Source organism: Pongo pygmaeus, chromosome 3, assembly GCF_028885625.2.
Source record: "Pongo pygmaeus isolate AG05252 chromosome 3, NHGRI_mPonPyg2-v2.0_pri, whole genome shotgun sequence".
Lineage (NCBI taxonomy): Eukaryota > Metazoa > Chordata > Mammalia > Primates > Hominidae > Pongo > Pongo pygmaeus.
In genome coordinates, this window is record NC_072376.2 from 4,437,427 (window position 1) to 4,568,227 (window position 130,801).

The 130,801-nt window shown below is 50.6% G+C and overlaps 1 protein-coding gene and 1 pseudogene across 4 annotated transcripts; one reads left to right on the forward strand and one right to left on the reverse strand.

The window, feature by feature from the left end:
* Positions 1 to 8,749: 8,749 nt before the first annotated feature.
* ACOX3 (acyl-CoA oxidase 3, pristanoyl) lies at positions 8,750 to 71,482 on the forward strand. 4 transcript variants are annotated; one of them, XM_054485289.2, is made up of 18 exons: positions 8,750 to 10,355; positions 21,629 to 21,786; positions 22,166 to 22,399; positions 23,233 to 23,307; positions 23,779 to 23,868; positions 26,939 to 27,082; positions 31,006 to 31,094; positions 37,660 to 37,756; positions 40,192 to 40,374; positions 42,667 to 42,789; positions 44,922 to 45,042; positions 47,673 to 47,795; positions 48,121 to 48,234; positions 55,680 to 55,795; positions 62,681 to 62,855; positions 64,214 to 64,281; positions 66,887 to 66,973; positions 70,687 to 71,482. In XM_054485289.2, exons 2-18 carry the CDS (start codon positions 21,643 to 21,645, stop codon positions 70,804 to 70,806), a joined length of 2,103 nt encoding a protein of 700 aa, XP_054341264.1. In that variant the 5' UTR covers positions 8,750 to 10,355; positions 21,629 to 21,642; the 3' UTR covers positions 70,807 to 71,482. The 4 variants fall into 4 exon arrangements, with proteins under 4 accessions (XP_054341264.1, XP_054341267.1, XP_063519547.1 ...); XM_054485292.2 differs by lacking the exon at positions 64,214 to 64,281 and having other exon boundaries at positions 70,687 to 70,745; XM_063663477.1 differs by lacking the exon at positions 48,121 to 48,234 and having other exon boundaries at positions 10,192 to 10,355.
* Positions 44,252 to 44,360, reverse strand: LOC129035864 (5S ribosomal RNA; annotated as a pseudogene).
* Positions 71,483 to 130,801: the final 59,319 nt, after the last annotated feature.

The following is a 130,801-nucleotide window of genomic DNA, read 5'->3' on the forward strand; positions in this document are numbered from 1 at the left end:
ATATATAGAATATATATATGGACTATATATAGAATATATATGGACTATATATAGAATATATATACGGAATATATATAGAATATATATACGGAATATATATAGAATATATATACGGAATATATATACAATATATATGGAATATATATACAATATATATATGGAATATATATAGAATATACATATCGAATATATAGAGAATATACATATCGAATATATAGAGAATATACATATAGAATATATAGAGAATATATATCTACAATATATAGAGAATATATATCTACAATATATATAGAGAATATATATATAGAATATATATAGAGAATATATATATAGAATATATATAGAGAATATATATATAGAATATATATAGAGAATATATATAGAATATATAGAGAGAATGTATATAGAATATATATATAGAATGTATATAGAATATATATAGAGAGTATATATATATAATATATAGAGAGAGTATATATATAGAATATATAGAGAGAATATATATAGAATATATATAGTGTATATATATAGAATGTATATATATAGAATGTATATATATAGAATGTATATATATAGAATGTATATATATACAATGTATATATATACAATGTATATATATAGAATGTATATATAGAGAATGTATATATATGCTGATTTTTTTTTTTTTTTTTTTTTTTGAGACGGAGTCTTGCTCTGTTGCCAAGGCTGGAGTGCAGTGGTGTGATCTCGGCTCACTGCAAACTCCGCCTCCCAGGTTCACGCCATTCTCCTGCCTCAGCCTCCTGAGTAGCTGGGACTACAGCCACCCGCCACCATGCCCAGCTAATTTTTTTGTGGTTTCTTTTTTTTTAGGAGAGATGGGGTTTCACCATGTTAACCAGGATGGTCTCGATCTCCTGACCTCTTGATCTGCCCGCCTCGGCCTCCCAAAGTGCTGGGATTACAGGCGTGAGCCACCAGCCTCAGGGTTAAATGGGGTGTAAAGCCAGAATGCTTTACAGAGTCTCTTACAAAACTGATTTAGGCTCTTGTCAGCTCCTTGAAGCACTTCTGAAATCTTGTTTATATTAATTGCTTTTTTTCTACTAACTCTTAGCCCCTGCAGAAGTACCTCTCGGTACTGCTGCAAATGCTGAAGCTCATTCTCTGGGTCTTTTTTCCCCTTTTTCCTAGATCTTAACAGGCCCTTTTTTAAATATAATTCTCCATGCACTTGGAGGGTTAAACAGGCATACCGAGAGTCAGTGTAAATGTTTAGTCTTACCTTCACTGAGTTCTAAGGCCCGAATTAAAGCAGTGAGCTCAGCTTAACGACAGTGTCCAAGGTTATCACTGCTTATCCTGCACATCTCTCTCCTTGTGGGTTGATGAGGCTGCTCCCGTCCACGTATAGCTCCCAGTCTACTGATGCCCAAGGCTGGTCCCAGAGGTCAGGTCTGCTAGAGTAAACTTGAGTCCAACACCTCTACACAGTTATGCTCGACAGGCCTCTAGCTGCTGGGAACAAGGTGGCGGGTTCAGGGTGTTTCCAGTTTAGTGGATCAATGGTTAAAAAGGGCTGATAGATGAAAGTCTGTTGCCCCACCCCCTGGATGTGGGCTCAGTTATTATAATAGACAGGTCCTTGCATCTCCCTGAGAGGCATTTGCATAGCTCGAGCAAGACCAGATCTGAGAGGGCCCACTTGACTATCTTGACTTCCTTCCTTGGCCTCTTGAGGCTCCGATCCTCCCCTTCAAGGTGAGACCTGGGGCATGTTAGCTCCTGAATCTTGTTTCTCGGGGGGCTGTTGGCCTCGGTAAAGGAGGGTAGGCTAGGACATATGGAGAAAGAATTTCTGTTATCTCTGGCGGCTCCTGCAAAACTGGCTTCTCTTGTTGTTTCTGGGACTCCCTTTTCAACTCTGTGTCTGCTGGTGCAGCTGCTCTTACTTTCACTTTTGGCTTTTTTGCAATAAGCTGTTAAACAGGGCTAAATTTATGCCGGTTTTTGTCTATATTATATTTAACCATGAATCAGTATAAAGTAATTGATCTAGATCCACTGGCAGTCCTCCGACCCCTGTCACCACCTTAAATTCATGGCCAATTGCTCCCTGCATATGGTTCCTTCGGTGGGCCATCCAACACCAAAAGAGGGCAATTCTTTTTTTTTTTTCCTCTCTTTTTTTTGAGATGGAGTCTCACTCTGTCGCCCAGGCTGGAGTGCAGTGGCACAATCTCAGCTCACTGCAAGCTCTGCCTCGTGGGTTCACGCCATTCTCCTGCCTTAGCCTCCCGAGTAGCTGGGACTACAGGCGCCCGCCACCACGCTCGGCTACTTTTTTGTTTTTGTATTTTTAGTAGAGACGGGGTTTCACCATGTTAGCCAGGATGGTCTCGATCTCCTGACCTTGTGATCCACCCGCCTTGGCCTCCCAAAGTGCTGGGATTACAGGCGTGAGCCACTGCACCTGGCAAAAGAGGGCAATTCTTGTAGGGACCAGCCCCACAGGGCCGGTGGGTCTCTCCCTGTGTGCGGCGACGAGAGAGTGTAGAAATAAAGACATAAGACAAAGAGATAAAAGACAGCTGGTCCCGGGGGACCACTACCACCAATGCACGGAGACGGGTAGTGGCCCCGAATGTCTGGCTGCGCTGTTATTTATTGGATACAAAGCAAAAGAGGCAGGGTAAAGAGTATGAGTCATCTCCAATGATAGGTAAGGTCACGTGGGTCACGTGTCCACTGGACAGGGGGCCCTTCCCTGCCTGGCAACCGAGGCAGAGAGGGAGAGGAGACAGAGAGAAATACAGCTTATGCCATTATTTCTGCATATCAGGGACTATTAGTACTTTCACTAATTTACTACTGCTATCTAGAAGACAGAGCCAGGCGTACAGGATGGAACATGAAGGTGGACTAGGAGTGTGACCACTGAAGCACAGCATCACAGGGAGACGGTTAGGCTTCCGGATAACTGCGGGCGAGCCTGACTGATGTCAGGCCCTCTACAAGAGGTGGAAGAGCAGAGTCTTCTCTAAGCTCCCCCAGGGAAAGAGAGACCCCCCCCCCTTCCCGGTCTGCTAAGTAGCGGGTGTTTTCCCTTGACACTTATGCTACCGCTAGACCACGGTCCGCCTGGCAACGGGCGTCTTCCCAGATGCTGGCGTCACCGCTAGACCAAGGAGCCCTCTGGAGGCCCTGTCCGGGCATAACAGAAGGCTCGCACTCTTGTCTTCTGGTCACACCTCACTCTGTCCCCTCAGCTCCTATCTCTGTATGGCCTGGTTTTTCCTAGGCTATGATTATAAAGTGAGGATTATTATAATATTGGAATAAAAAGTAATTGCTACAAACTAATGATTAATGATATTCATATATAATCATATCTAAGATCTATATCTGGTATAACTATCTTGTTTTATATTTTATTATACTGGAACAGCTCGTGTCCTCTGTCTCTTGCCTCGGCGCCTGGGTGGCTTGCCGCCCACAAATTCTAATTCACATAGAGTTCTTAACCTCTAGGGGCTTAACTCTGTAATCCCCTGCAAAACCTTTCTTAAGGTTCTGTAACATGCATTTTAATAGAGTAAGTTTTGATGGTTTGATGACTTTCCTTTTATTTTTCTTCTTGAAAAAAATTTTTTAACACAGTTTCTAGCGGAGTGGGCTTACTTTGTGTTTGACCTATTTTTCTGTTGAGACAAAACAACATTCACACTACAAGGAGGAAAGGGTAAAAGGTTACTCACTCGTCTAATTCACACTAAATGAAAATCAAAACTAAAACCAAAGTGTCGTTAAAGGCACACCTGTTCGTCAAGGAATTTAAGCCAAGTCAAAATCAGAACCAAAGCCAAAGTGCCAATAAAGGCATGCCTGTTTATCAAGCAATTCAAGTCAAGTCAAAAACAAAAACCAAAGTGCCGATGCAGGCACGCCGTGGGTGATCAGGCCACGCTTCCACTCAAATGGAGTGCGCAAGTTCCAAAGAGCAGTCTTACCAAGTTTCAGATGTCCAGACTTAAAGTGCCAGTTCCTTCCCAGTGTTCAGCCACTGCGTTGATCCTCCACAGAGGCCTGCCATGCACCGCTCTGATGAGGCGTTCCACCGGGGCAAATGCCTACCCGGGAGCACTATCAGGATCCACATCACGCAAGTTGGCTGGAGTCCCCCGCAGGGATGCTCTACAGGGCAGGCATAAGCTGCCTAAGGGGCTGCCTTGAACGTCCCTTAATCACCTCACTTCCTGGTCAGGGAACCAAGGTAGCCGGACGAGCTACGGACAAAACTCCTCAGACACCAGATTAAAGAAGGAAGAGGTTTATTCGGCCGGAAGCACTGGCAGACTTGTGGCTTAAGAGCCCAGCTCCCCAAAAAAAGAAATTCTTGGCCTGTTTAAAGGCTTACAACTTTAAGGGGTCCATGTGAAAGGGTCGTGATAAATCGAGCAAGCGTGGGAAACATGACTGGGGGCTACATGCATCAGTTAACAGAACAGAAAGTTTTGCAATGCTTTTTCATACAATGTCTGGAATTTACAGAGAGCACAAGTAGTTTAGGTCAGGGGTTGATGTTATTATTATTATTATTATTATTATTATAACTCCTAGGGCCAGGTGGTGGTGCCAAGGTTGTCTGGCTATTTATCTTACTTTTGTTTCTTTCTAACTTTTTGCTTTCTCTCTTTCCTCCTGTCTTATGAACTAGGCAAGGTGGCGGGGGAAGAGGGCAGCGGGAGTAGCGGTGGTCTCCTTCCTTATCACATGTCCCCAGGAGGAACAGAGAAGGTTGGATACTGCCAATTTAGTCCAACATCATCAGCAGCTGGTCTGCAGAATCTCTAGTAAAATCCAAAAACCTCCAGTATTCTTAATTATTTTTGTACATTAATCCCTCCATTGGGATTTTGCCATTCCCTAAAGGATCTCTGTCGGAGTAAGAGAAGTGAAAACTAATTCAAATCATGTGATTTATTAGAGAGAAAAGCACAGACCAAATGTTGGTAGAATTAGTACAAGGCAAATGAGACATATCCTCCCAGACACACTGGCTCACCCTAGCCCATTCAGTGTTTGATCACATACAGTAATTGATTTTTATGCTATCTTAGTTTTCCAGGGCTTCCATAACAAATTACCGTAAGTTTGGTGGCTTAAAATAACACACATTTATTCTCTTATGGTTCTAAAGGCTCTGAGAATCCATTCATCTCTCCTAGTTTGTGGTGGTTGCCAGCAATCATTGGCATTCCTTGACCTGTGCCTCCAGCACTTCAATCTCTGCCTCCATGGTTACATGGTGTTCTTGTTTCTCCGAATCTCTTTTCTTCTTCTAATGAGGGCAACATTCATATTGGATTAGGGCCAACCCTAATCCAGTATGACCTCATAGTGAATAACTGCTGAATGAAACAGTCACTGAGATTAGGGAGCGTGTCAGGAGAATGATGCAGCTGGCAGAACTATCTCAGACTGTTTCCCTGTGGGGAAGCAGGCCCCAACCAGAGACTGCTGGGTACACGGAGCAGGGAGAAAGCTGGAGATATCCAGGCTTAGGTCAAGGATCTGACCCACTGCCTGGGTCTGGAAATAGTGTCTACATAGCACTGTCCTATAGGACTTTCTGTGATAATGGCAATGTTCTATGTCTGCACTGTCCAATACAGTAGTTACTTTTGGCTACCGACCCGCACTTGAGTGCAGCGAGTGCAACTAGGGAACTGATTTAAATTAGATTTATGGGAAATTGAATTCATTTAACTACTACACATTTAAGTAGCCACATGAGGCTAGGGGCACTATTGAACAATGCAGCACTAGAGACACTCACCTGGGACCCTTAAAGCCCCTCCATTCTGAGTCGTCAGCATCACATCAGCTAGAGGCTGGGTGGAACTCAAGAAGCAGCAGTGGAGGCTCCAGCCGGAAGGCCCTGGCTGCTCTGAGTGCCCTGAGTGTGCAGCCCTGTTGTGCTGATCAGAATGATGGCTCCAGTCACTTCACAGCAGCCCCCATTACCTTCCAGGGCCTCAGCCAGAAACTCATCTGATGTCAAGACCTTAACAGCATAGAAACCCATTAAATTCAATATGTTGGGTTTGTAATTAAAAAAAAAAAAAATTCAGGCTGGGCGCGGTGGCTCACGCCTGTAATCCCAGCACTTTGGGAGGCCGAGGTGGGTGGATCATGAGGTCAGGAGATCGAGACTATCCTGGCTAACACGGTGAAAACCTGTCTCTACTAAAAATACAAAAAATTAGCCAGGCGTGGTGGTGGGCACCTGTAGTCCCAGCTACTCGGGAGGCTGAGGCAGGAGAATGGTGTGAACCCAGGAGGTGGAGCTTGCAGTGAGCCCAGATGGCATCACTGCACTCCAGTCTGGGCAACAGAGCAAGACTCCATCTCAAAAAACAAAAAAAAAAATTCATTGGCTCATGCCGGTAACATTTGCCATAGGGACAGCCATTTGTATGTGCATCTTATACAAAACTGCATTTATGTTCCACAACTCTTTCCCAACACCATTGTCAGCTGCCTACCACTTAATGTGATGTGACTAGGGGAAGTGAGGTGGCTGCTGGATGGTGGTGACGACTGTGGCGGAGCTGTGATGGATCATTCTTGGTGCCGAATCATCAGAACCCATTCCCTTCCCAAGGACCTGGTGACTTCTTCCAGCTACTCTTCTGGGAATGCGGAACCAGCCAGGGAGGTGGTGGTGGGAAAGACAGAAGGGATACATGGAGACAAATGACTGGAGGGTAGGAGGCAACTTTAGCTTTAACAATGTGTGCAAATAACCGCAATGGCCAATGACAGTCAGTAGCACCAAGGTCTAAAACTGAGCAGGGAATGGGTGTGCCAAAGGGAGCAGAAGCGGGACAGAAGTCAAGATAAACAAGAGAGGGGGTGGGTGACGCCCTATGGCAGTGCTCCTGTGGGTCATTGTCCACTGAGTTACCGATGACATTCATCCCACCCCTACTGTTCACACTAGGGGTCCACGCGCAGCTCCTGGTGGTTTCACCCAGAAATAGCTAACAAACATGTATAAAGCCAAATTCCCTTATTTTTTTCCCCAAAGTTGCTCCCTTGGTGCCAGTCCCACTGGCATCTCCATCCACCCAGGTCCCAACAATACAACAGAGCATAGCATGACCTCTTCCTCTCTTCCTACCTCCCCACCACCCTGACTCCCAGAGAGGCCCATGTTCCCTGTCAGATGCAGGTCAGCAGTGTCCTCAGGCCCAGGAGGGGAGCACGGTGGATGGAGAGTGCTACAGGGTGAGCAGGCAAACACCAGAAGGTGGTCCCGAGGTGAAGTCGCGGTCAAAGATGAGAACCACAGTCTCACCTGCAGATGCCAATCCAGGAAACTAAATGGACAGAGTGAAGTCAGGGGGCCAAAACTTGCTACAGGCCAGCCCTGACAAGCCAGAGGGTAGAGGCAGACAAGTGTGAAAACAGGAGGGCGAAAAGAGACAGGCAGAGAAGGGAGGGGAGCCTGAGGACCTGGCCAAGGCTGGAAACCTGTGCTTTGTTTTCTCCATGTCATTTTGTGATGATGTCCTAATTTAAAAAGAACCAACAATAAAAAGCCACTCAGCTCCCTCTCCACCCTCCAGCTCCACCAAGATGGCCTTATCTCAGGCCCTTGTCTCTTATCTGTACTGGCCACCAGATGCCCTGAGCTCTTCCCCTTTAGCCTGCCTTCCAGTGTCTACCTAGAAATGGCTTCCCTCTCCCTCTGACTCCTGCAAAGGACCCAAATCATTTCCCAGTGGGAAGATATTTTCATTTTTATTTTTTGAGATGGAGTTTCACTCTTGTCACCCAGGCTGGGTGCAATGGCGCTATCTTGGCTCACTACAACCTTCACCTCCTGGGTTCAAGAGATTCTCTTGCCTCAGCCTCCCAAGTAGCTGGGATTACAGGCACCCGCCACCATGCCCAGCTAATTTTTGTATTTTTAGTAGAGATGGGGTTTCACCATGTTGGCCAGGCTGGTCTCAAACTCCTGACCTCAAGTGATCTGTCCACCTCGGCCTCCCAAAGTGCTAGGATTATAGGTGTGAGCCACCACACGCAGCCGAAAGACGTTTTTCTAATGTCAGTAGCACATGTGAACCCAATTTATTAGTAGTTGTAATTTTGGCAGAAATTGTGACCTAAAGGAGGTGTGAGTTCTGCAATAAATGGTTATTTTATTACTGTCAACAGTATCTCCAAACATTTGAAAAACAGTGGCGTGTATTTTTTATTAGACCATGATTGCTTTGTCTTCAGGCAATCCTGGTTGCTCCTGGGGATTCAGGGACCTTTGCGACAACACAATAGACCCCTGGCTAGGAAGGCTGGTCTAGACTAAGGATCACTTCCGACTGCTTTGCAGGGTACCTGCCAGGCCCGAAATGATCGTTCAGTCCCTTCCTTCTGCTTTTGTAATCGGATGCTCCCACTGATACCCATAATTATATGTCTGTTTTAAATAAGAGTAATAACTTTGAAGAAAAATGTTGCCACGGAATCAAGAAGGTATTTCAGAGTAGAACAGAAGTAGACAGAATTTCCAAACATGACCTGAGTATCCCCACCCAGATGTCCTACCAACATCTTAAACTTGACACACTTTTAAAATTGTACTTATCTTTCTCCTCCCCATAACTGAGCTGCGCTGCCCATCTTTTAGTCCCTTATAAATGCAAACCTTTGGATTTATTTTTCCTTGTGCTTTCTTCACTTTTTTTTTTTTCTTAAACACAGAGTCTCACTATGTTGCCCAGGCTAGACTCAAACTCCTGGGCTCAAGTGATTCTCCCGCCTCAGCCTCAGGAGTAGTTGGGACTGCAGATGAGAGAACCATGGTGCACAACGCCTGGCTCTTCCTTGTTCTTTACATGGCGAATTGCTAAGTCTAGTTGATTCTGTTGTAATGCCCAACCTTGCTTTTACTAACCCTGGTTTTTAGACTCTCCCTTTTCCTTTCATCACCTAGCCTTGTTTCCACCTGAATTGACTCTCATTTAGCTAAAAGAGCCAGACAGACTCCATCTTGGCTCTTTCACTGGCAGCCCCTTCCTCAAGGACTTAACTTGTGCAAGCTGACTCCTAGCACGTCCAAGAATGCAATTAACTGATAAGATACTGTGGTGAGCAATATCCGTAATTCCCAGGAATTCGTCTGATTGATGACGCCCAAAGCCCCGCGTCTATCACCTTGTAATAGTCTTAAAGCCCCTGCACCTGGAAGGAACTGTTTACTTTCCTGTAACCATTTATCCTTTTAACTTTTTTGCCTACTTTATTTCTGTAAAATTATTTTAAGTAGACTCTCCTCCCCTTTCTAAACCAAAATATAAAAGAAAATCTAGCCCTTTCTTCAGGGCCGAGAGAACTTTAAGTGTTAGCCGTCTCTTGGCCGCCAGCTAAATAAACGGACTCTTATTTCGTCTCAAAGTGTGGTGTTTTTTCTAACTCGCTCAAGTACAACACTCTCTCTGTAAATTTCATAAGAGATGTGTGCGTCTTAGTTTGAATCTCCCCAAACAGACCTTGAGACGAGGATTTGGGTGCAGGTAATTGAATATGGAGCTGATCTTGGAGTGCATGAGTGAGGAAGTGGAAAGTGTGAGACAAAGAAAAACAAGTAAAGGGTGGGTGATTGAGCTGGTTGCTGCTCTGGTCAATGAGGGCCCACGTCCACTAGGGGCTCTCTGAGAAACTCTGCAGAACCACGGTTCTCAAACTTCAGCAAGCTCTTGGGCATGCCGGGTCTTGCTATGTTGCCCAGGCTGGTCTCAAACTCCTGGCCTCAAGCGAGCCTCTTGCCTCGGCCTCCGAAAGCGCTGGGATTACAGGCATGAGCCACCACGTAGAGCCTGTTGATTAATTTGAAAATGCCCTGCCCCAGACTGGGGGTCCTGATCCAGTAGCCTTGGAGTGGGCCCCAGAAAGGGCCGCGGTGTGAACTGCATCTCAGAACTATGGCGCTCCGAGAGGGCAGCGACTCGCCAGAGTCGGTCAGCCAGGCCTCGCCTAAAGGCAGAGAAGCCAAGAGTGCCCAGGAGCGCCTGGCGAAGCTTCCTGGCTCCCAGCCCTGCCCGGGTGGCAGCGGCGTCCGCGTTTCCCGGGCGACGAGGGTGGCGCGGCTCGATGACGTCAGGGAGCCCGCGGCTCCGGCCCCGCCCATGGGACGGACGGAGGCCGAGAGGCGTTGCGGGAGAGCAGTGGGGCCAGGCCGGAGACAGCTGCGCTGTGTGGGCAGCTAGTCCTAGTCCTCCGAGTGGGTCGCGGGCCGACAGGCATTCCCTGAGCGCCTGCTACGTGAGTTGGACAGTGCAGAGCAGCGGGGACCAGCGAGCCCGAAGGTGAAGGCTGCCTTAGCCCCAGGGGCGCCGACGCGGCGGGGCGGGAGCGGGGACACCGCACGTGCCAGGCCCGGGGGTGTGAGGGCTGTGCGGATTCGCGGGCGGGCGGGGCCAGGGTTAACCAGAGCAGGGGCCGGGAGGGCCGGTGGCCCACGTGCTGGTCCTTCGGAGGACTTTGCACATTGAACTGGGCAGCTGTTCACAAAAGGGAAGTGGTCCACATGGCAGAAAAGACTGGAGGCGGCTGTTGCCAGAATAGTGATCTTGAAGCCCCATTTCCATGCCAGAAACTGTTCCAAGCGTGTCATGTGAATGACAGCAGCCTAGACGGTAGACCCTGGGCACTAGGCAGGCGTCACCGTATTTGGATGACAGTAGACCCTGGGCACTAGGCAGGCGTCACTGTATTTGGATGACAGTAGCCCCAGACAGCAGACCCTGGGCACTAGGCAGGCATCACCATATTTGGAATGCAGCAGCCTAGACAGTAGACCCTGGGCACTAGCCAGGTGTCACCGTATTTGGAATGCAGCAGCCCAGACAGTAGACCTTGTCTAGACACTGGGCACTAGCAAGGCATTGTCACTGGCTGGTCTTTGCTCCCAGAGCTCCCAGGGTAGTGGCGGGCCGCTCCCAAGATGGCAGCAAGCCTCTTGCTCTCTGACCTAGGGTTCTTGGCCTCATGGATTCCAAGGAATGGAACCTTGGGCCATGCGGTTAGTGTTATAGCTCTATTAGAAGCTGTGGGTCACGGAAGAGAACTGTGGAACCCAGCGACTAGTGTTCACCTCGATTAGGATGAACCCGGGTACTTAGCTGCGCAGGAGCAATGGCGAGCCTCTAGCCCGGGAGCGGCAACGGGTGCCTCGCTGGATCAGAAGCGCAGCGGACACCCTGCTGGATCTGGAGGGGTGGAAGTCAGTCAGCGACAGCAGCGATCAGCAGTGGTGGACGGCAAGCGAAAGCTCAGCTCAAGCCAGAACAAACGTGGACCAGAAGAGTGTGCAGTTACAAGATTTAATAGAGTGACAACAGAGTTCCCATACAATGGGAGGGGACCCAAAGAGGGTTGCCCGATTCGGCTTGAATGCCTGGGTTTATATCCTGATCATTGTCCCTCCCCGTGTGCTCTCAGGCGACAGATGATCTGATTATTTCTTTACCACCTGTTTTTAGCCTCATTGGTATTTTAGGGAGCTCTCTTTACTACCTGATTGGTCTGGGGTGAGCTGAGTTACAAGCCCCATGTTTAAAGGTGGGTATGGTCACCTTCCCCAGCTAGGCTTAGGAATTCTTAGTCAGCCTAGGAAATCCAGCTAGTCCTGTCTCTTAGTCCCCTCTCTCAACAGGAAAACCCAAGTGCTATTGGGGAGTTAGAGTTGACCGCTCTAACTGCTTCCTGCTGAATTGGGGCGTAGTAGGGGTCGTGCAGTTGAGATTTCCTCGGGAGCGGTGCCTTCGATGTCATCAACATCGGAACATGGGCTAGCAGGCCAGTCCAGGGGTCCACGGTAGATCTTAGTCATGGACTGCATCTGGGGCTCCATTTGAAGAACATTTGTAGTTTTACAGCTTTGATTCTGGAAGAGACAAACTTAACAAGGAGGTTAAAGATACAGGGATTGAAATGTATGGCCCGAAGTGCAGGGGCGTATGAGTGTGGACGGTGAAAGTGGGGTTTCCTTTAGAAAAACTCCTGTACAATGGGGCATCAGTATTTCCGGGAAGCCCCATTCTCCATAGAAGCTCTTGGTAAGGGGAGCTACTGGTAGTATAGCGGCATGGAGAGGGTGCAGTGATAGTGAAAGGGGAGTAAGACAACAGTAAAGAGAAAAATATGATGGGGGGGGCCATGGAGATCTACAATTCCAGTTACTTTCCTCATGGTTGTTGCTTGAAGAGCAGGTGCAGATCCTCTAGAGGTTCACAGGAATAGCTAGCGTTGTCTCCTGGATTTTTGGGTTCCTTTGGCAGTATCCAGGGTTTGAAGACTCCACTCCAGACACTTTAACTGCAGTCAGGGTAGATAAAATGACTGGGTAGGGTCCTTCCCAGGATGTGTCTAGGGGTGGGGACTTAGAGGGAAGGGACTTGACTAATACCATGTTACCAGGGTGGAATTCCTTTCCCTCCTCTCGGGTACAGGTTCCCTGTAATGTTTTAAGAACTTGTTGATATTTGGCTAAGGAGGTGATGTCTGCAACTAAGTTGGCCGTCTCTCGGTCAAGCACAAGGTCATTGGTTAGGAAGGGCTGTCCATACAGCATTTCATATGGGCTAAGTCCTGCTTTTTGGGGGGAGTTTCGGATTCTTAATAAGGCTATAGGCAACAGAGCAGGCCATGCGAGGTGGGTTTCCTGGGTTAGCTTTTTCAGATGTTGTTTGAGTGTTTCGTTCATTTTCTCGACCTTCCCTGAGGATTGTGGCCTCCAGGCACAGTGTAAGTGATATTGTATGCCTAACGTCTGCGATACTCCCTGGGTTACTGCAGCCTTGAAAGTGGGGCCATTGTCACTCTGTAAGTCTCGGGGAAGTCCGAATCTGGGAATTATTTCATGAATTAGTGCCTTTATTACCTCTTCGGCCTTTTCTGTCCTACAAGGAAAGACCTCCTCCCAACCAGTGAAAATATCTATCCAGACTAGTAGATACTGAAATCCCTGAGATTTGGGCATGTGGGTAAAATCTAGTTGCCAGTCTTCTCCTGGGTAATGGCCTGTTCTTTGTTCTCCTGAAGGAGCTTGGTGATAAGGCAGGGGATTATTTCTTTGCCACACTTCATAGGCCCTGACTATCTGCTTGATAGTTTTGAAAAGGCCTGGTCCAGTTAATAATGATTTGGCCATCTGATAGGTGCTATCAATGCCTAAGTGAAAGGTCTGATGAAGGGTTTTAAGTAATTTCAATTGATTAGCTGCAGGCAAAAGTATTTTTCCTTCTGCGGTGGCTAGCCATCCTGAGGGGAGGAAACTATGTCCTCGTGAGGTTCCCCATTCTATTTCTTCTGAGTACTGGGGCTTGGTTTCCTAGAGGGGATTACCCCATACTAGGGGTCCTTCTATAAGCATTTCTAATGGAGGGTCCCACCTTGCGGCTCTTTTGGCTTCAGTGTCTGCTTCGCGGTTCCCTTCTATTTCCCTTTCCTTTCCTTTCTGATGACCCTGGCAGTGTAAGACTGCCACCTCTTTAGGTTTCTGAACTGCCAATAATAATCTCCTAATGGCTTCCTGATGTTTGATAGGTGTTCCCTCCAAAGTTAGGAATTCCCTTTCTCTCCATATTGCTGTATGGGCATGGAGGACTAGGTAAGCATTCTTAGAGTCTGTATATATATTTACCCTTTTTCCTTCTCCTAATTCTAGTGCCCGAGTGAGGGCTATTAGTTCTTCCAGCTGAGCGCTAGTTCCTGGAGTGAAGTATTCCATTATCACTGACCACTGCATACCCCACTTTTCGAAGTCCTTTTTCTACAAAGGAACTTCCGTCAGTATACAAGTTGAGGTCGGGATCAGTCAAGGGAACCTCTAGAAGGTCCCCGCGAGCGGCGTAGGTTTGAGCAATCACCTGTTGACAGTTATGTTTTATCTTTTCTTCATTGTCTGGAAAAAATGTGGCTGGGTTAAGAGTTGCACGAGTGCGCAGTTGCAGCACTGGCCCTTCAAGTAATAGAGCCTGATATTTAAGCAAACGGTTGTCTGACAGCCGTAAGTCTCCTTTAGCAGTGAGTATGCCGTCCACATCATGAGACGTCCAAACAGTAAGATCTCTTCCCTGTATCATTTTAACTGCTTCAGGCACTAAGACTGCTACTGCTGCCATTACCCATAAACAATGAGGCCAACCCTTTGCCACTACATCAGTTTCCTTACTCAGGTATGCCACAGGTTGCAACCTGGTCCCTCAGACCTGTGTGAGTGCTCCTAGAGCTATTCCTGTTTTTTCTGTGACATATAAAGAAAAGTCTTGCCCCTTTGGCAAGCTTAACACTGGGGCTTGGGCTAGGGCCTTCTTTAGGGCCTGGAAGGCCACTTCTTCTCCAGGTGTCCATTCTACTAAATGGATATTGGCTTTCTGAGTTTCCTTAATTAGTGTGTATAATGGCCTGGCTATTTCACTGTATCTGGGAATCCGTATTCGGCAGAAGCCTGTTATGCCAAGGAACCCTCTTAATTGCTTCAGGGTTTTGGGATAAGGATAAGCCAGTATAGGCTGGATGCGTTCCTCACTGAGGACCCTGGTGCCTTTGGATAATTTTAGCCCTAAGTATTTAACTTGCTGTAAGCAGAGCTGAGCCTTTGGTCTTTGTAGCCACAGGTGGCTTTGAGCCTTTGTAGCCACAGGTGGCGATGAAGTGTAAGAGGGCTTTGGTGGCTTGATGGCACAAGGTTTCTGAATGGGCAGCTAAAAGTAAATCATCCGCATACCGAAGGACAAGCATGCCCAAGTATGAGAACTGGCTCAAGTCTTGGGCTCCATGCCTGGCTAAATAGATGGGGGCTGTCCATGAACCCTTGGGGTAAAACAGTCCAGGTGTGTTGAGACATTAGATTCAAAGGATCTTCAAAGGCAAGCAAGAATTGAGATTCAGGATGTACAGGGATGCAGTAAAAGGCATCCTTAAGGTCCAGGACTGTAAACCACTCTGCTTCCTCTGGTATTTGGGAAAGCAGAGTATAAGGGTTAGGTATAGCTGGGTATAGAGGGACAACGGCCTCATTGATAATCCTGAGATCTTGCACCAACCTCCACTGTCCGTTGAGTTTCTGTACTCCTAAAATTGGAGTATTGTAGGGGCTATTGCTTGGGCACCCTCAGTCCTGCTGCTGGATCATCTGGTTAGTGGCTTCTGACTGAAAGGACCTTCATCCCCTGGGACAGTGGGCCTTCCAGTGATTGCCCTGACATAAGGGGCATGGACGAGGAGGTGGCTTATTTCTATTCAGACAATCTGTTTTAAAGTGTCCTTGTAGACCTTTAGGCCTGAATAGGAAGTGAGTCTGAATAGGAAGCAAGCCCTATTAGGCATTCGATTTGCCCAGCCTTTCCCTTTTCCAGAGCCTCCAAAGTAAGATGCTCTCCTCCCCCAATTTCTACCCAGCTTACCTCCCCCGCTGCAATACAATCTCCAAGTCTTGGCTCCTTGGCCAGGGCCTTAGAACTGATGACCCAGTACTTTAACAACTGGAGCTATGCCTACGACAACATAATAGATCAGGATGAAAGCGGATTGAGTAAATTAAAGGGAGGCGCATATTCCTATAGTGGCAAATGGGGGCAAGAAGCAAATGTCTGCTTGCCTGAGGGCCCGTTTGTGCTATTCGCCTGCTCCTCCTGGTCTCTATTGTAAAAAAAAACCGACGTTGCCAAGTTCAATAGGGTTTCTAAGTTTTGCTCTGGGCCTAAGGTGGACTTTTGAAGTTGTTTTCCTAATGTCTGCGTTACACTGTTTAACTGACAACAAAGTGGTATTGGAGTGTTATAGGGTCACAGAGAAGACCTTCAATTATCAATTATAGGTTTTAAATTTACCCTGGCTTTTAAAGGAATAGAGTACACTGTTTTTTTCTTAACTACTTATATATCTCTCTCTTTCTTTCTCTCTTTGACTTTCTGTCTCTTTCTCTTTGACTTTCTGCCTTTCTCTCTTCCCCCCTCTCTCTTTCTCTCTCTCTCCTCTCTCTTTCCTTTCTCTCTCTGTTTCTCTTTCCTTCTCTTTCTCTCTCGGTAGATGGATTTTGGGAACACAGCAGAAGAATGTTCGCTCGTTGCCCGCATTTGCCTCTATAGGAATAGGCGCCCCCCTTTAATTTACTCAATTCGCTTTCATCCTGATCTATTGTGTTGTCGTAGACATAGTTCCAGTTGTTAAAGTACTGGGTCATCAGTTCTAAGGCCCTGGCCAAGGAGCCAAGGCTTAGAGATTGTATTGCAGTGGGGGAGGTAAGCTGGGTAGAAATTGGGGGAGGAGAGCATCTTACACAACGGGAGAGCAATCCTCCTAGCCATTTACAAACTTGGGGCCCTGGCAAGGGTGGTAGGTCCCACATAACTACCCATGTCGAGAGCTGTATACCTAAATTGGGAGGGATACCAGGGACAAGACTCCCTGGGTTCATACCCTAGGTGCTTAAGGACACAGCGTAGAGCTTCCTTAGATCCCTTTGGAGATACAACTTGCTCTAATACTTGGGAGAGGAAGTGAGTCTGAAGCATTAGTACCTAGGAGGCAGGGAAGTAGATTCAGAGGTAAGGAGAATTTTGGGGCTACACTTTCAAGAAAGTCGTGGTTAGGACCCAGGAGGTATGGGCCAGAAGGAGAAATAGGGGTGCACTCATGGGCAGCTGTTGAGTACAGACTTCTGGCTGCGCCATGATCTCAACCAGCCAATGCTGGGAATTTGGGATGACAGCTTTCTGCCTCTAGTTGGTCCTCAGCTTCCCCAAGAAAATTGTGAAATGGAAGCTGGTTCCAGGCAGACCAATGCTCCCAACCCAAAAGGGTTGGGGTTGTTAGCCTTTTCCCAGGAAGCCTCACACCTGAGTCTTAAGTCCAGTGGCCACGCTAATCATTTTTAACCGGCCGACAGATGCCCAGTATTTTCCTCCAATTCTAAGGAAGGATAGGACAGAATAGCAAGCGAAAGTGGTTCAATATTACTCACCGCTTTGGAGAATCCCCATACGAGCCCAGCAAATGTTACTGGTGAGTCTTTGCTCCCAGAGCTCCCAAGATGGTGGTGGGCCGCTTCCAAAATGGTAGCAAGCCTCTTGCTCTCTGACCTGGGGTTCTTGGCCTCACGGATTCCAAGGAATGGAACCTTGGGCCATGCGGTGAGTGTTATAGCTCTATTAGAAGCCGTGGGTCACGGAAGAGAACTGTGGAACCCAGGGACTAGTGTTCAGCTCAATTAGGACGAACCCAGGCACTTAGCTGCACAGGAACAATGGTGAACCTCTAGCCCGATTGGGAGCAGCAATGGGTGCCTCGCTGGATCAGAAGCTCAGTGGACACCCTGCTGTATCCGGAGGGGTGGAAGTCAGTGGCAGGTCTGCGATGGTGATGATCAGCAGTGATGGACAGCAAGTGATAGCTCAGCTCAAGCTGGAACAAACATGGACCAGAAGAGTGTGCAGTTGCAAGATTTAATAGAGTGAAAACAGAGCTCCCATACAACAGGGGGGGGACCCAAAGGGGGTTGCCCGATCTGGCTCTAATGCCTGGGTTTATATCCTGATCATTGTCCCTCCCCCTGTGCTCTCAGGCGATACGTGATTTGATTATTTCTTTACCTCCTGTTTTTAGCCTTATTGGTATTTTAGTGAGCTCTCTTTACTACCTGATTGGTCTGGTGTGAGCTGAGTTACAAGCCCCGTGTTTAAAGGTGGGTGTGGTCACCTTCTCCAGCTAGGCTTAGCAATTCTTAGTTGGCCTTGGAAATCCAGCTAGTCCTGTCTCTCAGCATCACTGTGTTGTCACCCCCAAGGTGCACAGACCTTAGGAAGGTTGCCCAGCTAGGAAGCTGTAACGTTGAGATTTGAACCCAGACAGTCTGGCTTCACAATCCTTATCTCTAACAGTTGTACCATAATGCGGTAAGGTTGGTGACTTTGAGTGGCATGGGCCCATAGGTACTTGTTAGGATCTGGGGATTTGGATCCAGCTGTGCTTGATAATAGTTGTAAGACCATGGTCAGTGTCTCTAAGAAGCTCGAGTTTCCTCACCTGGGAAAGGAGACTACTGATAGTACTTGGGCTTGGTGGGCACAGTTGAGGTCTGTGTAGCTGCTTAACACAGTCACCTGCACACAACACCAGCTCAGTAATTGGAGGTTGTTATGAGGGTTTTATCAGGCTGGAGAGAAATGAGAAGATTCCGTAAGGTGTTAGAGATGCACTGCGGACTTGGTAATGTACTGAGGTTATGGCGCATGGAGAGGGGAATTCCAACATGTTACTGGGGTTTGTAATTCCAGTAATCCTTGGGTGACTGGCAGTGTGGAACAGGGGTGCAGGAGGCGAGGCTGGGTCAGGGCTGAGAGGCTGAATTCAGTGTGAACACTCAGTATGGGGATCTCCAGAACATGAGAGGTGGCGAATTGCCATTGACTGCCAAATGAGCTCATGAGTCTGGAGGTGTGAATTGGGGAGCCTTGCACACATTGAGGACGTGATGTTTTCAGTTGTCTTGCGTACATACCTGAGTGGAATTCCTGAGTCATGGTCACTCCATGTTTGATCACTTGTGGAACTGCCACACTGTTCTCCAGAATGGCTGGGTCACTTTACATTTTCACTGGAAAGGCGTGAGAGTCTGATTTCTCCACATCCTCTCAATACTTGTGATTATTTATCTGTTTCTTTTTTCTTTTTTTTTTTTTTTTTTTGAGACAGAGTTTCACTCTGTCACCCAGGCTGGAGTGCAGTGGCACAATCTAGGCTACTGCAATCTCCGCCTCCCGGGTTTAAGTAATTCTCTCCCTAAGCCTCCCAAGTAGCTGGGACTATAGGCGCCTGCCACCATGCCTGGGTAATTTTTTTGTATTTTTAGTAAAGATGGGGTTTCACCATGTTGGCCAGGCTGGTCTTGAATTCCTGACCTCATGATCCACCCATCTCGGCCTCCCAAAGTGCTGGGATTACAGGCATGAGCCACTGCGCCTGGCCTATTTATCTGTTTCTTTAAGAGATAAGGTCTTGCTGTATGACCCAGGCTGGTCTCAAACTCCTGGGCTCAAGCTGTCCTCCTGCCTTAGCCTCCCCAGAGTAGCTGGGACCACAGGCATGTGCCACTATAGCCAGCATTTAGTATCTTTTTGCTCATTGCCATCCTAGTGGATGTGAAGTGGTCTCTCACTGGGTTTTTGGTTTGCATTTTCCTGATGGCTAATGATGTTGACCATACTTTTCTGTGTTTTTGTTTTTGTTGTTGTTGTTTGTTTTGTTTTCTTTGAGATGGAGTTTCACTCTTGTTGCCCAGGCTAGAGTGCAATGGCACAATCTCAGCTCACTGCAGCCTCTGCCTCCCGGTTCAAGCGATTCTCCTGCCTCAGCCTCCTGAGCATCTGGGATTACAAGCATGCGCCACCATGCCCAGCTAATTTTTGTATTTTCAGTAGAGATGGGGTTTCACCGTGTTGGCCAGGCTGGTCTCAAACTCCTGACCTCAGGTGATCCGCCCGTCTTGGCCTCCCAAAGTGTTGGGATTACAGGTGTGAGTGTGCCTGGCCTTTTGTGTATTTTTTGGCCATTTGTCTGTCTTTGGAGAAATGTCTATTTGAACCCTTTGCCCATTTTTTAATTGGTTATTTGTCTTTTTATTATTGAGTCTTAAGATTCTTTTTTTTTTTTGAGATGGAGTCTCGCTCTGTCACCCAGGCTGGAATGCAGTGGTGCAATCTTGGTTCACTGCAACATCTGTCTCCCAGGTTCAAGCGATTCTCCTGCCTCAGCCTCCCGAGTAGCTGGGATTACAGCCATGTGCCACCATGCCTGGCACATATAATCTTTTTTATATGTTGCTGGATTCAGTTTACAAAATTTCATTCAGGATTTTTGCATCTGTATCACAAGAGTTGTTTATCTCTAGTTTTCTTGTGATGTCTTTGTCTGGTTTTGGTGTCAAAGTAATACTAGCCTCATAGAATGAGTTAGGAAGTATTCTCTTCTCTTCTGTTTTTGGGAAGAGCTTGAATAATTGATCTTCTTCTTTAAATGTTTGGCAGAATTCACAATGGAAACCCTGGTTTTTCTTCGTGGACAGTTTATTGATCGCTAATTCAATCTCTTCAGTCATTGTAGATCTGTTCAGATTTTCAGTTTTTCATAAGGCAGTTTTGTTAGCTGTGTCTTCCTAGGAATATGACCACTTCATGTCATTTGTTGGCATACTGTGGTTCACAATATTCCCTTACATTCCTTTTCATTTCTTTAGGGTCAGTGGTGATGTCCTGTCTTTGATTCCTGATGACGAATTTGTGTTTTCTCCTTTTTATTTGGCCAGTCTAGCTGAAAGTTTGCCAATTGTGTCAGTCTTTGCAACGAACCAACTTGATCGTTTATTGATTTTTCTCTATTTTTCTGTTCTCTATTCCATTCACAGTTGGTGTATCTTTTATTATTTTCTTCCTTCTGTTTTAAGAAGGAAGGAAATAATTTAAGTTTACTTTGTGTTTCTTTTCCAGTGTCTTAAGGTGGTACTTGAAAGGCATGACTCTGAGGTTAGACATTGCTGGGCTTGGAGCCCTTCTCCCCACTTCTCAGCGGAGGGGGTTTGGGAAACACAGCCTCTCTGAGCTTCCGTTTCTCCGTCTTTCGGGGGAGCAGTAGTACTTGGCTCACAGCTGTTGGGAGGGCGAAATAAGATAAGACTATAGAAGGCAAGATTCCTGCCGCCGCCCACCAGCAGGTGCTCAGATCTGCGGCTCCCACTTCCCTGTACAGAGGGGAGTCAGCATCCTGAGCGGCCAGACTCAGGCTCCAGCACCGCAGGCTGTTTCAGCTCAAAGGACTCAAAAGTTCCTGTTTCCTCTAGGCCTTAAAGAGTGAAGGTGGGGGGCCCACGCCCAGGACTGAGACAGACTTGGGTTAACCAGCCATTCCCTTCAATGCCTTCATCAGCCAAGCCACTTGGAAAAGGACCCAGTCTATCCAGAAAATTCCAGAATGGTTATTTGGTCAAGAGAGCTGAGTTTTGGGAGGCCTGCTGTGTTAGCGGGAAGCCAGGTGTCTATATGTCAAGAAGCCGGTGCAGAAGCCTGTGATCAGAGGTTCTGTGCTGGAGGCCCTGTGTCCAGGTGGACCGGCGGTGGGTGGGGACGTGAGGTACCATTGTGTGTGGCCAGAGTGGACCGGCTGGCACTGGCTGGATTCCAGAGGGAATGCTTCCTGACCCTGGGTTTAGTGAGCCTTGGGGATGGGTCTGGATGTCCGGGGTGCTCCCAAGAGGGCAGGGTGCTCTCAGGCAAGGCTGTGCGACAGAAAACAAGATCTCCAACGAACCCTCTGCACTGTGTGCCTGGTGACCCCCAGGCTGTGCCTGGCTGTCTTCTGTGTCCTTGGCATCTGTGTTCAGGAGTGGACGAGGGAATTCTTCTCGCCTTTTCTTTTGGGAAAATGATGCTAGCCATTCACAGAGTGATTCTCTTTTGCCATCCTTTTGGACTTCGAGTTTGCTTTTCTCTGATTTGTAAGGTGTTGCGGGCTCTCCTGTTGGTGGGAGTGGTTTGAACCCATAGATGGGAGAGCATGGATTCAGGTTGCATGTTTTGTGCAGGCTCTCATCACGCGATGGCATCCACTGTGGAAGGAGGCGACACAGCTCTGCTCCCAGAATTCCCCAGGGGGCCCCTCGACGCCTACCGAGCAAGAGCGTCCTTCAGCTGGAAGGAGCTGGCGCTGTTCACGGAAGGGGAGGACATGCTCCGCTTTAAGGTGAGGTGTGCGGTTGCGCGCAGCTTGTCTTTTTTTCCCAGTGGGATCTTGGTTCATTAGCAGAATGGGATTTCTGGCTCTTACAGCTCCTCCTCTGCTGGGCGAGGCTCATCCCAGGCAGCACGGCCTCTCTCCTCTCTGCACCTCAGGAGAGGCCTCAGCGAATTGATGAGGAGTCTGGAAATGAACACGGATTGTTGATGTTTCTTAAGCCTCCAGTCCTCTAGTCCGTTGGGAATGATAGTCGTATCTCTGTCTGGGTGTCTCTGGGTCAGACTGTGTCCCATGAAGCCTATGGCCTGGAGGTAAACTATATAAGGGCACATGGAGAGTCCATCTTTTACTCCAAATAAGCCTTCCCCATCTCCTGTGTTTCCAGAAAACCATCTTCTCAGCTCTCGAAAACGACCCTCTTTTCGCCCGTTCCCCTGGAGCTGATCTGTCCTTGGAGAAGTATCGCGAGCTGAACTTCCTTCGATGCAGGCGGATCTTCGAGTATGACTTCCTCAGTGTCGAAGACATGTTCAAGAGCCCTCTGAAGGTCCTCACCTTGATTCAGTGCCTGGGGATGTATGACTGTTCTCTGGCTGCCAAGTACCTCATCCATAGCTTGGTGAGCATGCGGCCTAGGGGAGAGGGAAACGGCTTTCATGCTGCGCTGAGCCTTGAGGGATGCCTGTCCCAGGGCCAACCAGGAGGCAGAGAAACTCCAGTTTTTCCAGCTATATTTGCAAATTTTAAAAATTATCTTTTTTAATGTTTAAAAAAAATTTCAGTCCCCCTTTTCATTCTTTTATTTTCAAGCCCATCCACCATCATGTATTTGCAAATTTACACACATAAGCCCTTGAATAAAATACAATGTGGTGAAGCTTCAAGTCCCATCAGAAGAGGAGCTGTTGGGACTTTTTTTTTTTTTTTTTTTTTTACCTCATACAAAAAAAGAGACAAATGATTAAAAAAAAAAAAAAGTAGGCCAAAGGGAGAAACCTGTGTTTTTCCTTCCTTTGTAACATACCAGCAGAGCTGAGCTTGGGCAAAATGGCTTTGCCCTTAGCCTTGCCTGCATTGTTTGATGGGCTGGTGGACTCTGCTGTCCGTATAGCTCTCCCTGCTGTCCTCAGACCCCCAGGACTCCTTGCAAGCATCTTAAGTCCCAGGTGATTTCTGTGTGCCTTATACAAGCTGCTAGGCACAGAGATGTAGGTCTTACCACTCACATGAACTCAGGGACCCGGGGCAGCTGTGTGTCGGGAGACCCTGGCCTGGGGCATCCGGGCTGCTGGCTAACCTCTCAGCGCTTGTTCTCCACCTCGGGGAAAGTGCGGTGTGGCGGGGAACCAGTGTGGGCGTGGTGTTAAGAGTGCCATTGTCTGTTGTGATGTTCTGGAAGAGCAGTACTCTTCTTACCTGCCCCCTGTTGACAGGACAATGTTATACTTTCAGGTTTTTGGATCAGCAATTTACAGTTCTGGTTCTGAAAGACATCTCACATATATTCAAAAGATCTTCAGGATGGAGGTAAGTTCTGGTTCATGGTGAATTGTGAGCCTGGTTCTCTTGCTTGATCTCTGTAGAGATTTGTGAAAAGAGAAGATTGTAGAAGGGGGTGCCCAGGGGGCTTATGCTCTTCTTGTTTCCTAGTGTTCTCAGGCTTCTCACCAAATAGCTAGCACTGTTCTTTAGCAAACACAGGCACATTGACTTCCTAGCACCAGGTGAATTGTCGCCGAGGCCTTCCACTGTCTTTTCCTGACGAGCAGTTCCTGCCACCTGGCTGACTTGGAGCAGCTGCGGTCAGCTTGGTTTAGGCTGCTGTGGTTGCCAGCTGAGGGTGGCAGTGTGACTCAGTCAAGTCACTAGTTGGGTGGGTGGAAATTTGGGGCTTTGATATGTGGTTTCATCTTCAAAGGAAAGATGCAGCGAGGTCCTTCTGGGAATGTGCACAAAGAACTTTTCTTGCTTTCCATCATTTTGTGCTTTGACGTTTAGATTTTTGGATGTTTTGCTCTGACCGAGTTAAGTCATGGCAGTAATACCAAGGCCATTCGCACGACTGCCCACTACGATCCTGCCACTGAGGTAGGTGTTACCTTCCCCCGGGTCCCTGGGTTTGGAGCATATGGGACGTCATGAGTGCAAATGCCGTCGCCAAGAATAAGGAAAAACATTAAAGCAAGAGGCCTGTCCACATACACATGTGTAGAAATACCCACTGAGATTCATCACACTGAAAAGTGGGGCTCAGGAGATCAGGCGTTGGAGGACAAAGCCTGTGCCCACCATGAACTTTATGGGGAATTGATCGTGGTTTGGATTTGTGTGTAATTTCAGTGCAGTGAAGAAGCCCTTACTCTGTAAAATTTATTGCCTTGTTTACCTGGCCGCCTAGTTGTAGTGGATTCATAAACCGTTCACATGGCCCATGGTTTCTACGGTGGACCCCGTGGAGACAACATGCTCCCTGCCCTCTGCCCTTTGTGGCTGTCCCTCTGCGAAGAGCCTGCCTTGTCCATTTCTGCCACCGCAGTCTGACTCCTTGGGTCCTTGCCATCCTCTTGACCTCTCTGGTACCTGCATTGTGGCCGCTGCCTGGGAGCTTCCGGTGTGGTGCAGTGAGACGGGCCACAGATGGATGCCCTGGGGCTGTCAGTGCTGTGGAGGGGCTCGGGGGTGGAGGGAGATGGGCCACAGATGGATGCCCTAGGGCTGTCAGTGCTGTGGAGGGGCGCGGGGGTGGAGGGAGATGGATGCCCTAGGGCTGTCAGTGCTGTGGAGGGGCGCGGGGGCAGGGAGGGAGGATGGGGAGGGCCCCACCTGACCCGCTCTGTTCCCTGGCCCTGCCTCCCTGCCGCCACGTGACTCTCCTTGGCCTCCGCTTGTCCCTGAGGCCTAGGTCTCCCTGCCAGTCTTTCCTCACCCTCCTTCCACCCTCCCCCGTTGGCAGTGGTCAGGGAGGACTGTTGTGTGGCAGGAAGTGAAGCTCTGCACCTGCGGATGTGCTCAACGGTCATCCATCCATCATTCTTTCATCCATCCATTCATTCTTCCATCTATCCATTCATTCTTCCATCCATCCATGCATTCTCTCATCCATCTGTTCATTCTTTCATCCATCCATTCTTCCATCCATCCATTCATTCTTTCATCCATCCATTCATTCCACATCCTGGGCTGTGTGGACTGTGCCTGGGGTACTGCATGGAAGAGCCCAGGAATGAACTCAAGTGGACCTGCAGCCTAGCAGGGATAAGAGGTGGTCCTCGCACAGGGTGCCCCCGCTGTGGGGCCTTGGGAGTGGGGCTAGGAGAAAGTAGGGCATGAGGCTCTTTTGGGAATTTTCTTTTAAGCCATAAGATATCTTTATCTGAACCCAGGTCTTTCTGGCCCCGTGGCTGCTTCTCCTCCTGCTGTCCTCTTTGCCTGTGGCCTGCAGTGCCAGGAGGTGGGGCCCTTTCTGACAGGCAGATGCACGACAGCACCCAGGTAGCGTTGGGGTGGGGCATCAGAGGACCACTTCCCATTTCCACCTCCTTCTTTTTGGCGTTTGATCCCTAAGCGGAGGTCAGAGTGTGGCATCAGATCCGTAGAGTTGGGGTGCCCGGGATCCAGGCTGGGCTGCTGGCCGAGCGTTTATTTGGACAGCAGGCATTGCTGGGTACCTGTTGTGTGTGAGGCACAGCTTTCCAAGACTGGGCTGGAAGCGGCGAGCACAGCAGACAGGTCTCTGCTGTCCTGAAGTTGCGGGCTGGGGGTAGACACAGACACCAACAGAGATAAGTGAGGTGTGCTGGGCGCCATGGAGGCCCTCCAGAGAGCAAAGCTGGTATGCCGGGGCGCAGGGAGGCAGGCAGACAGTCGAGACAGTGGGAAAGATCTGTGTGGAGCAGTGCAGGCCCCAAGGAGCCGGCTTGGGCTGGTGTTGCAGTGCACACCTGCACTGTGGAAAATGAGTGACAGGTGGAAGTAGCAGAACTGCCGCGTGCTGAAGAATGAATGGGGAGGGCCTGGCTGAGACTGGGAGCCCTCCTTACCCTGGCAGGTGAAGAGCTGGTGGTCCCCTGAGAGAAGAGAACAGAAGGCGTGGCTGGCAGCCACCCCACCTCCTACTTCTCCTCAGTGAAACTTCAGGATCTATAGGATGATTGTTCACTACTCTCAGTTTACAAAATCCCACTGGCTAGACAGGAGGAAGCCCTCCCCCGCATGTTATTTTGTAGCTTCCCACCCTGCAGGGGCTGGAACCAGAACCAAAACTTACCCCCGACACCCCCTAGCAGTGACTGGCAAGCTCCGCGTGGAGGATCAGTGTCTCCCGAGGTGGCCCAGGGCAGCTCTGTGGGCCACCTGCGGGCTATCTGCCTGAAGGCGCTCATCTTTGTCCCCTTGCGGATCCCAGCAACGTTATGCAGCACTGCTAGTCCGCATCCTCCCTCCCAGCCTTACTCACAGGGCTCCCAGCAGACGCCCCTGGGGCAGGCCCAGCCGCAGCAGCCCAGCTCCTGCCTGTTCCCACATGCTCTTCGCTCCTGACCCGTGCAGCACCCTCAATGTTCCTGGGGGATCTGTCCACACCCCTTCTAGCCAAACACCGAACGCTGTGATGCCACAGCCCATCTGCTAGTTCACGCATGCGTTCCTTCCTTCCTTCTGATGTTCTGAGCGGCTGCCTTGTGCTCGGGGCATTTGGGATATAACTGTCAGTCATGGAGCTGTGGATGGGAGGGACAGCAAGAGGGCAGCAGTGTGTTGTGAATTAGAGGTCCTAAAGGACTCAGTGGACTGCAGGGCATTCCCACAGCCCTGCCCACAGTGCACAGACAGCTTCGCCCACAGTGTATCCACAGTGTTTCCACCTAAGGGGCGTGGTCAGAGACTGAAGACTATATGATAATGAAAACTCCCTGGAAGCGTTTGCCCGCCTGCGGAGTATTTTGCATCTGAAGGTTCTTTAAGTCATAAGGCCCAGGAATAGCCTCTGTTTAAAAAATAGGCCTGCCTGTGCCATACAAGAACTAAAATGTGCGATTAGTTTCGACTGTTGCCTCAGAGATTTTGAACATAGAAAATGGAATCTATCTAAAAGGAAAACACCAATTCTGCATGTACTTCAGTTGCTAATTATAACTAACCTAAATTTTCCCTTGTGCAGGAATTCATCATACATTCCCCTGATTTCGAAGCTGCCAAGTTTTGGGTTGGCAACATGGGCAAGACAGCCACTCACGCGGTGGTGTTTGCTAAGCTGTATGTGCCGGGGGACCAGTGCCATGGGCTGCATCCCTTTATCGTGCAGGTAGGACACTGGGGTGGCCCTCTGTGGGGGCAGTGTTTACCCCCAGGAAGCACTGGTAATGTCTGGAGTCATTTTTGTCATAACCAGTGGGGGGATGCTTCTGGCATCTGGTGAGTGGACCAGGGACACTGCCCAGCACCCCAGTGCATCCCATAGCCTCGCCCACAGTGCAGACAGCCCTGCCCACAGTGCACAGACGGCCCCACCCACAGTGCATTCCACAGCCCTGCCCACAATGCAGATAGCCCCGCCCACAATGCATCCCACACCCCTGCCCACAGTGCAGAGACCGCTCCGCCCACAGTGTATCCTACAGCCCCACCAGCAGTGCACAGACAGCTCTGCCCACAATGCACAGACAGCCCCACCCACAGTACAGATAGCCCTGCCCACAGTGCACAGACAGGCCCGCCCAAAGTGTATCCCACAGCCCTGCCCACAGTGTATCCGACAGGCCCACCCGCAGTGCACAGACAGCTCCACCCACAGTGCAGACAGTCCTGCCCACAGTGCAGACAGCCCCGCCTATGGTATATCCCACAGCCCCTCCCAGGGTGCATAGGCAGCCCCACCCACAGTGTGTCCCGCAGCCCCTCCCACGGTGCAGACGGCCCTGCCCGCAGTGCACAGACAGCCCCACCCTTGCCTTAGAAAGAACCATCCAGCCCAATGTCCCCCAGTGACACAGCTGAGAGGGCCTGGCCAAGGCTCCTGGCCATAGGAGCTGCAGGCCTCTGAGACCATCTAGTTGATTTGATGCACCAAGTTTTTCAATTTCGATGAAGTCCAGTTTTATGTTTTTTTCTTTTGTTGCTCATGTCCTTATTTTTCAGTTGACCTGACGTTTGAGCTATTGCAGACCAGAGAGATTTTTTCCATTGTAAGGATACAGGACAAAACCAAAGTGTTTTTCCTACCGTCATGCAGCCAACACTACGCTTCTGACATTAGATGTGTGTGGGTTTCTCCCCACCAGCGCGCAACTCTGCAGCAGAGAGCAGCTGGGCGTCCCCTACTTTAACTCCATACTGATGCTGTTCACCTGGAGTGAGCCTCAGACCTCCACAGTGAGGGCTTAGTCCCACAAGAAGCTCCCCAACCCTTTGGATGCCGATGGCAAGTCCAGGTTATGGCCTGTGCCTCTGACCAATCCCCGAATTCCACCGTGGTCTTCGTCCTGAAGCTGTTTAGGGGTCTGCAGCCGTCTCATGAGCACGCAAAACACTCTCACCACTGCGGAGTCAAGGGCTTTAGGAGTCGCGTGCTGGGAAGCAGGGACAAGGCCAAACATGTATTTATCACAGCATCATACTTACCTGAGGCCAGTGTACCTTGTTTCTGTGATTATAGATTTCTACCTGGAGTGGACTTCTTGCGGGAGTTGCCTGGACTAGAATTCAGCAGCTTTCGGCGTGTCTGATTTTGGGGACATAGAGCCGCAGTGTTTTAGACTTGTTTATGTTGTGCTAAAAACACTCCGCAGGATTGTGTCGCTCCTCTCGCCACTGCACCAAGTGCTCAGGGTACCTGAGTCCACCTCCCAGAGCCACGGCCTCCTGCCTGATAAGGAGGGATGGAAACAGTGGTCTTGGGGTTATTTGGACAGGATTGTGATCTGTGCCCCAGACCTGAGCTGGTGGGCGGAGGGGCGGGCATCTTTTGCAGGTTTCTTTCTTTTTTCTTTTCTTTTTTTTTTTGTGTGTGAGACAGTGTCTGAATCTTTACTGGGCCTTGCTGAAAGATTTTAGAAAAGGAGAGGATGTTTACATTTGGCTTTTAGCCCTTTTTGAGTGTTTCTTTATTTTAAAGTTCAGTGAAGTTAGATGGTGAATTCACAGACAGAAACAGAAGCTAGCTAGCAGGTCATGCACATAGCTAAATTCCCCGTAGCACCACCTCCACGTTTCTCTAAAGCAGCTTTTCCACTTTGGCACTGCTGACAGTTTGGGCTGGGTAGTGCTCACTGGAGCGCCCTGTACGCCCAGGGCAGGGCGGAGCACTTCTGGCTTCTGGCCGTTCTGTGCCATAGCTTCCTGCAGTGAAGACAACCAGAATCTCTCCAGACACCACCCGTGTCCCCTGGCGGGGAAGGGGAAGGTGGCGCGTCCCATGGTTGGGAATCCCTGCTGTAACAGTGCCCAAGGATGAAGCTCCACGTCCTTCCCTCGAGTTCCCACAGTGCGCAGCCATCAGCTGACTGGACCTGTATCTTGGGGAGTGGTGATTAACCAGAATATTCATAGCTGTTTCTCCCACTGCACCTATTTGCACAGCCATTTTGTCACTTTACTAAAATCTAGCAGGAAGTCCTGTGTCTAAAACGTGAATATGAAATTCCCGACGTCCTCCTGGCAGCACTGGCCCCCGTGTTAGTCTCTCCTGACTGCCACAGCAAAGCACCACAAAGCAGGGCGCTCGAAACAGCGTAATGTACTCTCCCAGCTCTGGAGGCCAGGGTCTGAAATCGGGGAATCTTTAGGGCGGCATTCCCTCTAAAGGCTCCAGGGTAGGATCCTTCCTATCTCTTCCAGCTCCTGGTGGCCCCAGGCCTGTGGCCCCATGTGGGCGGCAAGCCACCCAGGTGCTGAGGCAAGAGACCGAGGACACGAGCTGTTCCAGTATAATAAAACATAAAATAAGAATAGTTATACCAGATGTAGGTCTTACATATGATTATATATGAATATCATTAATCATTAGTTTGTAGCAATTACTCTTTATTCCAATATTATAATAATCCTCGCTCTGTAATCATAACCTAGGAAAAGCCAGGCCATACAGAGATAGGAGCTGAGGGGACACAGTGAGGAGTGACCAGAAGACAAGAGTGCGAGCCTTCTGTTATGCCCAGACAGGGCCACCAGAGGGCTCCTTGGTCTAGCGGTGACACCAGCGTCTGGGAAGACGCCTGTTGCCAAGCGGACCCTGGTCTAGTGGTAGCGTAAGTGTCAAGGAAAAACACCCGCTACTTAGCAGACCGGGGAAAGGGAGTCTCCCTTTCCCCGGGGGAGTTTAGAGAAGACTCTACTCCTCCACCTCTTGTAGAGGGCCTGACATCAGTCAGGCTCGCCCGCAGTTATCCGGAAGCCTAACCGTCTCCCTGTGATGCTGTGCTTCAGTGGTCACACTCCTAGTCCGCCTTCATGTTCCATCCTGTACGCCTGGCTCTGCCTTCTAGATAGCAGTAGTCAATTAGTGAAAGTACTGAAAGTCTCTAATAAGCAGAAATAATGGCATAAGCTGTCTTTCTCTCTGTCTCCTCTTTCTCTCTGCCTCGGCTGCCAGGCAGGGAAGGGCCCCCTGTCCAGTGGACACGTGACCCACGTGACCTTACCTATCATTGGAAATGGTTCACACTCCTTATCCTGCGTCTTTGTCTTGTATCCAATAAGTATCAGTGCAGCCTGGCATTCAGGGCCACTACTGGTCTCCGCATCTTGGTCATAGTGGTCCCCCAGGCCCAGCCGTCTTTTCTTTTATCTCTTTGTCTTGTGTCTTTATTTCTACGCTCTCTTGTCTCCACACACGGGGAGAAACCCACCGATCCTGTGGGGCTGGTCCCTACAGCCCAGCGCTGTACTCTGTGCCTCCGTCTCCACGTGGCCCCCTCTTTCCCACACCCACTCCTCTTCTGACTCTCATAGGACACTTGCCGTGGGATTTAGGGCCCACCTGGGTGATTTGGGATGACCTCATCTTGATGCTCTTAAATTCATTATATCTGCAGGACCCTATTTCCAAATAAGCTCCCATTCCCAGGACCTGAGGTTAGGACTTGGATGTATCATTTCTGGAGGATGGTTTAACTCACAGCCGCCCAGTGTTGAGCCCATGGCCCACCCTGTGGGTTTCTGAACACATCTGTTTTGATTTTTGTGTGATTGTAACAGTTGCTGTTTGCTGCTTTCTGTGGCTTTGTATAGATCCGGGACCCGAAGACCCTTCTTCCCATGCCCGGAGTGATGGTCGGCGACATAGGGAAAAAACTCGGGCAGAACGGTCTGGATAATGGGTGAGTGATGGAGGCTGCTGAACCGTGAGCTTCCTGCCAAGGCCCAGGCTGCATTGTCGCTCATGTCTGAGATCTCACTGGCCCCATGGATGCCCTGCCCTGCCCTCTTAGACTCAAATGCGGTGGGGACCTATGCCTAGCCCCTGTGCGTGCACTGGCCACGTCTTGCTTGAACTCCACTTTGGGAGGCCAACTTGATCAGAGACCTCAGCAAACCAGCTTCACCTTGGCAGGTGGCTCCCCACTCTGAGATCAGACCCACGTCTCTGTGTACAGCTGGTGGGGCCCCTGCCTGGGGGGCTGCCTCCTCTGTGTGAGGTCCTCCTCAGCATCCTGAGCCTCCTCCAGCTTGGCCTCTGCTGTTCTCCATGTGATCTCGAGATCGCATCCATGCTGATCTCGAGGGACCCATATCTGCAGTTTCTGCCTCCGGAGTGGGCTTGCTCCTTTCCGTGTAATCTCAGTGTCACAGCACTTAGAAAGAGAATTCCGCTGGTTTATTTGTTTAATCAGCCCACAGATACCTATTTAGCAGCACAGATGTGACACCGGGTTGGTGTGGCCAAGGCCTGGCTGAAGGGTTGGATGGGGCGTGCAGAGGGGAGGGGCCTAGAAAGACTCATGAATGCTTGATGGCCACATGGAGGCCTGGGTGGCCGGGGAGAAGTGGCTAGTGATTTTGGAATGTGCAGTGTTTCAGGTGGAGGGAGCAGTGGGAAGTGTCAGGCCCAGGCCTGTGCTGGGATGCAGGTGGGGTAGGGAGGCCAGGCCACAAGCGCCTTGAGGGTCTTTGAGGGATTGGATTTTGGAGCTCCAGGTCGTTAGCAGCATGACCTTTGGAATGAGACAGGTGTGCAGCCAGCCCTTTGTGTCACCTTGACCAGCTTTCTTGGTGTTTCCTTATCCGTAAAGTAGGTGACAAGGGAGGTCCCTGTGCCAGGGCCCTGCCAGGCCCTGCCTGAGCAGGCCAGGCTTGAACTTCCTGGCCACTGGCCTAGTTGGTGCCTCCCTCACTGCGAATGCTGGACTCCACACAGCTGTCTCCCCGAGAGCCTGACCCAGCAGGGTGTAGACCCCTCTGTGCCCACGAGATGATTTATAACTTGGGGGTAGTGGGACAAGATACAACCATGCCTGAACCTGATGGCCAGAAAGATGTCTCAGGAGTGTTTCTAGATATGCGTGTTTCATATAGTGTTTCATAGCGAGGCTGGTGGAGAGGAGAGGAGGCTGCCTTGCAGAAGTTGGAAATAACTAGTTATCAGGACCAGGTTGTCTCCAGAGGGAGAAGATGGGCCAGTGGGCGTCTGAGCACCCAGCGATGGAGAAACCTCCTTCTGCCTATCTCTTCTGAGAAGTCAGGGTGACGGGCAGGGAGTGTCTTAAATCTCTGCTTGGCCCTTTAAAACAGGCAGGGCCCCAGACTGTACTAAAGAGGAAAATCTTGGTTGATTTTTATACAGTGTCAACTTGAGAAGAAAGTAAAAGGACATTGTTAAAAAGCAAATTCTTGTGATTTCAGGCAAAAAAAAAAAAAAAAAGCAAAACAAGATACATATGCACAGCCCTCCTAACTCCTCCTGTCCTGCAGAGTTCTGGGTTCTCACTGGCTTATAATAAAATAATACAAGGAACCTGCTAGTTAATGTTGGAGTTGGCAGGAAGGAGAGCGCCACCCCGACCTGCGGCTGTCAGTTCTCTTGAGTGACTACTTTTACAGGGTGCCTGGGAGGCGCTTGGCATGGACGGTGCCCGTGTGGCGGGTATGGAGGGTCGCTGTTCAGGCCCTTTGCCCTCAGGGCAGCGGGAAGCCCCCAGCCATCTGGAGGACGTAATGTGGCTTGGTCTGTTTGAGAAGGATGGCTCTGGCCTCAGGGTGAGAAGCTCTGAAGCACCGTGCAGGAAATGGGGTGTGGGAGGCACTGTGTTGTTCTGGAGAATCTGCATCCTTTCTTTAGACCCGGCTGATCCCGTTTAGGGCTCTGCAGCCACAGGCACTGTTACCCCATCTACTGAAGTGTCCTATGCGTGCACGTTAGGCCCGACAGGCATCTCCGCCTGGGCGTATGGTGGTGGTGAATTGTCACATCCAGTGGGTGGCCTCGGGTGTGAGCAAGGCTCTTCTTCACCACTCATTCGGTTTCATGAATGAGAGGCTTTGACATTATTTTGGGACATTGCAGAGACACCCTGCACTTGGTTCCCCCCTAATAAACGTATTTCTAGAGATTGAATCCACACCTCTTACTGGGATAATATTCAAAGGAGCATTAGATGAAACCATTAATGATTAATACGTCACACTGATATGGCAAAGCCTCTTGTAAGACTCAGAAATACGGTCTCCTATGAGACTGCCACGGACACAATGACGACAGCCCTTTGACGCTGCTTCAGAGCTGCTCCACCAAGCCAGGTCCCCGTGCCCCCAGAGCCTTTCCACCGTGTCTCTCTGCAGGGTGACAGGGATGCAGTGGGATTCGTCCATCTTTGATCCCTGAGCTTCTGAAGGCCTAGGTTGGGCTGGGATGGGAGCCAGCAGGGGTGATGCAGGCGGCCTGCTCTCCACCCCTTTCCAGAAATGCACCTTTCCCCGTCCAGGGCTGGCGGGTCTGGGCAGCGCGCCCAGCAGGGGGCGCAGTGATACCGGTGTTCACTCTGGGTTTCCCGACTGGTTTCTGCCTGGATGTCTGTTCCAAGATCAGCGTTATAATTTAGTGATTTTTGTTACCAATGTTGAAATCATTTATCTTGAAAAAAGTGGTTACAATTTGTAGGTTAGATTTTGTCACTTTACAAGAACTCCTGAGTATGTGGGATGACTGCCTACAAATCCAAGGTAAACGTAAATTGTGTGGATTAATTTTAGCCAAATAGCTCTAAAAGCAAAATCATAAAGATCTTTTCAAGTGATAGTTTCAGCCAGACTCTTAAGGTGGGCTGCACCTTAAGGGTCTTTCTCCGTGCGTTTGCCCTGAGCTGAGGCGGTGGCTGGGAGGATGCCTGCCGAACTCAGCGGCCTGCTCTGGCAGGCTTGGCTGGGCTGGGCTTGAGGGGGCCCTTCCAGGCCCCAAGGGAGGAAGGAAGCTGCTGTGATAAGAAGCAGGATGCCCAGGGCGCGGGGTGTGTGCTGAGGTCTGGGCACTCCTGGGATTGGAGTGAGGGTTTCTGTGCCACACTCAGGCCTCCCGTGCCACATGCATGTCCAGTGACACACACACACACACCTGTGACACACGCACATGTCACCCGCTGGAGACACTGGATCTGGCTTGCATTTGAGTTGGCCATATCTGACCGCCACTGGAATAGATTTTGTGGAACAGAAGGGATCCCATGAGAATTTGTGGAAGTTTGCTTTCCTTTGAAACTTACGGGAATGTTTTTGCAAGTATAAATATATTCTGTGTGGTGAGAATGGGCGAAGAATTTCCACTCCCTAAAAAGGGCGCTGACTGTGACCGGATCATACTGGAAAAGGCATTCCTTGGCTTTCAAGTAACAGGCTGGAGCACACTGGGGCCGTTGGCACCGAGGCAAGGTTTTTCTCACAAGGTGGGGTGTTCTGAGTGTGCGGCTGTGGCATGGGGGAAGCTGCCACCAAACTGGGCAGCTGGGCCTAGGGCTTTGGAGGAGCTGGCCCCCCTGCTGCCCTTCACTTCCTGCAGGTGGGCAGGGGCCTGGCAAAGCAGCCTAGAGCTCTTCCCTCACCAGTTCACCGAAGTTTCCCTAAGGAGCTCCAGCCCCGTCCCCACCCGGCCCCAGGGCCTCGCCCCTCCTGAGAGTGTGGAAACTGTCACTGTGTCTTTCTCTCAGGCTGTCCCGGGAGTCAGGATCATGGCCTGGCCCTTGTGCCTCAGAGGATGTCATCTGACCCCACCTGACTTGTTCATACCATGCCACTTACGTGCCTGTCCCTTAAGTCTGGCAGGCCCCATACATGGTGGCCCCCTCATGGACGGGGGTGAGCCCCGGGAGACTGCTGAGAGGCAGCTAGCTCACCCAGGAACCAGGAACGGTGATGATCGAGGGATCCACCCTGGGGTCCACCTCATACCCTTCCCAGGGCGGGGCATAGAATTCCCAGGTGGGCCGAGGGCTGCCTGGTGTCAACAGTGACTGCATGGAGGGCGCGATGCCAGGAGAGAACCTGGCGGACGGGGCACCACAGGCAGGCGGGACCTCCTCATGGCAAGGCGGCGATGCTGTTAGAGGGGCGGATGGGGCACCACAGGCAGGTGGGACCACCTCATGGCAAGGCGGCGATGCCGTTAGAGGGGCGGATGGGGCACCACAGGCAGGTGGGACCACCTCATGGCAAGGCGGCGATGCCGTTAGAGGGGCGGATGGGGCACCACAGGCAGGTGGGACCACCTCATGGCAAGGCGGCGATGCTGTTAGAGGGGCGGACGGGGCACCACAGGCAGGCGGGACCTCCTCATGGCAAGGCGGCGATGCCGTTAGAGGGGCAGACGGGGCACCACAGGCAGGCGGGACCTCCTCATGGCAAGGCGGCGATGCCGTTAGAGGGGCGGATGGAGGTCAGCTTGGGGGGATCCTCCACATTGGCCTCCGCCATTCCGAAGGCCTTTGGGAAAGGGCCCTGCTCGCACAGGGAGGACAGGCTGAAGGGGCAGAGTTAGGAAAGAGCCAACACGGTTGCTGCAGGAAATCAGCCCAGGAGAGCTGAGTAGGGATGGAGGTGCTGGGTCCTAGGCGGGGTTGGAGGCGAGAAAGCGAATCGGGCCAGCACAGCAGAGCTGGCAGCCCAGGACTGGGTGACGATGGGGATGTGGGGGCATCCAGAGCAGGACTCAAGGAAGAGCCCATGCAGGAAACGGGTGCCTCCGGTTCCCTTCCAGCATGTGAGATTGTTCTTTATAGATGATGTTTTCTGTGGTTTAGTAAAAGACTATTCTGGTAGGCAGGGGTCCCCAACCCCGTGGTACTAGTCTGTGGCCTGTTAGGAACTAGGCCACCCAGCAGGAGGTGAGCATCGGGTGAGGCAGCAAAGCTTCCTCTGTGTTTATAGCCACTCCCCATTGCTCACATGAGTGCCTGAGCTCCGCCTCCTGTCAGATCGGTGGTGGCATTAGATTCTTATAGGAGCGTGAATCCTACTGTGAAATGCGCATGTGAGGGATCTAGGGTGAGTGCTCCTTATGAGAATCTAATGCCTGATGATCTGTCACTGTCTCCCATCACCCCCAGATGGGACCATCTAGTTGCAGGAAAACAAGCTCAGGCTGCCACTGATTCTGCATTATGGCGAATTGTATAATTATTTCATTATGTGTTACCATGTAATAATAATAGAAATAAAGTACACAATAAATATAATGTGCTTGAATCATCCCGAAACCACTCCCACCTCCCCCTCATTTGTGGAAAAATTGTCTTCCATAAAACCGGTCCCTGGTGCCAAAAAGGTTGGGGACTGCTGCCCTAAGGCATTGCAAGTGAGCTCAGGAATCAAACAAGTTGCTATAGGAACTATTGATATTTTGAAGTTTGTTTTGGGGGGTTTTTGCACAGTTTATGTAATATTCTTAACCTAGCATAGCCTTATTCCCTAGACTGTTGTGAAATAGGTTTTCCTGACCAGACAACCATAACAGGTATCTTTGGTTATTAATACATCATGATCCATACAATGTGTGTGTAATCCTATGCTCAGCTGTTCAAAAGAAGTGAATTTGCTTGCCAAGGGAGCACCGATGCCATCACACCAGTTATTTTGTTTGACTTAAGAGTTTTAAACCTCAGTTTGCCGATATTATCACATTGTAGGTTCTGGTTTGAGATTGAAATATGAGAATCAGAGATTCCAATCTTTGGAAACACAGTTCCCGTCTTTTCTGTTGAATATCTGGAGTTCTGTACTTGGAGTACAACTTACCATATACACAATGCTTTTTATTATTATTATTATTATTATTATTATTATTATTGAGATGGAGTCTTGCTCTGTCACCAAGGCTGGAGTGCAGTGGTGTGATCTTGGCTCACTGCAACCTCTGCCGCCTGGGTTCAAACAATTCTCCTGTCTTAGCCTCCTGAGTAGCTGGGACTATAGGCACATGCCACCACTCCCAGCTAATTTTTTTTTTGCATTTTTAGTAGAGACGGGGTTTCACCATATTGGTCAGGCTGGTTTCGAACTCCTGACCTGAGGTGATCCACCCACCTCAGCCTCCCAAAGTGCTAGGATTACAGGCATAAGCCGCCACACCCGGCCTATTTTTTAACCTACATTTTTTTTTTTTTTTTTTTTTTTTTTAGAAACAGGGTCTCACTGTGTTGCCCAGGCTGGTCTCGAACTCCTGGGCTCAAGCAGTCCTCCTGCCTCGGTCTTCCAAAGAGTTGGGATTCTGGGCGTGAGCCACTGTTCCTGACTAGACTACTTTTTTGAATAGAAAGTTGGTTGAATGTTCCTGTCTACTTTCCCTCTGCCGTTTTCTTTGTCTTCGGGGATTACATCACCTTTTAGGCTGCCCTTGGAGGAGAAGAGAAAAGCCTCAGGGCAGGACCCCCGTTTAACAGAAGCCCTGCTGCTTCCCCACAGTTTCGCCATGTTCCACAAGGTCAGAGTTCCTCGCCAGAGCCTTCTGAACCGGATGGGAGACGTCACCCCCGAGGGCACCTACGTCAGCTCCTTTAAGGTACAGGCATGCGGGGCCGTTTGTGTGCCGTGCTTCCCAGGTGCCTTCCTCTGCAGGGCCTGGCTCCGTGCTCCTCCCTGCACCTGGAAAGGAGACCCCTCCACGTGGGCCAGGCGTCGCTGGGGCATACTTCTCCTGGCTCGGGTTCTGGTGCTCCTGCTAGAAGGGGACTCTTGGGGGCAGCCACAGCACCAGGTGCTGGTGTCCAGGGGGTGAGTCCGGTCTGACAATGCCCACTCCCCATCGGGGGCTGCGGTTAGAGGACTGCCTGCTGCCAGTGATGCTTCCCTGAGGATTCGAAGGAGACGGGTCTCCTGGCGAACTGTCCACAAAGGGGGATGACAAACAGAGTTCCCTGGTGTCCAGAACTCACGCCTGGCTTAAGTTCATGGAGAGCAGAAGAGAGACCATGGTCTCAGGGAGCGATGGCCGAGCGATGGCCCAGGTCGTAGCTGATGGCCCTCAGGAATCATGAGCTCACAGCAGGTGGGCCACCCCGAGCACGCACCCTTGGAATAACAGTCCCCGGCAGCATACAGCATCTGACATGCAGGAAGCATGGATGGAAAAGGAGCGTGATGGGGATGCCTGGAGACGTACAGGGTGTGCAGAGTGAGAACAGCAACACGAGACCAGGAGCCGCTCACAAATGGAGATGTTAATCCAACATCAATTAAAAATAAAGTGATTGGAAGAACAAGCACAGCAGATGAGATAGTTATTATCTCAGGAGGATCAATTAGGGATTGGAAGCTTGTCCTCCAGAAGGCAGAAGGAGAGGATTAAAGAAAATGAAGTCTGGGTGCAGTGGCTCACGCCCGTAACCCTAGCACTGTGGGAGGCCAAGGTGGGCAGATCGCTTGAGCCTGGGAGTTCCAGACCAGCCTGGGCAATATGGCAAAACCCCGTCTCTACTAAAAATGCAAAAATTAGCCGGGCTTGGTAGCGCATACCTGTAGTCCGCTACTTGAGAGGCTGAGGTAGGAGGATCGCTAGAGCCCAGGAGGTCAGGCTGCAGTGAGCTATGATTGCACCACTGCACTCCAGCTTGGGCAACAGAGCGAGACCCTGTCTCAAAAAAGAAAGAGAGAAATAAAGGAGAGAAATGTCTCTAAATGAGAGGGGAAGAAGGCTTTTGGTTGAAGGGACTCTTGGAGGACCAAAGAGGAAAAGTAAGGAAGCACCTATGCACATACCCAGGCACACGGTAGAGAAATTGAGGAATTTCTAAGAGAAAATTCTAGAATCTTCCAGATCTGACTCCAGTGGAATAAAAAACACTTGAACTTCAGATTTCTCAAACGTGACAGTGAATGCATGAAGACAGTGGAATCATATTTTATACCCTTAAAGGAAAATCACTTCAAATATATATTTATATATATTTTTTGAGATGGAGTGTTGCTCTGTCACCCAGGCTGCAGTGCAGCAGCATGATCTCAGCTCACTGCAACCTCTCTGCCTCCCGGGTTCAAGTGATTCTCCTGCATCAGCCTCCTGAGTAGCTGGGACTACAGGCACCCGCCACCACACCTGGCTAATTTGCGTATTTTTAGTAGAGACGAGGTTTCACCATGTTGGCCAGGCTGGTCTTGAACTCCTGACCTCAGGTGATCTGCCCACCTCAGCCTCCCAAAGTGTTGGGATTACAGGCGTGAGCCACCGCGCCCGGTTTAAATATGTTTTTAAACACAACGAGACTGTGATTCCTATGTGAGAGTGTGACTAATACGCTCAAGACACACAATTACCATGCTGCCTTGGAAGAAGGACCTAGATGGTCAGAGGAGCGGGCCCGATAGGGGCAGCAAGGGGCAGGGCAGGAAGGACGGTCAGATCATGTGGCAAGGGCTGTAGATTAGATGTGCCCACAGCAGCCTGGACAGGCCTTAGCAACAGCCTCTGCTGATGCCGGTGATGCGTGCGAGGAGATAGTGGACGGAAGATTCCAGCTAGACGCACGTAAAGGAACTGCCTGTTCACAGGCACACAAGGAACAAGAGGTGTCCGTGAAACCCCCTGGAATGGCTGCCTGTAATGGACTCCACCCCTGCCCTCTGGCAGTACAGGCCACATCTGATTCTTGCCAAGGTTAAAGGTGGGCCTTGGAATCTCCAGGCAGACAGTTTGCAAGTCCCCAAAGCAGGAGCATCCTTACCCAGCACTGTCATACCATTCCCTCTGCTAGGACTGTACCTTCTCCAGGCAGCTGGTGTCCCCTCCCCGGCACCCCCATTCCATCCACGGTTCATCAGTGACACCTGTACCCGCCTGCCTCACCGTCCTGTGTCTTGGGCGCCCTGGGGATGGGGCCTGGGCAGGTGGGCACAGGTCTACATTGGATGAACAAACGAGGGCACCTTCGCCTCTGGGCCGCTCTGCCCAAGGTGGCCGCGCAGCCGGGCTTGCGCTCATCATCTGCATCCCTCCTGCAGGACGTCAGGCAGCACTTTGGAGCGACCCTGGGGAGCCTGTCCTGGAGCCGGGTCTCCATCGTGAGCCTGGCCATCCTTAACCTAAAGCTGGCCGTGGCCATCGCTCTTCGCTTCTCAGCCACTCGGCGTCAGTTTGGACCCACAGAGGAGGAGGAAATACCAGTGCTTGAGTATCCAATGCAGGTACAGGGTTTTCAAGCATCCTTTCACTGTCTCTCTATTTTATATGCAAATTGACTTCTTTTACATAGTTGCCGTTTGGTTACTGGGAGTTGATCAAAACTCTTAAGGCAATCAACAGGATGATTAGTTATCGGGAGTGCGGCATCTCAGGCCGCAAGGCTTCCAGCAAATGGTTTTTAATTTAAAAAGAGTAGATACGAAGTAGCCAAAAAAGGAAGATGGAAAGAAGCAAGTCTTTTTTTTTTTTTTTTTTTTTCCAGACGGAGCCTTGCTCTGTCACCAAGGCTGGAGTGCAGTGGGCGTGATCTTGGCTCACTGCAACCTCCGCCTCCCAGGTTCAAGTGATTCTCATGTCTCAGCCTCCCGAGTAGCTGGGATTATGGGCATGCACCACCATGCCCGGCTAATTTTTGTATTGTTAGTAGAGACAGGGTTCTGCCGTGTTGGCCAGGCCGGTCTCGAACTCCTGACCTCCAGTGATCCACCTGCCTCAGCCTCCCATATTGCTGGGATTATGGACGTGAGTCACTGCGCCCGGCCAGAAAGAAGCAAGTATGGGGCGGCTCTGGGAGGTGGGTGTGTGCATGGCCACACGTTCAGGTGAGGCCGCCACAGCTTGGCAGGCAGTGGCTTTGCATGCCCTGTGCACGCTCTTTGACACTTTCATCCCATCCCTAAGAAATGATTCCTGGCAGGTGATCTGGAAGAAGCAGCAGCTGAGTGTGCAGCCCTCTTCACTGTGATGGCATTTAGAATAGTGGCGTGGGCACAGAGCGTGGGCCCTACACGTCCTCAGAGATGGGGCAGCTGTTGACATGCACAGATGCAGCCCAGGCAGCAGTGTGGAAAAGCACGGACGTTGTTACATGGAAGGGGGATGAATTGTCACAGCGAATGTGCCCTGTACTCTGGGTTTGGTCTTCACAGCTAAGAGGGCTGGGATTACTCCCATTTTACAGGTGAAGGAACTGAGGATCAAGTAGGAAATCCAGTTAAAGTGCACAGGCTAACTCAGGCCCGGGTCCCAGGCCAAGCTATGCATGAACAAAGGTAGATTTGGGTGAAACTTCCAGGAAATTGTAACAGAATTGCAGTTGTTTCTTTCCACATCCTTTGACCAGGGCTATGAGCCTGTTTAATAAGTGTTCCCATTCATGCCTGTGTGGCACCCATCCCCTCCCATGTGTGGTCACAGCACTCTGGGTGCCAAGGGCAGGCTCGGCAGTCAAGAGAGTGCACTGGGGCCACCATGCTTGGCCTTCCACCAAGGTCCACCCCAGCTGGCTGTGTGCCCCCAGGCAAGGTCTTTAGCCTTTCTGTGCTCTCGTTTTATCATTTGTAAATTAGAACTGATGATAAAACTTCTTCCTAGGATCAGTGTGAGGATTAACAAAGTTAGGGCACGGAGGCAGCTGGCGCCATGTCTGCTCAGCACTCTTGACACGTTAGACCATGGCGGTGATGGTGGTTTCCCCAGGATCCTCTCAGGCTTGTCCTGCCATGTACCCAGCCACCCACCCACCCATCCATGCATCCACCTACCTGTCCACGCATCCACCCACCCATCCAAGCATCCACCCACCCGTCCATGCATCCACCCACCCGTCCACGCATCCACCCACCCGTCCATGCATCCACCCACCCGTCCACGCATCCACCCACCCATCCATCTACCCATCTATGGATTCATCCATCCACCCACCCACACATCCGCCTACCCACCACCCACCATCCACGCATCCATCCGTGCATCCATCCTCCCACCCACCCACCCACCCATCCAACAATAGGTGGACCCTATCCTGTTTCAGACAAAGTGAAAAAGACATGCACTCAGCCTTTCGAGGGGCTGCCAGCTCTGTGTGGGCCTCAGCTTTCCCATCTGTCCCAGGGTGACGGCCTCATCCTCACGGGCTCATGAGGCACATGCTATCAACCAGTCAGTCCGTGTGCCGGGGAGTTGGCCCCTAGCAGTGCTGCCTTCTTAGTTCACAGATAGACTGGCACTTTGTTCTGTAGTGACTTTGATGGGACAGCTGTGAATAGCGGCCGTTTAGGGAATTGCGTTTGAGGTTGTCTGTCAAGGGCCATGGGTGAAAGCCGAACTGGCTGAGTTGAGAGTGTGTCAGAGTGAAGGCTTTCTGATGTGCCGGGAAGACACGTGGAGACCTTCAGCGCCAGTGGGTGCATGGCCCTGATGGCCTCTCCCTGTACTGGCTTTCATGGTCCCTGGGATGGGCTGCCCTTCATGGGTACCGTGATGTGTTCACGCAGGTGTCTTGTCTGTTCTAGCAATGGCGCTTGCTTCCATATCTGGCAGCTATCTACGCCTTAGACCACTTCTCCAAGTCGCTCTTCCTGGACCTGATGGAGCTCCAGCAAGGACTTGCATCAGGAGACCGCAGCACCAGACAGGTGAGGTGGTGTCTGCTTCCTCAGCAGCATTGTTTAAATCTCACACGGTTGGAGCAGCACAGATTCAGCCTTCATTTCAAAGCAAAATCAGTCCTTTGATTTGCGAGGACAGAGCATTCCTCCAGTTGTTCCCACCCACTCGGAGCTTTTGGCCTCTGCTGCGATTGAACGGGCTGGGCATGCATCCACACTCCTGCCTCTCAAGGATGTGCTGACACGACTCCTGGTTCCAGTCTGTGAGTTCAGCTGTTGGTCTCCTTTTGAGAACATGACGGTTTTGCAAAATCCACATTACCCGCTCCTCAGTGGATTTCATGGTTCTGAGCCTTTTGTAAACAGCTGCACAAAGGTCTGAATCCCACTGACTAGATTTGAGTTGACAGTCAAAGGATTTGTGCCAGAAACGAGCGTGCAAATCCCGAGATCAGCCTTGGCATAAAGAGACATCGGGAGCAGATTTCTTTGTAGATGGTTATGAACTGATTTTCCGTTGTCCCTCCTGCTGCCTCCTGAGCAAGAGTGAAATGTGAATCAAAAGAAATAACCGTGTTTGAAAGCAGAGGAGAAACGCCACAGATTGCGGTTACGTACAACATCAGAAAAAGCCTGTATCTAATTAGCATATCTTGAAATATTATCAGTGTCCGCATTCACGGCAGATGATGGCGAAGGGATGACCTGCAGGATTGATGGCAGAGCAAACCCCAGGCCTGGAGGCCTGAGGAGGGAGCGCTTCTGACCACTGAAGGGGTTAAGCCTGTGTTTTCCCAGGAGTGTGAGTCAGTGGAGCTTTTGCCAGCTGACAGTGGCATTGTTCTCCTGTGAATAATGTTGTAAAGGGTGACCGGGCTCATTCTTTCTGAAACTCAGTGGTTTAACCTAGGCAGAGGAGGGCCTCAACTCAGCCCCTTGTGTGAAGTTGAAAACACTCATAAAATGGGTCATTGGACTCAGCGTGCATGTGTGTGTGTGTATGTGTGTGTCTTCCTCTTAATTGTTTTTCCTTTTTAATGTCTTTATTTCTTTTTTAAAAGTAAAAATTCTTCTTTTACCCTGAATCAGTCTTTTAAGTTTTTGTTTGTTTGTTTGTTTGTTTGTTTTTGAGACAGAGTCTCACTCTGTTGCCCAGGCTGGAGTGCAGTGGTGCGATCTTGGCTCACTGCAATTTCCGCCTCCTGGGTTCAAGCAATTCTCTTGCCTCAGCCTCCCAGAGTAGCTGGGACTACAGGTGCCCGCCACCACACCTGGCTAATTTTTTGTATTTTTCAGTAGAGAAAGGGTGTCACCATGTTGCCCAGGCTGTTCTCAGACTCCTGAGCTCAAGTGATCTGCCCGCCTCGGCCTCTCAAAGTGCTGGAATTACAGGTGTGAGCCACTGTGCCTGGCCCAGCCTCTTAAGTTTTCATCATTAGATATCAAGCAGAAGTAAAGGAGTCTTTTTTTTTCCCCCCCCTTAAAAAAAAGCCTGCAGCACCTGATATTCCCAGGCGGTCTCCCATCCAAGTACTAACCAGGCCCGACCCTGCTTAGCTTCCGAGATCAGGCTCATTCAGGGTAGTGTGGCCATGGACAGCAAAGGAGTCTCAATAAAACATGTTAGGCCTGAGAGAGGCACGGTGAGCCCCCACACAGAGCAGACTGTCAGTTACCGAGGCGCTTGCAGCCTTCTGGGAACGGACTGGTCCCGGCCCTTCCCTGTCCTGGGAGTGAGCACTGTCTGCGGTGCTGGGTCTGGTTCTCTGGCCTTTCTTCATGGTTTCGCTGCAAACAATTGCAACCTTCCATGGCGTGTCATTCACTTTGACATTTGTGAATTTTATATAAAGTGGGACATGACACACATTCTTCTGCAGTTTGCTTCTGGGACCCGTGTTAGGGCCCTGAGAGCTATTTGCTGTGTAGAGCTGTGTTTTCATTGTTGTGAAATGGTATGAGCGGACCACAGTGTACCCATACTTGGATAAAGACTCTTTTTTATTTCTAATTACAATTAGGTTTCCTCTTCTGTCATTTTCGGGATGTCTTGTATTAGACTAGAGGTGATACGGTGGTTTGATGTTATTGCTGACTTCTGACTTTTTGGTGTCAAAAGTCTCTTTTCACCTGTTCTTGTTGGATTCCCTCACCCAAAGGCAGAGCTTGGACGTGAGATCCACGCCCTGGCATCGGCCAGCAAGCCCCTGGCCTCGTGGACCACCCAGCAAGGAATTCAGGAATGCCGGGAGGCGTGTGGAGGACACGGCTATCTGGCCAGTAGGTTTTGGAGAAGTGCATGGTGGTTTCCTGTCCTTCGCCCTGCTGTTTGACTCTAGACCAGGGGTCGGCAGACTGTGGCCTGAGGACCAAATCCAGCCTGCCACCTGTTTTTTTAAATAAAGTTTTATTGGAACACAGCCAGCCACCCCCGTTCATTTGCACATTTCCTGCAGCTGTTTTCACACTGCAAGGGCAGAGTTGAGTAATCGCAGCTGTGACAGAGACCATGTGGCTTGCAGAGCTGAAAATATTTACTCTCTGGTCCATTGCAGAACAAGTTTGCCAACCCCTGCCCTAGATAGATCCCACTGCTTTCAGATGCCTGATGCTTCTTGGCCAAAATATACGCAGAGAGCAGCTAATCTGCTCATTTGAATTTTAACTATTTGGTTAACAGGTTGGTAGTAAACTAGCACCATGTTTTGTTTGGATAGAAAATTCTTACACTTAGATAAAGAGGTAGTTATATCGGCATTGACGATGACTGAGGTAGCTGTTATGTGGTTAAGAGCGGAGGCCACCAGCTTGCCTGGGATTGAGTCCTGGCTCCATCTAACAGCCTGGTAACTGTGGGCAGGTTGCTTAACCTCACTGTGCTCAGTTTTCTTATTTTTAAAGTGGGGGTGATAATAGTGTACCCACAACATAGGTTCTTGCCAGAATTAAGTGAATTAACACGTATGAAGTGTAAGCATGGTATCTGGCATGTAGTGCGTGCCCACTGCCTTATTTGCTAATGCTGTTATTATTAGAATTATCATCGGCATTATTTACAGCTTACCTGCAAAACTTCCCGTGTGCTAATCTTAAATAATTAACTGGCAAAAACTGGTTGCTCAGAGAAGGCCATGTACACACTCAAAACAGCCACAGCATCAGCAAAACTCTCTTGCCCTCCAGGAGCACTTGGCCCTTGCCAAGTTTGTGAGAGTTTTCGCGATGCTCTATCTAGAACTACACACACACTTGCAGCGATCATCTGCCGACCACTGCAGTTCTAACTCGCACCTGTTCCAGCATGGGCTGAGCAACGTGGCCCCTCACTCCCACCACACTCTGTCTTTGTCATTTACTGACCTGTGGGTAGCCATGGCTGTACACAAGTTATGCATTTGCATGCTTTGTCGTCTGTGCAATGCCCTTAGTAGTTTTTATTTGTCTTTGTAACTTATCGGGATTCTATAAATAGTTGAATAAGGAAATTGAATCTTGCAGTACTGCAGACAACAAAGACGACGGAATCAAGATTAATCATATACATATACATATGCATATGCATATACATATGCATATACATATGCATATGCATATACATATGCATATACATATGCATATGCATATACATATACATATGCATATACATATACATATGCTGGGATTGAGACCAATACGACCGAGGCTCCATCTAGGTTTAGAAAATCAATTGCAAATGTTTCTGCTGAGGCCTCTCCCAGCTCTTGTTCAGTGACCAACCTGTTACGTGGCAGGAAGCTCGTGGCATGATTTGACAGCAAGTCAGGAGAAAATGATCAGGTGTTCTAGGTGATCACAAGGCTAATCACAAGCCTGTTGGCAGTATGGCTGCAATTGGACTCCTTTCATGCTCTCAGGATCCATCAGTCACAGTATGTGAGTGTGAGAAGTCAGCTCCACTCCCTTCCTGCTGGGCCCATCCCGGCCTCACATTCAGAGAACACTTGCCATCAGAGTAGGCAAGTGCGTGAGGGTCTGGAAAGCAAGCCTTACAACACATGTAAAGGCATCCAGCTAGCTGATAGGAAAGAAAAAAAGTTATCTTGAAATTTCCTGTGTTAAAAGAAGAGTTCATTCAGTTACCAACAGAAGAAGGGCAGCCCTGGGGGCATCAGCTCGCTGAGATGGCTCCCTCCTATCAGCAACCCCATGCCAGGGGAGGCTCTGCAGGGCTTGCTGACAGCAGTGAGGAGGAGCTGGAGCTGGGATATGAAGCACAGGTGGCAGTTCTTTGTGTCTGGTCAAGCTGAGTTCAGGGCTTTTTTTTTTTTTGGACAGTCTTGCCCTGTCCCCGAGGCTGGAGTACAGTGGCATGACCATGGCTTACTTCAGCCTCAAATGCCTGGGCTCTTAAGCAATCCTCCCACCTCAGCCTCCTGGGTAGCTGGGACTAAAGGTGTGTGCCACCATGCCCAGCTAATTTTTGTTTTCATTTTTTATAGAGATAGGGTCTCACTATGTTGCCCAGGCTGGTCTCAAACCATGGCTTTTGTTGTTGTTGTTGTTGAAACAGGGTCTTGCTCTGTCACCCAGGCTGGAGTGCAGTTGCACAATCTCGGCTCACTGCAACCTCTGCCTCCCAGGCTCAAGCGATTCTCCTGCCTCAGCCTCCCGAGTAGCTGAGATTACAGGCACATACCACCACACCTGGCTATTTTTGTATTTTTAGTAGAGGTGGGTTTCACCATGTTGGCCAGGCTGGTCTTGAACACCTGGCTTCAAGTGATCCACCCGCCTCGGCCCCCCAAAGTGCTGCCATTACAGATGTGAGCCACCGCGCCCAGCCTCTTAGTGCTTTTTAAATTCTCACATAGTGACAGGCTGCTTCTCAAATATGCGTCTTAAATGATGGTACTATTGTGGCTTTGTTGCAGTGAACCGGTTGGGTGTCCTTAGAGATGACAACGATCCCAACTGCACATACGAAGGTGACAACAACATCCTACTGCAGCAGACAAGCAATTATTTGCTGGGCCTCCTGGCACACCAGGTCCAGGGTGAGGCTCTGCTGCACACTGGTGGGGGTCCTGGAACCCAACCGGGGCGGGGGTGGGTTCTCCTGGCCTCACTGATTCAGCAGTTCTGTGAATGCATCCTAGGTTTGCAGAAGGAAAGAAATGTTATTAGATAGTGCCGACCAACTCCCCAAGGCATGGGCAAAGGCTGGTGGGGGGAGGGTCCTTGAGACCCAGACCCTGGCCCATGGGTCTGGGGCCGTTGGGTCCTCTGGACACTCTCCGTGCTTTGGGGTGTCCCCAGCTTGGGGTTCCCAATGGCTCGGGTTCCTGTCTTCCACCAAAGTCACTGGAATGTGTGTCCTAGATGGAGCTTGCTTCCGCAGTCCACTGAAGTCAGTGGACTTTCTGGATGCCTATCCCGGCATCCTTGACCAGAAGTTTGAAGTCTCCAGTGTTGCCGACTGCTTGGACTCTGCAGGTAAACACACAGGTGGAGGGCTCCCCTGGCCGCCTGATTTCCCATCATTCCCACCAGGAAACGCACTGTGCCTCGGTGAGGGGGCCCTTGGCAGTTCCAGCCGTGGCAGCAGTGATGGTGGGAGGCCCCGCATGCAACTTGTCCTGGGCTGGCTCATGGACTATTTCTTTGTGCCTGACGCCAAGTTAGGTGCTGACTCCACAGATGGATTGAAGGATGCCCACTTGCCACCCTATACCTTGCCTCCCATAGGATAAAGGGCATGAGAGGCCACCTGGCCTGGTCTCTGTCCACTAAGCAGCCTCTGCCCCCTGCCCTGCTGCCTGGGCTGCTGCTGTCCCTGGGCCCTCCCAGCCACCTCACCTGTCAGTCTTCCCCACTCCCAGCCCCTCCCGGCTCCCCAAACAGCAGATGCCCTTTCCCGCCCTGGCGCACCTCGCGCATCTCCTTCCTTCGGCCCCTGTGGTGCAGGCTCATCTTCTGTGGGTGCGGTGGTCGGGATGGGGCCTCCTCCCAGGGCCCCGTACAGAGCTGGCCACTGACAGCCTCCTGCAGGTGTGTCGTGGGAGCTGTTGCAGGCTCCGCCTCACCCATGTGGGGTCTATGGCTCAGAGAGGTGGGAGCGAGAGCTGGGAATGAGGCGCCTGGCCGTGCTGGCAGCATCGAAAGCAAAGCAGCTTCCCTGTAGACTGCACTGGATCCTGACGGGGGATCCCTCTTCGGAGAGCAGCTGCTCTCGCGTTCCTGGGTTAATTCTGCACGTGCTCGTTATGTGCTCACTCTGCAGTTCTGGGGCTGGCGGCCAGCATGATGGAGACCCCATGCCTGCCCTCATGGGACTTTACAGTCTAGACCAGCAGACACAAAAACATCCCAAGGCCTCAGTCTTAGGGCAGCAGGAATTCTGCAAAGCAGTGATCCTGGCTGGTGAGGTGGAGCATGACTGGTGACCACCTTGCAGGGGCCTTGGCCTTTGAATTGAGGTCAGTGAAAGGCGGGGGCAGCTGTGGGGACCCCCGATGGACGGGTGTGTCAGGAGGAGGAGGCAGCAGGGCCCAGCCTGTGCCGAGCTCATCCCTATGTGAGCGTGCATCTCGTTCCCCTGCTGTGAGTGACAGGAGGTGAGCGCAAGAGGCCCAGTGGAACGGGGTGTGCTGTTTGTTTTGATGATTCATATTTTTAAAAATGTTCCTCATGGGAAAAGGCCACTCTGGCTGCTCTGTGGAAATGGAGGTGAGAGGCGGCTGGGACAGGTGAGAGGGGCTGCCCTGCGCCCCAAAACAGAAGCACCCGGCCGAGCTCTGCGTGTCCTACAGGGCACTCCTAAAGGCTCCCTCGGCTCTGGCTGCCCAGGCGCAGGGAAGGGCAGAGCGAGGATTCAAACCCAAGCCTGTGGGACCGCAAAGCTCGGGATCTCTCGTTACTGCTCCTGGATGCTTCTTGCCCAGTGGTCTGGGTGAGATTTGACAGAGCAGGGTTGGAGCTGCCCCCACCTCCGTGCCACCCGTGTCCCTGTCAAATGCCTTCCTCCCACCACAACCCCCGTCTGTCAAGCCACGTATCACAGAGAACAGCTCAAAGCCGCAGCGACGCCTCCATCTTGCCATCGCCTCACTCAGCAATATTTAGTGAACGTCTTCACTTTGCCACCAAAGCACCTATTTGTGCAGAAGAGAAGGGCCGAGAGGGGTCCCGATGCCCTGTCCCGGCAGGCCAGGTGGAAACTGACCGCTCCCGTGACACCCGAGACATGAAAGAGTAGCCCACCCTCCTGAGCTAGAGAGACATCAGTTCCCGCCAGGCTGCCGGGGGTTGATCCCGGTCCCTCCTGCCGGCCGTGGAACCTACAGCAAGTCCCTCAGCCTTCCTGCCTCGGTTTCCTCATCTGCAGCGCGGGGACGGTGATGGTACCCCCTTCATAAGGTGTTTGTACCGTGGACTGAGTTCATGCACGTAAAGCACTTAGTGCAGCACTTGGCGCCAAATCAGAGCTCAGCTCAGCAGCCACAGTTTGGACAGGAACCGCCCTCAAGGTGCCGCACACTCAACTGGGCGGATAGAGCAGCGATTTGGAGATGGAGGACGCTCTTGGCTTTGCATTCAGGAGACCAGAACGTGAGGGTCCCCGGGGGTTCTGGGAGGCCCCTGGATCCTCGGGAGGAGGGAGCACTGGCCTCCCTCATGCAGGGTCAGGCGCACATGGAGGACGCGTTCCGGCCATCAGGACCGACGCCGTGGATGTGATAGCAGCCCCCGAGCGTGTGTCCTTGTCCGTCTCCAGCCCTGCAGGCTACTTCCTTGTTCACACGGCAAAGAACAGGACAACAGCCGTGGCCGAAGCCAGTGTGGAGCCTGGACCGGTCCAGCTTCCCGGCGCCTTCCCCTGCCCGCACCATCAGCATCGTCATCAGGAAGCACCTGCATCACTGCTTGCTTTCTCGTGGTCACTGCGCTGGGTTACAGCTTCTGACGGTAACTAACCGTGCAGATCTCAGCCTGCCTTTTTGGGTGCCAGTAGGAAACGGGGACACGTTTGATGACCTATTTCTGATGTTTGCAAGTCACTTTCTTTTTTTTTTTTTTTTTTTGAGACGGAGTCTCGCTCTGTTGCCCAGGCTGGAGTGCAGCGGCGTGATCTCGGCTCGCTGCAAGCAAGCTCCACCTCCCAGGTTCACGCCATTCTCCTGCCTCAGCCTCCCGAGTAGCTGGGACTACAGGCGCCCGCCACCACACCCGGCTAATTTTTTGTATTTTTAGTAGAGACAGGGTTTCACCGTGTTAGGCAGGATGGCCTCGATATCCTGACCTCGTGATCCGCCCACCTTGGCCTCCCGAAGTGCTGGGATCACAGGCATGAGCCACCACGCCCGGCCGCAAGTCACTTTCCAAGCTTCCCAAATGTTGCCACAGAAAGAACTAGAAAATGACCTAATCATTGTAGTAACTTCGACCCAACCAAAACCTTTTTCCTAAAACCATCACTCCTTATATTAATAAAATCAAAACATAAATGGGACAGCCAGCTTCTCCATGTGCCCATCACGCTCTGCTCTTCTCTCCCCTTCCCTTGAGACTGAAAGCAAAAGCAATTTTACAGTCTCTCCATCATCGGGAGAGACACCAAAGTCACCTGCTTTTCTGCAGCTGCTCTAATGTTTATAAGATGCAACAAAGTGAAAACATTTTCCAGAGTAACAAAGGCAAATGGCTTTCACTTGTTCAAAGTGGTATGGGAGAGAGACCGCCGTTATCCCTCACGCCGCAGGGAAGCTTGTGGGTTCTGCCAGCCCCATCGTTTCAAGGGCATTTGGTCACAGATCCCAGGTCTCAGGGCTGACTGCAACCTGCGTCATGTGGATCTTTGGTAAAAGATGTTTAAGTGATGTGGGGCCCTCAGGCTCTGCAGAATTGGAGAGACACAGGCCTCTTCGGGGTTGCGCTCGCCTGTGAGGAAGGGTGGAGGATTTGCCAAGCCTATGGCTGGTCCTTCAGGGGTTCCGATTCTGACTTGGGTAGGGGAGGCTGGGTTTTCTGTTGAGTTCCTCTGATTTTTGCACAGGCATGTGTGCTGAGCTGAGTGTCACAGCCCTGTGCCTTGGGAGCCTGTGCTGTTGCTTCCTGCGGCAGGCCCTGTTCTCCTTTAGCTGGCTCATATGCATTCATAGTAAGCAGTTGCAGTGTTCACTACTCAGACACGTGTGTATTTATGGACTGCAAGGTCATGGGATGTGGGCCAGAGGTGACATGGGGTCATGTGTGAGCAGTGGGGTCACGTGGGGTGAGCGGTAAGGTCATGTGAGGTGAGCGGTGGAGTCACGTGGGGTGCATGGTGAGGTCATGTGAGGTGAGCAGTGGGGTGCATGGTGCAGACAGTGTTCCCAGAGGGTGGGAGCACAGGCTCTTGGGTCAGCACTGCCCCCCGCTGTGACCTTGAGCTAGGCTTTAATCTCTCTGAGCCTGTTTTCCTTCTGCAAGACGGTGGGGAGGGAATGCGGTCACCCCGTGCCTCCTGGCAGGGGCCAGGCCATGGTGCCCTTCGTGGGGGGCTGCTGTGTGCGGGGGGCCATAGTCCCGAACACTTCCTTGGAAACAACAGATGCAGGTGAGCTCTGCCTTGGTGGGTCAGGGAATGTTTCCCACAAAGCCGGCACCTGAGGGTGTCTCAGAGGGTCCGTGCGTTGTGCTTTTGGGGAGCACCAGCAGCAGCGGGCATGGTGAGACCCAGGCCCGTGATCTGGCTGAGGAGTTGGGGCTGCCGTCCAGGTCTTGCTTTCCAGGGCTTGCCTGGGTCAGAATCCGAGTTAGGAGTGCTCTGATGCTGACGCAGAGGGGACTGGACCCAGAGACGGGAGAGGAAATTGAGACCCGAAAGGCAGGCAGTGCATGCGAAGAGCTCACCACGGAGTCAAGGACAGAGCCCCGGCTGGGGAGGGGGGCAGATCGAGGGACAGTCATTGAGTGCACAGGGCAGCTAGGGGCACTTTCGAGAGTCTGTCTGGTGTGAGGCACATGGAAAGGCCGTGGTGACCCAGGATTCTGGGAGACCCTTGAGGACAGAGGTTGTTGACACTGGGTGTGTCCTCAGGCGGCCAGCAGCTGCATTCCGAGCAAGAGAATTCACTGCCCGTCAGTGCCCGTTTTCCTGCCTAGTATGTTTCAGCGATACCTTTTCACTTCCAAATTAACTCTGAAAATGACACACACGGCACCCACCTTTCATTGTTTGCTTTCATGTGTTTTTTGGGGATCTTCTCTCCTGCACGTGAACACATCAGACTGACATGATTTATTTTTTCACGAAAAGCCAAGAACCAAAAGTAGAGTGTAAGGAAAAAACACAGTGCAAACCTAACTCATTTTTCAAGCGTCTCTCTCACTTGAAGCCACAGCACAGTGTAACTGGCCGTCACCATGAAGCCTCATGGGTTAATTCTGGTTGCAGAGACAGATTGGAAAACTCGGGTAACTGCTGTGAAGTGTCCACCGCAGTGGGACACCTCCTGGGGCAGTGTTTGGGAATGGCCAGGACAGGCTGGGAGGGAAGCCCAGCCATGGCTGATGCGTGGTGGGACACGGGGGCCTCTGGTGTGGTCAGAAGGAATTTGCACAAGCGGTTTCTGGCCGGACCGTTTCCTTGGTTTTGTTGCTGTGTAAATAAGTCATGGAAAGCACAACTGTACAGCATCTACCTTTCCTTGCCGTTCGTGACCATCTGCCCTGCTGGGGAGAGCTTGCGATGTTGCAGAGCCTTTAGGAACAGGCGGTGGTCACAAGGGCCTCCCCTCAGCATTGGTTGCAAAATGGACCTGAGTTTTCCAGTAATGTCCTGAAGGGTAGCGTGTGAGGCTCAAGGATGACCCCTGGGCAGCCTGCCAGCAGCAGAGGGCCACGGCCTGGGCACTGAAGACAGCAGACAGTGACTCTCTTGGTGCAGAGGCAGAAACCCCAAGTCAGGATGGGGCAGGGCTACCCGCCTGCCTCTCAGGGTGGGGGGGCTCTTCCCGCCCAGGCTCCTGGCAGCTCCAGGAGTCCTTGGCTGTGGCTGCATCACGCCGGCCTTTGCGTCCTCTGTGACTTTGCCGTCTCTGCATCTTGTAAGGACACGTGCCATCGGATTTAGAATCCACCCTAGTCCAGGAGTCCCTGATGACCTCACCTCAATACCTCAACTTCATGACATCTGCAAAGACCCTCTTCCCAACAAAGGTCACATTCACAGCTGTGGGGGTCAGTTAGGGCCACCATTCAGCGCCCCATGCCTGGCAGGACTTGGTGAGGGGAGCCTTGGCTCCCTGAAGATGACTGCGTGGAGGAAGCTTCCGCCCAACCCTGCCTGCACCCTGCCTGCAGGGTCAGCAGCACCTGTCTTTCCATCCCACTCCCTCTGGCCGCCTGACGTATGAGCCTGGGAAACGGCCTGCTCTGGTTTGTGACGGGCTTCTCAGTTATGCCGTGAGGGTGAACAGATGTAACAGCTGAAAGCAGTCGGGTGTGCTGTGGCAGGAACTGCAACGTTGGATATTTTCTTTCTTTCTTTTTTTTTTTTTTTTTTTTTTTTTTTTGAGACGGAGTCTCGCTCTGTCGCCCAGGCTGGAGTGCAGTGGCGTGATCTCAGCTCACTGCAAGCTCCACCTCCTAGGTTCACGCCATTCTCCTGCCTCGGCCTCCCGAGTAGCTGGGACTACAGGCGCCCGCCACTGCGCCTGGCTAATTTTTTGTATTTTTAGTAGAGACGGGGTTTCACCATTTTAGTCAGGATGGTCTTGATCTCCTGACCTCGTGATCCGCCCGCCTCGGCCTCCCAAAGTGCTGGGATTACAGGTGTGAGCCACCGCACCTGGCAACGTTGGGTATTTTCTTCCCAGTGACCTGGGCTGTGTGACACAGAAGGAAATCCCAAGCCCCCCTGAGTTCAGCCTTTGGGCTCAGACTCAGAGTTGCTGATCTCCATTCTCCTGCCCGGGATCTCTGAGCAAGACTGGCTGCCAGGCAGAAGGCCCCCTGCAGCCTGGAGGCGCCTCGTGTCTGGGCGCCAGGCCCTCTGTGCCTGGGCAGGGGGTGGGTGTGAGCGTGGCCTCCACATGTGGCTGGTCCGTACCTCTCCCTCACATGCTCGCCATGTACCTGGGTCCCTGGGCCCGTGTCCTCATCAGTGGGGTAGTAGCAGTACAGCCTGGTGGAGTCTCAGGACCACGCCTGGTCCATAGGGAGTACTGTGGGAGACCAGCTCTGGCTGCGCTGTGGGGGGCCCCGCAGATGTGGGCACCACTGCCAGGGGAAGGGGAGGACGAAGAGGGGGCTCCAGCTGTCCTGCCTGACACCCCACCCCGGGGCCTCCCTGTCTGCACCGTCTGCTCCCTCCTGCCCTTTTGAGCTTTGTGGGAGGGGCCACGCAGGGGGCGAGGCCTTAGGGGCCCCCCTCCCCCACCATGTCAGTCCCCAGTTCCAGAGCTCCAGTAGGCGGTGAGGTCCGAGGGCCAGGCAGGGGGAGGTGAACGGAAGCACCCCTTCCTCTCGCCACTGGGCGCCACCGCTAGCCAGTTGTCCTGCTGCCCATGCAGTTCTGGCCGATGCTGCGGGGGCAGCACCATGCTTCACACAGACCAAGCCTGGTGGGTGTGAGAACGTGCAGCCGTCGCACTCGAGGGCCCACTCTAGTGGCGGTGCCGTGTTCTGTGGCCTCCAGGCCGCTGGAACAGTGTGGAACTCAGGACAGCCCTGGGCTGAGCCAGGAAGTGCCTCCAGCCAGGGGGGCCCTGGGCAGGTGCCCTCCCTGTGCCTCGGTTTCCCTACCTATAAAATCAGACCCACCCCATACACTTGCTCGTCATGAAGACGACCCGGTACCTGCAGGATGCTGGCAGTGCCTTGTCCCTGGGGGTGAGTTGTGACAAATGCTGGGTTCTCTATTGTTACTTTTTCTCCTTCTGTTTCTCATTCCGAAGTCGCCCTGGCAGCATACAAGTGGCTGGTTTGCTACCTGCTCCGAGAGACTTATCAAAAATTAAACCAAGAGAAAAGATCAGGAAGCAGTGACTTTGAAGCAAGGAACAAATGCCAGGTACGTATTTGTTTTCAAAATTCCCTTTTGTATTATTTGCTCTTAATCCCCCGGCTGTTGTGTCCCTGGGAAGTTGAACATCCTGGCAGTTCAGGCCCCAGACCCTGAGCTCCCGTGACCTTGGGCAGATGACTTGATGACTTTGCTGCTTGCTCAGCTCCTCTGTAACACAGGGATGGCGGCACCTGTCTTGCTGGGCTGGGGAGGTCATGGATGTTACATTTACCGTGCTTGACGGTTCCCAGCCTGTAAACTGGAGCCGTGAAGCTCTGGGTTGTGAGAGCCTTGGATGCACGGAGCGGCGGGGACACCATTGCGGGCACTCTGAGTGCTCCCTCCTCACTCGTGGGAGTGATGCCAGCGCCCTGCTTGGTTTTCCACAAGTTGCTGTCACCTTCCTGAGGGGCTGGGGTGGCAATGGTGAGTGGGTCATCGTTGGCCTTGGAAAGCGCTTTGGTTCTCACACTTGGACAGGGTTGTCTCTCGTGTTCCAGGAAGCCACAGGGAAAAAAATAGCCTGTTATAAAACACCTTGTCATGCCAGGAACCTTCCAGCCCTGTCCCAGCTGTCTGCCCTAGAGCAGAGCCCAGCCCCCACCCCGTCTAGGGGGCAGCTGGTGGGGGCAGTGGGGCTCCCAGATGTGTCTGTGGGTGCCGTGAGCACTCTTGGCTGGAGTGCGCCAGCCCAAACCGTAGCTGTGGGGAGACTCAGGCCAAGAGTGTCGGGCAGGGAGGCCGTGGATACGGAGAGAGCTGCTGTCGCCCCTTCTCCCTAGCGTCGGTTCATGAGGTTATGGGTCACCTTCAGTAATGAAGCCGCTGTGGGGACCCAGGTCCACGTCTGCCTGTCTCTGGGAAGGCCCAGCACCCCACAGCCTGCCCCTCAGGCCAGCGCCTCTAGGAACCTGCTGGACACACCTGCCCTGGGATGAGGAGAGAAGGCAGGAGGGATGGGCTCCTGTCAAGCTCAAAGAAACCCAGATTGGGCCAGGCACAGTGGCTCATGCCTGTAATCCCAGCATTTTGGGAGGCTGAGACAGGTGGATTACAAGGTCAGGAGATCAAGACCATCCTGGCTAATATGGTGAAACCTGGTGTCTCCTAAAAATACAAAAAATTGGCCAGGCATGGTGGCATGCGCCTGTAGTCCCAGCTACTTGGGAGGCTGAGGCAGGAGAATCGCTTGAACCTAGAAGGCGGAGGTTGCAGTGAGCCGAGATCACGCCACTGCACTCCAGCCTGGGTGACAGAGCAAGACCCATCTCAAAAAAAAAAAAAAAGAAACCCATATTGAATTTATAACTGAAAAGAAATGAAGTCAGCAGGTGGCCAGGGTCAGTAAAACTTGTAGTTTAGGGCCATGGTGACCAAAAACAGGAGGCTTGAAGTGACCCTTCCAGAACAGGCCACCTTCTTTACCCACCCTGGGTGATACACAGCAGGTTGGGTCATTCAGAAACCAGTGGATGCCTGTTAGCTTCCACTGCTCCCTCCTCTGCAGGCCACATCCTTGTGTTAAGGTTGAGTAGGCTGCTGCACTGGCTCATGTCTGTAATGCCAGCACTTTAGGAGGCTGAGGCAGGAAAATGGCTTGAGCCCAGGAGTTGAGGCTGCTGTGATTGCATCACCGCACTCCAGCGTGGGCAACAGAGCAAGACCCTGTCTCAGAAAAGAAAGAAAACATTTTTTTAATGGAATAGAGATTCTCCAATGAGTTATGAAACAAGACCCCCAGAGACGGAGGGCACAAAAGGACCCCCTTCCTAACAACACCTGTGTCTCTTAGAACTGCCCGGTAGGTCCTTAGCACCCCCTTCCAGCCCCGATCTATGCTGGGGACCTGGCATGTGTGACCCCACAACACCCCGAGTGTGTGGCTGAGCTGCTGAGAAACCCCTCCTCACCTGTAGCTTTTCCTTCGAGAACTTGGTAGCAGAATTTCACGGAAGGCTGTGGCAGAGGCCAGGGGGGGTCCTGGGTTCTGATCTGGCTGAGACAGTGACCCTGAGCCGAGCTGTGGAGCTGACAGACACCCACAGACACCAGCCCCAAGGCCTTGGAGGGAAAGCTGTTGCCAGGGCAGGGCTTCGTGTTCCAGACCTGCTCCGGGTCGCGGAGCTTTTAAAAGCAGGGGACATTTGTGATAGCTGAGAGCCCTTGGGGCCCTGGGCTGGATGCTAAGGGGGCCCAGGGGAGATGCGGCCCCTTCCTCTGCAATACGGCATGAGAAGAAAGCCTCAGCCTAGACCAGCCTTTTCAGGAAGACGGGAACTGGAAGCTGTTAAAAAATTAAAACCATCGGATTTGGCTGCATAAAGATTCAGCATTTCTGCATTGCAAAAGATGCTCTCAACAAAATCAGAAGACACACAGCAGCCTGTGGAAGCCCACGTAGCATGTCACCCACAGAGAACACCCCCAGAAGGAAGGAATTCCTTCAGATAGATGCCAGCCTGGTCGGAAACCAGCCCCAGCAGCCGCTGACCTGGAGCCGGGGCAGGAGCTGCAGGTCAAAGCCACACTTCCACAGGCATCAGGCTGGGCTGGGGCAGCAGCAGTTCATGGAGAGGGTGACGGCTGTGTCCTTTGGGAAGGTTACTGACCGTTTTTGTTAAAAGTGTGCTTACTCTCTGACCTGGTGGAGAAAATTTATTAACTTTTAAACATTTTCTGGCTCCTGCCAGTAACCGCTATCCACCATTTACCCACTGCCAGTAACCGCTATCCACCATTTACCCACTGCCAGTAACCGCTATCCACCATTTACCCACTGCCAGTAACCGCTATCCACCATTTACCCACTGCCAGTAACCGCTATCCACCATTTACCCACTGCCAGTAACCGCTATCCACCATTTACCCACTGCCAGTAACCGCTATCCACCATTTACCCACTGCCAGTAACCGCTATCCACCATTTACCCACTGCCAGTAACCGCTATCCACCATTTACCCACTGCCAGTAACCGCTATCCACCATTTACCCACTGCCAGTAACCGCTATCCACCATTTACCCACTGCCAGTAACCGCTATCCACCATTTACCCACTGCCAGTAACCGCTATCCACCATTTACCCACTGCCAGTAACCGCTATCCACCATTTACCCACTGCCAGTAACCGCTAACCATTTACCCACTGCCAGTAACCGCTATCCACCATTTACCCACTGCCAGTAACCGCTAACCATTTACCCACTGCCAGTAACCGCTAGCCACCATTTACCCACTGCCAGTAACCGCTATCCACCATTTACCCACTGCCAGTAACCGCTATCCACTATTTACCCACTGTAAGCCAGACATGCACAGAAAGGTCTTTAAAAATGCATTTCTCTCATTTTTCAGCTGAGTGACACCTTTACATGTTCAACAGCCAGTAGATGTAAAAGATGGGTGGCGGGGTGCCCACAGCCTGCCTCAAGCCTGGGAATAAAAAGATGGGTGGTGGCGTCCCCGCAGCCTGCCTCCAGCCTGGGAGTAAAAAAGGTGGGTGGTGGCATCCCTGCACCCTGCTTCCAACCTGGGACTAAAAAGATGGGTGGTGGCATCCCCGGAGCCTGCCTCCACCCTGGGACCAACCCCTGCCCCAAGGGCTCAAGGCTCCCTTCAGGGATTTGCACATCAGAAGGCGGACAAGGACGAGGACATTTGTTCTCCCTGAGCCACACGCTGGATTCTGTACCTGGGTCGTTTCATGTTGCCTACTTTGGGAGTGAAGGAAGTTGAGGCCAAGAGAAATGCCCAAGGTCCCCCAGCTCGCCCGTGCCAGGGCCAGGATCGCACCTGGGCCAGCTGTCACAGAGCCCAGCCCTTTCCCCAGTCTGCGTGGCTGCTGTCTGAATTTGGACAGTTTGGGGTTTGTTTTTTGGCCTGAAGTATCCATTGCCTCTTAAAATGTACTTCACCAACCAGAGCGTACCAGACTGGGACCCTCTCGTCTCTCCTGTGCTGAAGGTTTACGGACAGCTGACCTTCACTGCATCGAGCCTGAGAAGCGCCTGGCACAGTCCTAGCTGGGGACAATTTGGCAGCTCTGGAGGGGCAGCTGAGGTGGTCCAGAAGATCCCCCTAGAGCAGAGCCCAGCCCCGCCCTGTCTAGGCGGCAGCTGGTGGGGGCAGTGGGGCTCCCGGATGTGTCTGTGGGTGCCGTGAGCACTCTTGGCTGGAGTGCGCCAGCCCTAACCATAGCTGTGGGGACACTTTGTCCATGGGGGAGGGACTGCACCTGAGACATTACTGTCCCCCCGGGTCGCCGGAGTCCATACCGCGTGGGATGCTTCCTGGGCCCCAGCCAACCTTGGTTAATGTTGTGGTCAGCTCTGCTGGTTGCCATGGCAGACACTGTTTAGGGAGCCCATCCCCAGAGGCTGTGGCCCCCCAGTGACTGCTGGCCTTATGTGGACCTTTCCTGGAAGAACAGTGCAGTGTCATGCAGGCAAATCCTGGGGACTGAGATGCCATCAAGTACAATAGAGCTGCCATCGCAGGCGCTTCCTGTGAGAGGGCCACCCTGACCCCAGCAGCACCACGCAGGAGACAACACTGAGGCTTGGAGCCATGACGCCTTTTGCTCACACACACAGCTGCAGAGCTGAGTGACGCTGTGTTTCAAAACTCACTGGCACTCGGGATGCATTATTTGACAGCAGCAAGATTCTAGGTGGGGCTGTCTTTCTGGCCCCCGCAGCATATCTGGCCTGTGCCATCGCTGTATCGAGCTGTGTCACTTTCATGGAAAAACACACTGAAGCAGCGCGGCTCTAACACAGCAACTGTGCAGGTAAGGGGGAGAGTGGTGCGGGGCACAGGGCTCAGACTCAGATTTGGTTCAAGAACGGCCACTCTGTGCCTGGGCCCTGCTGGGATTGGCCTCATCTCTGGGTTCGCAGAAGACCCATGGTGAGAGGAGAGGCCCTCGTGGGGTGGGAGCACAATTTGGGGTGTGGGCAGAATTCAATGGAATTACCGCGTTCTCGTGGATGCAGGAGCAGCCTGCGGGGGTGCAGGTGCCATCGCCTGCTTGTTTCATGGAAGGTGGAAGGAGGAGGGGCTGAGGCCTGGAGCTGCAGCACCACACCTGGCAGCTCCCCCAGGGGCCTGTATTATCAGCCTCCTGCCAGAGGCCTCAGGTGGGAGCCTGAAGGCTGCCCCACCTCACTTGGCAGGGCTCTGGGAAATTTGGGTGCTAGTCCTAGCTGGGGTCTGTCAGGCAGTCCCCACTGCCCTAGTGCAAGTCCAGATCCCGCCACCAGCCCTCACTTGCCAAAACCAAGGTCCAGAGCTATAGCGCATGTGAGATCAGGAGACAGCAGGAAGCCCCAAGGTCCCAGGCTGGCATGCTCCATGCTCAGACAGCAGGGAGCAGGACGGGCCTTCCTGGCACCGACGGGACGGCCCACCCAGGAGTGTGCAGGGCCCAGCGGGGGTCTTGGGACAGGACCAGTCAGGCTGGCACGAAGCAGAGCAGGAAAGGAGCTTCTCCCGGTTTCTGTTTTCCCGAGGCTCCTGATCCCAGCAGGGCCCTGGAGGACACTGGCTTTGTGACTGGAGACCCTGCTGCCATGTGCTTAACCCTGCTGTGTTCTGGGAAGATTTGGGGCAGCGTCATAGGCCAGGCATGCAGCCGGGTCCTCCCTGCAGCAGTCAGTCCCCCATACACCATATTTCATCACTTGGCTGGATTTTTTTTTTTTTTAATTTTAAAAGTGGCACCTGCTCATCCTAACAAGTCAAGCAATGCATGTGTTGTTTTCCTAATTTAAAAAATCTGGTAAGATGACAAATGGGAGATAGGGAAAGAAAGGCTAATAAGTGAAGTTGATGATTATCAGCAAATGTTTTTGATATTCATTAAAAAGGAAAAATAACAGATGCTGGCGAGGCTGTAGAGAAAAGTGACACAGATACACGGTTGGTGGGAATGCAGATCCGTTCAGCCACCATGGAGGACAGCTTGGCGATTTCTCAGAGAGCTAAGAGTTGCCCTTCCCCTCGACCCAGTGATCCCATTACTGGGTATACACCTCAAAGAACAGCAATCATCCTGCCAGCCAGACACATGTACCTGTATGTCCATCGAAGCGCTATTGACAATAGCAAAAATGTGGAATCAACGCAGGTGCCCATCAGTGGTGGACTGGATAAAGCAAATGGGGTACATAGACACCATGGGATACCGTGCAGCCATCACTACCAAGTCATGTCTTTTGCAGCAACATGGATGCAGCTGCACGCCATTATCCTCAGCAAACTAACGCAGCAACAGAAGATCAAATGCTGCATGTTCACACGTACAAGTGGGAGCTAAACGTGGGGCACTCATGGACATAAAGATGGGAGCAGCAGAGCCTGCGGGGGCCGAACAACAGGGGGAGAGAAGCCTGCTTTGGAGGCTTTGGAGGGCGGGGTGGCACTTCCTTTGGAGAAGCGAAGTCAATTCTGAGCTCAGGGAGGAGCTTGACAAGCCCCTTCTCCAGCTCTTCCGTGCCTTCCCGTGTGGAAGAAGCCAAGTCCTGGGCCCTCGGGGGCCTCCTGGTGGGCGCCCACGCTATAGCCGCAGAGCATCCCGACGCCGGCTCCAGGCCGGTATGCAATGCCGGTGCCACCCCCAGTCCCAGACGGGAGCTGAGCTGAGACTGAGGCCTTGGAGGGCGTCGGTGGAGCCAGAGCAGTCCCAGCTCCATCTTCACATAGGCCTTTTCCATTGTGTTCTGGAAACAGGTCTCGTGTTTCGCCGCATCTGTGCGCTGCCTCACCTTATGTTACTGTCCTAGGACATGCACGCGAAGGCATGTCGCGTTCGTGTTTCCCGAGAACTTCCTCTACCGGGAATTGGCGGGGCTGGGACCCTCACGGTCCTCACGGTGCCGTCCTGTGTTCCAGGTGTCCCACGGCCGTCCGTTGGCGCTGGCCTTCGTGGAGCTCACGGTGGTCCAGAGATTCCACGAGCACGTGCACCAGCCCTGCGTGCCGCCCTCGCTGCGGGCCGTGCTGGGGCGGCTCAGTGCTCTGTACGCCCTGTGGTCCCTGAGCCGCCACGCGGCCCTGCTCTACCGAGGTGAGGCTTCTGACTGCGGGCTTGCTGTCCTCCCCAGAGTCAGGGCCCCCCTGTTGTATCTAGGAAGCTGCTTCCTGCACCATCGTCCTCCTTCCACGGGACTTACTGAGCACGGCGGATGGCGCTGTGGACAGATGAGGAGCCCAGTTCCGTAATGAGAAGCATATGGGGCAGAGCAGCGTCAGGGTGGCGCCGAGAGACCCAATTTTTCTTTCACTTGGGGTTCGGTTCAGAGAACACTTCCAGAAGTCCCCCTCATGCCAGGCAGCCTGCCGGGCTCTGCAGAGAGCAGAAGCCCACCTCCTAGGTCCCATAAGGCACAGACAGACACGAGCCAGGAGTGCCTAGACTTGGGAACACTGGAAGGCTTCCTGGAGGAGGGGGTGCTGGGGCTGATTCCTGGAGGATTGGTGGGAATAGGGTAAACCAAAGTTTGTCAACTTTTTGTTCGTTGTTGCCCCCCAGGAAGTCTTTTTAGGTGGTTTTTCCCAATGGCTGGCTCCTTGCATCTTTGGTACTAGGATACACTGCGTATCCATTCATGTCCTGTGTCTCTGGGCTTGTGAAGAATAAGATCCTCCCCACCCCAAGAGCCAGCGTTTACCCCCGGAGGGTGGTGCTGACCCCGTGGAGGCCTTGACAATGCTCAGGTGCACCAAGGAAGGGACACAAGTGTCTGCCAGAGAGGGCGGGCACAGGGCAGGAGCCCCACTGCTGTCTGAGAAAAACCCTAAGTGATGAGACACAGTTCTCTCCAGCAAAAATCACAGCAAACGCAGATCCCACCACAGATGTGCTCCCGAATGCACAAGGCCACGGCCTTGGACCTCTTAGGGCCCTGCCAGAAACCACAGCAGCTGGAGGTGACACCAAGGACCAAGTCCCCCTGCAGCCTCTGAGTCCCTGCAGGCACCCACCACCCCCACCCTCCCAACTCCCCTGGGTGGTCCCAGGCACCCTCTTGCTCCTGCGCCCCCTGCCGTGTACCCCTGCTTCACTCTGCCCAGGAGCCCCTTCCTCGCTTCCTCCCGAGGAAGGAACCCGCCCAGCCTCCCTGAGCCCCAGAAGGTGTGAGCCCAGCCGCCACCTGTCACCTCTGAGCCTGGGACCTTGCCTCCCTCGCTGCCCCAGGCCGGAGACCATCAATGCCTGAGTGGGAAAAGGGTCTCAGAACTCGGCCCCTGAGCAGCACATTCCTTGGGTCACAGCTGGGCTGGGGACAGCAATGACACTGATGTGTTCACCCAAAACAGGCCTCCTGTATGGCCGATTTGGAAAGTGCACTCAGGGCATGTTGGTATTGGGGGTGGTTTTGGACTGAGGACCCAGCCCCCATGTGACCGAGGCTGTGCTTGCAGGAGGATACTTCTCCGGTGAGCAGGCGGGAGAAGTGTTGGAGAGTGCCGTCCTGGCCTTGTGTTCCCAGGTGAGCCGTGGGTGCTGCCGCATTCTCTACATCCATGTTACACAACCGCCCAGAGCCGACACGCATCCCCTTAGCATCACCCAGACCGACACGCACTGCCTTAGCGTCACCCAGAGCCTACACGCACCCCCTTAGCATCACCCAGACCGACACGCACCTCCTTAGCCTCACCTGGAGCCGACACGCACCTCTTTAGCGTCACCCAGAGCTGACACACACCCCCTTAGCATCATCCAGAGCTGACACACACCACCTTGGTGTCACCCAGAGCTGACACACACTGCCTTTGCAACCCAAACATTCACGTGTGTTCAGTGTTTAGTAAAAACTGGAGGATTACAAGAAAATATGGCTACATCAGAAATTTTTGCAAAAGAAACCTGTCGGGGCGTCTCCAGATCTGCACACACCCAGGCCCTCTCACACACCTTTTGCAGCTACTTTGAGAATTCTCTGAGCGTTCAGGGGCCTCAGCCTCCAATTTAAATTTGTTTCCTGGCAGTTTCCTTGTTTATTATGTTCTTTTACCTATGTCACCCAGGAAATCAGAGGGCCCCAACCCCATGTTCTGGTCCGGCAGCTGTCTTCCATCCAGGGACAGAAGCTACATTGCCGTGCTGTTCAGCACGGTAGCTGCTGGGTTGGGGGAAGGTGGCTGTATGAGTGAGGGTCTCCAATTTCCTTTCATTGCACTGATTTTGAGGAGCCACTTGTGCTGGTGCTGGTGCTGCTGCGGTGGGCAGGGCCACTGCGTCCGTGGCGACTTCACTCCACTTTTGCTGGTAGGAACTGGGCCGAGTGCTGCTGCATTTTAGCACAGTGTCTCAGGTGACTGCAGACCTGGCCTTTCATCTCCCCTGTCGCTGCTTTCACACTTGATCTGGGACCAGTGGAACATCCCTGTGACTGGCTCTGAGCCTCTCTCAGGATTCATTGTATAAACCCCTTCCCTGAGCCTGCGGTTCTGGAGAGGAGCGTGTCTAATTGTGGTGCACGTATGTGACCACATTTACTCCTCTTAACGTCGAACCGGCCACAGGCAGGGGTGTTCCTTGGCTCCTCCAAGAGTCAAATTTTACCCCCTTGGGGCAGTGTTGACCCCGTGGAGGCCTTCAGAGTACGCAGGTGCACCAAGGAAAGCACAGGGGTCTCCTCGCAGAGACGGGGGCATAGCGGGGAGGTGTTGTTGATAAAAAGTGCCCAGGTGTGGTGGCTCATGCCTGTAATCCCAGCACTTTGGGAGGCCAAGGCAGGAGGATCACTGGAGGCCAGGAGTTTGAGACCAGCCCGGGCAACGTAGTGAGACTTCATCTCTACTAAAAATAATTTTAAAAAATTAGCCAGGCTTGGTGGCACATGCCTGTAGTCCCAGCTACTCAAGAGGCTGAGGTAGGGTGGCTTGAGCCCAGGTGTTCGAGGCTGCAGTGAGCCATAATTGCACCATCACACTCCAGCCTGGGCAACAGAGCAAGACCCTGTCTCAAAAAAATAAAAGCCATAGCTGATTTCCCAGTGAGGCTATGGCCAAGGCTGGCTGACCATTGTGTGCCACTCTGTGTGTGCGCCCATCCACACCGCTGTCTTGGGGAGGCCAAGGTCAGCCAGGTGGAGTGGGTGCCAGCCATCCACTAGACCAGGGCCAGCAAACTCAGTCCAATCCTGCCATTCACCTGAGTGTCATCTGTGGGTGTCTTTGTGCTTCCACGGCACAGTAGGCAGTTGCCAGAGACCATGGCCCGCAAAGCCGGTAACATCTCCTACCTGGACCCTTACGGAACACGTTTGTCAGGCTCAGCGCCTGTATTCTGCCAAGAGCTTCTCTCCTAGAGCAGTGGCGTTTGTCTGCGGCCTCTGTGCTGAGGCACGTGGCCCAGGACCAGGTGGCCACGCCCTGCAGAGCACGGCGCTGAAGCGCAGAGGTGCACTCAGTTCCTCTGTTGTGGCCTTTGTTACTCTGTGCTGACCGATTGCCTTTGATCCATATCATTAACAGTGTCTCCCGTTCCTGGGTTCTATGCAGTATAGCCATGGCATTTCATAATATTTTAAGGATAGTTTTTTTTTTGCATTTTAAGAAAATTCTTGAGAGTCCACTCATATAAATTTCATGTGTCATATTGTAGAATAATTTGTCCAGTGGAATGGGAGAGTAATAAAACCACTGCCAACTGAGGAGGCTTCATATGCTTATGGCTTTTCCAAGTGCTCATAAATGCCTTCTCTATTACATGTTTTCTGGACATATTTTCCTTTACTGGAACAGCAGTTGCCCAGATAAGCCAAGGCTTAGAAACGAGCCTCTGAAGGCAGTTGCTAATTCACGAGCTTCAGGGTCGTCACTTTTAAGGGCCTTTTCTACCTTGTTGGGAAGAAACAAGCCCTGGAAGTCCTGAGTGAAAAGCAGCATGGTGAGAACATTCCGGCGCACAGCAAGGGCCTGGAATCCAGGCCGGTGAAGAGATCATGCATTGGCAGCAGAGCCGCATGTGCTGCTTAGGTGACCCGTTGCTAGTGGGTCCTGGCAACCATGGACGGGGCTGTTACCCTTTGGTCACCATGGAAATTCCCGGGAGGTGCCAAGTGTCTGGGTTTTGTTTTCCAACAGCTGAAAGACGACGCAGTTGCCCTGGTAGACGTGATCGCTCCTCCTGACTTTATTCTGGACTCACCGATTGGCAGAGCCGACGGCGAGGTAAAGGGAGGACGGGGCCTCGCGGGGGCGCCCCAAGGGTCGATGGGCATTTCTGCGGAGCTGAGATGCTCCTGTGGGTCAGGGGTCTGGTGTCTTCTGGAAAGTGGTCACACGTGGGGGAACTTGTTGGGGAGGGCCCGGGACAAGTCGGGACTGTCTCACTCTGGTGCTTCCCCACACTGGCTCTGTGGTTGCAGGGGACTTGCCCGTCCTTTGCCTGCCTTTTCCTCCTGAGATGGGGTGGTGGCACTGCCCGCCTGTACAGGCAGAGGTTGGAGGTCCACACACTATGGCCTCTGCCCTCCTCCCATTCCCGCCGACCTCCCCGGTCCCAGGTCTTACCCTCATCTGACCATGCGGGCTCCTGGCCCTGCAGGCCTCTCCCCCATCCCTGTCCTGGAATCCCCAGGCCCCTCTGTCCCCTCTGACCATCCATGGTTGTCACCGGGGTTACTCTCCCCTGCTCCACTTTTCCCCCAGCCGCCTCCCTGTGGCTCCTCAGCTCTCCTCCTGCCCTCCGTGTTCCATAATGATTCCTTCAAAGCAGATGGGGTCAGGCCGCCCCCCTGAGGGAGCCTACAACAGCCTCCTCGACTGCCTGCCACGCCCGTGCCCACCCCAGGGCCTTGTGCCTGCTGCTCCGGCTGCCTGGAGTGCCTTCCATTCTTTCAGTATAAGCTACTGTCGCTGCCTTGGAGAGGCCTTCTCTGGCCTCCAGCTGAGGCAGTGCCCCCAGGCACTGTAGTGTGGCCCTTGCTGGCCTCATCACTGACCTTGTGTCTCCCTCCTACCTGATGATGCCCTCGAGGGGCGATGCTCACAGTTCCACTGGGTGCCTTCCAGCACCCACTGCTTATGGGGCTGTGTCTGTCTTCTGCTAGAGGGACTCGGCGTGTCAATGCTCATGTCCCGTGCCTGAGGTCCCCCGGCTGTGAGCCGCAGAGGGGTTTGACCCCATCCCTGCCCCCTGGCCCCGCGACTGAGTTATTTCTGCTGAAGCACCTGCCGGCACCTGGGTCTCTGCCCAAATGGAGATTGAGCCTTAGTGGGCAGGACCCTCCCTCAGTCCTCAGGGAATGCTGAAGTCTGTACATGAGCCCTTACTGGCTTAGCCAGGGAGGACCCAGCGCCTGGCCTCAGCGCCTGGCCTACATCTGGTCTAGGTGTGCCAAGAGGCAGGTAGTGCCAGGAGCCGGAGGGCAGGGCAGGAGGTGAGAGTTCCCGGTAGTAGGAGAGGCAGGGATGGTCATCTCTGTAGAGGGCCTGCTGTCCTGCATCGGGGACTGACCACTGACCATCCCCAGAGCCCATACAGCCCAGATGATCACTGCTGCTGAGAGCTGAGATCCAGAGAAGCCCAGTGGGTTTCCCAGCCAGGGAGTGGCAGAGCCAGGATTTGAAGAGACTGTGCCCTACTGTAGGGAGAGAAGACATGGGGGGAGCCTAGGGTCCTGGGGGAACGCATAGGAGGGGGACTTGCCCTGCCCACGTCTCTGGGAGAGGCAGTCTCACCAGGAGGTGGGGGCCCACCAGGCAGACAGGCGTTCGAAGAGACAGTGGAGCCAGACTCGCTGTGGAGGACCCCTGAGCACGTGGGACTGCCTGCCCCGTGCAGGAGAAGCTGAGCGGCCTTGAGCGTCCACCTGCCGCGCCTTGCTCTGCAGAGGCAGGCCCGTCTCTGAGGCAGGGAACGACCGAGGAAAGGAGAGACCTTGCCCATGATGGAGGGGCCCCCTGGCTCTGGGTTCCATAGTTAAAACCAGAGCCAACTGGAGGTGTCGCTGGCAGGATGGTTTATTAAACGTGCATTCCTGGCTGAGCGTGGTGGCTCACACCTGTGATCCTAGCACTTTGGAAGGCTGAGGCGGGCGGATCCCTTTAACCCAGGAGTTTGAGACCAGCCTAGGCAACACAGTGAAACCCCGTCCATAAAAATTACAAAAACTGAGGTGAGAGGATCCCCTGAGCTTGGGGAGGTCGAGGCTGTGGTGGGCAGTGATTGCACCACTGCACTCCAGCCTGGGCAACAGAGTTAGACCTCATCTCAAAAAAAAAAAAAAAAAAAAAAAAAAAGTACATTCCTTCCAGTTGCAAGGAACTGGTGTATTAACCAGGAGCTGCCAGGTGAGAAATTCACTATAAACGAACAAACAGAGCCGTAGGGCAGTTGAGACCATCCTTAAACCAAGCCCGCTGCTCCAAACTGTGAAACACAAGCTGGAACCTAGGCCCTGCGGAGCAGCAGCCTGGGCCCAGAGTAGCAGAGTGGGGAGGAGGGGTTGCTAAGTGCATTTAGCGGGTGCAGGCAGAGGGGTTTCTTCTAAATAAAATGGGTCAGCGTAAGCTGGATGCAAAATAGACCACCTCCCCAGGCCCTGGAGATGGTCTGGGCTGCCCCTTTCCACCCTGCACGGGTGAAGTGTCTGCTCAGCTGCCCTTCGCCCTTCATTTGTACAGCCTTCCTCCAAGACAGGAGCGTCTCTCTCCATCTTCCCAGTGAGGCCACTTAGGCTGAGAGCAGTGAAATCTGCACGTCCCGTAGGGGAGTGCTGGCCCGGGGCAGGACGAGAGGAGCAGAGTGTGGCGGCCCAGTCCAGGAATCAGCCAGTAAGGGCCACCGGGCGAGGGCGTCCTGCTGCTGGTGGCCACATGCCACCTGTGCGGCCTGCAGCGGCCTGGGGTGTGAGAGCAGATGTCAGAGCAGCAGTCGATGCAGCCTTGCAGAGTCCTGTGGTGACTGCAGTTACTAAGAAACAAGGTGTCCACTGCCCACGATCAGTTCCTTTTTTTTTTTTTTTTTTTTTTTTTTGAGATGGGATCTCACTCTGTCACCCAGGCCGGGGTGCAGTGGCACAATCTTGGCGCACTGCAGCCTCAACCTCCTGGGCTCAAGCGATCCTCCCACCTCAGCCTCCCAAGTAGCTGGGACTACAGGTGAACTCCTCCATGCCCAGTTAATTTTTTGCATGTTTTCTTTTTTTTTGTAAAGACGGGGTTTCACCATGTTGCTCAGGCTGGTCTCGAGCTCCTGAGCTCCAGTGATCTGCCTTCCTCAGCCTCCCAGAGTGCTGGGATTACAGGCACAAGCCACCTCACCCAGCCAATAATTTCCAAAGAAGAGGGCAAGGAGGTGATTTTCATTATAAATGTGTTTTATGGTACTTTATAGTTGAATTTTCCTAATTGTTTTCTACTAGAAAAAAAAAAAGAAAATGTTCGTATAAATTTAAACCATTTTAAAATTTCTCTAAAAAGTGACAGAGAATTTCCTGTGTTTTTTTTGTTGTTGTTGTTGTTGTTTGTTTGTTTTGAGACGGAGTTTTTCTCTTGTTGCCCAGGCTGGAGTGCAATGGTGCGATCTCGGCTCACCAAAACCTCTGCCTCCCAGGTTCAAGTGATTCTCCTGCCTCAGCCTTCCGAGTAGCTGGGATTACAGGCATGCACCACCACGCCTGGCTAATTTTGAATTTTTTTTTAGTAGAGATGGGGTTTCTCCATGTTGGTCAGGCTGATCTCGAACTCCCGACCTCAGGTGATCTGCCTACCTCGGCCTCCTAAAATGCTGGGATTATGGGCGTGAGCTACTGTGCCTGGCCGAATTTCCTGTGTTTTTAACAAAAACTTTGAGGAGTTGCATTTGCACACTCAGCCGTCTAGGAATCTTTTCCTTTTTATTTCTTCGTGTTCACTTGCTGTGTACGTGTTGTTTGCAGCTCTACAAAAACCTCTGGGGCGCTATCCTGCAGGAAAGCAAGGCGTTGGAGCGGGCGTCCTGGTGGCCAGAGTTTTCTGTGAACAAACCTGTCATAGGAAGTCTGAAATCGAAGCTCTAGTGGGACCGGCACACATTCAGCCAAGTCTAATGAAACGAAGGGAACTAATCAGACGTGGACCTCACCTTCTGATTCCAGAACACGCCGGAAATTGCTGCTGCCTTCTGAGCCCACACCTCTGCGCCTAAACTGCTGATTGGCCTCAACCACCCAGGCGGACAGGAGGGAGGCGCCTGGCCAGCTGGGCTAATCTGGGATCGCGGTGATTTGCAGCGTGGAAAAGAAATGCAGATGATCATGTCTACCTGATGCGCTGTGGGATTTTTGATAATTAGAATTTCGCACATTCAGTTTTCAGGGTTCAGCTCCTTTCTCTAAAGTCGACAGCCCGTTGTCAGGGATTTTCTGGTCAGACAACCTGTGATTCCTCTAGATTTTTTATGGAGCTCCACTTCATTAAGAAGTCAGTGGTGCCAGTCTGGTTCTTTGTCAGCTCTCCCTCGGATTTGTCACATAATCGAATTATGTCATAACCTTATTAATTTGCACATAGATCATCTGAATGTTATGATTTAAGACTTAAGGAGGAACATCTGTTTGATTACTTTTGTGGAACTGGAAATTTCCGTCGAGGAAATGTTTTTTTAAAAAGTCTAATGATTTGAATGGGCAATTCAGTCTCCAACCGCTCCCCCTCCCCCTGCCGCCAGTTATATACAAATCACTTCATTCGTAACATGTTTGATCTGTTTGTCCCTGCAGAGTCTGCCCAGCAAGTCCTTGCACACATGTGGCTTGTCCCCACGGCGCTGGCCATAGCCTGATTGCAGCAGACCAGGGCCATCAGTGCACGCCTCCCCCGGACACTCCTGCTCCCCGCAGGGCCATGGACTTGGCTGCCCTTCCCAGTGTTAGGTTCCCGAAGCAGTGCTGTCTTTGCGACTGGGTCCTGCTTCTTAACCTCTGATCAGCTCAGGGCATGGAAGGCCTTTGTCATCAGTAGCAGGGAGTTGGGTCACTCTGGTGCCCCCTGAGCCCCGTGGCCACACTCTTGTCACCACAGCCCATCAAACAGATGTAACCCAGCGTGTCTCAGGACGGTGCTGAACCAAATAAGACCAGTTCTTATTTTTCCAGGTAGCCCAGAGAACTTCTGAGCGTCTGAAGGGCATGGTCCACAATGTTTTTAAAAACTGAATTTCCAGCACTAGAAATCACTTCTCAAGCTCATTTTCATGTTTAGAAAAGGGGCAGGATACCCCCCCACCACCACATCCCACCCTGTTGGGGCTCCAGGGGCATCTGAGGGGTAATTAGTGGCTTCTTTGATGAGCACCTACTGCCTGCCAGCACCTTGCTGAGCACTCAGGATTCATCATCTTGTGGGACCCTCAGCCAACCGTGTGGGGTGAGTTGTGCCATTAGCTGCATCTGCAGAGGAGGAGACTGGTCCCAATAGGCTGGACACTGCCGCAGGCAGACAGCAGGAGGTGGCCGAGCGGGACCAGAAGCCATGGGACCTCCCTGGTGCCTGAGGGCCCCAGCACAGGGCTGAGACACAATATGTAGGTGCTGGTATCCATTGTCACTTGAACCCAGGAGCATCCCCACCTGAATTCATCTTACTCTGGTTTAGAAGCTTCCTTGGGTTTAAACAAACTCTTCATGGGTTACATGTGTTTTGTCTATGATACTCTTCCTGCTTTCAGAGAGAATGGGAATGAGAGAGAGTGCTCAGGCCCTTGGCGAATTAGATGGAGTGGTTCCGAGTACAAACCCAGAGAACACGTCAGTGGTGCCTGCCAGTGTCGGAGGGGCTCATTCCCCACTGAGGCTGCCACCCACAGGCCTCATGGGCCCAGGGTCCCCAGCCCCACTGCCTGGGGGTCCCAGCCCAAGAGAGCAGCTGGGCCTGGGTGGGCTGTCAGCTGGGGTCACGCAGATTTCCACCAGGGGTCCCCCTCAGGACGCCTCAGGCTGTGTGTGTGCGTGGACGGCTCCTTTACTTAGACCCATAGCTTTTCTAAGTGAGAAAGAACAGGCTCTCAAGTCCTCTGATGTGCCCGCAGCTAGATTCTAGGTGGTGGCCAGCCTGAGTTAGAGTCACGGTCCCTCCTGCCTCACCGCCCTCCAGAGCAGGCCCCAGCTGTCCTTGTCTCCCAAGTAACTGAGCTTTGGGCATCTCCAGAGGGGTTTTCATGTTTGGCCTTTTTTTTTATCACTTGGGACCTTGGTTTGTGGTCTAGTCCACCCTTTGGTCTGAAACTACCTGTTTTTCCACCAGCAGGTCATAGAAGTTGTTCAAGGTCAAGGGTATGTTCAAGGTTTACAGAAAAAAACACATTTGACTTTGGTGTCAGACATGACGGGTTCTCATGCAGGAGAGCTTTGTGATGTCACGATGTCACCATGTCAGACACGATGGGTTCTCCTGCAGGAGGGCTTTGCGATGCCTGACCACGATGTCACCATGTCAGACACGACAGGTTCTCATGCAGGAGAGCTTTGCGATGGCTGTGGTCACGATGTCACCACGTCAGACACGACGAGTTCTCCTGCAGGAGAGCTTTGCGATGCCTGACCACGATGTCACCATGTCAGACACGACGGGTTCTCATGCAGGAGAGCTTTGCGATGCCTGACCACGATGTCACCATGTCAGACACGACAGGTTCTCATGCAGGAGGGCTTTGCGATGCCTGACCACGATGTCACCATGTCAGACACGACGGGTTCTCATGCAGGAGAGCTTTGCGATGGCTGTGGTCACGATGTCACCACGTCAGACACGACGAGTTCTCCTGCAGGAGAGCTTTGCGATGCCTGACCACGATGTCACCATGTCAGACACGACAGGTTCTCATGCAGGAGGGCTTTGCGATGCCTGACCACGATGTCACCACGTCAGACACGACGAGTTCTCCTGCAGGAGGGCTTTGCGATGCCTGACCACGATGTCACCATGTCAGACACGACGGGTTCTCATGCAGGAGGGCTTTGCGATGCCTGACCACGATGTCACCATGTCAGACACGACGGGTTCTCATGCAGGAGAGCTTTGCGATGCCACGACGTCACTGTGTGAGACACGACGGGTTCTCGTGCAGGAGAGCTTTGTGATGCCACAATGTCATCATGTGGTTTGCATTTTCATATCCACCTGTCAGAAAGGTCCTCATTCCCCAACTGTGGGAGCTGGCACACTTTACTGGCAGTGTTGACAAAAAGCCAAGCTCTGTGAAATATTTGAAGAGGTTTATTCTGAGCCAAATGTGAAGACTATGACCTGTGACACAGCCCTGGGAGGTCCTGAGAATAGCTGCCTAAGATTGCTGGGTTACAGCCTGATTTTATACATTTTAGGGGGACAGAAGTTAGAGGCAGAGATGTCACTCAGTACATGGAAGGTGCACATTGGTTCAGCCCAGAAAGGTCTGAAAATAGGCTTCTAGGTATAGGTGTGTTACAGGAACGGGGACCCAATCCAGACCCCAAGAGAGGGTTCTTGGATCTCATGCAAGAAAGAATTCAGCGTGAATCCATAGAGTAAAGTGAAAGCAGGTTTATTAAGAAAGTAAAGGAATAAAAGAATGGCTACTCCATAGAGCAGCCCCAAGGGCTGCTGGTTGCCCATTTTTATGATTATTTCTTGGTGATATAATAATCAAAGGGTGGATTCATGCCTCCCCTTTTTAGACCTTATAGGGGAACTTCCTGACATTGCCATGGCACTTGTAAACTGTCATGGCACTGGTGGGAGTGTAGCAGTGAGGACGATGAGAGGTTACTCTCATGGCCATCTTGGTTTTGGTGGGTTTTAGCCGACTTCCTTACTGCAACCCATTTTATCAGCAAGGTCTTTATGACCTGTATCCTGTGCCGACCTCATCTCATCCTGTAACTTAATGCCTTAAGTGTCTGGGAATGCAGGCCGGTAGGTCTCAGCCTCATTTTACCCAGCTCCTATTCAAGATGGAGCTGCTCTGGTTCACACACCTCTGACATTTCTCCCCTCCCTTTTATAAGAGAACCTTTCATCCTAAGGGTTGCAGAGGGATGAAGACCCATCTTCTGTAACTTCTTCAGGATGAATAGGGTCAATGATACTCCTGCCTATTAAGGTCTCTTCTGTTCAGGGTAGAGAAGAGCTCAGCCAGAAAGCCTTGGAATGGTGAGAGCCATTCATAACTCTTGAGTTCTGACAAAAGGTGATATCTGAAAGTTTATTAAGTGTTTAAGAAAACATTCAGTAAGCATATCCTGCATTCCTACACAAAGAGTACAACAGCAATATAACAGAATAAGCAAAGCTATCCCAAGTAAACTAAATTAGAAGGCTTTCTGTGAACTGAGCATTGGTGGAAGCAGGCTGACATGGGGTTGTTAGCTGATTCTAATGTGCCCAGAATTAGAATACTGATCCAGATGTTTACATTATCCATCCCTCTTGTTTCTTCTGAGCAGCAGCCAGAGATCACTGGTTGGTTCACAGGAATAAGCAGGGTTAGCCTAAATTGCAGAAACAAACTTAAAAACAACCGATGAAACTAGAATTTAAGAAGTGTACCATAGTTCTTGAAACATAATTTCTCTCTCTAGTTTCCCATTTTCCATTTTTACTAAAGACAAATCTTGGTAAGACTGATTTTATTATATTTGGCCTGATTGTTTGTATAAAGTACAGCAAGAATAATTATTTTTCACATAAGCTCTTTTTAAATTGGGTTTGATGGAACTCTGTTCCATAGAAGGAATCTCGGATAAGACTTTTTTAGAGCCAGGCCCTGCCATGTGTTTGTACCCTCAAATACCTATGAGTTGAGTAAATTCCTCTCCTCTTGAGCCTCAAGATAGCTTGGGGCTCCTGGACCTGTTAGAAAGTGACATTCTTCACTTACCACAGGTCAGGAACCCCATACAGGGACTGTGAAGACAAGGTATGAGGCATTTTCCCAAGGGGCTTTTATTGGCTTTACAAGTCAAGTTTGATTCCTTAATGCAAAGCATCCCATTCCAGTTAAAGCCTTGGTAAAATAACCAGTTTTTCCAATTGTGTCCTGTTACAAAAGAAATCAGATTTTTATTGCACTTATGCAGATAACTATATTGCCATTAAATTAAGAATACTCACAAATAGTTTCCAAATTCTGGAGAAATCAGAGAGAAATATGCTCCAAATATTGTTCACAGGAGTATATTTTACTCAGGAGTATGTTTTACTTAATTGCTAAAGGCTGTACATAGCTCAAAAGAAAAGTTTTCTTGACTCTGAAAAACGAAACAAAGGATCAGCAACATTTTAAGTAAAATTAAAAACACTACTTCAGTTTTTTATTGCTTCAGTTAATTTAGTTAACTCCTGTTTTGCTTGATATTCGTGAAAATTTCAGCTCTCTATGAGAGTTCTGAAAGTTTTTCCTCCATTCTAATATCACAATTTCCAAAGTTATTAAAAACCTGCATGTAAGAACACCTGTTAGAGCTCTATAGTTGGTTATAGACCACCTTCTAAAAAGGATTAAGACAAGATAACAATTGTCTGTGGATAGCAAAATGTTTTAGGGCAGCCACAATGAAAAACATGAAATTTGGTTACCTTTGTGGCATGCAATGATTTTCTGTGACAATTATAATTATTAATAACATACAGTAAGTCATACTAGAATTAGAGGATTTTCCCACACTTTTGGAACATATACCAATAACACATTTATACAAATAACAGCCCAAAGAAAACCAGACACCATTTCACATTTGATAATGCTTCCTGAGTGATTTTTGTAGCAAATAAGCCAAATGTCACTGTTGCATTAGTGCACCATTGATGTCAAACCCAATTAATTCTTAATGAAATCTTATAGACAAATGTATTCAAACTTAATCAGTTTGGTCATAAGGTAAGTTTCTCATAAGCATGTGATAACCCTTTACACATTTTTATGAAAGAGCAGATCATAGGCAGGTTTTTGCTCTAAGAAAAAACCTGTTATGCTTTTATTCCCATGTTCAGTTTACAGAGAAACTGAATAATACCCCTTTAACTTTAGCCCATTTGTTCACACACAGAATTTTTTTACAAGATTAACTTTTCACAACCCTTCCACAACTTGCTTAAACCTTCAGCTTGATTCTAATACAAAACAATCCTTTTTTTTGAGATAGAGTCTCGCTCTGTCACCCAGGCTGGAGTGCAGTGGCATGATCTCAGCTCACTGCAAGCTCCACCTCCTGGGTTCACGCCTTTCTCCTGCCTCAGCCTCCTGAGTAGTTGGGACTACAGGCACCCACAACCACACCCGGCTAATTTTTTTTGTATTTTTAGTAGAGACAGGGCTTCACCGTGTTAGCCAGGATGGTCTTGATCTCCTGACTTCGTGATCTGCCCACCTCAGCCTCCCAAACCGCTGGGATTACAGGCGTGAGCCAGCACGCCAGGCCTAAAACAATTCTTTGACCCTTTAATCTAGGTAAGAAAAATTCATATTTCCATGTCTTCTTATAATCTTTTACCAAAAGACACATTTCACTTTTCTTACACATCTTGCACATAAAACTTTTTTTTTAGCAGTCTTAATTACATGTTACGATGTTAATTCTTAGTGACTTTTACTCTTCGTGAAAACCTTGGTAAGTCGGGGATTCTAATTGTGTACCAGGTGTGGAACTTAGCCTAGGACACATCAGGCAGAAGTGCAGATAAGGGCTGACTCCAGCATAGCTAGGGGCGTGGCTAACTCCACATGTCCCCGGCCTTATCTAGAATCTAATGCTCCAGAGTAGGAAACTGAATAATTTTTAAAAGTCAGGCTGGGTGCAGTGGCTCATGCCTGTAATCCCAGTACTTTGGGAGGCCAAGACGGGCGGATCACAAGGTCAGGAGATCGAGACCATCCTGGCTAACACAGTGAAACTCCATCTCTACTAAAAATACAAAAAATTAGCCAGGCGTGGTGGTGGGCGCCTGTAGTCCCAGCTACTAGGGAGGCTGAGGCAGGAGAATGGCGTGAACCCAGGAGGCAGAGCTTGCAGTGAGCCGAGATCGCGCCACTGCACTCCAGCCTGGGCAACAGAGTGAAACTCTGTCTACAAAAAAAAAAAAAAAGTCAAAGAAGCAGTTTATGACCTTAAAGCATTTAGCAAACTTAATATCTCACCTGCATAATTTAGACCAAATGTTTACATGTTTGAAGATATTTTTATTTTGCCAATAATCTTTAAAACTCCTTATTTCCCAAAGATTACTTAAGTCACATGAACTAAAAGGCATTACACTTTTTACTTTTCTGACAAAATATTTAAGCACTTATTTTTAAACCAATTAGCTAAAGCTCTTTCATTTATAAACATCACACACATAATACATATAAATACATAGAAGATAAAGAACTTATTTTCCAAGCCAGGAATTGAACCCTGAACCTGGGCTACCATTGTGAAAAGAGAAAGCATGGCCACATGGTTACAAGGTCAAGCTCCCAAGAACGTAGAAGACAAGAAGGAAACCTCATCCAGTTTTTTCAGGGACCTGCAGCAAAGTTTGTAACTGACCAGTTTGCTGAGCTGTCTTGAAAAGCAGGCTTAGAGGTGTCCTAAGTCCGTGCTCTATCCTAAGGTACTCCTCTTTATGACAGAACAATACAGAAAGACACGCAAAGCACACCAGACCTGGTTGGCTACAGCTTAAGACTAGCCTCACAAATCCTTTATTCCATTAATCAAAACTTTACAGGAAATAAACAATTATTTTTACAATTTATTCAACCAGTTTGCACAGAGAGAGAAAAGCATTGCCTGAGGCAGGATGGGGAAGGCGAGGCGCTCAGGGAGGTCAGAGAAAGACCCACCCATTGCAGCAACACCAAAAAGTTCAGGTGGCTGCTTGTCGGTCATGAAAGGATCTTTTCCAGCAGTCCCGTCAGCTCCCAAGTTTCCCCGTTTAAGGAGGAAAAAACTCCCCAAGTCCCACACAATCCTGTACATGGCTAATTCTGTCACTCACAGCCATCAGCAAAGAGTGCAAGGCAGATTAATCCCAAGAGAATAGCAGTTAACATTCCATAGTGCCAAACCTGTTCTTAGCCAGAAGGAGCTTTACCGAGAGGGACCTTACTGAGAGGGGCCTCTAACCCCCTAAATCTGAGAAGGGACTCTAACCCTCCTGAGTTGGGCCTCTAACCCAAGGTTGGTCAAGCATCCTTACCTTTTCTTAAGAGGGGCCTCTAACCCACTGTGTCTTAGGAGACACTCTAACTCCCCTACGTTGGGCCTCTAACCCAATCCCATCCTTTACCCAGGTACCCCACCACTTGTTCAAAGTCGGCCAACCAGTGGTGCAGTCTACTTCTTTTAGGTTGAGGGGTCTCCTCAGTATCGTCCCTTCCATGATTCACCAGAAAGACGTTACCAGACCCTACCACTTATCCAAAGTTACCCTTTGGGTCGGGGGTTTCCACGCTGTAGTCACTTCTGTGGTCACCAGAAAGACGTTACAGGACCCCACCACTTACCCAAAGTAAACCTTTGGGTCAAGGGTTTCCACACTATGATTCCTTCCATGGTCACCAGAAAGATGTTACAGGAAAGGGGTCCCAATCCAGACCCCGAGAGACGGTTCTTGGATCTCATGCAAGAAAGAATTCAGTGCAAGCTCATAAAAGTGAAAGCAAGTTTATTAAGAAAGTGAAGGAATAAAAAAATGGCTACCCGTAGACAAAGCAGCCCTGAGGGCTGCTGGTTGCCCATTTTTATGGTTATTTCTTGATGATATGCTAATCAGGGTGTGGATTATTCATGCCTCCCCTTTTTAGACCATATAGGGTAGCATCCTGACATTGCCATGGCACCTGCAAACTGTCATGGTGCTGGTGGGAATGTAGCAGTGAGGACGACCAGAGGTCACTCTTGTGGCCATCTTGGTTTTGGTGGGATTTAGCCAGCTTCCTTATTGCAGCCTGTTTTATCAGCAAGGTCTTTATGACCTGTATCTTGTGCTGACCTCCTGTCTCATCCTGTGACTTAGACTAACTAACCATCTGGGAATGCAGCCCAGTAGGTCTCAGCCTCATTTTACCCAGCTCCTATTCAAGATGGAGTTGCTCTGGTTCACACGTCTCTGACAGGTAGATTCAAAAATTTCCTGATTGGCAATGGATTGAAAGAGTTAAGCTTTGTCTAAAGAGTTGAACTCAGCTTGAGTTAAGGTGGGGGCAGGGTGATTGTGGAAGCCAAGGTTTTTGTTATGTTGATGAAGCCTCCAGATAGCAGGCTTCAGAGAGGATAGATGTGCATGTCTCTTATAGGCCCTTAAAAGGGTCAGAGTCTCCAGAAAAAGCCTAATAAGGGAAGCAGATTCTCTGCAGAATGCAGATTTCACCCATGAGAGACAGCTTTGCAAGGGCCATTTCAATATATGTCAAGGAAATATATTTTGGGGTAAAATACTTTGATTCCTTCAGGGCTACTGTGTGTCATGTGATGCTGTACCGGAGTCCCGTTGAATTGGGTATCTTATTGCTACAAAGAGTCTGTTTTGTCAGTCTAGGATCCCTGTTTTTATTTTAATGTTGGTCAGTTGTGTCTAAATTCCAGAGCTGGGCGGGTATAATGAGGCATCCCCAGCCCTCCTTCCCATTCATGGCCTGAGCTGGTTTTTCAGGTTTTTTTGGGTCCCTGTGGCTGAAAGGGGATGCACTCAGTTGGCTGGGGACTTAGAATTTTAGTTTTGGTTTACAGCAGGATTTGATGGGCATGCATATTAATCAATGTGAAAGTGTTGTCTGTGGGCGGCAGAGGGCTTGGGCCGTGTCCAGGCCACGCACTGCAAGGGTGCAGCCCCCACACATGGTCCCTGCTCCTAAAGCTGTTGTCCCCACTGCAAGAGTGGAGTAAGTTGAGGTGTAGCCATGACATTCTAGAAACTACATTTTTTGTAATGGTCATTTTGAAAATAAAACATTTGAAAACACTGTGCAGCAAAAACTTGACTAATTGGAATAAAAATGTTCAGTTTAATGTCATTGCTTTCTGCCACTCGTTTTCTGATTGTAAAACTAGCATGTGATTGTAAGCTACTATTTTGGTAATGTAGAAAAGTTTAAAGATGAAAATAGATATCACTTATAACTCCACATGGAGAAATAGTTGCTCCTCCAGTTTAAATGATTTACTTTTGGGCCACAGGGGCCCAGAATTTGATTCATTGTACTCCTTGGTTCATGCCAGTGTTCCTGCACCCAGCACTGAAGCTGGACATTGACAGTGACTTGCCCCTGCCCCAAAGTCCTCCCTGCATTCCCCTCGAGGGCCCCCATCTCCTGGCCCTGGTGTCCACTTTCCTCTCAGCTGCCAGGAACGTGTTAGTGTGCACTGTTCTCCTTCCCCTCACCTGCTGGCATCATGTTAGCATGCACCGTTCTGCTCACTTTCTTCCTCTCACCTGCCGGGATCACGTTAGCATGCACCGTTCTGCTCACTTTCTTCCTCTCACCTGCCGGGATCACGTTAGCATGCACCGTTCTGCTCACTTTCTTCCTCTCACCTGCTGGGATCACGTTAGCATGCACCGTTCTGCACGCTTCCTTCCCCTCATCTGCCAGAGTCATCTTAGCATGCACCATTCTGCTCACTTTCTTCTTCTCGCCTGCTGGGATCATGTTCTTGTGTACTGTTCTGCTCACTTTCTTCCTCTCACCTGCTGGGATCACGTTAGCATGAACCATTCTGCACACTTCCTTCCCCTCATCTGCCAAGGTCATCTTAGCATGCACCATTCTGCACACTTTCTTCCTCTCGCCTGCTGGGATCATGTTAGCGTGCACGGTTCTGCACACTTGCTTCCCCTCACCTGCCAGGAACAGGTTAGTGTTCCCCACTCTGCACACTTTCTTCTTCTCACCTGCCGGGATCATGTTATCGTGCACTGTTCTGCACACTTTCTTCCTTTCACCTGCCGGAATCATGTTAGCGTGCACCATTCTGCACACTTTCTTCCTCTGTGTAAGTGTGTGTGGTTTTTCCTTTCAGAAATGGGTCATACTCTGTGGACATCTTTTTCCACTTAAAGTGATGGCACAGCCATTTTCCCAGTCAAGTAACAAGAATGTACAAGATTAGCAAACTTCCTCCTGAGAGATGGAGAGTTCAAGGCTTCTGCTCCGTGGCGGCCGTCCGTGCACATGCATCGCTGTGCATGAGTTGGTCCCAGTGGCTTGCTGAGACACGCTCTGCACAGGGGAGATTTCTGATACCACCAGGGTGGCAGGCAGTGGGGCAGGTGGAGCCACAAGTGGGGATGAGGGAGCAGAGTCTAGGGCAGGCTCCTGGATGGACACCAGCTACACTATCTATTGGATGTGGGACTTCCCTCACTGATGAAATGAATAAGAGAAGCTTCCTCATCCTGCTGTTGTTGGCGTTAAAACGGGTTAATGCATGAAAGCAACAGAGCCCGGCCTGCAGACAGCGCTTGGTAAGTCTCCCCTTCCCAGCATGTTCAACAGGAAGCCCTCATTCCCCCTAGAATGTAGGAGTCTTGCCAGCGGTGGCTTGTTTGTTCTCTGCCTGTTGCCGACCTGATGGGAACACAAAATTGGTGTCTTCTGTATAGATTTCCTTCTTGTTGCCCCTCCTGTGGCTGAACATACCTTCCCCTGTGCTTGAAGTCTGTTCATGTATGTTCTGCTGCGATAACTGCCCATTCTTGTTCTCTATCTAATCAAGCATTTAGTTTTGAAAATATTTTTTGGCTTGTAAGATATTTGTACATATTAAGCACAGCAAATCTGTAACATATTCACTGTAAATCATTATTCCTCATGCATCATTTGCCATTTAACTGTAGTTTTTTTTTCTTTTTGATGTAACCTGCTAAAGTTTACATTTTTAAATCAGAAATACATGCATATTTTAAAACGAAGACTCTTATGCTCTAGCCTTTCATGCTTGGAAAGTCCTTTTCCACACCAAGATTATTTACATTTTCATCTCTTTTTCTCTGAGTACATTTCAGTGTTTAATTGACCGGGAATGTATTTTGAGGTGTGATGTGAGACAAGGATCTGAAATGCTTTGCCCACTGAATCATCGTGCACTGACCGAAATGCCACCTGTATGAGTGCTAAAATAATTGTCACTGGACCTGTGTCTACACTGTTTAATTTTACTGTTGTTTCTCACATCGGCTTCTGTTGTTTTCATGGTTGTGGTTCTCATACTTTTAATATCTGTTGGAGCAAATAAAGCCTCGTTTCTCATCTTTTCCAAAAATGTCTTATGTATTTGAACTTTGGTGTTATTTGTCAAGTCTGGGCATTCTCCCACCCCCATATTAAAGAATGTCCTCTGGAGTTTGTCTGGAGGTTTTGTTTAACTTTTAGATTCACATCAGGAGGATCTATATCTTCATGGTTAGTGGTCTTCCCATCCGAGACTATTTCTTCAAGCTGTTTTTAATAAAAAGCTGTGTGTTTTTTGTATGTTTATTTTGGTCACCTTATTGAAACTTTATTTTAATTATGACAGGTTTTCATTGATTCTCTTTGGTTTTCCTTCCCTATCATTGGCAAATAGTGATGGTTTACCCTTACCCTTCTGATATAGTTTGGCTGTGTCCCCACCCAAATCTCATCTTGAACTGTAGTTCCCATAATCCCCACGAGTCATGGAAGGGACCTGGTGGGAGGTAATTGAATCATGGGGTAGTTACCTCCACGCAGTTCTTGTGATAGTGAGTGAGTTCTCATGAGATCTGATGGTTTTATAAGGGGCATTCCTCCTTTTAATTGGCACTTCTCCTTCCTGCCATCATGTGAAAAAGGACGTGTTTCCTTCCCCTTCCGCCATGATTGTAAGTTTCCTGAGGCCTCCCCAACCATGCTAAACTGTGAGTCAATTAAACCTCTTTCCTTTATAAACTACCCAGTCTTGGGCAGTTCTTTATAGTAGCGTGAGAACGGACTAATACACCTTCCAAAACTCTTACCCGTCATTTAACTTTCCTGTCTAATGACATCTGCTGGCCCTGCCAGAATAATCTTTCACACCGTGCTGGGGCACCATTGCTTGGTGTCTGCCATTATGGGAATGCCTTCAGCCTTCACATTGGTTTGATGCCATGTGGAGGGTGGACTGGAAAGACAGTCTTGCTTGGCAGCGGACACAAGTGTGTGCCCATGGTTGTGCCTGTGGCCAGAAATCTCTGTGACTCACCAAGGGAGATGCCTGCAGAATGAGAGAAGTTTCTCACCGTGAGCATAAACACAGAGTGAGCTTCCTGCGGCTACATGGGGCCAGCTGGGATGCATGCCTGCAGAGACATCTCAAAACCACAGGCGGATGAAGAAGATAAAAATCAGCCAGACCCCATCATCTGTGAAAGCCCAGAAATATCTTGGGGCTGAGGTCTTCACGGCTGTTGCCGCTAAGGATCTTGATGGTGGCAGAGGCGTGGGAACTCTTTCATTTTAGGATGTGTAGTTGACATGGAGCAGCCTCTTGGAAACTTGGTTTGGATGCACTTCTGATGGCTCAGCCCAAGCGTGAATCACGTTCCCCCATCATTGTGTATCCACCCCACCCTCCAGGTTTTAGGTGGTTCCAGCCCCTGGGCTGCCAGCCAGCAGGGAGTGTCTGTCTGACCAGCATTTAGTGAACACCTAGCTACTCATAGCACTGTGTGGGGACAGCATGTGCCATAGGACCACCTCCTTGTCACAAGAAACTGCCTCCTGCTTGACTTTCTTCATGTGGGCCTTTTACTAAGACACCTCACAGGCTTTTCATGGGTCCCATGGGGACGTGGCCCCATCTGAAGCATGCCCCAGCCATGGGTCCCCTGGAAGTCAGGGGGTCTTGGCTTCCCTCCTTGTGTGGTGGACCCTGTGGGCTTCCTGTCCAACTTCCAACCCTTCCTCCTCACTAACAGAACCCCAGTTCTGTCCAGATTTCTCCCCAGATGTGGACAGCCCCAAGCCTTGGGAAGCTGCCCTGCCCCAGCACTGGCACTAGTTTGCTTTGGCTGAAGTGCCCCAGCACCTTCCATTCCCTTGGCCCCAAGGACTGGCTCAGTGATGAGGCCAAGCCCAAGGGTCCTGTTGAGTTGAGTCTTAAAGACAGGCTGGGGACGTTGGGACAGAAGTGGCCTCTCGCTTCCGGCGGACATTGCCCTGGCCACTGAGGAGCTCCAGGTGACCTCAGCCATGTTGCCACCATGATAAGGCCGAAGCCACCCTACGGAGTGGGGCATGCCATGGGAATCACGGACCACAGTGGAAGCACAACTGCAGGCTGTGATTGCAGGAGGACAGGGCCCCGGATGGACGACAACTCTTCCCTCTCTGGCTTGCAATTCTCCTGCAGAATTGACTGAATGCAACACCCTGGAAAAAGGAGGAAATGACCCGAACAGCCCAGGGTGTGGCCTTGGTCCTCCCAGATAGGATACTCTGCAACACGTCCGCTCGGTGAGCCCAGTGGTGCCCAGGGTGCAAAAACCAGGGCAGAGCAATTTTGGGTCTCTCTGCAGTGCAAGGTGGGCATGCACAGATGCGACTCCGTCCACCCTGGGTGGCTCTCCTAAGCCCTGCGGCCATGGCTCGAGTGGAGCCCAGGCTTCTGTTTGGACTTGCTGCCTGCCTGTGAGCATCCTGTCTCTCTGGACCAGACCTAGGAACCTTGGGGGTGGCCTTCCTGGTATGGGAGCCACCTCCTAATTGCTCGAGGCAGCTGGGCTGGGTGCGACAGACTCCTTGCACGGAGCCACGGCATCGGCCACGGTGGGGACTGCTTGGCCCCACAGGCACGTGCAGAGGAACCCAGCTGGGTGGCTCCCCTGTGGCCCTGCCGGAGCCTCTACTCTCCATGTGAGGAGGTGAAGACGCGCTCAGTCTCTGGCCTGGGCGGGCCTGTGCCGCGTGTGCTGTGCCGTGGTCCCCGGCACTCTTGCCTTTGCATTCCCCTCTGGGGCCACTTGCTGTCATGCGGCTTACATCAGAGGGTTTTCCTTGGGCTCCAGGCTTTGATCCTTAATCTGGGAAGTCAGGGCCCCTCTGCGTGAGAACCCAGAACCTGGTGTTCCTGTGGCTTCCAGGAAGGCCCCATCCACCTGCACCCATTCAAGTGCAAGGACTGACCTCAGCTCATTTCCATCCCACCAGCCTGTCTGGCAGCCACCCAGGAAGGGACTTGGTTTGCTTTGCAATGCTTGGAGGAGGATGTCCCCAGCTCCGCAGTGATCAGTGGGTGCCCCGTGTTGTGTTGTGAAGGGAAAATGTGCAGTAACTTGTGGAAGGACCTTCCTCCATTCACCCCCTCCATTTACACCCATGCCTAGGAGATAGACGAGGAGGTTTGCTCAGTCCCAGGGGGCTCTGTGCCCAGCCACTGCACTGAGTTTGGAGCAAGCTTTGCTCAACCTTTTATGTGGTTCACAAGCTCCATCTGAATTCTTTCAAGCAAGGAGGCCCACATTGTGCTGAACTGTTTGCTTTGCAAGAGAAAACACACATCTAGTCTTACAGGGCCGAGCACTTGGGGAATGAAAACAACCCAAGAACAGCTGCCCACGCATCCTCCCTGGGTGTTTGTTCTTCGATGCGTTATTTGTTTGCCAAAAATTCTTGACATCTCTTGAATTGTTTTTTTCTTTGCTTCAGAGCAAGGCTTCTAAAAACGAAATAATTTTTAGGAACATTTTCCTACGTCGTCATCCTTAAAGACCCTGGTCGATGTCTTTTCTGCCAGCCTTTGGGACGTGGCACAGGAGCGTATAAAGCAGACAGGCTTGGGAGTTAGGCCCAAGTTCAAATCTTAACTTTGTCATTTGCTGTGAAATGGCACGTTGGGAACATTTCTTAACCTTTCGAAATTGGTTTCCTCCTTTGTAAAGGTTGTAGAACTACCTGCCTTCCAGAGTCCTAAGCACAGGCTGAGATAATATATGTGAAAGTCTCTAACAGTCCTGAGCACACAGAGAGGCTGTGGCTAGACTGGACCCTATGAGCTGGGCCCAGGAATCTGTACTCCTTCTTGTACTCTTAGTTCTGATGGCCACAGTCTCAGTACCTCTGCCTATTCACTGGGCCTGAATTCTGAGGAGGAAAGGGGAGTGGTCAGTGTCCCTGGGGGCAGGGGAGGGGCCATCTGTGCGCTGGTGAAGCTGCTGAGGTGAGGACAACAGTCCCGCCCTGTGTTCTCTGTGTGCTTGACCGTGTGTGCTCAGGCCGGCTCTGCTCTTGGCTTCCGGTTCTCCCTCCTCAGTGTGGGACTTTCTCAGGATCTAGGGTGGCCGCAGTGTGAGCTCTGGGCGGGCCCTTGTCTGCGAATCCCGGTCCTGCACAGAAGGCCTGGCCCCTGCGGAGCCTGGCCTTTGTATCTGTGTGAGCACCACCTCCCCACACCCGGCCATCTAGGCCTTCCCAACCCAGGACAGCTGGGAGGCGCTTCCCCTCTGTGCCCTCCCCACTCTTCCCCACGTCCCCGACCAGCAGCCTCTGCGTGGATGTGAACGTAGTATAGGCGGCAAGACTCGAGTTTCCCCTGGCATCAGGGTCACAGGAGCCCATCACCTTCCGACCCAGCCATGGCCTGTTCTCCAGAAGGCATCACTTGGTGTGTCTCTGTCACCATTGGCTACAGCAGCCCCAGCCCTCAGGACAGCACTGACTGGGGCCTGGCCACTCCTCTCAGCGGCCTGGAAGCTTGCGGAGCCCAGGGCCCAGGTCTGGAGGGTCCGTGTCTCCAGCTCCCAGCATAGGGCCGCACACAGACACCGGGAAAGTACTCAGCAAGCCCGGGAGTGGAATGGGGGAATGATGAACAAGTGAAGTGAGTGAATGAAGAAGTGAGTTAATGAATTAAAGGAATGAATTGGGCAGGTCTAGATGGTGCAGCGGGAAGGGGGCCATGTTGGCCACTGCGCCAGTGCCGGACTTCCAGGCATGGCCTCGCCACTCCAACCAATGGGTCTCTGCCCTCCTCACAGGAGACACAGGCTCTGCTGTCCCCCAACTATGGGCTGTGCATGAGGGGCCGGCTCCCCTCTGTCCCCCTGACCAGGGACGGGTGTCTCCTTGCTGTGCCCCTCATAGGACCCGCCCGTGAGGTCCTCAGCCGAGGTCAGTGGTGAGCCGAGGAGCTTGGACGGAACCACCTCTACACCAGGCAGGACATGTGGGCAGCCGCAGAAATCTTGCTGCAGTATGCCATGGCTAGATGGAGTCTGCCAACCAGGGAAAAGTCCACTCTTCCTCTTGCAATATCATTGCTTTTAAATTCTTTAAAAACCATCACCAGGAAAAAAAATTTAAAAAGCTGCAGCTCCCTTCCAGTCCTATTAAATGAGCAAATGCTCTTTCCAGAGATCCTTACTTGCCAATTACAGTAACTGAGGAATTTTGTAAGGTACGCATTTCTTTTTGCATATAGGAATCCTGTATAAAATAACAGAACACCGAAGAAAGACTCTGAAACTGCCAAGGGAGGTCGGCCCGCTGCCCTCAGCCTCTGGCACTCTGCATGGGATCCTGGCCTCTGGGTGAAATGTGCTAGAGCTGGGCTTCAGAAACTCAGGCAGGCTCCTCCGGTCCCCTCCAGAAGTGAGGTCAGCATGGGAGAAGCCACTCCAGGGAGGAGACGACCCTCTGCCTCTCCTGAGGGAGAGGAGGTCGGCAATAAAGACCTTGAAGGTCCCGGGTCTTCCTTTGCAAACACAATGCTATGGGAGTCCTGGCTCTTTACATCCTTCCCTGGAGTGATGACCACACAAGGCGTTACAGGTTCAATTGCGTCCCCCTACAATTTGTATGTTGAAGCCCTAACCTCCAGGAGTGCAGTGGCACGATCTTGGCTCACTGCAAGCTCTGCCTCCCAGGTTCAAGCGATTCTCCTACCTCAGCCTCCCGAGTAGCTGGAACTATAGGTGTGTGCCACCACGCCTCGCTAATTTTTTTGTATTTTTAGTAGGGACAGGGTTTCACCATGTTGGCCAGGATGGTCCCTATCTCCTGATCTCATGATCTGCCCACCTCTACCTCCCAAAGTGCTGGGATTATAGGCGTGAGCCACCACGCCCGGCCAAGACAGGGCTTTTTAAAAGGTGATTAGGCTGGGTGTGGTGGCTCATGCCTGTCATCCCAGCACTTTGGGAGACCAAGGTCGGTGGATCACCTGAGGTAGGGAGTTTGTGACCAGTCTGACCAACATGGAGAAACCCCGTCTCTACTAAAAATATAAAACTAGCCAGGAGTGGTGGCGCATACCCGTAATCCCAGCTACTCAGGAGGCTGAGGCAGGAGAGTTGCTTGAACCTGGGAGGCGGAGGTTGCAGTGAGCCGAGATTGCACCATTGCACTCCAGCCTGGGCAACAAGAGCACAACTTCGTCTCAAAAAAAAAAAAAAAAAAAAAAAAAAAAAGAGATCGACTGTTCCGGGATTTCTTGGGGGAAGACATCTAGACCTGCTTGAGTCAGAAGGTGCCTTCATGGCCAGAGTGTCTGCTAAGCCCGGTGCCACTCGGGGAGAGAAAAATGACTCTGCAAAACAGTTCAAGGTACTCAGTGTTACTCAGGGAGACCTGGCAGGGGAAGAGAGGAAAGTGAAAGAGCAGGTGGGACAGGTTGGAGAGGAAAACAGCCCTCCAGTGATGACTAGGGTTCCAAGGGGAGCAAATCCTACTGTGGGGATCTTGAAAAATCTTCATGTCATTTGCTGAGAGGCTGAGATGTGCCTTCCTTCCCTTGTGCCCCAGGAAATTTTCAGTAAAGTTAATATTTCTGTCTTACATAGTTACGCAAGTGGATTCTTCTTGGGAAATTAGCCAGACGCGGTGGCTCATGCCTGTCATCCCAGCACTTTGGGAGGCTGAGGTGGGTGGATCACCTGAGGTAGGGAGTTTGTGACCAGCCTGACCAACGTGGAGAAACCCCGTCTCTACTAAAAATACAAAATTAGCTGGGTGTGGTGGCGCATGCCTGTAATCCCAGCTACTCAGGAGGCTGAGGCAGGCAAATCACTTGAACCTGGGAGGCGGAGGTTGCAGTGAGCTGAGATAGCACCATTGCACTCCAGCCTGGGTGACAAGAGCAAAACTCCGTGTCAAGAAAAAAAAAAAAAAAAGTGATTAAGGTAAAGTGAGGTCATCAGAGTGGGCTCTAATCCAGTCTGAATGGTATCCTTATAAGAGATGAAGACACAGACACTCACAGAGGGATGACCAGGTGAGGACACGGAGAGAAGGTGGCGGGGTGGAAAGGCAGAGGCTTGTGGTTCTGGTGGCATCCCTGTAGGGACCTCGGTTTTAGGCCCTGCCTCAGTTCCCCTGTCTGCAGACACAATGATGAAGAGGATAACAGCTCTGGGGACGCTGCTCCCCAACTCCCAGTCCAGGCGTCCCACCCCAGGCCTGCCTGGCCCACCTATCAGGAGTTCCGGGAGCCAAGATGACACTGCTCAGGAAGCTGTGACACCATCCCCAGCCCAGGGGACAGGAGCCCTTTGTGGAGACAGCATGAGGCCGGTGCGGCTCCCTGCCCAGCAGCTGGCCTCAGCCCCGTCTGGTCTGTGTTTGCTCACGGTCTTCCTGAAGCCAGGCTGGAGAAGTGCCCCCGGGCTGGCCGCCGGGCAGTGATTTCCTTTCCCTGACGTGCTCCAAGACCAGGCTGGTTTCCACAAATTCCAGCCCCCACTTGGGCTCCACACTTGCCTGACATGACCTTGATACTCTAAGATAATGAGCTTCAGAGGCACAAGAGGGCTGTGATGGCCACCGTCCATCAGTGCCAGCCTTCCAGCCCCTCCCCACCTTCCTCACCCTCCCGAGATCCCTCCCCAATTTCTCCCAGACGCTTCCCCCATTTTATCCCAGTGTTCACCCCTCATGCCTCCTGACCCTCCCCCACGTCTACCCAGTCCCCCTCCCATCCATCCAGCCCTTCCCACCATCTCCATCCAGTGCTCCCATCCCCTCTGGTTCCACCCCCACATACACCCAGAGCATTCCCACATACACCCCAGCTCACCACCTGGACACACCCAGCAGCTTTACCACCTCCATCCAGCCCCTTTCGCAATGAGCCATTTATCCAGCAAATACCTACTAAGTGTTTGCTATGTGCTGGGCTCTGAACAAGTGAGTAATTGGGGGTGCTACATGGTACACTGTGTTTGAACTCCCCAGCAGAAGGCCAGCATCCGGAGGCACAGGTTACCGCGGCTCCTCACCTCCCGCTGCCTGGCTCTCAGAAGGCAGGGGAACCCGAGGCAGTGTGCCAGGAGAGGTGGCACCTAAGAGGGCCTTTGGAAATCTTCTGGCTCTCCCACTGTTCTGTATATGGGGAAACTGAGGCCCAGAAAGAGCCAGGAAGGTGCCTCCCATCATACAGCAAGGACCTGGGCCCCGGCCCTGCATCCAGTGAGTGCTCCCTGCCAACGAGAGGGTTCTGACGACAAGTGTGCTCGGCCACACGCCAGAGCAAAGTCCAGGGCCGGCCGGCGAGGTAGCACGCGTGTCACAGCGGGACGTGTCAGGACTGTCCTCTAAACAGTGATCCCAAACACGCCAGACAGCCCGAGCGGCGCCGACCACGGGTGCGCGGGAGCAGGGCTGTGCGGGAGCAGGGCTGTGCGGGAGCAGGGCTGTGCGGCGTGCTCTGGGTTTTTCGCCCTGCCGTGGGTGTGCAGGGTGGACGCAGAGGCCGATGGCGGTTAAAAGGGCACAGGAAGAAGCCGGCCCCCTTCAGGGAGGGACGGGGAAGCTCAGCGAGGCAGGGGCTCTTCAGAAGGGAAAAGACGCACAAAAAGGGCCGTGTGTCCTTCAACCAGGGGTAGACGCCGCGCTGAGCGAAGCCCTCAACAGGCGGAGCTTCTTGCACCCAACAAGACATCCGCAGGGTGTCCACCTGCCCAGGACACCTGTGAATGTTGAGCGGATCCTGCCAAACAGTCTTCCAAAGCACTCATTCCAGTTCCCACTCCCAGCAGCTGCACCCTCCCCCAGCTCCCCAGCCCCAGGATCTCACCGCCACTTGGTATGTTCCATCCGCTTCACTTCACCCTTTCCGGTGGGCGCGCAGGAGGATCTCGAGGGGTTTTAATTTGCGTGCCCTGATGGCTGACAGAGCCGAGCATCTTCCCAAGTTAATTGGCTGTGGGACACTTTCCTTTGTGAAATGCCTGCCCAACTCCCTCTGTTTGAAATCAAGGTGATTTGGTTCCACGGCCCATGCCTCTTCCCTGCCCAGGCTGACGCCACCTCTGCAAAAAGGGACTCTGCCCATTTGTGTTCTGTCCACCTAAGGATTGCAAGATGGAGCCTTGAACCCCTGAAGCCCCTGGGGCAGAGCGTGGAGGGGCGATTCCAACTCAAGGCAAATCGTGTTCGGGCGCTCATCCCTCCATGGCCAGGCTACCCTGGGAGGCCTTTCCTAGTTCTCGCCTGACTCCATCTCCATCCCTGCCTGGCCAGGCCTCTGGGAGTGAGGCTGTGTCCTCCCTGGGACCCCCAGCTGCTGGCCCAACCCTTGTGGTGGGAACAGCACCACCATGCATGAAGGGGCCTGAATCCTCCTCTCTGCTGTGGAGCCTTGGGTGACCATATCCCTCTGGGCCTCAGTTTCCTCACCTGCTTAGTGAGGGCATTGAAACGCAAAGTCCTTTGATTTTAGCCTTCTAGCTGAGGTCATTTCTGTCGTGAAGTTTTCTTTATAAAATCATAAACAAAATAAATACTTTATGTAAAATGTTAAAATCAAGGAAAAGAATCTCCCAGAGTCCCACCTGCTCACCCCCAGACAACAAATGCTGTCATTCTGGGGCATTTCTTTCCAGACTTGTTCCTGGAGTGATTTTCTGAATATAATTATGCTCCTGTCACTCATGTGCCTTTTCCTCTCACTTCCTCCATTGACCTCGGCTGTAAGTATTTCCCGTGGCACTGCATTGTCCTCATTCGCCTCTTTTTAAATGGTGACCTAATATCCCATGAAACCAGTGATCACCAGCACTCAGCCCCTCCCCACTACTGGACATGAAGCTGCTTTCCAAGTCTCATGATGACACGCGGCACAGCAAGGGTGGACAGACGACCCAAATATGTGCGGCGTGCTCTGGGTTTGCCACCCTGCCGTGGGTGTGCAGGGTGGATGCAGAAGCCAGTGACGGTTACAGGGGCACGGAAAGAAGCCAGCCCCCTTCAGGGAGGGATGGGGAAGGTCAGCGAGCTTCCCTGGGCTCTGTGCTTGGGAGTTCAGCATCCCCGAGCTCTCAGCACTGATGCAGGAATCTAGCCGGAATCCTGTTCTGGGTTTGCCAGGCCTGCACCTTTTCCCTAAACCCACTGGCTCTTATCCCTTTCCTGGGCCTGACCCGGATATCTAGGAGGGAAGTATCTCGTGTATTGGTGTCAGAGTTCCTGGCCGGCCATGACTCCAGAACCCTGGCAAGTGGCACAGACTTTCGGAGCCTCAGTTTTCTCATCTGTAAACTGGGTACAGCATCACCTACATGGCAGGGCTCCTGTGAAGACTCAATGGGATGCCAGACCCAGCTCATATTGGGGTTCAGTAGATGGCGACGGCCGCTGCCATGCAGCCACCAGAGTGAGGCAGGAAGGTCCAGCCTGGGCGACCCCAGGGCACACAGGGCCAGCTCCACTCTCGGAGGGATCTCAGGGGGCAGAAATCCCCAGGCGGGATGCTATGGCTATGTCCAGGGACCCTGCCTGCCCAGGGGCTGGGCTCCCAGCAGTGCGTGGGACACCCACAGAGCGTGCTGGGTCTGAGGCCCCCCTGCCGAGAGGGCTGGGAGCTTGTCAGAGAGGAAGAAGGAAGGAGTAGTTGGTGCTGGCCTAAGTCTGAGGCCTGAGGAGGCAGGCCTGGCACTGTGGTGGCCGGGTTCTGCTTCTGATCCCGGACCAGGCAGCTCAGCCCCGCGGTATGTGGGCTCACCGTGGCCAGCCCTGAGTTTATAAGCATCAGAACTTTTTCCAAACATCCATTGTCTCTTGGCCTTGCAGCTGTTTCTTCTTAAACACACACACACCCCCAAACCAAAACACAACAGCAGAGTGGGATGTGGACACTTCCAGTCCTCCACTCATCCCCAGCGGCCCCTTGCCAGGTCGCAGTGGGACCCACAGACAGCACCAACAGCTGCTCTGGAGCAGGTCAGCTCACAAGCGCCCAGCCCTCCCTGGCTGGAATTCTCTGTGCAACGGGTCCGGCCAGGCCTTCCAGAACCCCCTGAGGCTGCTCCAGGAAAGCGGGACAGCGGGCCTCCTGCTCAGAGCCTCTGCACAAGCAGTTCCCTCCACTCCAGAATCGTTCCTGTCACTGTCCTCCCTGCTTCTTCTCATCCAGGGGCTGTTCCCAGACCAACCCACACTGGTGCCTTTAACTCCCCGATGCCCTGCCCCCCACCCATCTCTGCCGCCCCAGGAGCCTGCCTCTGTACCAGGAACCAGCTCTCAATGGAGACGAGGGCCGGGCCATGGCTCTGCGGTTCTCCTCCGGGTCTTCAGAACCACATATATGACAAGCGTCCAATGAATACTTGTTGAACAAAGGCCTCCATGGATTGGGTGCCTGTAGTTCCTGGGGCTACAGCAAATCGGCAGACCCCTGCCCTCTGCAGAGCCCAATTCGCAGGGCAGTCAGACATCCTCAGGGTCTCTGAATGTGACAGCAACTGCTGGCTCACCTCCTCCAGGGGGCCCTCCTGAGCCCTCCAGGCCAGCAGCTCCTCCTCCATGCTTCCCTCTAATCTACCTTCAATCTAATCCTGTTCCAGTGCGGGCTCCTTAGAATAAAGATCAAGTCGCGTGTCCTTCCTGTGCCCTTCGTCATCACCAGGTCAGCGCGTGCACACTGCACACTAGCCCACTCTGGGCACCCTTCCGGGCTGGGTGCACACAGCGGGCAGAATGAACAGCCCTGCTCTTCTGAAGCTTACATTCTAGTGGGAAGAGGAGGATTTAAAAAACAAACATCACAAAGCGGTTTCACAGATAGCTTCTTTCTAGTTTTTATTGTGGGATTTTCGGTTTTTCACTACAGGTCTCAATGGGCTCCGAAATGTCCACTCGCAGATTCTACAAAAAGAGTGTTTACAACCTGCTGAGTCAAAAGAAAGGTTTAACTCTGTGAGATGAATTCACACATCACAAAGCGGTTTCACAGATAGCTTCTTTCCAGTTTTTAATCTCAGGATATTCGGTTTTTCACTATAGGACTCAATGGGCTCCGAAATGTCCCCTCACAGATTCTACAAAAAGAGTGTTTCCAGTCTGCTGAATCAAAAGAAAGGTTTAACTCTGTGAGATGAATCCACACATCGCAAAGCGGTTTCACAGATAGCTTCTTTCTGTTTTTTTATCGTGGGATATTCGGTTTCTCACTATAGGCCTCCATGGTTTCTATCGTGGGATATTCAGTTTTTCACTACAGGCCTCAATGGGCTGCAAAATGTCCCTTCGCAGATTCTACAAAAAGAGTGTTTCCATCCTGCTGAATCAAAAGAAAGGTTTAACTCTGTGCGATGAATCCACACATCACAAAGCGGTTTCACAGATCGCTTCTTTCTGTTTTTTATCGTGGGATATTCGGTTTTTCACTATAGGCCTCAATGGGCTCCAAAATGTCCCTTCGCAGATTCTACAAAAAGAGTGTTTCCATCCTGCGAATCAAAAGAAAGGTTTAACTCTGTGCAATGAATCCACACATCACAAAGTGGTTTCACAGATAGCCATAACATGGGAAGGCTCATCACTTGGCTCAGAGTCACTGTTGTTTGTAAAAGGTATAACTGTCCTGCTGATGCTGTGCATATGGCTTGCACCCAAAGAGAGAGAGTGAAGGTTTTGACCCTATAAGGGGGAGCCAGCCTTGCAGGCCAGTGAATGCAGCTGCAGGCGTGGGAGTGACAGGAGCCTGAGAGCCAGAGTGGGCAGCCAAGACAGAGACAGACAGTGTAAGAGAACTGCTGAATAAAACCATACTTCAGGCTGGGCACCGTGGCTCAGGCCTGTAATCCCAGTACTGTGGGCTACAAAATGCCCAGCACAGAACCAAGCACATGTTAAATCCCCTCCACGTCCCCCTTACCACCCAGGAGCACAGTCACTGCCCAGGCACACAGGGGTTAGGGCAGATGTACGGATTTGAAAACTGGACCTGGTTTCTCTGGCCATAGGGCTCATAGGGAGAAAACAAAATATTTGCAGTCTGGTGCGGTGGCTCGCACCTGTAATCCCAGCACTTTGAGGGGACGAGGCGGGTGGATCACCTGTCAGGAATTTGAGACCAACCTGGCCAACATGGTGAAACCCCATCTCTACTAAACATATAAAAATTTGCCAGGTGTAGTGGCAGGCGCCTGTAATCCCAGCTACTTGGGAGACTAAGGCAGGAGAATCACTTGAATCCAGGAGGCAGAGGTTGCAGTGAGCTGAGATGTCACCATTGCACTCCAGCCTGGGAGACAGAGGGAGACTCTGTCTCAAAAATTAAAAATATATATATATATATATATAAACAACAACAAAAAAAATTAAGTGTTTGCAGCTGTCGTGGGAACTGGAGAATTTGCCAGTAATTTGGAGGAAATTTGCCCAAAGCCTGAAGACAGATGGGATCATGGTTCTGGCCGCTCCCCCATATTGAGGGGTTGTTTCTTCCCACACAGGGTATAGAGAGACCAGAACATCATCTTTTTCTCAGAATACAAGTGAGCCTTGGCCTTCCCTCTGTTTGTGGCCTTCAAATAGAAAAAAACAATCACTGGCTTTACATCTGGTGGAGGAAGCAGGACAGAGTCCCCCACAGAACACAAGAGCTGGCCAAGTCAGCCAGCCACGCAGGGCTGAGCACCGGCAGCCGGCCCAGGCCTGTGTCCTGTCCAAGGCTGAGGAAAACATGGCCCCGCCCTCAAGGGCGTCCATTAAGACCTAACAGGGGAGGCGAGGCCAAGATTCTGGAAGCTGTCAGTGGCCACAGCCCCACACCCCAAGCCACTGCCTCCTCTACTATGACTTCCCCGTGCATCTGGGACACTTGGGCCCGTGTTTTCCTCCTCCTGAGGTGTAGATGGGAAGAAAGGGTCTTCATCTGATGCCTACGGCAAACTTCCCTTAGGCCACCATTTGAGGTGTCCCTTAAAAAAGTTGATGGCTCATCATAAAGCCTTTTCTTTAAGTTTGTTTTTAATCAAAGTTGAATGTGCATTCAGCTAAGATCATACCAAATGGGAAAAGTTGAAAGTATGCCACTTTCACCACTTTTATTCAACTTAGTACTGAAGTTCTAGCCAGAGCAATGAGGGAAGAGAAAGAAAGGATTAGACAAATTAGAAAGTCAAATTGTCCCTGTTTGCAGATGACATGATTATATTTAGAAAAACCCAAAGATAGCCGGGCACAGTGGCTCACGCCTGTAATCCCAGCACTTTGGGAGGCTGAGGTGGGCGGATCACCTGAGGTCAGGAGTTGGAGACTAGCCTGGCCAACATGGTGAAACCCCGTCTCTACTAAAAATACAAAAATTAGCTGAGCGTGCTGGCGGGCACCTGTAATCCCAGCTACTTGGGAGGCTAAGGCAGGAGAATCACTTGAACCCTGGAGGCAGAGGTTGCAGTGAGCCGAGATCGCACCATTGCACACAGCCTGGGCAACAAGAGTGAGACTCCATCTCAAAAAAAAAAGAAAGAAAGAAAAACCCAAAGATGCCTCAAAAAACTGGTAGAACTGATCAATTTAGTAAAGTTGCAGGATAAAAAATCAACTTACAAAAATCAGTAACATTTCTATATGCCAATAGTGAGCAATATTAACAAATCAAGAAAGCAATCCTATCTATAATAGCTACAAAAAATGAAATGCCTTAGAGTAAATTTAACCAAAGAGGTAAAAGATTTCTATAACAAAAACTGTAAAGCACTGATGAAAGAAATTGAAGAGGACACACAAAAAAGTGCAAGATATTCCATGTTCATGGAATTAATTTTGTTAGAATTTGAAAGAATTAATGTTGTTAAAATGTTCATATTACCAAAAGTGATCTACAGATTCAATGTAATCTCTATCAAAATACCAATAACATTCCTCACAGAAATAGAAAAAAAATCCTAAAATTCATCTAAAACCATAAAGACCTCGAATAGCCAAAGCAATCCCTAGCAAAATGAACAAAGCCGGAGGTATTATACTACCTGACTGCAAATATACTATAGTAACCAAAGCTATAGTAACCAGACAACATTGTACTGACATAAAAATGGACATATCACTTAATGGAATAGAATAGAGAACCTAGAATTAAATCCATGCATTTTCAGTCAACTGATTTTTTGATGAAAGTGGTAAGAATATACGTTGGGGAAAGAATAGTCTCTCCATAAATGGTGCTGGGAAAACTGGATATTGATATGCAGAAGAATGAAACTAGACCCCTATCTTTTACCATATACAAAAAGCAATTCAAGAAGGATTAAAAACTTAAACGTAAGACCTGAAACTATGAAACTGCTCAAGAAAACAGAGGAAATACTTCAGGGCATTGGTCTGGATGAAAATTTTTTGGGTAAGACCTCAAAAACTCAGGCAACAAAAGTAGAAATAGACAAATAGCATTATATCAAACTAAAAAACTTTTCCACAGCAAAGAAAACAATCAACAGAGAGTAGAGACAACCTACAGAATGGGAAAACATATTTGTTAAATATTCATCCACCAAGGAATTAATATCCAGAATATATAAGGAATTAAAATAACTTGGTAAAAATCAGATAATCCAATTAAAATGAGCAAATGTTGGTCTTGGCTGTGATATGAAAAGAAAAATAAGAAAAAATAAAAAGTACTAAAAAATGACAAAAATAAGTTTTAAATTTAAAAAGGGAAACAAAAAAAGAAAAAAATGGGCAAATGGTTTGAATAGACATTTCTCAAAAGAAGACATACAAATGGCCAGCATATGAAATCATGCTCCACATTACTAATCACCAGGAAAATGCAAATCAAAACCACAGTGAGATGTCATGTTGCCCCAGTTAACACGACTATTCAAAAAGACCAAAAAATGCTGTCAAGGATGGGGAGAAAGGGGAACTCTTATATATTGTTGGTGGAAATGTAAATTAGTACAGTCATTATGGACAATAGCATGGAAGTTCTGCAAAAAACTAAAAATAGAAGTACCATATGATCCAGCAATCCCACTACTGGGATTATGTCCAAAGGACATGAAATTAGTATGTTGAAGAGATATCAGCACTCCCATGTTTATTGTAGCACTATTCCCAATAGCCAAGAGACGGAATCAACATCAACCCAAGTGTCCATCAATAGATGGATGGATAAGGAAACATGGTGTATATAATGGAATACAATTTGTTCACGTAAAATAATGAAATCCTGTCATCTGCAGATATGTGGATTTTGTAGGTCATTATGGGAAGTGAAATAAACCAGGCACAGAAAGACAAATATTGCATGATCTCACTCATATGTGGGAGCTAAAAAAGTTGACCTCATAGAAAGTAGAATAGTAATTATCAGAAGCTGGTAAGGGTAAGGAAGAGTGGGTTAGGAAGAAGTTAGTGAATGAATGGAAAATTACTAGGGTGACTATAGTTAACAATAATATATTAAATATTTAAAAACAGCTAGAAGAGAAGATTTTGAATGATTTCAACACAAAGAAATGACATATGTTTTAGGTGATGGCTATCCCAGTTGCCCTGATTTGATCATTACACATTGTATACATGTACTGAACTATCACATGTACAAAATAAATAGGTATAATTATTACATATCAATTTAACAATTTAAAAGATCATAGAAAAAAGTTGCATGTGCATGTAATCTAAGAAGTTAAATAATCCCCAAGGCTTGCTATAAAAACCAGCAGTGCCCTGCCCCTCTACCCCACCCACTCAAATTATTCTTCCCCAGAGGCAACCACTTCCTTCCTTTTTTTTTATTTAAAAAAAGCCAATTTTGTTGGTGTAAGAATACCTCAGAATATTGCAAGTTTTGTTCCAGACCATTGCAATAAAGTGAATATCACAATAAAGCAAGTCACACAACTTTTTTGGTTTCCCAGTGCATATAAAAGTTATGTTTACACTATACTGTAGTCTACTAAGCATATAATATTAGCATTCTGTCTTAAAATGTATATACCTTAATTTGAAAATACTTTATTGCTAAAAAAATGCTGACACAGACACAAAGTGAGCACATGCTGTTGGAAAAATGGTGCCGATAGACTTGCTCAATGCAAGGTTGCCACAGACCTTCAATTTGTAAAAAAAAATGTAGTACCTGTGAAGTGCAATAAAACAAGGTATGCCTGTATTTACATCTGTTTTCCTAAATAACATTCTTATATTGCTGCTTTTCAATTTTCCAGTTTAGTCAATACCTATTGACTTCCCCTCATGGAAGAGGAGGTGTTAGCTTTCCCTCATTTCCTGCCCCCAACCTCACACCCTCCTTCCCATCAGCCTACCCGCAAGCACAAAGAGAGTGTGATTCGTGTCAGATTGTTTTAGTTTGAGATCTTTGAGATGGAAAGCAGCTTTTCAATGATTGGGAGAAACACAAGATGGAAATAAAGATTTTATTACTTACAGGTCCTGGGGGTACACGGCATGCCCAGAGGCCACACACACAGAAGTCAGGGAGCATGTGAGGGAGAGAGGCAGAAGGACCCTTACCTTTATTGGAGTCTAGAGCATTCTCTATACAGATTTCCTGCAGGGAGTTTTAATCGGTGGGTTTGAAGCAAGCAGGCACAAGTTCCAGGAGTCATGCTGTGACTGAGAGGTGGCTACTGTGGCATGTCTGCACAGTCCCTGTGGGGTGAGTCAAAAAGGTTGTATCTGGATGTTCCATACGGAGGTGTTCACCAGGAGGAAGTTGTATATGCCAGATATCTGGATCGACACATCAAGGAACTGGGAGGAAGTGGAGAACTGGAAACCGTGTCGATGGTGATTGAGCCCTGCTTCTGTATGAGAAAGTCCAATTTATATTCAAAATCAATGTTGAGGCAACATAAAATTATAAGAACTCACCACATAGATATGCATGATTATATAAATGTAACTCAGAGCAGAGCTGTGTAATATACTATGATTACTTTTCCCTTCTTAACTTTTCCCCATAAAGACATTGTTTGTGTGTGTGTGTGTGTGTGTGTGTGTGTGTGTGTGTGCCTAATGCTAATTTAACCCCAAACTCTCTGCCTGTTGTCTAAATCTCCTCTCTAGACCTTGGGACACATCAGCTATTCCATATCTCCCTTGTTTTTATGCAGCTTATGCTCTACTGACTTTCTAATGAGGGTTCTGGGGAAGTAAAAATTATTGCAATCCTAAATGCCTGAAAGTGACCTTATCAGATCTGCAGTCTTGATCAATAGTTTGGCTGGGTATAGAATTCTAGTTTGGAGATCGCTTTCCTTCAGAAAAAGGCAGGCATTTGCCTCACCGTCTTCTAGTTGTCAGTATAGCTATCATCAAGTCCGAAGCTGTTCTGATTCCTAATTCTTTATATGTGACTTTTCCCTCTTCTGTTACCTATACAAAATTTAAATGAACAAATAAATGATTGATTTTTAGAAAAGTCTTATTTGGCCCTCATTCATGTGTTCTTTGGATAGAAAAAAAGTTAAGTCTTGGTTTTACATATGGTCATGGAGACTAGACTAAAAAAAAACTCAGAATAATTCAAGGCTGAAATAGTGGCTTTGTTTTTCCCTCAAATTCATCTAATGTGGAGCCACTGGGGCGTTACAATGTAAGGGAATGAAAAGTACAATCAATTTACTATTGTCACAACTATCTCACCTGTCAGCTGTGAGAACTGGCTGAGGTGGTGTCTGGCACACTCAACGCAGTGCCTGTTGTGAAGTAGGCCCATGGCAGGTGGTGCTTCCAGAACTATCTTCTGCACCGCAGCACTGCTCTCTCCCCATCCACCTGCCTGGAGCAGGGAGTTTTCCTGAGACACCTAAAACATACCTAGCCCTGGCCCTCTCCTACAACAGCCGCCTCCTGGGTCTCCATGGCCCTTAGTCAATGGTGTCCTGGTGCCAGCTTCACCCTGCTCAGCTAGCAGAGCCAACTGCGTGCATCTCCTCCCAGCTCTGCACAAGCGACCTTGTGTTGGCAACATAGGCGGAGTATTCCCACTGTGGAAACTGGCGAATGCTGCACGTCACACTGCCCCAACCAAGAGCCACTTGTTAAACGTTTACCAGCACAGCACCACTTGGGACAACAGCTGAGTGTCTCAACCCAGCGTGTCTGTGTCCACATCCCCAAGACTCGCATTGCCCGTGGCATGGAGTAGGACTCATGAAGCGAGTGTTGGCTGTACGTGTGGTGTGTTCAGTGGACACTGAGCACAGCACCAGGACGATCACTGTAGGGGAGGAGTGCGGAGGGTGGTGGGTTCCAGAAGGAACCCCGACTGGGAGAGACCCAATCGTATAGTGCCACAACCCCAGGGGCAGGTGAGCACTGACCTCTCGCCCAAGGCTCCAGAGAAGCCAGGAGGGTCCCTGGGAGGAGTACGCCCTGCATTGCAAAGCCCTAGATATTTCCAGGAACTTGGAGAAGGATTTTTCCTCTTCAGAGGCTGCAGCTGTTACCCCGGGAAACCTCTTTCTTATGGGGTCAGAAGACCCAGGCTGGGTTCCAGCCTCACCAGCACCCAGGACCTAGCACACAGTGTCTGTAGAGTCAATGAACAGATGTCCCGCTGGGAGTCAGGCATGTTGCTTTGTGCTCTGAGCTTCCCTTTCTCATCTATAAAATGGGGGTAAAAACCTGACTTCCCAGGTGAAGTCAAGAGGAGAAACAATGTAAACACCCGAAAACCGGCCCCAAAGGGTTAAGAGAATTTGCTCACTAGGAAAATTTTCCGAGCTGGTCTTGCAGGACAGCAAGAAAGAAGTTTGTTACAGTTGCCTTCCATCTGCAACAAAATTCGCCCATAAGCTGAGACTGGCGGGAACCAACATGGCTGACTGGAGTCTGCGCAGACTTGTACACCCCATGAGTGGCTTTTTGACGTTAGAGGGCCAGAAACTCCACCTGCAGATTAGATGTTGCCATTTTCTGAACATGCAACCCATGAAGAAGCATGCTAGGGCAACAGCCCAAGCCCCAGGGGCCCCCCAGACTCCCTTCCTTCTAGCTAGTCACTGCCCAGCCATGAAACTCCAACTTCAGAATCTCTCCCTTAAATCTATGGTGGCAAGGCCGGTACTGGGGGAGACAGATTTGAGCTCAACTCCTGTCTCCTTGTTCAGCTGCCTGGCAATAAGCCTTTGTCACTGCAAAAACCTGGTGCTTCTGTGTTCAGCTTTCCCTTGCACATAGGCAAACAAACCCAGTTTGGTTCGGTGACAAACCTTGTCAACCGCAATGCTAATGTCGAATTTCACCTTTCAGCCCAGAGGCCTGCACTCATTGTGACCTCCAGTGGCTCTGGAGGGTTCAGCCATGAACAGAGCCCCCCCTCCCTGCCCATTGGCTTTCTTTTGGCAGGAGGGGGAAGGGAGTCAAGGGCAGCAGAGAGGATGAGACCCTGACCCAGTGGAACATTGAGGATGCATTTGGCAAATGCATCCCAGTGTCTCTTGTGCCTTTCTGTGAGAATGGACCTGGAGTGAGGTTGTAAGATACTGGGGGACACCCAAGGCTCCAGAGCCTCCCGCTGCTGCAGGTAACTCTTGGAGAGGAAACACACTCTGTCCCCTCCTGTCTACTTTGAATTGGAAGTGGCATTGTCTTGGTTAAGAGCACAGGTTATAAGGTTAAAATCACAGTGCTGCCTTTACAGCTACATAAACTAAGGTTAGGAGATCTGGAACCCTGGGCCTCAGTTTCCTCCTCTGCAAAATGGGGAGAAGAGAGATATTTTTAGAACTAAAACAATAATGAGATGTGGTTTGGTGAGCACTTAGCAGCACACAGTGGGTTCCCATATTTGCTATTATTAATCTTACTGCCAGGTGTTGGTGGCCTGCAAAAGAGCCAGGGGAGTTTGGTTTCCCCGGGTACTCATGATGGACACCTCCTGAGGTTCTGCTTGGAGCAGGCCTCTAGTGCGTCCTCAATAAGCCGAGGCCAGATGCAGACTGCGGCCCCCTGGTCCCCAGCCCAGAGCTGCAGCATTCTGGGATGCAGGAGCTTCCCTCAAAGCCAAGCTGGGCTTGCCGGCTCCCTGTGGTTCTCCTGAAGACTTGGCACCTCCCCTGCCCCTGCCCTCCTTGTCGGGCAGCATCACTCACCGTCCTCCTGGGACCATCACAGCCAAGTCCAGCGTGCTCACCAGGATCATGCCAGGGAACCCACACCTTCCAGAAAGGGGGTGCAGAAAGCCAGCTTGTGAACGCTGGCCAGAGCCAGGCCCTAAGCAGGGCTCGGCCATGGATGCTGTCCAGCAACTTGAACCAGGTAGCCTGGGGCCTTCCAGACGCAGTAAGGATTGCTCCAGACATCTCTCTCTTGCCGGCAGTTGAACACGGCTGGGGAAGGTGGCCATGAGACAGACACGGGCAGGGCAAAAATGTGGAGGGCCTGGAATGCTGGGATAAGGGCTGTGGAGGGTGTGGATTTCCTGGAGGTGTGGGGTGAGGGAGCCGGATGTCCAAAGTGATTTCTGGGTGCCAGGGATGGGGCTGATGGGTGGAGATGGTGAGGGGGTCACTGGGCACCTGGCCAGTTGCTCTGCAGGGGGCTCCCTCTACATCTCCAGGGCTACTAGTATCACCTCTTTCTGATCACACCTCTCGGATCTCCATCCTTGTGGAATTTTCTTCCTGCGTAGTCCAGTGGTCTCACTCTGCCAGGCCCCCCGTGCCAGTGCCCGTGGGCATTTTAGCAGGTGTCCAGCAACCCCTTGTCCCCTTCATGGGCTCCTGCGCAGTGTGCCCAGTGGGCAGTTTGACTCGGCAGCAGGGTTGCCCTACATTTGGGGTGTGCTGCAGGATGAGTATGTGTCTTAGTCCATCCTGGCTGCTAGAACTAAGTGCCATACACTGGGCAGCTTACAAACAACATTTCTTTTTCACAGTGCTGGAGGCTGGAGGTCTGAGGTCAGGGTGCCAGCATGGTGGGGTTCTGGTGAGGGCCTCTTTCTGGCTGGCAGGCAGTTGCCTTCTTGTATCTTCATGTAGTGGAAAGAGTGTGAGCATCTCCCGAGCCTCTCTTGTAAGGGCACAAATCCCCTGTGTGAGGGCCCCACCCTCATGACCTTATCACCTCCCAAAGGCCCCACCTCCTAATGCAATCCCACTGTGGGTTAGGGTGTCAACACGTGAACTCTGGGGGACACAGACATTCTGTCCGTAAAATATAACATCTGAGTCTCTGAGGGACCAACCCTCTCGGATCCTGACTAGGTCAAGGCTGACTCCTCATCTGGCTGGGAAAACACGCATGGAAATCTTTCAATTTCTTTCCAAGTCAGAAGAAAAAGTGAATATAATAATGATGCATGTATAATAATGAATCCAGCCTGGATACTGTTCATCTTTGTACCAACACAGCAATAAAATGCAGTTTTAACTTTTGTTTTAATGGAGGAAGACGTCCACTGAAGCAAATGCTCCTGGGGCCCATGGGAGTCATCACGTGGCCTGAGTGAGATGGGCAGAGGGGGCACAAGGGCTCAGCAAGTTTCGAGCACCTGAGGCTGTCTCACTGGCACCTGCTTCTTCCCTGGCATCCTTGGACCAAGTCTTCACATCATGCCTTTCAGATACAGAAAACCCTCACCAATGACTGAGTTTGTTTGGACTCTCTTGATCATAAGATACAGAAACACAATACTCAAATCCCTTCAGCCAAAGGGGCCATTGATTGACTCAGCAATGGATAAGGCTAACAGGAGATCATGCCTTATCCAGGCATGGCTGGATCCAGGGCTGTGTTGGCAGGGCCCTGGCCACATCTGCACCTCAGAGACAAGCCTCCTCCACTCTCAGCAGCCTTGTGGTAAAGGCCGCCCTTCTATGGTCCCAGGAGCTCCTGGCTGGCAGTGAGAATTTTGATCCCCAATGCCTTCAAGTGACCAGCACTGGGCCAGGCACACAAATGGTGCTTAAGCAGTGCTTTTGGGAGTGGTTTCATTGCGAGTACCTGGGGGCCTCTCAGCCCCCTTTCTTCCTTCCTCTGGCCTTCTGCCCACCACAGTGAGCCCTGGGAGTCTTCCGGAGCAGCCTTCTTCGTTCTGACAAGGTTTCCAGGGGGAGGTGGCTTTGCATGTCCAGAGCTACGAGGACAGGTCCTGACCTCCTGCTGATGTGGACATGATGTTCTCACTCCTTCCTCTGGACACTGGAGCTCAGAGACAGCATGTGTGGGACACAGTGCCAGCTGGCGGCTGGAGAAGGCTCCCTGGAGAGTGGAGAGGGAGCCACCCCGGCAGCTGCCCATGTCTCCCCAGGGCTTGGCCTTCGAAGTGGGGTGAGGCGTGTGAGTGTGAGTTCAATGGGTGTGGACACGTGAGTCCAGGGTGTGTGTGGACGCGCATGTCACAGACACTGACAATGGCCTCCTGCCTGCCCCGCAGCTCCCTAGCCCCTCTGTCTGTGCCCAGGCCACAGGCCACAGCCTGGATGCCTCTCATGCCCGGGTCACAAGCTTCAGTGGCTCCTTCTTTAAAACATGAAGGATGAAGCTATTATGTCTGCTCCTCTCCTGGTATCCGTCAGGGAGATGGAGGCCACTGTAGTCTCGGCTCTGCTCCTGCCTCAACTCCACCTCCCCCAAAGGCCTCTGGGGTCTCCTTGCCTGTGTGTCTGGGGCAGCTCAGCTCACTGTGGCAGCTCCATCCAGGGTTCCCTGCTACGCCCTGTCCCCACACGGCCTGGGCCCCATCCCCGGGAGCACAGAGCAGGAACCGAACAGTGCCAGAGGGAGACCATGAACCTCAAGCCCATAGCCAGTGCTGGCTCCTCACAGGAGACCAGGTGTCACTCTTGTTGCTGCCAGAGCCTTCTGCAGACGCGCCAGTTGATGACCAGACCTCTCCGCTACGGCTGCTCCCACCCAGGCCTGAGTACCCAGGCCCCAGAGCCTCTGAGGCTGCCTGGTCTGCCCAGGGCCAAGGGTGCCTCCAGGTCTGTGTGCCTCTGTCCATGGGACTGTGTGTGACTCTCTGTGGCGTCTCTGGCTGCAGGTGTTTTGCTGTAACCAAGTGAAGCTGTCTGTCCCTGTGACCTTGAATGGTCTGGCTGGCAGGACCCCAGGAGTACCATTGGGCCTGAAGACCTCCCAACCCATGTCCCTCTCAGTCCCCTGGGCAGGAGGCCAGCTTGGGGCTTTCTCTCCCATTGCACAGGTTGAGGGTCCCAAGTTGGGAAGTGGCTCAGGGGGACTGGCTTTCTTCGTAGAGCCTCCCCGGAGGCTACCCCATGCACCACCCGGCCCTGCTTTTGTTGCTTTCACCATGCAGGCACCAGACCCGGGCCCGGCACCAGACACTACCTCACCCCGCCCAGGTCTGCCAGCCTGTGGGACCTCAGCCATGGCCAGCTGGCCAGTCTAGGAGCAGGGACAGCCATTCATAAGTCTTCCTTGAACAGACTTGTGTGTGCTGAGGGGTTGGGAGGTGGCCTTCTTTGCCTTTCATGTCTCAGACTCACGTGCTGGAGAAGGGAGGAGAGAGTGGACAGAGTGAATGCCTGCCCAGCCTCAGCTGAGCAACTGTGCATGGCACTTGCCCACAGGGAATCTGAGACTCCCCATGATGAGCCTGTGAGGTGGGGACTCCTGTACCCATTCGACAGAGGAGAAAGCTGACGCCTGAGAGATCCACTGACTCATTCAGGGTCTCACAGCTGGAGGAGGGGGAGCCAGGATGCCAGGCCACGCCCATGTGCCCCATCCTGGTTGGTGCCCAGGCTAAGTATCCCGTCACACACTCCCCGACATCTGCGCCAGTTCTGTGCAGGGTGTCATCAGCATCTTTGTGCTGGGGCTGGAGCTCTGCAGACAAGTGGTGAGGGGCCCTACCCTGGAGGCCTTACCTTCTAAGCAGGTCCTTGTTTCCCAAGTCATTCCTGCCCACTGCACCCTCCCTACGCCCCCCACTCCCTAACTGAAAAACTAGGTGGCTTGTGTAGGGCCAGGAAAAACTAGGTGGCTTGTGTAGCCCCAGTTTAAGGAGCTGCCCACTCTCAGGGCCGTGGAAGTGCAGGATGTCATCTTGCGGGGCCTGACGCCACCCCAGCAACTCTGCACCCCAGGGACTGTGGGGCCCAGGCCCAGAGGAGGACAGAGCCACCTGGCCTGGGCTGTCTCCAAGGTCCAGTTCCTCTGCACAGCCATGAGTATGAGGGACATCGCTGAGGGGGGACCCAGTGACCCTGTGTGCCTGTTGGGCCTGTTCCTGGCACTGCCTTCCCCAGACCTGGCACATCCCTTCCTCCCTCAGGCCAGAGTCCAGTCTCCTGCCTTCCTGGGAAGTCAAAGTGGGCAGAGCTCTAGGGCATATGACCAGCTTCCTGGTCCCCCTGGTCCCTCAAGTTTTGCCAGCCTCCTCCTGGCCTCCTCCAGGGATTATCCTCCTCCTGCCTCTCTAGCCATAGACATCCCTGTCATGCAGCTCGCCTGTTTCCAGGTCATTTGCAGTGCTGGGGAGTCCTGGGGCTGGCCGGTGCCTCTTGGGCCTATCTCTGGGTCCCCAGCATGGGAGAAACACCAGGGATACCCACCCATCCCTCCTCCCAGGGCTTCTCAACTTTGAGAGAAAGCTTTTCATGTTTCCCGAGAGCCCCTGGCCCCGTGGGGATCCCACCATGGTGAGCTGCCTTGGTCCCTGGGGGAGCATCGTCCTGACTTGGCAGGCTTTGAGGCAGGGGTGGCATCATTTATTCATTTCCCCATTCATTCATTCATTCATAACCTTGGAATGTCTGTTCTAGGTCAGGCACCATTCTGCATCTGGGCTAGAGCGAGAGGTGGGAGCCATCGGGGAGCTTTGGCCCTAAATCAGGCAGGATTTGATGAGAGTCTGGGTTCAGTTGAGGAGAAGATAGAAAGTAACCGATGAGAATCAGAAGCCGACTCTGTAAGACAAAACCTACCCAGGCCCAGTTGTTGGATTAAATGAAAACCAGCCTGACTAGTCTAACTAGTCTGTGCAGTTAGACGTTAGGGTAGATTTGAACAGGGTTTCCTAACCTCAGCACTTTGGATATTTAGCGCCAGAAAATTCTTTCTGTGGGTCTGTCCTGTGCACCGTAGGATATTGAGCGGCATCCCCAGTCTCTATCCACTGGATGCGAGCAGCATTCCTCTCAATTATGACAATAAAAAATGTCTGCAGACATTGCTAAATGCCGCTGTAGGCAACATTGCCCCTGATTGAGAATCACTGGGCTAGAGTTTACTTGGGAATCCCTAGGGGGCTGGTAGTGTTCTCTTTCTGATCAGGTGCTAGTTACATGGAGTATTCACACTGTGAAAATTCATTAAGCAGCACATTTACAATTGGAGTCCTTTTCTGCATGTAGGTTACAGCCAATAAGAAGTTCATTTAAAAAAAAAATCACAGGAAAATAGGATGAAGGAATTATTCTAAAGTTTTAGGGTTTTCAGCAACAGTGAGTTCTGAAGGTGTCAACAGTGGAATAGAGTCTCATAAAAGCCCCCAAAGAAATAAATCTGAGGCTGTTTTTGAAAAATCATAGATCATCCCTCAAGGAAGTGGTCAGCCCCATGCACTCAGCCTGGTTGATCATTGGCAGATGGGCCCTTGCCCTGATCCCTTACTTTTTTTTTTTTTGAGATGGAGTCTCACTCTGTCGCCCAGGCTGGAGTGCAGTGGCGCTATCTCAGCTCACTGCAAGCTCTGCCTCCCGGGTTCACGCCATTCTCCTGCCTCAGCCTCCCGAGTAGCTGGGACTACAGGCACCCACCACCATGCCCGGCTAATTTTTTTGTATTTTTAGTAGAGACGGGGTTTCACTATGTTAGCCAGGATGGTCTCCATCTCCTGACCTCATGATCCGCCTGCCTCGGCCTCCCAAAGTGCTGGGATTACAGGCGTGAACCACCGAGCCTGGCTGATCCCATACTTTTAGGAGCTTCCTGGGCTCTGATTCTCCCAGGGCCGAACATACAGTAGGTCTCAGCGATGACACTGAGTGGGTGCAGATTGCACAGTAATATAGGTGGCTGGTTGAGTTTTCTGAGTTTTTGCTGAACTGCTTTGAAATTTTAATGAACAAACGTCAAGCATGATTTTATTATTGTTTTTATAGTTAGTGACAAACCTGAAAACAACCTAGAGGTACAATAATGGTGAATGGTTAGGCACATTTTTGTGTCTCCACATATTGGAAAATGAGTCAGTAATTAACATCTCTGCTTAGAGAGAGGCTTAACATGACATAACATTAAGGGAGAAAGCAGGACTGAAACCTACTTAGCGGTTGTTTTCAATCAACAAAATTCAGACATAGAAAAAAGACTGGAAAATCAAAGAACTAAATAAATGGAGAGATAGCCCATGTTCATGGATAGGAAGATTCAATATTGTCAAGACGTCAGTCTTTATAGACCCAATGCCATTCCAGTCAAGACCCTAGCAAGTTATTCTGTGGATATCAAAAAAGACTGCTTGCTTGCTCTGTCCAGGACCTAAAAAAAAAGACTGTATGGACACACACTCAAACATCAGTAGATGTCACTGCATGTTGACATTATGAGAAATTTTAATTTTTTTCTTTGTGCTTTTCTGGATTTTCTGCAATGAATATGTGTTACTTTTAACATTAGAAAAGAGCAATAAGCTTTTTTAAAAGGAAGAAATGCAGAAAGAAAGAAGACAGGCCAGAGACAGGATGAGGCAGATGAGTTTAGCAGCAGAGCCTTTTCATAACTGACTGGATGGGACCCAGGAGTGTCACCAAGGCTGGCTGTCACACACCTCCTCCCTGGGATCTGGCAGACCCTCCTGTACAGGGGTTCTGGTGGGGAGATCATCCTGCAGAGAAGCTCAGTTCAGGCTGGCCTGAGATCTGGGCCCCTCTGTGTTTTATATCTGCAGAGATGGAACACCTGGGAAGCATCCAATTTTCCATGGCTTAGATCCCATCCAAGAGGGGATTATTCCTCCAGCTGGGGTACTTTAAAAGGCCTTTATAATAAATGATGGAGTGGATATTGTTAAGAAATTCAACTGCAGTTCACAGTCGAGTCTCTCTGTTTACAGAACCCAGAGTGGGAGGGCCTCAAGGAGGCCTAAAGGCAATTAGGGACTTGCCCCTCATACTCTGCTAAGCCTTCAAGTCTAGAATCCAGTGCTACTTCCTCCAGGAAGCCTCCTCTGATTTCCTGGGCCCACAGAGCTTGCTCCTTTGCTTAAAGCACTTGACCAGCCCCATTATGGTTCACTGAGCTTTTTTACCCTTGCAATGGAACCTGGTAAAAGGGATCAGGCTGGGCAAGGGGCCACGTTCCCCTCTGCCACTTCCTGACTGCATTAATAAGCATAGTTTGGCTTCCCCAAAAGCTGACCAGGGAGCAAGATTTTGGGAGTAAGTAGTTGTTGATCCCAGGAAGCCTTGGTAGGGGTGTGGGCAAGTGAGCCAGGGAAAGGAGGATGCATCAACACACAGGTCACAGCTGTGGGCAACTGGGGCTCACTCCTAGTGGGGCTCTCTGGGAGACTGTGGAGCACACCCCACTGAGGCACGAGAAAACTGATTTCACCCATAAACTGCTCTCCCTCCTGGTAGAGGGCAACTGTAGACATTGCCTCCCCAGCATGTCTGGCCTGCAGTGTGGGCAGGCTGGCACACTCCCAGGCTGGTCCTGTGGCCTGAGGTTGCCACAGGCAGACAGACAGTAGTGGCCCTTAGCTGGAATGATGGAAGCCATCTGCAGGTGAGCTTGCCAAGGGTGTGGGGACAGAGCATCATCAGAGCCTGCTTCTGTGTCCTCCGACAACCTGAGGACCTCTGAGACTGCACCCATGTCCTGCACAGTAGCAGCATTTGATGATTAGCCTGTGCCGAGGGCCCAGGGGAGTTGAACAGTGAGACCACCTGCCTCTTCTCTGAGTCCCTGTCTCCTCTGGCCCAAAGCAGGTACTTAGGGAGGTTTGATGAAGAAAACAGAGGGTAAGGAGTGTTCATGCCAGCTCTAACCCACTCCTGGAGAGGCCACAAAGCATTCATTCATTCAACAAATATTTATTGGCAGCCTGTATCTGCCAAGCCCTGAACTTAAGCCTGTCCCAAAGGCTGGTTGCGGCTCAGAGATCCTGACTCAAAAGTGGGACCCTTAGTCACTTGAAAAACAAGTGAAGGCAAAGGCTGGAGGTGCGGGATGTGTTTACAGGCAGCGTGCGTGGTATGCACAGCTTGGGCTTTGGAATCAGATAAGCCCAGTCTCACATTCAGTTCTGTCACCTTCCAGCTGTACATCCTGGGCACGTCCCTTAACCTCTCTGAGCACATCTCCTCATCTGCAAAAGTGGACCACAAATGAGGTTACAGGGTCACCTGAGGATTCGATGACATCATGGACATCAAGTGCTCAGCACAATGCCTTCCACATGGTGAGTGGTCAACATGGCATCACTATGGTAATGGGCATGTTAGATGGGTCTCTCTCTGCCCAGAATTTGTGCCTGAGAGCAAAGATACTGGGTGCCCATGCCTTCTAAAGAGGGAGCCAGAACCTCTCTGAAGGAGGGATCAAGGGGTGCTGGGTGTATCAACCTTGGCCCATCATCAGTTTGCTAAACATGGCTGAGAGACTAGGGTGAGGGTGTTTTGGAGAGGACTGGGTGTTTCCACCCACAGGTTGATAAAGAGGAGCATGCAGCCTGAAAGCCAGGTGAGGGGTGTAGAGAGACTGCTCATGTGCCCAGAAGGAAGGGAGGCCCTTGTAGAGCGTAGTGGGGCAAAGTGCCTGGCATTCCAGAATGGAGCCATGGTGGGGCCTGCCCAAGGGTCTTCCTGCCAGGGCAAGAGGCTGCAGGCAGAGCACATGGAGGGGTGACTCACAGAGGCAGGAGCTGGGGAAGCGACAATTTGTTTTCCTAAGGCCACTGAAGGTCACCCTCCCCCCACAATAGAATTTGAGCTTGGCCAAGTGAGGGCTTGTTAGCAGCTGAATGGATGAACATCCCCATGAGCAAGTGCTTCTTGGCACATGCATGTATGTGATTCTCCGGAATGAGCTTCTAGGAGCGGAATTGCTGGGTCAAAGGGGATGAGCATTTACCTCTTAAATAGACAGACAGAGCCAAACTGTCCTGCAGGGTCAGCGGGAGGGTGTGGTCACCAGCAAGGTGTGAGTGTCCTGTGTGCCCATGCCTAAGCATACCTTAGATGAAAGTAATTCAGGGCCTTTGACTCTCCAGTAAGGAAAATTGAGGCAGAGAAAGCAGCCCAGTTTGGGGAGCACTTTATTTTCCAGACTCAGAAAGTCAGAGCCTATATCCCTCATCTTACAGGTGGAGAAACTGAGGCTTGGGAAAGGGAATGTGGTAGCTAGTCCCTCATCCCTGGAGCCTGCGGGCACTGTTCTACTCCTCAGGGTGTCTGGGAAGAGGCATTTTGGACCCCTGTGTTTCTGGAGGTGCATCTGAACAAGACTGGGCAGTTTGGGAGGCTGCTGCAGGCTTAGTAGTTGGTTCTGAAAAAAACAAAAGAACAAAATCCAAACTTGTGTCTGCCAATTTCCATGGTGTAAATGCTCTCACTCTAGCCAATTTCAAGCTACGAATATGATGACAATGAACTTGGAGAGGGAACATGATGCACACCATCGTGTCTGGTGGAAACCACTTGAGTGCCCTCATCGGCTGAGCCACCCTGGGTCCTCAGCTGTTCCTGATTCAAAGAGAACCAGAGAAAAAGCTGGGCAGGACAGCCACCTTCATCCAAACATGTGTCCCTCTGGAGGCACAGCAACTGTCTTCTCAAAAGAGAGGAGGCTTTGACTGATTGGATGTCCTTTTCCATGTGTGTGGCACACTATGGGGCAGGGTTTGCCTCAGGCCGCTTCCAGGCCTGCCCCACTGCACTCAGTGGCCAAGACCCACTGCCCCGTGGACTGCACAGCTGTGACTATCCTGGGACCTTTATTGAAAAACCTTGTTAGAACCCCTTTTGTCAGAGGACCTTCCTGGACACGTTCTTCAGCCTGCCTGTCAGGCCCTGTTGATTTCAATAGGGATGGCACCAGATTCAAGAGGCTGAAGAAGAGACCCAGAGACAGCATCGAGACCCAGGGCTTCATTAGATGGAAGCTTACAGGGATGGACCAGTGCTGGTTGGATGGACAGGAGAACCTCAACCGCTTGCAAAAAGCATGTGGTTTATGTAGCATTTTTCCTCGGCGCCTCCCCCTAACAACCTCCCTCTACCTGGCCACCTTCACATAACCCAAAACACAGGGTCTCGATCCCCCATATGGCCCGCATTCCATAGGATGGGGCCAAGGGCTCAGATGTTCCTCAGATAAGGAATGAATCTCTGGGTTGACCGCTCCCAGGTTCCTTAGCTCAGAACTCTGAACACATATTCTTCTCAGACCATGGGGTCATTCTCAGGGTGTGCTTCAGTTACGCTGTTGCTCTCTGGTGCGTCTACCACCCACTGCTCCATAACCTTCCAAAACCCCAGGGGTAGCTGTTATCATCCTTCTTTTACAGGTGAGGAAACTGAGGCTTAGAAAGAGATCACTCTTCCAAGGCCACACAGCTAGTCCCAGGTCTCATGTTAGTTTCACTGAACTGGTGGCACTGATGACATAACAGCTGACACTTGGGCAATTCCCTGGCTGGTGCTGTGCCAAGCATCTTCTTCCTGAAACCACCATTATGTGTTGTGCTGCAAGAGTAAGTTCTCCAACATCTCTAAGCTACAGTTTCTCCTGGAAAGACTGGATAAGATGCAGTGCACCAGGGCTTAGCACAAGGCCAGATACACATTCTACAGAACACCATGGAACAAATGTTATAGAAGAGATTGACTGGGCCGGGCACGGTGGCTCACGCCTGTAATCCCAGCACTTTGGGAGGCTGAGGCGGGCGAACTCCTGAGGTCAGGAGTTCGAGACCAGCCTCAACATGGAGAAACCCCATCTCTACTAAAAATACAAAATTAGCTGGGCGTGGTGGTGCATGCCTGTAATCCCAGCTACTCGGGAGGCTGAAGCAGGAGAATTGTTTTACCTGGGAGGCAGAGGTTGCACTGAGCCGAGATCGCACCAGTGCACTCCAGCCTGGGCAACAAGGGCAAAACTCCGTCTCAAAGAAAATAAAAAGAAGAGATCAACTGTTCTGGGATTCCTTGGGGGTAGACATCTAGACCTGCTTGAGTCAGAAGATGCCTTCGTGGCCAGAGTGTCTGCTGAACCCGTTGCCACTTGGGGAGAGAAAAATGACTCTGCAAAACAGTTCAAGGGACTCAGTGTTACTCAGGGAGACCTGGGAGGGGAAGAGAGGAAAGTGAAAGAGCAGGTGGGACAGGTTGGAGAAGAAAACAGCCCTCCAGTGATGACTAGGGTTCCAAGGGGAGCAAATCCTACTGTGGGGATCTTGAAAAATCTTCATGTCATTTGCTGAGAGGCTGAGATATGCCTTCCTTCCCTTGTACCCCAGGAAATTTTCAGTAAAGTCAATATTTCTCTCTCTTATATAGTTATGCAAGTGGATTCTTCTTAGGAAACACTGATGTTGATGGTGGTGATGATGATGATGGTGATGGTGAAGATAGTGGTGATGGTGGTGGCAGTAATTGTGACGATAATGAAGATAAGGGTGGTGGTGATGATGATGGTGGTGATGGTGATGATGGTGATGGTGATGATGGTGGTGGTGGTGATGATGGTGATGGTGATGATGATGGTGTTGATGGTGGTAATGATGAGGATGAGGGTAATGTTGATCATGATGCTGATGGTGGTGATGTTGATGATGATAATGATAACGATGCTGATGATGATAGTGATGGTGATGATGACAGTAATGGTGATGATGATGGTGTTGATGGTGCTAATAATGAGGATGAGGGTGATGGTGGTGATGATGGTAATGGTGGTGATGATGATAATCATGATGATGGTGATGACGAGGGTAATGGTGATGATGATGGTGTTGATGGTGGTAATGATGAGGATGAGCGTTATGGTGATGATGGTGGTGATGGTGATGATGCTGGTTTTGATGATGGCGATGACGATGGTGATAATGATGATGCCTGATGTGGTTTGGCTCTGTGTCCTCATCCAAATCTCACCTTGACTTATAATCCCCAGAATCCCCATGTGTCAAGGGTGGGACCAGGTGGAGGGAATTGAATCATGGGGGTGCTTTCTCCCATGCTGTTCTCGTGATAATGAGGGAGTCTCATGGGATCTCATGGTTTTATAAGCATCTGGCATTTCCCCTGCTTGCTCGCTCTCATTCTCTCTACTGCTGCCCTATGAAAAGGTGCCTTCTGCCATGATTGTAAGTTCTTGAGGCCTCCCCAGCCATGCAGAACTGTGAATCAATTAAACCTCTTTCTTTATAAATTACCCAGTCTTGGGTAGAACAGACTAATACAATGCCAATGGTTGCTAATATTGGGGAGGGGAGCTTTAGTTTTAGTTTAACTTTACTAAAATTATCCCATTTCATCCTAACAGAACCCCTTTGAGGTGTGCACCACTATTGTTGAGTCCCATGTACAGGTTGCACCAGATGAAAGATCTGCTCATGTGAGCACAGGAGTCCAGGGGCAGCAAGGAAGGGGATGTCTGGAAATTCTGAGGCTCACTACCACCCCCGTGAGGAGGGACGGCTCTTCTTCTTCCTATGTACTAGGCATACACTGCCAAGGCCCAGAGAGGGAGAGAAGCTCGCCCGAGTTCACAGAGCTGGGGGTAGCAAAGACAAAGTGGGAACCCAGGCAGGTTCGACCTTTCACTAAGCACCTAGGTAAGTGCTAGGAATGCAGAGATTAATCAGACAGACCCAGTCCCTGTCCTCAGGAGCTCCTGGTCTGTTGATGGAGACAGGCACATAAACTGATGGCAGGAGAGGAACAAGGAGGCATACCCTGCGGAGGGGCAGGGAAAGCTTCCCAGAGGAGGTGGCACCTGGTCCTGGGGAGAAGGGGAACCGCATTCAGATAGTGGGCCCATGGAGGCCAGCAGGCAGGGTCATGCATGAGCAGCCCTCATAGTCTCAGCCATGACCCCATCCTGAGTCTCAAACCTTCAGCTGGCCAAGCAGGATGGCCGCCTCGGCAGTCACCTCTCCCAGACCTATTTTTAGATGCAATTGAGCATTAAAACCAAACACATTGTCAAGATAGTGGCCAACTTGGATCTCTTCCATGAACAGGCCCTCTTTGCTACACCAAAATAGAAGAAAATTGCTCTCTTTGTGGATGACATGGACTTCTGGCAGCAGCTTTGACTTCCAGTGGACGGAGGCCAGATCACGACCCAGCCCTTGGATGACCTGGGCGCATCAGTGCTTTCTACCAAATACAGCATAAAAATGCATGCAGAAAGGCGTTGCAGTTCATCTCATAAAAAGGCAGCTTCCTCCTGGGGCAGGCCATGGTGCCAGGCGTGTGTGAGCAGGCTGACCTCAGAGAGGAAGCAGAGATCCTACTTGCTACAGTGAGTATGCTCAAGATAGTTTGTTATTGTAATTATTACTAAGTTGAAAGCCACTAGATCTAAGGCCTGGGAAGACTTTTTGGACCATCTTAGCAATACACAAGTTATCATAGACCCCAAGTTACTTATCATGAGCTCACCATGTGCAGATACTGCACTGAACGCCTACATTTTAGGCATTAACCCCACATAACCACTCATGAGACGGATAATTTATTATTCCATTTCATGCATGACAGTATTGAGGCTCAAAAGGGGTAAGTAATTTGTCCGACTAGTTGGTAAGTAGGTGGTTTGGAATGTGAATTCAAATCTGTTGAACCCAAAGACTATGAGCTTAATTTCTCCATGACATTGTTCCTCTGTCTTACAGTTCATCCTCCTCTTATTCATCCCCAAAGCCCAGCTCAAATGTCACCTCCTCCAGGAAGCACACCCTGTCTGCTAGATTGGATTGGATGCTTCCTCTCTCAGAGCAGTGATCACACTAAGATGCTTTCTCTGCCAGATGGAGATCCCCTTGAGGTCAGGGACTGTGTGTGGCCATCTCTGTTAGCCTTCAAGCCCAGACCAGGCAACTCCCTCTGGAAAGGTCTGTGATGCCGACTTGGAAGGATCAACGAAGCTTTTCATTCTATAGGAAAGGAAACCGAGGTCTAAGGGGAGGGGGAGTGAGCTGCGTAGTGTGGTGATCAGAGTCTTAGATTCCATGGTCAGAGTGGCATGGATTGCAATTCACACACTGCCACATTTTACTTGACTTTATTTTGAGACAGGGTCTGGCTCTGTCGCTCAGGCTGGAGTGCAGTGGCGCGATCTTGGCTCACTGCAGCCTTGACCTCCTGGGCTCAAGCAATCCTCCCATCTCAGCCTCCCAAGTAGCCGGACCACAGGCATGTGCTACCATGCCAGCTAATTTTTTGATTTTTTTATAGAGACAGGGTTTCCCTATTTTTCTCAGGCTGGTCTTGAACTCCTGGACTCAAGCAATCCTCCTGCTTTGGCCTCCCAAATTGCTGGGATTACAGACGTGAGCCACCACACCGGGCCTCTGCCATGTTTTAGACACACTGGTATGGACAAGCTACCTGAGCTGTCGGAGCCTTCATTTTCTAATGCACTTTGTTAGGATGCAGACACACTGCTCTTATCCCAGGGTTACCGTGAATGTGGAACCAAAAATCAAGCCTTTCAAGCCCTTAGCATGGTATCTGGTGAACACTCAGGGTTCCACAAGTGATCGTTTCTATTAACATGAAAAAACAAAACCAAACCAGACTTCATTGCCACACAGACTAGGGACAAAACAGATGTGTCTCCTTGTTTTATCTACAAAAAGCCCATATCAGTGTGCCCCAGGAGTAATCTTTTTCACTTTTAAAGTTTGTGGCAAGATATATATATATATATATGTATCTTTAATATATATATATATCATATATATATATCCTATATGTATCTGTTATATATATCTTATATATATCTCATATATCATATATATCTTATATATAACTCATATATAACATATATCACATAAAATTTACCATTTAACCATTTAAAAACATATTTTATTGTGGTAAAATACACATAGCATAACATTCAGCATCAGAATCCTTTTCCAGTGTAGAAGTCAGTGGTGTGAAGTGCATTCACTTTCTTGTGCAGCCATCACCACCATCCACTCCAGAGCCCTCTCATCTCCTAAATGGAGATGAGTGTCCTCGTTGAACACTCACTCCCCGTCCCCCGCCCCCTAGCCCCTGGCGCCCACCATTCTACCTTCTGTGTCTGCATCTGAGGACTCTAGCGTTCCTGTGAGTGGAATCATGCAGTACTTGTCCTTTTGTGAGTGGCTTATCTCACTGACACGGTGTTTCGAGGGTCAGCTGCGCAGTGGTATATGTCCGTACATCCTTCGTTTCCATGGCCAAGTACCATTTCACTATATGCATAGGCCGTGCCTTGTTTATTCACTCATCTGTCAATGGACACCTCTGTTGTTTCTAGGATATGACTTTGTGAATCTGCAGGGATTGATCAGCTGACAATGGCCATCATATGATCACAGGATCATATATGATCAGCTGACTCTAGTGAATCAACAAATCCCACTGAACACTGGCGCTGTGCCTTGGCACAGGTGTATTCTATCTGCACTGTGTATACAGAGATACGGCACACGGTTCACAGTCCATCGGTGTGCATGTCCCAGATGTGCATGTGAATTCGTGAACATGCACATGTATGTACGTGCAGTGGACACAGTTGTCTGCGTGAGTGGACACGGGGCTGGATGGAAGGAGGGCTAGACAGCTGCTGGGGGCACCAACACTACTGGAAATGAAGCAAAAAGACCACTGCATTGGTTGGCGCTCTTTTTTTTTATTTTTATACTTTAAGTTCTAGGGTACATGTGCACAATGTGCAGCTTTGTTACATATGTATACATGTGCCATATTGGTGTGCTGCACCCATTAACTTGTCATTTACATTAGGTATATCTCTTAATGCTATCCCTCCCCACTCCCCCTACCCCATGACAGGCTCCAGTGTGTGATGTTCCCCACCCTGTGTCCAAGTGTTCTCCTTGTTCAATTCCCACCTATGAGTGAGAACATGCAGTGTTTGGTTTTCTGTCCTTGCGATAGTTTGCTCAGAATGACGGTTTCCACCTTCATCCATGTCCCTACAAAGGACATTAACTCATCCTTTTTTATGGCTGCATAGTATTCCATGATGTATATATGCCACATTTTCTTAATCCAGTCTATCATTGATGGACATTTGGGTTGGTTCCAAGTCTTTTCTATTGTGAATAGTGCCACAAGAAACATACGTGCGCATGTGTCTTTATAGCAGCATGATTTATACTCCTTTGGGTATGTACCCAGTAATGGGATGGCTGGGTCAAATGGTATTTCTAGTTCTAGATCCTTGAGGAATCACCACACTGTCTTCCACAATGGTTGAACTAGTTTACAGTCCCACCAACAGTGTCAAAGTGTTCCTATTTCTCCACATCCTCTCCAGCACCTGTTGTTTCCTGACTTTTTAATGATCACCATTCTAACTGGTGTGAGACAGTGTCTCATTGTGGTTTTGATTTGCATTTCTCTGATGGCCAGTGGTGATGAGCATTTTTTCATGTCTTTTGGCTGCATAAATGTCTTCTTTTGAGAAGTGTCTGTTCATATCCTTTGCCCACTTTTTGATGGGGTTGTTTGATTTTTTCTTGTAAATTTGTTTAAGTTCTTTGTAGATTCTGGATATTAGCCCTTTGTCAGATGGGTAGCTTGTAAAAATGTTCTCTCGTTCTGTAGGTTGCCTATTCACTCTGATAGTAATTTCTTTTGCTGTGCAGAAGTTCTTTAGTTTAATTGGATCCCATTTGTCAATTTTGGCTTTTGTTGCCATTGCTTTTGGTGTTTTAGTCATGAAGTCCTTGCCCATGCCTATGTCCTGAATGGTATTGCCTAGGTTTTCTTCTAGGGTTTTTATGGTTTTAGGTCTAACATTTAAGTCTTTAATCCATCTTGAATTAATTTTTATATAAGGTGTGAGGAAGGGATCCTGTTTCAGCTTTCTACATATGGCTAGCCAGTTTTCCCAGCACCATTTATTAAATAGGGAATCCTTTCCCCATTTCTTGTTTTTGTCAGGTTTGTCAAAGATCAGATGGTTGTAGATGTGTGGTGTTATTTCTGAGGCCTCTGTTCTGTTCCATTGGTCTATATCTGTTTTGGTACCAGTACCATGCTGTTTTGGTTACTGTAGCCTTGTAGTATAGTTTGAAGTCAGATAGTGTGATGCCTCCAGCTTTGTTCTTTTGGCTTAGGATTGTCTTGGCAATGCGGGCTATTTTTTGGTTCCATATGAACTTTAAAGTAGTTTTTTCCAATTCTGTGAAGAAAGTCATTGGTAGCTTGATGGAGATTGCATTGAATCTATAAATTACCTTGGGCAGTATGGCCATTTTCACAATATTGATTCTTCCTATCCATGAGCATGGAACGTTCTTCCATTTGTTTGATTGTTAAGCAGTGGTTTGTAGTTCTCCTTGAAAAGGTCCTTCACATCCCTTGTAAGTTGGATTCCTAGGTGTTTTATTCTCTTTGAAGCAATTGTGAATGGGAGTTCACTCATGATTTGGCTCTCTGTTTGTGTGTTATTTGTGTATAGGAATGCTTGTGATTTTTGCACATTGATTTTGTATCCTGAGACTTTGCTGAAGTTGCTTATCAGATTAAGGAGATTTTGGGCTGAGACGATAGGGTTTTCTAAATATACAATCATGTCATCTGCAAACAGGGATGATTTGACTTCCTCTTTTCCTAATTGAATACCCTTTCTTTCTTTCTCCTGCCTGATTGCCCTGGCCAGAACTTCCAACACTATGTTGAAGAGGAGTGGTGAGAGAGGGCATTCCTGTCTTGTTGGCACTCTTTTTGGGAAGACATGGAAGGATGCGTGGAAGGATGCTGCCAAGGTGTTTGATGAGGACAGTCAGAGCCCTAGAGTGGCCCTTCTGCAAACAGCCGGATGGAACATGTGTCAGACCGTGAGGTTTTTGTCCAGCCTCTGCCAATATTCTTCTCTTTCTTCTTCCCCTCCCCCTCCCCTTCTGCCTCTCCATCTTCTACCTCCACTTTCTCCTCCTCCTCCTTCTTTTAACAAACTTTTAAACATATAGAAACCAGTCTTATCTTCTGGGCCATATAAAAACAGGCTGTGTGCTGGATGTGCTCTGCAGGCTGCAGTTTGCAGACATCTGCCCCGGAGAATTGGCTGGCCTGGGGAATCCCTTCTGAGGAGGATGAGGTCTGTCATGTGTATGTAACATTGGGGTCTGTTACATGTATGTACTATGATGTATTTAACATGAGGATAAGTCATATTAAAAGGACAATAACCAAACATTTTTCAGAACAAATGAAAGCCATAAATAACCACATTGTGACAAAGCTGAAACACCGAAGACAGAGAATCTTTTTTTTTTTTTTTTTTCTTTGAGACAGGGTCTCGTTGTTGCCCTGGCTGGAGTGCAGTGGTGCAATCACAGCTCACTGCAACCTCTGCCTTCTGGGCTCAAGTGATCCTCCCACCTCAGCCTCCCGAGTAGCTGGGACTACAGGCTCATGCCTAATTTTTAAATCTTTCTGTAGAGACGAGATCTCCCTATATTATCCAGACTGGTCTCCAACTCCTGGGCTCAGGTGATCCTCTCGCCTCGGCCTCCCAAAGTGCTGGGATTATAGGCGTGAGCCACTGTGCCAGCCTAACGAGAGAACTGTAAAAGCTGCTAGAGAGAAAAGACCATTTGCCTAAAAGGCTGACAGTTATACTTTGGCATACTTCTGACCCCACCACAATAGGACCCGCTGGCTGAACCAATGGCAGGTGACAGAAATCAGAACCAAGGCTGTGGTGTATTTTAGATATTTCATGATCAGAATGCAACAGTGTGACAGGCCGGATGATAGATTCATAGGTTAACTACATTTTCTACTTGCTATGTGCTTGAAATATTTCATGGTCTTAAAATGTTCCTATCTAAAATATAAACAAGGCAAAAAGAGGTTAAACCGTGGGCTCTGAGGGCTGCACAACACCTAATGCACTGAAGCATCTCAGGTGTGCGTCCCCACAGGTGTGTCCTGTGCCACAGATGCTGCCTGTGGGGTTTCCACACCCCCCATCACCCCACCCTGCTGACCGTGTCTTATTGCAAGTGCCGGTAGCTCTTTGCCTGAGTCCTCCCCCTCTGCGCTCACCCAGGGCCTGCTGGAGGGGCCGGGCCGGCCACGTTTTCTAGAGCAGCCCTTGGCCAGGGATGACAGGAGTGGAGAAGGAACACCCAGCTCCCTCTCCCCTTGGTGGGCCAGGCTGCCGTGTGTCCCACACGCTACCACAGAGGTCACAGAAGGGTGGTGCCTGGGCACCCACCAGGGCAGCCTGAAGAAGGCACGTGGGCTCCTTTCCCTCCCTGTCTCGCTTCCCCATTGTCCCATAGGGCTCCCAGGGATCACCTGTCGACAAACCACTCACACTTGAATCCTTGATTCAGGCCCGGCTTGGGGCCCTGGCCCTAGACAGCGTGCGTACAAATGCTCACACGTGTGTGCCTGGCCCTCAGCTCCCGCCAGGTCTTCTTTCCCCAAGATTCCACAACATGGCATTTATTCTGCACACCTGTCGGCCCACAACAAGACTAGCGTTACTGTTGAGCATAAGGAGGAAGAGGGTCCCGCGTGGTGATATAACCTGCAGGGAAAGCTGACGGTGGGCAGGAGGAGAGATGGCGAAGGGGCTCAGAAGAATGCAGGGGGCCTGGTCACGGCCGGGGGTGGGAGGCCTCGTCCCAGGCGGGCCTGGTTGCAGGCCGGGGCATTGCAGGGGGCCTGGTTGCAGGCAGAAGACTGTCGCAGGAGGCCCTGGTTGCAGCAGGGGTCGGGGGGCGTCACAGGAGGCCTGGTTGCAGGGAGGGGGCCGTCGCAGTTGTCCTGGTTGCAGAGGTGCTGGCTACAGCAGGGCATGGTCGCAGGAGTTCTGGTCGCAGGAATTCTGGTCACAGGGGGCTCTGGTCCTGGAATGACAGAAGGAAGCCAGGCATGAGGAGAAGGAGCTGGGCAGGTGCCTGGGCCAGATGAGGCCTGGCTGGGGATGCACGAATCCTGGGCACTGACTGTGGAGGGGACTCTAAAATTAGCTGGCCCATGAAGCTGAGCTGAGGAAGAAATTTACCCAAAGTTTCTGAAGCCCCTCACTGTCTCCGGGGCTCCAGTGGGCCTGAGGCAGGGTGAGGAAGGCTGCATCTGGAGGTGGGGGGGGGGGGGGGGTGGGGGCACACACAGCAAGGAGCATTCCTTGGTCTCTGAGTCAGCACCGGAGCAGGGCTGAACTGGAAGGAAGGCGGAGGCATAGCACAGACGCAATGGGAAATGTTTGGAAAGACTCGGTAACCTTGCAATCACGTTTCGGGTCACGAACTCTCTAAAAGCAGGCTTTGCTTCATTTCAGTGAATGTGAAAATACACAAAGGGCCTTGCTGGCCACCCTTGGCTGGAGTTGCCCCCAGCTTCCTGAGCTTCTCACATTGCCGGGCGCTGGCACAGAGCCCAGCCTTGCAGGTGGCGAGGAGGCCCTGCAGGGGCACATTCTGTCCGCACGTGTGTGGCGGGAACCTTCCATGCCTACACTCTGCCACCCAGAGACTCAGGTGTGGCCAACCAAACATGGAGCGTGATGTCCCCTGCGCCTTTGCTTAAGGGCCAGGAGTCCCCGGGAACGCCGTCAGCCAGGGGAGAGTGGAGGAGCAGAACGGGTCTGTTTGGAAAGGGTTTCTCTCCTGAAGCAGGAGTGGGGACAGCAGCTCTGCAGTGCCTGCTGTGGCTGGGTCCTCAGACATGTCCACGTCCGTCACATCCAGGAAGCCCTCCCTAGACTGTGCCATTCACGTTCAAGGTCAGAGCATGCTGTACATCTGCCACTGCAATCTCCTCAGCAATGGCAGGAAGGTGTGTTGGGGAACAGGAGGCTTTTTCTAGTTTCACCAAGACATACATCAGGCCAGAGGGGAGGAGGATCAGATAATTGTTGTAATGACTCTGTGGGATGCATATTAAACACTCCATTTTACAGATAGGGAAACTGAGGCTCAGAGAGATTGCCAAACTTGACAGAGCCAGGGTTTGACTCTGAACGGGGGCTTACACCAACTGAAGATTCTGACAATTTCTGTAAGATGCGTCTCAGCTGAGAGTGCAGGAGCCTCAGCTGAAGGACCAGGGAAAGAAGGCTATAGAGGCACCGGGAGACCAGCACCACAGGAGGGCCTCCTGGGGTTTACAGGTTTGGAGCATGGAGTGGGAAGAGGGAAAGAGAACCCACAGGTGGATTTGAGACTTGTTTGCAGATGAGCTGAACTGGGTGGTGGCAAGAAGCTCTCCAGCAATTCTGGAGGTGCCAGGTCTCAAGGCAGGGGCCAGCATTCCAAAGGAAGGCGCTCCTCATCGGGGATTGGAAGGCAGCCTCCCTGCCCTCTCCCCTCAGTGCCCCCTCAAGTGAAGCCTGCTGGTAGACACACCTGCCCGGCACCCACAGGTCAAGGCCAGCTTCTCTTTCAGGACAGATACTGGAGATGTCCGAGAAAACGCACACCGGTGCTTAGTTGAATCCGCCAGGTCCTCCAGCCATATGTTCAAACAGACACACAGGACCAGCAGACCCTAGAGTAAGACCAGTGGCCAGGAGGCAGTCTGGGGTAGACAAGAACTGTAGAGAAAACAGAGCCCACCGTGCTTTCTGACAAGTTGTATTAAAAACATATTAATTACTATCCTCAGAGAGATTTCAGATTTTGCATCCATAAAACGAGAATAGGCTACTACAAAGAAAGAAGCAATCTGAGTATAAGAAGGAGTTCATGAAAAAAATAAAATAGAAGGAAAAGTCAAGGTAATCTTTCTGAATTTATATAGCCAAAGACAAAGAGGTAGAAAACTCAGAGTAATAAAATGGTAATAGCTAACAGCGTATTTTGAGTGGGTATCTATACTGTTTAATCATTTACTCTCCAAGGGAGAATGATAATGATCTCCGTTTCACAGATGAGAAAACTGAGGAAAGAGAAATTAACTAACTTGGCAATGGTCACATAGTTAGAAAGTTTCAGAGCTGAAATTCAAATGCAGATTGTGTGGTTCCAGATTTCTGTGCTCTAAACATAATATGATATTGATTCTGGAACAATCAAGGAGGGCAACATTTGTCGAGTAGTTCAGAAAAACCCAATGAGTGATACCGCTGAAGCTGTGCTAGAGGGTAGTTTATACTTTTCAGCATATGTATTAAAGTTCTTCTTGAGAGGCAAATTAAACCCAAAGTAGAAAGTAGAAGACAAGAAATAATAAAGGTAAGAGCAGAAGTTAATGAAATAGAAAGCAAATATACAATGAAAAGGATCAACACAGCCAAATTTGGTTCTTTAAAGAGCAATAAAATTTATCACCTCCTGATAAAGCTAGAGAGAGAGAGAGAACAAATAGCAAAGTCAAAAATGAAAATAGAGACATCATTGGAGAAACTGAAGACATCAAAGAAATAAAAAGAGGAAATTATAAACAACTTTATGTTGATACATTTGACTTTTTTTTTTGAGATGGAGTCTTGCTTTGTCGCCCAGGCTGGAGTGCAGTGGCGCAATCTCTGCTCTGCCTCCTGGGTTCACGTCATTCTCCTGCCTCAGCCTCCCGAGTAGCTGGGACTACAGGCGCCGCCAGCACGTCTGGCTAATCTTTTTGTATTTTTAGTAGAGACAGGGTTTCACTGTGTTAGCCAGGATGGTCTCAATCTCCTGAACTTGTGATCCGCCCACTTCGGCCTCCCAAAGTGCTGGGATTACAGGTGTGAGCCACTGCATCCAGCCTACATTTGACATTTTAGATGAAATAAACACATTCCCAGAGAAATACAACTTACCTAAACAGACACAAGAAGAAATGGAAAATCTAAATAGTCCTATAACTATTCAAACAATTAAGTCCATAATTTAAACCATTCCACAAAGAAGATTCTAAGAACAGATATCAATTCTATTGCCATTTAAGAAAGAAAGAATGCCAAACTTATATAAACTCTCCCACAGAACAGAAAATAAATCTACCCTCTTAACAAAATTTTAAGTATACAATACCATATAGCTGACTATAGAAAGCATGTTGAACAATAGATCACTAGAACTTACTTATCTTGTGTAACTGTAATTTTATAACCATTGAACAGCAATTCCTCATATCTCTCTCTTCCCATCCCATGGTAACCACCATTATATTGTCTACTTCTATACTTTTAACTGTTTTAGATGCCTCATATAAGAGGAAGCATGCAGTATTTGTCCTTCTGTGGCTGACTTGTTTCACTTAGCATAATGTTTTCCAGATATATCCACAAGAGAAGGAATTTTATATACATAAAACAAAGAGTTCATTTCTACAGTATATAAAAGAACTCCTGCCGCACAGTAAGAAGAACGCAACTCAACAGAATAATGGGCAAGACTCAAACAGGTACTGCTCCAGAGAGGACATCTAAATTACCAATAAATACAGTACTTGAGAAGTTGCCAGACCTCCCTCATTAAGAATCATGGAATTGCAAATTGAAATCCGTGAGTTACCGCTGCATGCCCACAAAATGCCTCGCATCCAAGAATGGCAACATCAAGTGTTGGTGAGGATGTGGAGCAACAGGAACTCACACACACTGCTGTTGGGAGTGCAAGATAGTTAAACTACTTTAAAAGTTTGCATTCCTACCAAAACTGAATATATGTATACTATATGGCCCATCAGCTTCAGTCCTAGAAATACGCCCAACAGAGATGCTTCCACAAGTCACAAGACACATGTATGAGGATGTTACGTCATGATGTGCCATAGCCCCAAGTTAGAAACACCCCAAGTGGCCATCAATGGGAGACCAGGTAAAGGAATTGCCATATGTTCCCAGAGCAGATACTATACAATGGTGGACATTGGTAGCCTTCAGCTGTACACATCAACATGGATGAATCTCACAAATGTAATGTTGAGCAGAAGCCAGATGCAAGTGAGTACATCAGTGTAATTTCATGTGAAAAATGCAGGCAGCATGCAACTGTGCTTAGCAACGCATGCTTAGGTGGCAAAACTATAAAGGGAAGGAGGTGATCACCTCAAGAGGCAGGACATCAGTGACCTTTGTGGGAAGAGGGCTGTTGATGGGATGGGCTGGAGGGAAGTTCTGGGGAGTCAGGACTTGGGGGCTGGTCATGTGGGGTTTGCTTTTTGATAGTGCATTGGACTGTTTAGATTTGTGGCACATTGTTATATGTGCCACACTTGACAGTAAAAAATTATTTTGAAAAAATAAAAGTGTTTCAAGCATGTCTGTCAGCTCCCAGAAAACCCACCCCATGTGTGCTGTGCCCATGCACACATGCATGAACTCATGTGAGCTGTGAGTGTACATACTCACATGTGCTGTGGCACGCACACATGCATCTGTGTGTGCAAATTCATGTGAGCTGGAAGTGTATACACTTACATGTGCTATGCCATGCACATGTATCTGAGTGTGTGTACTCATGTGAGCTGTGTTTGCACACTCACACCTGCTGTGCCATGCATACATGCATCTGGGTGTGCACACACGTGAGCTGTGAGTTCACATACTCATGTGTGCTGTGGACATCCTTCTGACATTTGCCTGGCCTGGGTTTGAAGGGCCAGGCTTGCTGGTCTGGGAGGATTTGCAGAGAAACCTAACAGTCCAATGCACTATCACAAAACAAACCCCAGATGACCAGCACCCAAGTCTTGACTCCCCAGAACGTCCCTCCAGCCCATCCCGTCAGCAGCCCTCTCCCCAAAGATCACTGACGTCCTGCCTCTTGAGGTGATTGCCTCCTTCCCTGGCATTTTTGGGCAGACACAGGAGGTCAAGAACGTGATCTGAGCTCAGGTGTCAGGGCCTGTCCCCTGCAAAATGTGAACAGTTGTCAAAGGAGAACAGTCGGTTAGGGAGTGTTTTGCAGATGGCCGACCTCCGAACTCTCCTCTGGACCCCAGAAGGCAAAAGGGAGCTCTTTGGGGACAGGAGGATGAGTGCGGATTGTGGCCACTGTGTGGGGTGATGATAAAACATCAGAGGAGAGGACTTGGGCAGCTCAGGAAGAGGGCAGCTCTCAGTTGGTGAGAGGTGAGATAAGGGCTCCTCTCCTCTAAGGAGCCATGGAGGGTGGCTCCAAAGCCCAGGGAGGAGGGGTCCCTTCTGAAGTGAGAGGAGGGAGTGGGACAGAGGCAGGAACTGGCAAGGTGAGGAGGAGAGGGGATTTCCCCTTGAAGGCTCTCCTGCCTGGGGTGTCCCTGGAGCCTAGAGAGGTCCTGGGAGAGGGGCTCAGTGGTGGCTGCATTGGGTGCAGGGGCTCAGGGGCGGCTGCCTGGGTGCAGTGCTCAGTGACGGCTGCATGGGTGCAGGGCTCAGTGGCGGCTGTGTGGGTGCAGGGCTTAGTGGCGCTGCATGGGTGCAAGGGCTCAGTGGCTGCTGTGTGAGTGTAGGGCTCAGTGATGGCTGTGTGGGTGCAGGGCTTAGTGGCGGCTGCATGGGTGCAGGGGCTCAGTGGCGGCTGCGTGGTTGCAGGGCTCAGTGGCGGCTGCGTGGTTGCAGGGCTCAGTGATGGCTGCGTGGGTGCTGGGCTCAGTGATGGCCGTGTGGGTGCAGGGCAGCACGTGGGCTGCTCCTTTGGAGGGGATATCTGCAGAGTGAAGATTGCTCCTCCACTTTCAGAGAGGATCCTGAGGCTCAGAGGATCAGTAGCTATGAGGAGAGTGGGGCCATTTTCCTCTCACCCCCACGTCTTGTCCCTGCATCTTCCCATCCCTGACATCCTGGCCTTCCTGGATATTGGATTTTGGGGTTTGCTTGGAGTGACACGGCAACATGGGCCCCAGAGTTATAGAGCTGAGATGAACTTTCAAGCCCACGAGTCCCATTCACTGAGCACCTGCTCTGCCCCGGCACTGGGGTTGGCTCTGGGGACATGGCTGTGGCTTAAGCAAAGTTCATGAGCTCCTGGAGCCAGTGTTTCTAAGAGGTGGGGAAGCAAGGAGCAGTCAACATCCAGAGGAACAAGGAAATAAGACAGAAACCAGAGACCACGAGGGCTCTAAAGGGTCCCCAGGCCCTCAGTGTGGGCAGGGTGGGGGTTCCCGGAGGGAGTGAAGTTGGAGGCCAGCTTGAAGAGTGGGTGCAGTTCCTGCGGCTGCTGTTAACATAGGACCATGAACCTCACCGACTAACACAGCACACACTCCTTCTCTCACAGTCCTGGAGGCCAGAGTCTACAGTCAGTCTGTCCAGGGTAAAGTCAAGGAGTCAGTGGGGTGGCTCCTTCTGGGGGCTCTGAAGGGACCATTTCCTTTCTTTCCTTGCCTTTCCAGCTTCTGGAAGTCCTCTGCATTCTCAGCCTCTCCCCACAGAGCCCCCACCTGTCGCTCCATCATCCCACTTTCTAACTTCTGCTGACCCTTTCTGCGTCCCTGTTATAAGGACCCTTGTGTCACATCAGGCCCACCCTACAATCAAGATCATGTCCCCACTTTAGAGTCTGCCTTGATCACATGTGCTAAGTCCCTTTTGCCATATAAGATATTCCGGGGCTCCGAGGGTCATGACATGGATGCCTTTGGGGGCCATTCTTCGGCCCATCATAGAGGGAATGGGCAGTAGGAATGAAGCAGGTGTGGGTGACAGCCCCGGGCACTCCTCTTCTCCTTCAACTCTGACCCATTCTGAAATTTCCAACTGTGCTCATCTGTTCTGAACCCACTCACCCAGAGGGAGCAGGCAGGGACTCTGGAAGGAAGATG

Bases quoted from the DNA above. Each gene is read 5' to 3' on its own strand.
- ACOX3 (XM_054485289.2), top strand. From the start codon at position 21,643: ATGGCATCCACTGTGGAAGGAGGCGACACAGCTCTGCTCCCAGAATTC. The intron at 31,095-37,659 runs GTGAGTGATGGA...GCTTCCCCACAG, and splicing joins CAGAACGGTCTGGATAATGG to TTTCGCCATGTTCCACAAGG. The intron at 55,796-62,680 runs GTACGTATTTGT...CCTGTGTTCCAG, and splicing joins AAGCAAGGAACAAATGCCAG to GTGTCCCACGGCCGTCCGTT.